Source organism: Eleutherodactylus coqui, chromosome 3 (genome assembly GCF_035609145.1).
Source record: "Eleutherodactylus coqui strain aEleCoq1 chromosome 3, aEleCoq1.hap1, whole genome shotgun sequence".
Classification (NCBI taxonomy): Eukaryota; Metazoa; Chordata; class Amphibia; order Anura; family Eleutherodactylidae; genus Eleutherodactylus; species Eleutherodactylus coqui.
In genome coordinates, this window is record NC_089839.1 from 249,835,042 (window position 1) to 249,979,220 (window position 144,179).

Sequence of the window (144,179 nt, forward strand, 5' to 3'; positions counted from 1 at the left end):
GAAAGTTTCATATGACTTTGACAACTCCTTCTAGGTAGGTGAGGGATTTTATTGACAATGAGTGTACATTGTAGTACAAAAGCATGAAATACAATACAGACAGGAACCCTACACTATATATTACACTGCACGACACCAGCCATCTAATAAAGCTACACATGCTGTATCATTCATCAAACAACAGACAAGTGAAAAGGGATGGAGAATGGGAAAAAAGGGAAAGGGAGGAGGAATCACAGACCCAAAGTTTATTAAAGGCCAGACACCCCAAGAGGAGAGGAGTATCAATCCTTAAATAGAGTCTCTGAGTTCATTTTCCAGGGCATCCAACAGGGCCTACACAAATAGGCATTGCTAGAGGAGATGCAGGGGTATTTCCTCAGCCAAAGTGTGCTATGGGCAGTATCTGTTGTTGCATAGGCCACAGGCATGCATGAAAGTTCTCACAGCAGGCCTCCTGAATGGCTAGCTAGGTTGCTGCCAAGGTTGCTGCCAGGTTTGGGGACTTAAAAAAAAGTAAAGTTAAGTTAAAAAAAGCGGTTTATATTATTGTAAAAGTTAAAAGATATTAAAAGAGAAAACAAACTTACAAAGAAACAAAATTATATTTGGTATGGCATCGATAAAAGCCCGATCTATGAAATTTATGTGACTTTTATCCTGGACAGTGGACACTATCAGAAAAAATAACTACACAGAGCCACAGCTTGTTTTGGTCACCATGTCTCTAAGAAAAAAAAAATTATTAAACATAATCAAAAGGTCGTATGTACTCCAAAATGGTGCCAACAGAAATAGATCATCCTGCAAAAAATGAGCAACATCAACAGAAAGATGAAATAGTTATGACAGTCAGAAGATGCAACAAAAAATATAATATACCTATATATATATATTTAAAAGATATAAATTTTTTAAAAAACAGTACAGCAAAAGAGCAAAATTAATTTGGTATGGTCATGATTGTACTGCCCCACAGAATAAAGTTACAAGGTCATTTTCACCACATTGTGTACTCAGTAAAAAAAAATAAACCCCCTGCTCCCCCAAAGTAGATGTAATTGTTCTTTTTTCCCATTTCACTCCACTTAGAATTTTTAAGGCTGGGTTCACACAGGGCGGATTTGTTCGGCTTTGCTGCGGTTTCTCGTTGCGCTTTTGCCGCAGAAGAACTGCTTCAAAGGTTATTTTTGCCTTGCGTATTTTCTTGCTTATTTTCCGCGTGGAAAATCTGCAAGCGTTTTTTTCCCCAGTACTTTTTAACTTTTGCAACGTATTTTGGTCTATGGACAAAAAAGCGCTGCGGGAAAGTCAAAAGAATTGACATGCTGCGTCTTGAAAAACCGCACCGCAGCTGCATTTTCCGCACTGCGGCTCTGCGGAAAAAATCCGTCCTATGAGAACAGCTTTTTGCCCAAACACATTTGCACTGCATTGCACTGCAAACGCAGCAGTTTTGCCGCAGTGTGGATATGCAACGGCAAACGGTGGCAGAACCGCAGCAAATTCGCCCTGTGTGAACCCAGGCTAAATGCTTCTCAGTACATTATAGGGTATATTAAATAGCACTATTGAAAAATACAATTTGTACCACAAAAAACAAGCCCTCGGACAGCGATGTCGGCTGCAAAAAAAGTTATGATTTTTTTGAAAGTGGGGAGGAGAAAATAAAATCAAAAAAAAGAAAGAAAGGGCTGTGTCATAAGGAGTAATGCCCCCTCTATGTGTCCAGTCTTTAATAATGCCCCCTATATGTGTCCAGTCTTTAATAATGCCCCCTCATTGTGTCCAGTCTTTAATAATGCCCCCTCTATGTGTCCAGTCTTTAATAATGCCCCCTATATGTGTCCAGTCTTTAATAATGCCCCCTCTATGGTGTCCAGTCTTTAATAATGCCCCCTATATGTGTCCAGTCTTTAATAATGCCCCCTCTATGTGTCCAGTCTTTTATAATGCCCCCTCTATGTGTCCAGTCTTTAATAATGCCCCCTCTATGTGTTCAGTCTTTAATAATGCCCCCACTATGTGTCCAGTCTTTAATAATGCCCCCTCTATGTGTCCAGTCTTTAATAATGCCCCCTCTATGTGTCCAGTCTTTAATAATGCCCCCTCTTTGTGTCCAGTCTTTAATAATGCCCCCCTCTATATGTTCAGTCTTTAATAATGCCCCCAATATGTGTCCAGTCTTTAATAATGCCCCCTCTATGTGTCCAGTCTTTAATAATGCCCCCCTCTATATGTTCAGTCTTTAATAATGCCCCCTCTATGTGTCCAGTCTTTAATAATGCCCCCTCTATGTGTCCAGTCTTTAATAATGCCCCCTCTTTGTGTCCAGTCTTTAATAATGCCCCCTCTATGTGTTCAGTCTTTAATAATGCCCCCAGTATGTGTCCACTCTTTAATAATGCCCCCTCTATGTGTCCAGTCTTTAATAATTCCCCCTCTATGTGTCCAGTCTTTAATAATGCCCCCTCTATGTGTCCAGTCATTAATAATGCCCCCTCTATGTGTCCAGTCTTTAATAATGCCCCCTTTATGTGTCTAATCTTTAATAATGCCCCTCTATGTGTCCAGTCTTTAATAATGCCCCCTCTATGTGTCCAGTCTTTAATAATGCCCCCTTTATGTGTCCAGTCTTTAATAATGCCCCCTCTATGTGTCCAGTCTTTAATAATGCCCCCTCTATGCGTCGTCCGTGTAATATATTGGTATATGATGAGCAAGCGGTCAGCTGTGTAATATATTAGTATATGAGGAGGAGGTCGTCTGTGTAATATCTTACCGCATGAGGAGGAGGTCATTTGTGTAATATATTAGTATATGATGAGGAAGAGGTCATCTGTGTAATATATTAGTATATGAGGGGGAAGAGGACATCTATGTAATATATTAGTATACAAGGAGAAATAGGTCATCTGTGTAATATCTTACTGCATGAGGTGGAGGTCGTCTGTGTGATTTATTCGTATATGAGGAAGAGGTCGTCTGTGTAATATATTAGTATATGAGGAGGAGGTCGTCTGTGTAATATTAGTATTTGAGGAGGAGAAATTGTCTATGTAACATATTATTATCTGAGGAGCAGGAGGTCTGTTTTTGGCCACCTGCAGACAGCCAGGTCGGATCCCACTGCGAGAATTCTCGCAGCGGGATGCAGACCTGTGCCCTAGCAGAGGCCTGCGGCTCACCCGCTCCCGGTGTCTCCGAAGCTCTGTGATATGCCAGCTGCCACCCAGCCGGCGCATGCTCAGAGTGGAGCCGGCCACTCTCCACTGACATTTCTGTGCAGGCCTCTGCGAGACCCGCACAGAAATAGAACATGCCGCGATTTGTTTTCCCCATGTGATTTCACGCGGACAAGTTGCGGCCGTCTGCCTAGGATTGCGTTTTCTAATGCAATCCAATGGCAGAGAACACGGGTGGAAATTCTTTGGGAAATCCCACCGCAGAATTTCCGCCCGTGTGCAGGGGGCCTAATACTGGCATAGTTAAAAATCAAAATCTCACTGACTTCCCCTGTAATTTTTGTTGCCAATAAATGGTAAAATGAAAGCTGCGCTGTGATTGGTTGCTATGGGCAACGCGGATTTCCTTTTGGAGAGCTTTCATAAGAGTAGGTGCTGGGCTCATTTCTGTGTGGTACATAGTGGCTCAGTGCAGAGGAGGAGGTTGTCTGTGTAAGATATTATTATCTGAGGAGCAGGAGGTCTGTGTAATATATTAGTATTTGAGGAGGAGGAGGTCGCCTGTGTAATATATTAGTATTTGAGGAGGAGGAGGTTGCCTGTGTAATAGATTAGTGTATGATGAGGAGGAGGTCGTTTGTGTTAGATAAGACTGTGAACTAAAACATCCTATGTTATATATATAGATTGAAACGTTGACAGTTTTCTGGTGCACATTGCACATGACGACTGTCAAACATTTTTTCGATGTTTTACATACTTTCTGATTTTTTTTTGCTGTGTGCAACAAATAAACATTCCCCTTAGTTAATAAAAAAATGTAGCCTAAATTGTGCAAAAAAATAGTGCCAAATTTTGGGTGGAATTTTTGGCGTAAACTAAGCCAAGTAAAAGGCGGTCTAAACTTAGACAGTCTTATAATGCAACAGGTTTATCATTCTATGATAAATCAGGCATATTTTGAGACTGCCTAATCTGAATTTGCACTGTCTAACTTGTAGACAGTATTAGTAAATCTGGCGCAGTATATTTTCTCATACATCGTGCGGTATTGGGGATGATTCCTGCATCAGGATCAAAAATGTAACCATAAATAACCACCTATAGATTTAGCGCATGGAGGCAAACAATCCAATGTCACCGTCTAGGATACATAGTATTCACCAACAAGAGGCTCAGGAGACATGTGGCTCCCTGGTTGTTGACAGCTGTGGGTTTTATAGTGTACTAATGACACTAGGGATCCATCATAGTGTTATGAGGCATAGCAACAGGTAAACAGAATAGAATGTGCAGAAGATTTATTAGGGACTAGGGCTTGTTGGAACATTTTCCTTCATCCCTGTATCAGGATCCATTCCCGCTCTTGGATGACAAAAAGAAGTAAGGGAAAAAGGGTCTCCTAAAGTCTAAGATACGTTTTACCGTATTTCAGTGTGCACCCAGCTTTTCTGTACCGGGTGCCATCTGAATTGTCAAAAACGGCATTCAGATACATCTCTGGTTGTAACATAGAGTTTAATTAGTGAAACTGAGACCATCGGTATCTCCTCTTAACACGCTTTCCATTCATTTATGTTTCGTTTGGAGGACAGAATATTGCAGTTGACTATGCTGTTCTGTCTGGGCAAAAGCGACTAAAACAAGCAGAAGCCGGGTGTATTAGATGACTCTGCATGCTGCCACCTTTGTACACTGACATTCTCTTTACAGAAATCTGTCACTATTTTCATGCTTATTGCTTACCCATCTGAGGCGGTATGAACTAGTGAGTAGTGATGAGCGATAAGTGGAATAATCAGTTCATGTCAATATCGGGCAGATTTCACAGAAATGTATCATACATTGGGACGGCCTATTCAGCCTCCTATTAAAGTCAACTGGAGTAAAAATCACTAATTTGCTCTCTAGAAGGTCCTCAATGCAGCCAAAGCCCCCCAAATAACATGGTGATACAGCCAAACATCTTGGGAACAATGTGCTCCTCCCACAAATTGGTCAAAATAGTGTAGAGTGGTGTAGAAGTCAATCAAAGCACAGGGGTCACTGAAAACAGAAGAAAGCCCACATAGGGTCTCCTAGATCAAAAATTGAACCAAGGAAGTCAACAAGTGTGCTACTTGTTTCAAAAGCAATGTCATAAATTTTACAAGGAGAAATTCTGCCTGGCGAAGACAACACTCCAGCACGGGCCTGCTCCAAGGAACAGCTGTAGGGCTGCCAAAAAATTCGTATAACTATGCAAGACAACAGGTCTGCTGCTTGTTTTACAAGCAATGTGATAATATTGCGAAGGACAAATTCTACCAGGTGAACAGAATGGCCAAGCATGGACCTTCTCCAAGGAAAAGCCGTAGAGTTACAGCTGTTTATTGTGCCTTAGAACATTTTCGTTTTGGGAGAAGGAAGAGGAAACATGGCGGAAGCAGGAGAAGGAGAGCAGCGGCAGTTCCTCCGCCAACAGCTGCAACAACACCTTGGCAGAGTGTGTTCCTCGTGGAAACATGAGAGCTATAGCTCTGTATTTCCATATTTTTCATTTGTATGGAATTAGGAGGAGGAAATATGGTGGAAGCAGGAGAAGGAGAGCAGCAGGAGAATAAGAGCAGCAGCACCACGACCAGCAGCACCTTGAAGGCACGGTGTGGTCTTTGATATAAATCTATGCTCTGTCATATGTGAGTAAAGATTGTCAGCATGCTAAATACTGAAATCTGCCATGGGGGAAAGAGGGGGTGGTGGTGGTGGTGGTGGGGAGGCAGGTGAAATCCATGCCTGGTTCACTGTTATAAACATCAGGCGATCCACATTGTCTGTGGACAGGAGGATGCAACTGTCAGTTATCACACTACCAGCAGTGCTGAACACCCTTTCTGACAACACACTGGCATGGAGTAGGCAAGCACCTCTAAAGCATGTTGTGCAAGCTCTGGCCACTCGTCCAGCTTAGACACTCAGAAGTCAAAGGGGCCAACGCCATGCCTGAATACATCCACACAAGAGCTGACATACTCTTGGACTATCATGGATAAGTGCTGCCTGTGACTGTCATTCCTACCCTGTGCTGTTGCTGCAGGCTGCAACGGGCTGAAAAAACTATGCCACACCTTTGTTAGATGTCCTCTGCCACCGATGGTGGTGCTACTATAACAGCTTTCTACTCATCCGCCATGAGCCACAGAGCTGCAATCCATTTCAAATGCATCCCTGTGGCCATGGGGAAAAGCTGTGCTCAAGCTGCATAACAGTCTGTCCTGATGAGGCTTCATTTTGAGGTTAGTCTCCACAGCTGAAATGAGGTTCGTCACTTTGGCCTTCTAGCGAGAATCAAGGAGGGTGGCCACCCGGTAATGGACTGAATTCTTGATGTGGGCTATGCGACGGTCCTTCTACAAGGACTGCAGGATAAAAGCACTCATATGCCTCAAAGTGCCTAAGGGTGATGGTCTACATTCCTTGCTACCCACATAGAATAGCTGCGGTTAGTGATGGAAGGAACGTTGCGTAGCCCCTTCTCCTGCCTCTGGATCTATATATCCCCTTCTCTTCCTGCTCTATACTTCTCCTACGGGGTAGAGTAATGTGTTGGAGAAGATGAACTTCTTTCGTACCCAAAGCCACCCTCCCTGTGGTGTTGAGTAATAAAGGACTGATCAGACAGTTGGGAGATTGGTATCCCTTCCCCGACCTGTGACAACACCATGTACGTCCTTGTCCCTGAGGCCCTGTAGCATCTGTTCCAGCAGGCAGACATCAGGGATGGTCATACTGATCAGTGCGCCATCACAGCTGACTATTTTGATCACTTTCTCAAAGCAGGCTAAATCGGCACACGTCTTTGGCGTTAAGTGACCGCTCTCCACACAGCGCCTACTAATACACCATCTGGTACTCGCTCTCTGCTGCTGGCTCAGCTTCTGCAACATATGTACATGCGTATGTTAAATCCCCATTGCCTATATTAGTGCCTGTTATGCGCCAAAATAAGACACGTTGCGCTTTTTTTCATGCTCACAATACGTGCGGGAAAAAGAACAGAGATGCGAGTGGCCCAATAGAAATCAATTGGCTTTTAGCGCCGCGTACTACACATGTAATACGTGGAGCATATACACTCCGCCGCGGCGGAAGATCCCTACTTCCCCAAGTAATGCGAAGCGGTTTTAAACAAAATTGGTGAAATTGCATGTTGGCGAGCGTGTAATCGGGCCAAGCTTCACGGTCTGATATCACACTTGCCTGCGTGAATTTAGCCTTACAGCAGAAAAATTGCGCAGCAGAAGACAGTTGTGCTGCAGATTCTTGAATCTTTGTGTTGCGGACATGCCGTAGACTTTCACCCTGTATTTCATTTATTGTGATGCAACAAGTAAATTCCGTGTGAAAATCTGCGCACGGATTTTGGTGCAGGTTGACTTTGCGACTTGCAAGCGGAGACACTTTTTTTTATCAATCTCCTATATGTTTTCGTAGCCGTAGGGCTCATTCACACAAGTGTATTTGTGCCGCATATTACACGTGGAAGTTTTGCGTATGTAATACTCAATAAATAGAACCCATTGTAGCATATTCTTTCACGTGATCGCGTGACAAATTACGTAGCATGTTCTGTCCTGGGGAGTATTACACGCCATAGAAGCCCAATTGGTGTACGTAAATAAACCTGCGTATTCGCTGCGCATTTTCGCACAAAATCAATATGCAGCGTATAATTACGCAGCCGAAACACTAGAAGCACACACATATTAAGCAGCCATGTTTCCCCTCCAGCAGCATCAGTGGAGTGCGGATGATGGGAAGCTCCAGCGATCAGCCGGTCACTGCTTACCGTAGTAATGACATTGTACTTCAGGTGCCCTCTAGTGGAGAAGCCGAGGAAGCTCCCAGCTCACCACGCCCTCTAGTGGTGGAGCCGGGGCGGGGAGAACGTGATGTCTCCCTGTAATCTCCTCCATTCCTGCCCACAGTGGGAAGTCCCATCCAGCAGCAGCGGAGGGAAAGCGTCCTCCCAGCGCCAGGACTGCGCTTCCTCTTCCCGGGACTGCCGCGGTGCGCTGTCCGCACCCTGCATGGGACCCTGCCGGCACATCTCGGGCTCTACTACACAATGCCAGTCAAGAGCAGGTACAATCTGGTGGACGACGGGCACGACCTGCGGATCCCGCTGCACAACGAGGAGGCATTCCAGCATGGCATCTGCTTTGAGGCCAAGGTGAGAGCAGCTTCATGGTGGGTAGTGGGCGCTGGGCACCGGCTGGGGGGGCTGCAAGGTGAGGGCAGCTTCATGGTGGGTAGTGGGCGCTGGGCACAGGCTGGGGGGGCTGCAAGGTGAGGGCAGCTTCATGGTGGGTAGTGGGCGCTGGGCACAGGCTGGGGGGGCTGCAAGGTGAGGGCAGCTTCATGGTGGGTAGTGGGCGCTGGGCACAGGCTGGGGGGCTGCAAGGTGAGGGCAGCTTCATGGTGGGTAGTGGGCGCTGGGCACAGGCTGGGGGGGCTGCAAGGTGAGGGCAGCTTCATGGTGGGTAGTGGGCGCTGGGCACAGGCTGGGGGGGCTGCAAGGTGAGGGCAGCTTCATGGTGGGTAGTGGGTGCTGGGCACAGGCTGGGGGGGCTGCAAGGTGAGGGCAGCTTCATGGTGGGTAGTGGGCGCTGGGCACAGGCTGGGGGGCTGCAAGGTGAGGGCAGCTTCATGGTGGGTAGTGGGCGCTGGGCACAGGCTGGGGGGTGCATGAGGGTTGCAGTAGTCCTGGTGGTAGGTGCTGCTGGCACACCTCTGGCTTCTTCCTATGACACCTTGACGATTGGCAACCATTACCCTGTTAGTGGCCACTATGTGGAAAATATATGTATAATTTACATACATCTGCCTTCATGATCTTAGATGGGTCGGGGGTCGTCACCCGCAGCGCTGGCCGCGCGTATCGACTACATCAGAAAATGTCGCACTGCACGGATGAGACCGCACGCAGATATATATATATATCACACAGTACCAGGCTCATTCACATCGGTGTTTGAGAAATTGGTCTGATTTTGCAAACAATTTTCCTCTGATTTTCGTGCGCAATTGTTTCACCCAAGTTCTTTTCTTTGTGCGTATAACAAAAAAAATCAGATCTCTTATTACTCCATGTTTATTTGAGTGTCCGGTTTCCATGGTTACCTGCATGTCTGATTTATTTATTCACTTTTCAATGCAACTGTAGATTTGCTCTTTAATTCATTTTTATTTAGCGTGCAGATTGCGCAAATGCGCGTGAGATACACAATACACTGCGTAATTCTGCTGGAAAAAAACATCTGGAACTCCGGCTAATTACACATTTCTCGCGGTGCGTCTTTATTTGCTGCACGCATGTCCTGTCAGCGGAAAAAGTGCAGTAAAATACGCCGATACAGGCGCAAAAAGCCTCTTTCGGTACACAAAAAAACTTCTGCCGAGGCGTGCGCAAATGCACATACGCTTGTTTCAAGGAGCCCTAAAGCTGGATTCACATGGGCGAGACGCACAACCCTCGCTCGAACATGAACCCCCTTTTCAATGGGATCATACAAATGGGCAATTACTTCCCACACTGTGATACGGGGAAATAAAACTGCGGCCCGTCCTATCTTTGGGTGTGCCCTCACATCGCCCATCGTCTTCTGTGGAGCCGGCGGCAGCATCGCACCACATGCTAGGTGCACACGAGTGGAATGCCATGAGAAACACTCCGCAATCCTCCGCTCCGGCTGTCAGCCGAGGCGGAGGATCGCTACTTCGAAGTGATGGGAGGCGGTTTTAACACACAAGTGCCTCGCATCCGTGGAGATATCGCCTGTTGGCGAGCGTGATATCGGCCCATTATTCTATATGGAATCAGAAAAAAAATCGCATCACAGTTGCATACCGTGTGATGTGCGTGCAAATGCGATGCGATTTTTTTTTTTTTTTTTTTTTTTTTCTTTTTTTTCTTTTTTGCTATTGATACAATGTGTTTGTCTGTGTTTTTTTTTTTTGGGGTGTTTTTTAAATTTTTTTTTCATGCACTTGAGAATTGGATGTGCAGCGCTGCGTTGTGTTTTTTTTTGCAAGACGCATCACACTCACAGGCAAAATCGCAAGTGCAATATTAGTCTGAGTATCTTGGACCCATATCGCACTCGCCTCATACCAGCACATCAACAGGTGGCTCTCCTCCTGCAGACCACCAACAGAATGGCGAAGGGTGGGCACCATACAGGCAGACCCCTTCGACTACTCTGAAAAGCCTATGTAAATATGGAGCTTAATATGAATCCTGTTCCAGACTTGCATCCTCGTTGCCGTCACGTATGTATTATGTTACACATGGAATTGCTGCATGTTTGCACAGCAGGGGGAGCGCAGCCTGCTATGGGAGCACTGTACAGGGACATACAAGTATCTGCTGGGTGAACGGCTCTGTTGTCTGAGGTCGGCTCTTCATCGGGGACTTTCCAAATACAGAGGACAAACCCTGTGGTGTGAATGAGTCGTTCTGAGCAGTGAGCCCGGCACAAGCGACTTCTCCGGGGACCTCATTGTAATTGTCTTGTGATACATCATGGGCCGTATGTATCTGTGCGACTATATGGCCGCCTGCTCATGGACTGGTCGGAATCCAACCCTGTGCCTGGCCGGTGACCCCCGCGTACCTGTCCATAGTCTCTTAATCGGTGCTGCGGATGTGCCGCGCCGTCGCTAGGCGATGACACGGATCCAGTGACCTTTCAGCAATGATGATTGTGGAAGGACCGCAGGTCGGACCACTTCCGTTATTGACTTCAATGGAAGCCGTTTGCACGGAATTCGCCTGAAAATAGAGCATAACGCGATTTATGTTAGTTTATTTTTTTTCACGCGAGCAGAAAGTTGCAATCGATTGCAACTAGGCGGATGCCCGCTCCAGACTCCGCAATGAAAATCAGGGTGTGTGCAGACAGCTACAGTATGAAGAAACGCAGGGAGAAGAGGACCGAGGCGTGCAGGAACAGGAGCAGTAAGCGGTGCTTTGGGTGCAGGAACTTTGTACACACAAAGGCAACATGTTTCAGTAGTATCATAAAATGGGTGAGTTGGATGGACCTCCAGGGTCATCGGGTCCAACCCCCTGCTCAGTGCAGGATTCACTAAATCATCCCAGACAGGTATTTGTCCTGCCTTTGTTTGAAGACTTCCATTGAAGGAGAACTCACCACCTCCCAGTATTCCAGATGAGGTCTGACATAAGGCTGGTTAAGACAACGATTATCGCTCAAAAAGATCTCTTGAGCGATAATCATTGTGTTCTAAGAGCAAGGTGATCGCTCAAACGTTGAGCGATCACTTTGCGCTACAAGCGGAGGATGCAGAAGACAAGCGGGGTGCCCTGCTTGTCTTCTGCATCTAGCTGTTCCCCGGCTCGCAGCGCTCGGCTGTTGTACAGCCGAGTGCTCTGACCAGGGTATGGAGAACACAGCTGGACCGCTCTGTTCTTCATACTCAGCCTGTCATCAGGGAGCGGGATACAGCTGAAACAATAGTATCAGCTGTATCCCGCTGTGAATCCCTGATAACTGATCTTTCAGCATGCAAAGACAACAATGAGCGACGGCTTAATGAAAACTGCACGATGTCAGTGCAGTTGGGCCCCCTGTCCACGGCAGTGTATTAGCCGGCTGATGCTTCCCATAGCATTGCTATGGAAAGCGCCGGCACCTGTCTATGAGCGGAGAATCATTGCCCTGCGAATTGCCCCGATTCTCTGTGGTCAGCCTATCTATTATTATTATTATTATCTATATTAGATAGGGCTGACCGGCGTAGATTTGGCGGCAGCTCCTGCTCTCGGGTGGCGGCTCCCGCGGAGGAGCTTCGCTGTAGGATACCGCATTGCCCGTGGACAGCCGGCCTTAGACACAACGATTATCGCTCAAAAGATGGCTTTGAGCAAAAATGATTGTGTCTAAAAGGGCCTTAAAGGGGTTGTCTCGCGGCGAAAGCGTTTTTTTTTTTTTTTTTTAAATGGACCCCTGCATTATGCCCTGTGAAAAAGAAAGCATGTGTTAGTTTTTAACAAGCACATGGCACTTACCTGCATCAGCGTTCTGCAGCTTCTTCATTTCTTCTTTTAAAGATGGCGCCGCTGGTCCTCTCCCACGGTGCACCGCGGGTCTTCCCATGGTGCACCGTGGAGTTTCTTCATCTGTCTTCCGCATTCCACTGCCGATACAGCCACCTCATTGGCTGATCGGCACCACGTGACGGAGGCGGAGCTACGATGACGACGCGGTGACCAGCTCTCCGGCACGAGCGGCCCCATTCACCAGGCAGAGGACCGCACAGCGCAAGCGCGTCTAAAAAAGCCAGAAGCCAGCGAAATTAGACGGGGACGCCAGCAACGGAGCAGGTAAGTGAATAACTTCTGTATGGCTCATATTTAATGCACGATGTACATTACAAAGTGCATTAATATGGCCATACAGAAGTGCTGAACCCCACTTGCTTTCGCGAGACAACCCCTTTAAGGAAGAGTAGAGCGGGATAATTGCCTCACGTGATCTAGAGTCTTTGCTTCTCAATACATTCCAGAATTGTGTTTGATTGAACACCACTGGGCCTAGGACAGAGCTTTATAGTACCCCACTTGACACAATACCGGAATAGGACCGTCATCTCGCCTAATTATACATTTCAGTTTCCGGCATTGGACCTTCATCTGGCCTAAATAGGTATTTAGGCCAGATGATGGTCCCGTTCCAGTACTGAAATGCGTTGCCTTTGTGAGAATAAAGTTCTTACATAGTTTGCGGCTCAAAGGTGGTGATGTCCCTTTAAAGTCCACAGAATCCAGCAATCTAGTGTTTGTGGGTGGCTCCTGACTTTTCCCCAATGACCGTTTTCAGGGGTAATGTTGACGGTTCACATTGGATTTATTTCTTTCGTTCTGCCATGGAGACAAGCCACTATAATAAGTGTCTGGCAGCCCCTCGTCCCCGTTTTTCCTATTGAATAGTCATGTACATTTGAGGTGGCCAAGATTTATGCTCATATGGAGGAACTTTTGCCTTTGGCCAAATGAGTGTTCACGCAACAGCTCTGTTCACATTTGTTTTGGTGCCTCCATCAGGTGGTTTCCTCAGCCTCTACCTTTTGTCCCTGTTTTAAAAGTCCCCTTGTCAGTGTTGACCCTCAGTGTTGGCACCTAGATGACTACTTCTCATTTCTTGTTTGTTCTACCTGCCTATTGTTTGATAGACTTAGGTTTGTAACAATATTATAATCTCTTAGATTGAATGGAACTTTCTACACAAGGGTCCGAGTTGGTAGTGAGGCCAAGACATTGTGAAGCATGTACCCAGTTAATTTCTAGTGGGTCTACTTGCCTCCCCTCACAGATAAGGTACTGTACCTTATCAAAATGTGGCAGACTTGTGAGTCTGTTAAACATTCAGAAGTGATACTTTGTCTCTGTATATCCCTTGCCTAAAAGGAGATTGTACAAAAGAGGGTTTAAAAGACTGCCAGGGATGGAATGTATATAGCACAAAGTGGTCTCTGGATCACATGTTGACCCCTATAGTTTCCTCCCATTTTCAGCCCTATGCCGTTTTCTGTATAGAAAACCTAATCTGAGACAGAAAAAATGTAGACCATTATAAAGCATAAACCCTGAAAGAATTGTCCTTACCTACTCATGTCTTGGCAGGTAGTAATACATTTCTGTATGGCCAGCTAGATGTTTGATTCATTTATTTTGAGTCACAGAGAGGTGCACCATCTAATCATGATGAGAAGGAATGCACTATGGAGAGGCCAGTGTGACGGGCAGTGCTGGCCTTCATTTAGATGGCAACCTATGTGGCATTTTGGTGACCACCATCATAAGAGAAAAATTATGTTGCACTGCTTGTGCAGAAACTAGTCCAGCAGAACCATGCTTGTTACATAAATACAGTACCAGAACCTAGCAGATAACATAAATGCTGTATCGTAACTAAAAGATTATGTTGCTGGGGTACAAGTGGGCTGATCACTGCATCTTGAAACATTAGAGAGGAGGAGACAGAGCCAGGAGGAGGATGATTCAGGTACTCCACAGGATGCTGCTGCATGGAGGAAGATTATCATCTGGCCGGATAGAACTAGAAGGGACCGTTGCTCCTAGCCTACTTCTGCCTAGTGGACCCTATAAGCTGGTTGCACATAGCTAAAGCCAGCTATGATCACAGAGGAACAGTACTTGTATATGAATCCATCCGATTGTCTTCTGTATACAGCTGTTTGCTTCTCAGGGCGCTCAGCTGGTATTAAGCTGAGCGCTCTGAGTGGGGTATACAGAAGACAGCTGGAGCGCTGTCTTCTGCATATTCCTGCTGTGTTCACGGAGAGCTTAGCTGGTATACAGCTGAGCGCTCTGAGCGGGGGTATGCAGAACACAGCTAGAGCGCTGTCTTTTGCATTCTCCTACTGTGTTCTCCGAGCGGGATACCGGCTAAATCAATAGTATCAGCGGTATCCTGCTGAGAACTCAGCGCGGCACTGATAAGGCTCATCGTTGTCTTTCAGCTTAATAGAGATGAGCGAGCATACTTGCTAAAGGCAATTGCTCGAGCGAGCATTGCCCTTAGCAAGTACCTGCCCGCTCGAGAGACAAGGTTCAGGTGCCGGCGCGGGGGAGCGGTGAGTAGCGGTAGTCAGCGGGAGGGAGAGAGAGATCTCCCCGCTCTCCCCTGCAGCTCCCTGCCCGCCGCTGGCACCCGAACCTTTTCTCTCAAGCGGGCAGGTACTCGCTAAGGGCAATGCTCGCTCGAGCAATTGCCCTTAGCGAGTATGCTCGCTCATCACTACTCGTTAACGAAAACGACACGATGTCCGCGCATTTAGACCCAACGATTATCGCTCAAAAGACAGCATTGAGCAATTTTTGAGCGAAAATCATTGGGGCTAAATGGGCCTTAAATCCATGGACAAAACAACCACGACCCTCGCTATATTGGCCGCATTCCCCGAGACCTTACCTACTTTCAGTTTCACCATATTCCCATTATTACACCCTAGTGAATGGCATGAGTGTGTATGTAGAATATTTCATTTAGTTTTTTTCTTTAATTCAGGGCCACAATGTGATTTGTCTAGACAGACCTTTTCCCAGGCATACGTTATGTTTCAGTAATCTCCATAGAGCGCTGTGTGTGATATGGGCTTCGGGTGACTCTACATCTCCAGCAGTCACATTGTGTTGCAATGTGAGACACGTCTGTGAATGTTCCCTGTGGCGATTACAGGCGCTCTGTGCCCCAATCAATACTGAGTGCTGATGCCAAGTTAGCTCCCGGCACCTTTTCAGTGTCGGTGACCCCAATATATTGGCGTATGAAAGGGAGAGGGGGGCATTTGTTGTGTGTTTTTTTTTTTAAATTTTTTTTTTAACTGTATGCAGAATTGAAGTTTAGCACCTCGTACCAGTATGTAGTAGGGGCTACCTAGAATAACTGGAACCTTGAACCCTTCATGCCACCCATGTACATACTACAGCCTCTGTGGACACGCCACATACGGTGACCCATGAATGTACCATGTATGTATAGAATTGCTGAGCGAGAGCCCTTCCAGGCCGGGTTCACACAGTATGAAAAGGGTTTTCTGCCCCTTTTTAACTGATGACGTATCCGTCGGAAAGGTCATGAGTAGCTGATGGATGGTGGTCCGCTACTTGAGATCCATGTCCATCAGCTTATCATCCAGCGGACTGGATGTCGTGATCAGTTGTCAAAGGAGGATCCTTCTCCCCCCCCCCCCCCCCCCCTTCATGGTTTCTCAGTACTCATTATTTTTTTTTTTACTTTTTTATTTTTTTATTTTGAGGAATGTTTTTTTCCCCTTTTTGGTTTTGCTTGCCAGGTTCACAAAAATGTCCACAGATGCAGGGCTGGACTCGTACTCCTGGCGCTATTTTCATGCTATCAGCTGATGATTCCTGCTTGTATTAATATTTAATGATGAATTTTATAAAAGAAATGTGTTTTGACTTAAATAGAAGTATTTTATGGCCTTCATATTATAATTGGTAATCCCTTTACAAAGCCCGCGGCCATCTTTATTCCACTTACGGCTGCTTGTGTCCTTATTTCCTGATTAGTGTTGGTTCAGTGCAGTCTTGAGTAGCGTGGCACTTGTGATACCTTGAGAATTATCTGCCCGCCGCCGCGGCCGTGCTACTGGTTCCGTAATGTTTGGATAATTAATGGATAATATTGCTGAGCATCTGTCGCGGTCTAAGCGGGCGCTAGATGGATTTCTGTACAGATTTATGGTTAAACCTTTTCCATTCCGTATCTACAATTCCATGAGAAATCCCTGTCCAGAATGGCTGAGCAGAGGCATAGGGTGCTTTTACACGGAGCAGTTATTTAAAAAAAATAAAATAAAATAAAGTTATACATTTTTTGCTAGATTGTTCGAATTCGAGCAATAAACGTTCAGTGTAAACACGACCAACGATTGAACGATAATTTCATCTCTTATTGTTCGTTGCATGAAAATCGTTGTTGGCTCACTTGCTAATCGTTCGGTTTAATCACCAATCATTGAGTCGTTCTCATCCACTTGTACAGCAGACTGAATGATCCCGAAAATAAATGACTTATCTTTGTGTTTAAACTAACCTCCAGAGCAAACTGACGTTGTTTGCTCGGGCGAATCATTATATCGCTCCGTGTAACAGTGCCCATAGTGAATAATCACTAAAGTAAATGATGAATATAGTAACATTGTCTCCTGTCAGCCTAACATACAATGTCCATCTAGTTCAGCCTGTTTTCACCCCCCCCCCCCTTGTTGATCCAGAGGAAGGCAAAAAACCCCACAATGAGGCAGAAGCCAATTTAGCCCGTTTGGGGGAAAAAATCCTTCCCGACTCCATAATGGCAGTCAGAATAATCCCTGGATTACCGTTTTGAAAGTTCTTACCTGACTGTAAGACCCGGATCAACAAGCCTTCTGACTTTTTAATGTCTATATCCCGTAATATCCTAGCGCTCTAGAAAGGCATCCAGTCCCCTCTTAAACTCCTCTATGGATTTTGTTATCACCACGTCCTCAGGCAGAGAGTTCCACAGTCTCATTTCTTAGGTGGCACCGCAGACCATCTGTTCTCTGCAGCACGTTGCCCTGCATACACGGAGATGTACTGCCGACTACAATGGAACTTAAGTGCCAAAACGATCGTATGGGCACATACAGTTGGGCTTATCTTTAGTGTAAATAAAGGTGAATGAGTACCAGCAGACTTGGCAATCTGCGCCTGTGCCTGGCAAACAATCTGCCAGTGTAAAAATCACTTTACAGTCAACGTTCATTGTGTTCATGAAGCACGTACTAGTCCTCCCCCAGTCGTTAGCAGGCCGGTCTCACTAGTTCACGGCCCTTTTAGTACGGTAACGTGTCCACATTATCTAAATGTGATCTTGAGGGAAGTTGTTTAACTTCATGAGTCATTGGACGTCTCTTACGTCCTGCCTGACGTGTTACGCACGAGTCCGATGTGCGGCTTGGTTCGCTGTCGTTCCCATGGCTTATTCACCTAATTACTTCTAGTTCTTTCCAGATCAGTACCACTTGTTACCAGCATTTCCTCTGGCTAGATAACGAACTGGGATCCTCGGCGGCGTACCGTTCAGGGTCTCATCTTGAACCCAGTGGAACGTGTAGACTACTTCCCTGATGACCGTAATGGGACTTTTTCCCACTTGTTTTTCTTTCTTGTGGAGATGTATTGAGTTCTTATGTGTGAGGTAGAACTCCATTAATCTGGTAAATATAGTCTTTTATATCTCAGCGCCTCGAAGCTTTAAAAAAATAAAATGGGATGACCTTTGTGGGTCTGAACGCAGAAGTAAGGCCAGTCCTGTGGTGAGTCATATCCTTAGGATTAATACTTTATATTTCCTGCCATTTCGATGATGTGTGTAATGTTCCCATCTGCTTATCTCCCGGCATGTTTTTCTTGAGGGTATTCCATGCTCTGGGGTGAGCACAGGGAATCTTTAATTTCCATGCCGCAGCCCTGAATGAGCGCACAGCTAGTAGTGATTTCCAATAACGTTATAATAGAATATTGTTGTTCGTGCAGTCTCCAGGTACACGTCTTTAACCCTTTGCAATCCAATTTTGGATTCAGGGTTTTCTAGGGGGCTTTTTTCTTTCTGCCATTATACAATGGCGCCATCTGCTGGCTAGAGCCAGTACTGTGGTATGGGACATGCTGGAGAGGTCCCCGACAACAGAGCGGACAGTAATCTACAGGAAGAATACCCTGCCGGACGTCTTCCGACATCAGAGCTGTAGAGCCTTCAATCAGAATGTCTTTAGACGTCAGACAGTGGATTGGAAATGGTTAAAGTAGCTCCAAGGTGTGAGGGAATTAGCAGGCGATCGCCCAGGAAGCGTACAGCAGGTCACACCTTCAATGCAAGCAGCCTGGACACGGAATTGCCAATTCAAGATACACGCTGCCATCACGGACCGTTTTACTGTAAGGCCACCTTCACACGGGCCATATCCATTGCGGACTTTCTGCAGAAAACTTGCAAATTTAGCTGCAGTTTTTTGTAGTGGATACTTGAAATACAAGGGTTGAGATCTGCAGCATAAATCGGTGTGGTGCGGATTTAGAATCCTCAGTGTTTTTCAAAAACTATACATATTTGTTGCTCCATGGGCAGAATATTTTAGAAATCTCCTGCACATGGCTTATACTGAGCCCCGTGTGGTGCAGAGTGTTAAGGCTGCAGAAATGCAGTCCAAAGCTCTCGCTCACGACCTGAAGGTTGCAAGTTCAATCCCCGCTTGGTTAAGGTAACCGGCTGAAGGTCAACTCGGCCTTCCATCCTTCTGAGGTCGGTAAAATGAGTACCCAGCTTGGTGGGGGGTAATAAATAAACTTGCTTGAAATCACTGCAGAATACGTTGGCGCTATACAAACAACAAGATTTATATTTTTTTTTATACTGTAAATGCTGAGGAAGCTTGTATAGGGTCTTTTCAGTTCTTGGCACTCTATAAAAACTTACTTACTAGGTGAGGGGAGTCCATCCTTTGCCCCCCCCCCCCCCCCCGATTGACGATCGCGCTCTGCAGAATGCATATGGATTATGCCTACTGTGTGCTCCAAAGAAACAGACTGTAGAAGGGACATACCGCCGCTCTCAGAACTGGAGGTATCAAGAAAATAAAGCTAAGCTTTTGTTGGGGGGCAGTGATTACATTTTTAGAGCCATGGAAACTGACACAAACCTTGCTAAACAGCCAAGAGCTGTCATAGGGGAACTGACCACATACCACTTACTCCTGGTTTTCCCAAGGGTAAGCTGGTCACAATTGCCCTGATGTTGGTATGACCTGTTATTGGTAGGGGAACAAGAGGGGTGTCGTCACTCCTTGAGGAGAGCATCCAAAAAGTGTGTGGCGACACCTAGGGGGCGAGCGGGTCGGGGGATAACAGGAGGGGTGTGAAAAGACTCTTGAAAGATGAGTGAGGAGATTAATAAGGCCATGCATGCTCCTCTGGGTAATCTGTGCAAATAAGGGAGATGGAACAATACCTCTACAGCGCCACCTATTGGATGGCAGCATTACTTAAAATCATTATGACTTTTTTTTTTACAAGTAGGTAGGGGGACTTAACAACAGTTGTCATTTTCCTATTATCCTAGTGACAGAACATTGTAACATCTCCTATTTGCATACCAAGGGGGCATGCATGGTAGACGTCTCTTGCTAAATTGCCTTCAACAAAAAAAGAAAAAACCCAAACCCTCCCAGCTCTTATCATTATTGATGGCCCACTCATTTTCTCCGAGATAAACTTTTTGTAGTGACTCTATACTCTTGCTGATAGACGACATCTCAAATGAGGACACCCCATCGTGCTCCCTCCATAGGCTCTTGAAAAGTACATCCTAAACCTGCTAAGTTTTTAGTGCTTCACAGGTAACTGAAGCACTTGAGTTCTCTTTTGAGTTCTTTTCTAGCTTTCAGGGAAGGTATTTTTGATTCCATCATCTGTATACAGTAAGTTGGTTGAAGTAGTAATAATAACCTCTTGCTGGTAAGCAATATCCGGCTTTGGCTAGTGCTTCCTGTATCCCGTGTTTAGTAAATAGCGAGGCCCGAGGCGGTGGTATTTTTTCATTAGGATATTCCTGGCTCTGGCCGCGTCTTTTCCTCTCATCTTCTAGCGGCAGCAGGAGACTTGCCTCTAAATCCTTCATGGTCTGCTTCATAAGTGAATGATGTGTTTCTTCATCTGGATAAAATATCTTTAGAACAATTACGGAGCTTGTGATCAAGGTGGGGTTTTGGTATTCCCACACAACGTTCTCCTGTTTCGTGTGACCTCCATTAAACTGCTCCTTCAGGTTAATCTTAGTTGGTCTGGACGCTTTTTGACCCTCTTAAAGTGGACCAGTTACAGAAATGTACAGGTAATGTACAACTCCATGAGCCAGGTTGACTTTTGGCCTACAAATTTGCTCTTGCACCTACTGTACGTTTTTGGTAATTTGGGGGTAATTATATATAATTATACACTCCTGCTTTTAAATTGGCTCTTAAAGCGACCCTCTAGTTTCCAGACAAAATTCTGTCCCAGAACAGGAGGGTAGAGGGGTAACTTGTACTTTATCTTGGCTCCTCTGTTCGGTGGATAGTCTGATGGTTTGGTCCTTCTTTTTGTGACCATGATGGCTTCTGCCATTTTCTAGCTATTTTAATAGACGTTGCAAAATGCTCTGTAACTGGCTAGTGCTCTGGTAGTATAAAGATGGCAGTGACCATCTTGGCCACCTGAATAACAGAACCAGAACTGGTGGAACAAAGGGGACAGTAGGAGAAGATCCTCTTCACCCTTCGGTCCCGAAACCTGAGGGTCTCATTGAATGGGTTGTACAAGATTATAAAATGTCTAGTTACTAGAAACCACCCCTGTCCGTGGGTTATGGCTGGTGCTACAACTTGGCTTCATTGAAGTTAAGGGGGCTGAGTCGCTATACCTCACAAAACGTATAAACAGGGGTGGTGCTGTTTTTGGAAGAAAGCGGCCATGTTTTTATGAGTGTCTACCCTTTAGGACTCCTTCACACACCTGTATGCAGAGTTAATCATTGAAATACACAGTACTTTCATAGACCGCAACTGCGTATTCACTGGGTATTGTGTTTTGGTTGTTTTTTTTCTTTTCAGTTTTATTATTTTGATCCTTCTAATGCATTTTCATTGCGTTTTTCATGTACACAACGTGCTTAAATAACGCACGTCTGAATACCCCAATGCAAATTGAAGAGGTTTCTTTTCAGTTGTCTGTATTACGCAAGTAAAAATATGCGTGTGTAATATCTATAAAATGATATCTTCACATGTGGTGTAAGTCCTCTTTAGTGCTAATGCCCATGGCCGGATTTCTGCCGCGTTTCATGAGTCGTAAATCCGTGGCATTATGCCGCAGCTGTTAGGTTCTATTGAACCTAATAGCTCAATGTTCACGCTGCGGAATTCAGTATATGTTGGTTTTCTTACATTTGGCTGGTTTCATCTGATGATCCGTTGCCGTCCACTGAAATCCTCCCCCGTGTATACTGGAGTAAATGGCGCAATACTGAAACACCATTGCGTGAGATTAGGCACATAGTAGTACGACGGCTTGTCTAAGAACAATCGTGGGATAAGAGGAGCTGCAGAGCATTGCTGTGGCACCTGGACCCTTGTCTTGCACTCCTATTGTGACTGTAGGCTGGCGTTGATACGTTATCGCAAGAGAGATCCTGCGGGTGGCGCTGTACAGTCTACCTGCAATGCCCAGTGTATTTATTGAGTTCATCTGAGATCAGGCTTGACTGTTCGCCTTTCGACCCTTCCTCTGATATAGCTGTATACACTTTGTTCTGCTATTGTTTATGATTTTTCTTCTGTGGCGGTCTAATATTTCTCGTATTTCTTGTTGTATGAGCCAAGTTATCGGTAAACACAGCAGCGGCTGCAGGGAACAATAGGCTCAAGTGTCCATCTGCCCAAAATACGTGTTCACACTTATGTAGTCTGTTTACCCATGTGTATAGGGAGGCTGAACTGAAACTTTTTGTTTTTCAGTACATCGGGAGCTTGGATGTGCCGCGTCCTAACAGCAGAGTGGAGATTGTCGCAGCCATGAGAAGAATACGGGTACGGTCACTATTTTTACTCAGTATAACTATATTTCTTGAATGTAAAAAAATTTCAATGTATAAAATAACTAAAAACCACATTGACACCTGCTTCAGCGGTGCCCCAGTTAGAGCTGGTGGTCACGGAACCTGCAAAAAGGGGAGCCAGTGGGATTTCCAGGGCCGTTCATTGTGCATGTGACTGCTCACTTATTTACAGGCTTCAGTGGGGATTCTTCCATTGCCACTAAAGCTTGTGATTGGCTGAGTATTTATATGCACAGCACGTGACTGCACGCTGGCGGCTTCCAGGTTCCGAGTGGCAACCACCCGGTTTCCAGCGCTGGACGGGGCAGGTGAGTATGTGATTTTTCTTTATTGTATATATTCATACTCCTGCTCTAGTGCTGGTGGCTGATATTTGAAACCGAGAAAAAGCTAACGGGCCAATATGTACCGTTCTTTAATTGTGCATGCGACTCGCCCCAATACTAGTAGTGACTCTATTAGGGGCCCTAGTAGTAATAGTGCCCTCATTAGTGATCCCAGAAGTAGTAATTGACCCCCATTGTGGCCCCAGTAGTAATGGCGACGCCATTAGCAGCTCCACTAGTAGATGTGATCCTCCCCCCATAGTGGCCGTAGTAGTAGTGACCCCCACAGTGGACCTCCAGCTGGGCAGCAACCCAACAAGCAGTTAGCTAATGCAGTAAGTGAACAGATCAATTCAGGCAGTGCTCCAGGGATATGGTAGAAAGCATCAAGATTTAACAAAGTATATAGGGGTGAGAAGTAGAGATGAGCAAGCATACTCACTAAGGGCAATTACTCGAGCGAGCATTGTCCCTAGCGAGTACCTGCCCGCTCGGAAGAAAAGATTTGGGTGCCGCCGCGGGTGAGCGGTGAGTTGCGGGAGAGAGAAATCTCGCTCAAGTAATTGCCCTTAGCGAGTATGCTCGCTCATCTCTAGTGAGAAGTAAAATCTGAATTCACCCTGACGTGTCCGGACTCCCTCTATGGGGAAAGTCCGACACGTCTCCAATCCTGGTGGGCAGTACAGTAGGTTAAATCCAGACCTCCAAGCAAGGAGAGCGTCAGTGGGGGTTCCGAATGGGGACCCCCATGAATACAAAGAATAGGCAATGGTCAAACCATAAAGCCCCAGTGTTCCATATGTATTGGCTCCATTGGTGACGTGAAGTCCATGAGAGGGCTGTACTGGGATTAGGGATGTTCTCTGTTAGACACCCCTGTGAAGTAAGTTCTTCATTGGTGCTATATTGTACAGAAGTCTTATGTTCTCCCTGGAGTGCTTGGGCTTTTTATGGTTTGACTGTTGCCTATTCTTTGTATTCATGCAGTAACCGGCTACAATTATTGTTGAGTCATAGAAACTAAACACAAGTTTTGTGACAAAGATGACTGTAGGAAACATTTGTGTTGAAGTTTATATAACCACTTTTAGCATAAATAACGGTGTTTATGTATCGGCCACTTTCGTTCTAATCTAGTAAGATGCTAGATAACCGTTTGAGTGACTGCATGGCATTGATTTGACAAATCAAACACAAGACTCAGCTGGTATTTCTCACCGGGTTTCCCAGTTTTATTTTTTGCTATTCATTCCATCATATTAGTAAAAGAATGACCTTCCAATTGACGTCCAGTGTAATTCCACAAATGTTCTATTGGGCTCAAATCTGGAGGCTGACTTGGCCACTTCATTAAATTAACTTTTTGATCCGTGAGAAGCATCTTAATTGATTTGGAGGAATGTTTTGAATCATTCTGTTGAAATAACCACCCTGTGAGCGGGTTTTAAAGCGAATGGCAGCATTTAATTTTGTAGGATGCCGCAATTTAATTTTTTTTTTATTTTTTTTTATGGACAATTTTTTTTATTAATTTGTAATAACAGAACAGGATGGTTACATGAGAAACAACCCCACATCACATATCTACCACCAAATCTCACTTTTGATTTGAGGTACCTAAAGTTAAATCGCTGACCATTAGGTCAGTTGCTCCTGGTCGCATAAATTGAATTTTCATCACTCCACAGATGTTTTGACCACTCAGTAACAGTCCAGTTAATGTGCTTTTTCGCGGACTCCCAACAGAGCTTTCTGATTTCTTTTTTAGAAACGAGATGTTTCTTGGGCTCCTTTCATATTTGCGTTGGGGTCAGTTCAGGGTTTTCTTTGCTCCATTTTTGTAGGAGCGAAACTGAAATCCGTTCCATCTTATATCAATGGGGTTTAAAAAACAAACAAACCCCGAAAGGCTTCTGCTCGATTCCATTAGTCAGGTTTCCATTTTTCTGGATGGGTAAAGTAATGCTGCAGACTGCTCCATGTAAACGCAGCCAACAATCGGAACGATAGATCTTTCGCTTTTTCGTTCATTCATTTTACGCAGGACTGAAACTCCTCATTGGCTCATTCACTAATCGTTTGGTTTAAATACCAGTTATTCTTATACAGTGAATGTGAACGACTGAATGAGTTCTTGTTCAACAATGTATCTGTCTGTATAAACCAGCTGCGCTAACCAACCAACTCTGACATTGTTCGCTCACTCAAACGACACATTGTTTGGTGTAAACAGACCCAAGTGTCTATACATGGCCTGAAGGTTGACAGTCTGAATTAACATGACTCATGCTCCTTAAGGTCTAAGTCATGGGAGAGCCAGTCTAACAGGTTAGAGGACACATCATGTTGTCAGGGTTGACCATTTACATAAGTGTGTATATTTATTTGCTAAAGTGCAATATGCATCTGACATGGTACCATTTGCTGAAACTGGATAGGATCCCATCAGGAAGAAGGAATGTAGTGTTGCAAGATTTTAGGGCTGTCTGCTTCCGATTATCAACTTTTGCCACAATGGCCCTCTAAAAGAAATCTGATCATAGGTTGTTCCACTGCAGGGATTTCTGGCAATTGGTCATAATTTGCTAGAGGGAAGACACAGATTACATATTAGATAAAACTTTCTGACAGAGTGATCAATGAGGGGAACAGGTTACCACAGGAGGTGGTGAGTTCTTCTCTAATGGAAGTGTTCAAACAGAGGCTGGAGAAATATCTGTCTGGGATGATTTAGTGAATCCTGCACTGAGCAGGGGGTTGGACCCGATGACCCTGGAGGTCCCTTCCAACTCTCCCATTTCAAGATTTTTAGCATTCATGACAACAAGATTGTAATCTGCAGTGCACCCGTAGGCAAAAATAAAAAACATTACATGGTGCCTTCTGAGTCAGTTGGTGGTCTGTGTAACTTGCTAGGTCCTACCGAAGTACATGCTATCTATCTGCTCACCTCTCTGGCTTATTAATGGAAGTTATTAATGAGGGAGTAATGGAGGATACCTATCGTGGTATTTAAAAATGGGGTTTCTATACCGCACATCACTTCAAGAGTCAAATCTGTCAAAATATTTCTGTAGCCTTCCATGTAAGTTCTATCAGAAGATTAATGTGTAAATCTTCATAAGGATCATCACCATCATTATGGTTCTTATTACACGCAGTTATGTGTACAGTCTGGCGATATATCGCTGTCATTTTAAGAAGAAAAAAAATTAATCCATTTTGGCTATGTCCTGACCCCCATTTCCGAGGCAGCGTAGCTCAGGAAGTAAGCACCGTGCAGAACTGGGTCATCTATGATATTATGCAGGGATATATTTATGGTAGTGGCGCATAGGTCATGCAGTTGTCCCCTTTTTTAAATTCCTATTTTGAAATACTTCTGCGAATTACCGTGCTACCGTAAATCTATCAGAAGCGAATCTAATGTTTGATCTTTATGCTGCTTGTACTAGGAAATAGTTTTTTTCAGCATTTTACAGTAGAAGCCATTAAAAATGAGTAAGGCATGTGTTTTTTGCACAGCATATTAATGTTGAGTATCACCGGTGGCTACAAGTACAGTAACAAGAAATACCACGCTCGTGGCTATCTTCTACAGACACTGCAAGCTTCTTATCCTGTCTCTGGGGGTTTTCTTACTAATCTGAAGAGCTGTTTGTAGGGCCGCAGAGCTGGAAATCTCCTAGATGTGCTACATTTGAAACCACACAATAATAAAGGGCGAATGGAAATGTACATGAAGCCGGGAGAGATTACGGAATATACTGGATACTAATCCTCCATCACTCTGTAATGGAGCTTTGCTTGTTGTTGGGGGGGGGGGAAGAGAGAAAGTGCTCTACAAGTCTCAACATTGCAAGTAGTATATATTAACCCTTTTACTATATCCATATTAACCCTTTTACTATATCCACTGCACCCTTAAAGGGGTTGTCTCGCGGCAGCAAGTGGGGTTATACACTTCTGTATGGCTCATATTTAATGCACGATGTACATTACAAAGTGCATTAATATGGCCATACAGAAGTTATTCACTTACCTGCTCCGTTGCTGGCGTCCCCGTCTCCATGGATCCGTCTAATTCTGATGTCTTCTTACTTTTTTAGACGCGCTTGCGCTGTGCGGTCTTCTCCCCTTCTGCTCGGTCCAGGCACGAGCGGCGTTCTGGCTCCTCCCCCCCCCCCCCCCTTCTATGCATCATTGCGTAGCTCCGCCTCCGTCACGTGTGCTGATTCCAGCCAATCAGGAGGCTGGAATCGGCAATGGACCGCACAGAGCCCATGGTGCACCATGGGAAAGGACCCTCGGTGCATCGTGGGTGAAGATCCCGGCAGCCATCTTGGTGAAGGAAGAAGGAGGAAGACGTCGCAGTACTGGGATTCGGGTAAGTAATATGTTTTTTTTTTTTTTTAAACACATCCCTTGTGGTTGTCCTGCGCCGAACGGGGGGCCTATGGAAAAAAAAAACCCGTTTCGGCGCGAGACAACCCCTTTAACAACTTTTAATAGAAGTTTACAATACTGTATTTACTTGTAATGGTTATTAGTAAGAACAGCAGAGCGATTGCCCAAGACGCTATGTACAGAATGTTGGGCTTAAAAGTTTGAAGAATAGTTGAGGTGCTCCGCTGAACGAGTCGTGTGACAGCAGAACACTATCCATAGCCAAGTATGTCTGGTGGAATTCTTCCAGGGTGCAGAGGTCATTCACTCAATCACACCCTACTGACGAGGGAATCAGAATGACATAATCAGAAGTTACACCATTATATTTAATTATGAGTTTTTGGACCGTATGAAAAGTTGCTTTCTTACATGTCTTGATCAACTGTGCTACCTTATCACGTACAGCTAGCTAGATTTACTATTCAGAACTCTGGGAATGCTGGGTAATTGGTCTTTATGCATGGTATTGCTATGCTTTCAGGCGTGGTATTCCTTTTTAAAGCACTTGTAGACTTTGGGCTTTATGGAGGATGGTTCCAGATACAGTATTTGCATTGGCATTTTCCATGCACTTATATTTAGTAACACCTTTGCTGGTTTTGGTGTGAGAAACAAATAATAAGTTTACTATGTATTGTATGTTCCTTCTGTTTTACCTAACGGATTTGATGCAATTTTATAGTGAAGATATAATGCATGATTAAGAAATTTTATAATGCACACTAAAAATGCTCACCATTGCCCTCATCCACTCTGTGCTCAATTATTGCAGCTCGCTGCTGATAGGCCTCCCCACCCTACCCCCGCCAGACTCGACCCTCTCCAATCCATCCTCAATGTGGCAGCCAGGCTCATCTTCCTGTCCAGCCGCTACTCGGACGCCTCTGCCCTGTGCCAGTCACTGCACTGGCTGCCAGTCAAATATGGCATTCAATTCAAACTCCTTACCCTCCTCCATAAAGCTCTCCATAGCACTGTGCCGCCTTACATTGCCTCCCTCATCTCAATCCAGCACCCAGCCCAAGCCCTCCACTCCGCTAACGAAATTAATTAGGCACCCCTTTAACTCAAATCTCTCATTCCCGCCTCCAAGACTTCTCTAGAGCAGCACCTGTCCTCTGGAACGCACCACCCCAAACTATCCGGGCAATCTTCAGGGAGGCATACCATATTTCCTAAATCAAACCCCTCTGTACTCTGCCTGACCACTTGCTCCCTGTCCTATTGACTGCAATCCCTGCTAGCCACCATCAACCGCCCCCTGCAGTCACACCGATTCATCTACTAGACGGCTCAATTTGACCATTGTCTATAAATATAGCATCCCTCACTCTCCACCTCTCCATACCGCGCACATCTCCAGCCCCTTTACCTTCTGTATCACCCCATTACTTGTAGTATGTAAGCTTGTTGGAGCAGGACCCTCACCTCCTGTTTCCATCAATTGATTACTACATGTAACTGTGATCTTGTTTTTCTGTATCCCCCTGTTTGGTAAGCGCTGCAGAATATGTTGGCGCTGTGTAAATTGAATATAATACCTGAAAATAGCAGGTTAAATGTATTATAGAGTTGCAGACAAAATGTATTCAACCTCCATTGCAAATTTTAGTTTTATTTGCTAAATTTACAAACTTTCAGCTGTTACCAAAAAACAAACAAGGAAATGGGTTGCCCTAGTACATTTTTTATTTTTAAATGCCTTGACATGCTCTAAAATAACAAAAGAATAGATGCTTGCCTCTCTTCTTCCCCGTCTGAATCTCCTGCTGTCAACGCTGGAAGGAAGTCAGGTGATCGCTGCGTCTAATCAGAGGTGCTGCCTCAGAAGCCAGGCACGAGTCTCCTGTGTCAGTGAGAACGGCTCCTCTGCTGTTGGATGACAGTCTGGCACTTGCTGTAACAGCGGGGACCCGAGTCAGCTCCGCTCCCGCTGTTTAACCATTCACATGTTGTAGTCAATATGATTGCAACATGTAAAGCGTTGATAGAGGGAGGAGACTCCCCTCTTGTCACCCATCGGAGCCCCACAATGTGATCGCAGGATCTCAATGGCACCTGGAGGTTTGAAGATTGCCTCCAGGTCTTCCAGCTGTGGTGTCCTATGAGGCTCAGCCCCTAAATCATAACAATCTTGAGTTTGTGTGCTGCAACCACTTTTGTCAAATCATATTTACGATCTTCTATGGGGTTTAAGTCAGGCAACTGTGACAGCCACTTCAGAATCTTGCAGGACTACTTATGAAACCAAGCCCTAGTGGACTTGGTGGTATGCATGGGATAATTTTTCTGCTGGAAGATCCAATGGGTACTGGTGCATCTTGTCTCCACTGGAACTATGGGTGAAGTTACAGAGAACGCCCACAGCTGCCGATTGGCTACCGTCACTGTAGCTGCACCAGCCTCCCGGCGGCCTGCCCCCTTTTCACATCAGAGCCCGATGTCACTTTCCATGATGGTCTACCATGATCTCCCCTCACGATTCCTGTTACTCTCCCTGGCGCTCTCCCTACACCCCTCCTGGGTTCTGCGCGGTCAGTCTTTCCCTCCCATTTCCGCTGGAATCAGTGCTCCTCTGCTCCTACACCGCTGAAGCCAGCACCTCTGTCACATGGGTGAATGGATGAAAGCTGCGCCGCTGAAGCCGGCACCACTGAAGCTGAACCTGCTTTCTGTCTCCCTGTTCCCAGCCGGGTATCGGGCACTGTCTTCAGCCACCGTGAAGGTAACCAATCGGCAGCTGTGGGCGTTCCATATAACTCAATCAGGACAAACCCATTATTCCACCCATACGTCCGGTGGGGACAAGATGTACCGGTCCAATGACACACTCTGCTGGACATGTTAGATGCTTTTCCTCACACCACGTTTTGGTTGGCTTATTTTCGATCAATATTTTGCACTAAAATGTTGCAGAATTGGTAGGCTTAATTGAGGTTTATCTACTGTGCATGGCCACCATTAGGCACTAAAGGTGCCAAAGTGACTTATGTTTAAGACAGGAGTCTTGGCTATAGAAGCAACAGTAAATAAAATAAATGGAAGCTTCTGGTAAAACTGGGTTGGTATTCACAAAAACCAGACTGTTGGCTGTTTGGTTATCAGACCTTTTGACTGTCCATCTGCAGACCTACACTAGTTACTTACGCCTTGCTAAATGTGTTGGCATTTTCAAGCGTTTAGTGATGCATTGTCTCTGGAAACCGAAATTGCTGAGGCGGTTGTAGGAAGGGGGGAGAGGGCAGAAGAGGGAGGTTAGAAGTCGAGGTGGGAGGTTAAGACTTGTACCAGTCTTCAGTATTACAAAGGAATCTGAGGAATTTTTTTCGTGTGGGAGGGCATGGCGAGGAATTCACTGACCAGGGTCCATGGAGGGGGAGCAGGGCATCGGGAGAGGAACTAGAGGAATTTTATTAAAGCTGGATAGATAGAACTCTTCCAGATAATGTGTGTGCTTGTTAGAGAAGTCTTGTGTTACAGGGTTGACTGAGGGCTACGTGCCAGGAGAATAAAAATGATGCTGATTGATCCAGTATCAGAATCCAGGGAATGAATGAAAAGTCCTTGGCAGTTTATAAAGGTCATTTTATTTTTTTTTTTTTAATTTTTTTTTTTCTTCTGAAGTTCTTCAAATCAGACAGTTATTTTGTTAATGTAACATCTAAAGCTATTGTGCTACATATAATGTCCCCTCTCAGCCTGCGTAGCTAATGACTGGTTAGATGGGGACCAGGGCGTTGCTTCTTCTAAACTGCAAGATCCAGAAAAGCGGCAAATAAATATTGTCATATATTGGCATAATTAGCTAGGGTATCAATTTATGTTAACACCCCTAAGGTCTAGAGCAAATAAGGGGTTAATAGCATCTCAGGTGGTCTTTAGCAGAAAATAGGTTGGTACCAGAATCCCTTATCTTCTATAGCAGAGAGAGAGGATTTAAGGATCCCTGGTGGTCTAGGGTCCTGTCTTTCCAATCCCTTGAGCAAAGCATCTCCTTTGCTCAGACAAATGACATCAAAGTATCACTAAGGCTATGATTATGCATGGGTTTTACGCTGTGCATTTAACATGCGGCCCAGTGTTTCATTATAGCTTTAGGAGTACTTGGTGTCATTTGTTTCAGCAGGAGGTACTTAAAGGGCAACTCTGGTGAAAACACATTTTCATCACTGCGCTCCTCACCAGATTGCCTATCATGTTCTGGACGTCTCTTCTGTATGTAGCAGTGCAGCCTCTTGTTTGATACTTATCAGGCACCACCTTGATGTTGAGATTTACCCCTGCTTTCTAATCTGTGCTGCAATTCCCACATTCCTCAGCACAACATCACATAATCAACTAGAGCCTGTGCCATCTCTGCCTGCTTGGAGGACAACATAGTTTGGATTTTCACCTAAACAAGCTACATACCATAATTATGCAGGCTGAACGATCATCTCCTTTATTATAAGTGTGAGAAAGAAGCCTCCAATCATCACCAGTAAATGTGATGGACGGTTGTGTTCCCCTGTAAAGGGCTTGTTTGATAGGGTCCATCATTATGTGACTGAAAATGACCTTTTGAGAGGAGCATGAAGCCAAGTAAATTTCAGATGGCTAGAACGAGATCACATGACCATCCGAGGAGAAGAACTCAAGGACGTTTCAGATGGAAAGGAATAAGTAAACCAGGTATTACTAGCTGACTTCTGTAGCTAGTTCTTCAGTGTGGAGTAAATATATGGAGTGGCACTTTAAGGATGTTAAGAAACAGGACTCTAGAATAGCAGAGATGCTGATGACATTACCGTAATCATACTGATCCATAAAATAAAGTAAACCCAATATTTATACTCCACAGTGTAAACACAAAACCCAGTAAATTGCTAAAGTGACAGTTGGTGACAACTGACTAATGTTAGAGTATGTCCACACTAGAGGTAACTTGCAGCAGAAAAATAAAAACACAGTAGAATTCGATCCTAACATGCAGATTTTGCTGCGAACTGTAAGGCTGGGTTCACACAGGGCGGATTTGCCGCGGTTTTGCCGCGGATTGCTGTTACATATCTGCACTGCGGCAAAACCGCTGCGTTTGCAGTGCAATGCAGCACAAATGAGATTTGCCAAAAAGCTGTTCTTATAGGACGGATTTTTTTCCGCAGAGCCGCAGTGTGGAAATGCAACTGCATCGCGGTTTTAAAAGATGCAGCATGTTCATTCTTTGGTCTTTTCCGCAGCGCTTTTTTGTCCATAGACCTCTATGGACGCAGCCAAAACCGCAACAAATACGCGGCAAAAAGTAAAAAGCGCTGCGGAAAAAACGCTTGCGGATTTTTCTGCACGAAAATCCGCAGCAAAATACGCAAGCCAAAATTAACCTTTAAAGCGGTTTTGCTCATTGAAAGGAGTGAAAATATGCTATCTACATGGTCATCCTGCCCCGAGTGTGGATGAGATTTATTAAATCTTATCCGCTTTGTTGCTACTGTAATATGGTGTGGAGTTTCTGCATGCTTATCCATTGTGGAAAATCCATAATGTATCTGTCAGGTGGATATGCCCCAAAATTAAGCAATGATATTCAACTGCCGCAACAGAATGTATCATAAACTAATACGGATTACACCTGAAATGGGTGATACAATTTCAGAAGCTCAGAATCCTTCCAGTCCTGTTTCTAGATATTTTGCCCAGTAGTGTAGCTTCATAAACCCATTGGGGGGGGGGGGGGGGGGGGGGTTATTATTGCTTTTGCTCCAAAATTCTAGACTTGTTTGAACAATTCATAATTAGTTGCACATGGACAGCCAGTTATAGAGCAGCCTTATTAATAAGCATGTATGTAAGTTTTAGACTGGCATATGAAATGCCATTCTAAGAAAATATCTCCCATCCTATTTATGGTGGTGGATCTTGATGAAATTTGGGCCTGACTGCTCCCTGATGGCAGATGTTGGATTTCGTCAAGCTCAATCCTTTCTTCTGCTGGGAGATAAGTTGTTGCTGTTTCTACATGGGGAGTTTGGGGAGGATGGCGTTCTATGGAGCTCTCATTCAGGCAACAACTATTTTATGTCATTGACCAACTTTAACTTTCGAAAACTGTGTTACAGCTCCCGGAGCAATTAGTGAAAACCACTACTAACCCTACTCCAATTAGATGGGTAAGCAGATGAGAGTCCTATTTCAGCTTCAGATATGGATGGTTAAACCATAGAGAACACTATTTCTTCTTGGTTACTTACGCATGGGAATGGCATTTTGTTTGTGGCATAGATTATAGAAATTCCACTCTCAACTTGTGGTAGAGAACCTCATTATCTTGTGGATGCTGCAGATAAACCACAATTATCCACACAACCACAACTGTCCTTGGCTTATCTGGGTGTTTTGTTGTAATGGGGGGGGGGGGGGGGGGGGGGAGGACTATGGATTTTCACTAAAACTATTCCTAGAAGTAATATTTGAGATTAAGTGGTCATACTCGGTCTTTAAATGGCCATACACCTCGGCTGTTTCCTGATCAAGTATGTGTTCAGAGTAGGGAGGGGGGAAAGTTTGACAAGAAACATTTAGATGTATATTGGTTGAGCACTTCATTGGGTCTAGCCAATGATACAATGTGTATGGGGGGCCTCTCGGCTCGTGGGGGTACGAAGCGCAGATATATGTCCCCATATCACCTAAACCACGTTTAAGAAGGACACACAGCACTAACGTGTCAAGTGTAGAAAAGCAGCACACAGTTGGTAAAATTTACATAGAAGGAAAGCAAAAAAAATGCCAAACATATCCAACACATTTCTCTGGCGAACTGCAGCCAGATCATCAGGGTCAAGACGGTGAAAACGGAAAAGGATAGTGCCAAAAACCAGACTGCGCGAAAAAGAGGCGCCGTATGGTTAAAGCACCTCCACTCTCACAAAAATAGGATATGAAGTGGAGCGAAGGTGAAGGGGTTAACAGGAACTGACTGATTCAATGAGAAAGCAGATTCAGGCTCTGGCGCCCAAGACCCAAGCAAAGATCCCCATCCAACCTGAATATATATGGCTGACTAACCCTAAAGATAGATAAGTGATATTTGGCTATCCCTATGAGAGATCCCTAGTTAAGAGGTGCAGGAGGCAGAGGAAAGAACAAAATAACAAAGGCCACCAGTCGGAGATGTAGATCGCAGGCCTCTTTCACATGACGGCTTCAGTATTTGTAAGCCAAAACCAGGAGTGGTTCCAAAATACACAAGAGGCGCAGATCCTTCCATTCTTCTTTTCCTCTGTCGGCTCCACTCCTGGTTTTGGCTTCCAAATACTGATGCAAAATGCTAACCAGGATGCTGTCATGTGGGAGCAGCCTACGGCCAGTCTATAATCCTCAGACAGGTGTATACAGATCAACTGTGTTCAATGCATGTGATACTTCTGGTCGTTTCCATAGAAACAAGCAAAGTGTCTTGGTGCAGTACTCAAATGAAGAGCCGACTTTTTACTTTAGTAACCTTATTAATCCTCTTGTTTATTTCTACTTATTTGCGAAGCTGTGGGTAATCCTGTGTGGAAGCAGCAGCCTACATAGTACCGGGTAAAACTGTGCATTGCCTACATAGGTGATGATATGCAGCGCCCATTATATGTATTGCCTTTTACACCTACTCACCGTCACCGCTGTTTGCAGTGATGTCACGAACGACGAAGCTGGACTGCAACGGAGTGGAACCGGGTTGTCTTCGGCAACAAATCCAGGTTTACTTTAGGCATGGAACATTGCCCTTTTTGTGTCTGCAGACCTCGGGGTGAGAGCCTAAATCCTGCCTTTGCTGTGATGGTCTGGGGGGCCATTGCATACAATAGTCGGTCACTCCTAGTAGTGGTAGGAGGGACAATAACAGCTCAGTGATATGTTCAGGACATCCTGCAGCCACATGTGTTCCTCTCATGGCAGCTTCTAAGAGGCAGCAGGATAATGCTCAGCCGCAAACAGCAAGGGGGTCACAGGAAGCCGCTACAACATTGTCACACTACCATGCCTGCCTGGACACCGGATTTATCACCATTAGAACATGTATGGACCATCTGGGACGCCAACTTTGACAGCCTACAAGTTTACACGATCTAGAGGCTCAGCTACAGTAAATGTGGACCGTATTCTAATAATAATATTTATTTGTATAGCGCCAGCTTATTTGGCAGCACTTTCAAAGCATGGGGGACATACAAAAAATACAGCAATTACTTGTGGTATGCAATTACTTGGAAACAAACATGGTGGGGGTAATAAGGAGGTACAGGAGAGGGGGATGTACACAATGGGCAAAATGGAAGTGTGGGGAGCCATAGGGAGGGGTGGGGGGATGTTGTAGGAGGGGGAATCGGCTCAAGAGATTTGGTATGCTGCTTTGAAGTTCTGTGCATTGGGGATTGTCTGGATGTTTTGGGGTAGTGCGTTCCAGAGGACTAGTGCTGCTCTAGAGAGGTCCTGGAAACGAGCATGTGAGGTTTGTATTGGGGGGCTGTTTAGTCTAAGTGTGTTTGCGGATCGGAGTACACAGGCTGGGTGATGTATGGACAGGAGGGAAGTGATGTATGGTGGCACAGAGCCATGGAGAGCTTTGTGGGTGAGGGTTATGCATTTAAATATAGTTTTGTAGTGGATAGGCACCCAGTGCAGTGACTGGCAGGGTGCAGAGGAGTTTGAGAAGCTGCTGGATAGGAAGAGGAGTCTAGCTGCCGTATTTAGTATGGATTGGAGAGGAGAGAATCTGGTGCGGGGAACACCAATGAGCAGCGAGTTGCAGTAGTTGAGTCGGGAGTGGATGAGGGCGACAACGAGTGTCTTTAGCTTGTCCGTGGGGAGAAACTGACAGATTTTAGCAATATTCCTGAGGTGCAGGTGGCATGTTCGGGCCAGAGCTTGGATGTGGGGGGTAAAGGAAAGGTCAGAGTCCAGTGTGAACCCCCAAGACAGCAGGCATGCTCTCTGGGGGTTATGATCGTGCTAGATACTGATATGGAGATGTTGGTGGGAGGTAGGCTGACAGAGGGCGGAAAGACCAGGTCAGTTTTTGAGAGGTTAAGCCTGAGAAACAGGGAGGACATCGTGTTAGAGACAAAGGACAGACAGTTGGTGATATTTTGGAAGAATGGCGCTGAGATCGCAGAAAAAGGTGGATAATTGGGTGTTGTCAGCATAGAGATGATATTTGAGGCCAAATCTGCGGATCGTTTATCCGATTGGGGCTGTGTAAATAGAGAAGAGGGGGCCAAGGACTGAGCCCCGGGGGACCCCTCAACTGCGAGGGAAAGTGGAGAGGAGGTAGAATCAGTGAAGGAGACGTTACATGAGTGGTCAGAGAGGTAGGAGGAAAACCAGGAGAGAGCAGTGTCGTTTAGGTCTATTGAGCGAAGCGTAGCAAGGAGGTGGTCATGGACAACACTGAAACGCAATGGAGCGGTCAAAGAGAATTAGTGGGGAGTAGTTCTTGCTGACTTTGCTGTCATCTGATTGTTTGATACTTTTGTGAGGGAGATTTCGGTTGAGTGGGGGGGTGAAAGGCAGACTGGAAGGGGTCGAGGAGAGCGTTATCAGAGAGAAAGCATGTGAGGCGGGAATATACCAGGCGTTCTAGTAATGAGATGAAGGGGAGGTTGGAGATGGGTCGGTAGTTGACAGTATCAGTCAGGTCAGGTCCCTTTACCAGAGGGGATATGATAGTGTTTTGAATGAGGAGGGGAAATATCGGAGGTCAGGGAGAGGTTGACGATGGTGGTGAGGTGGGTAATGACAGCAGGGAAAGGGACTAGAGGAGGTGTGAGGGGAAGAGGATTGGTGGCATAGGTGGTAGGGCAAGCAGCAGAAAGAACACTGGAGACTTCTTCCTCTGTCGTTAGTTCTAGTATAGATAGCGAATGAATGATTGGCGCAGTGTGGAATAGACCAGGATCTGGGTTAACTGTGCAGTGTTTATTTCTTTTTTTTCTTTAAAATGGGTGGCTAGCTCTCCAGCACAGAGATCAATCACGGGGCCTGTTCTTTGGGGTTGAGAAGGGAGTGGAAGGTGTCAGTCATTTAGGGTTGTGGGATAGTGAGCAGATGAGGAAGGCGAAATAAACTTGTTTGGCACGGTGAAGGGTGAGGTTGTAGGTTTTGAGAATAAATTTGAAGTGGAGGAAGTCTGCAGGCTGTTTTGATTTTCTCCACAGCTGTTCAGCACACCTAGAGCACCGCCGGATGGGGCGAGTTTGGGGCTTGAGCTACAGTTGCGATGGTCTGCGGTGGATGGCTTGGGTCACAGGGGGTGCTGCTTCATCCAGGGCGTGTCTGAGGGTGGTGGAGTAATGTTTGGCGGCCAGGTTGTGGCATGAGAGGAGAGAAATGGGGTATAGGGAAGACTAATGTCTCGTCGACCTGTTGTAATGTGGACGGTCTGGAGATTCCAAGAGGTGGGAGTGTCTGGGGAGATGCCAGGATACCTAATGTAGATGTGGTTGTGATCTGAGAGTGGTAGGCAGAGGAAAATTAGGCCAAGAGTGTTGCCATCTCTGTGGGTGTGGGGGGGAGTCAGAGTTGTGATAGGCCGAGGGAGGAGGTGAGCTTTAAAAGCTTGGAGGTGGGTGGGGTCATTAGTGTGGCTGTTGAAGTCACCAAGAATGAGGGTTTGAATTTCACAGGATAAGAAGTGGGGGAGCCAGGCGGCAAAGTGATCCAGGAACAGGCAAGTGGGACCTAGAGGTCAGTAGATAACTGCAATACGTAGGGACAGTGGGCGGAAGAGTAGTAGGGTGTAGACTTCGAAAGATGGGAAGGTGAGTGAGGGAGTCGGAGGATACCATACGAAACCTGTATGCCTCCATGCCCACCCATATCACATCTTGAATCCACGCTCGAGGCAGCTCAACGGTAATAAATCTTCCATATCCACCCATATCACATCTTGTACCAAGCTAGAGGCAGTACAACAGGGTCCTAGAGCCTCCCTTCAGGTGTTCAGTTTCCCGCAATAAATTCTCCTTTTGCTTTGATATTGTAATCGCTTACTTATATCAACGTTACCATCACACAGAGAAAGTTGCATTCAATTCTGACAACTCCTACTAGGAGCTTGTTTTCTTTTGACAATGAGTGCATATGTTCACTTTATTTTTTTGCTGTTATTACATGACATAAGTGTCATCAGGTTCCTCCGCAGGCTTTGGGAGGTTCCTCCGCATACAGCCTCTCTTCTTTGGTAGCCACATAGTAAATAAGTCTTGGTCATTTTTTGCTCACGCATAAAGTTTTGATCCCTTGCGTGATACTCAAAAATAGTTTATAAATGTTTATCACGGTGGTACCAGTTAAGCTCAGGTATATATTTGTCCCTCTCTGAACTCCCAAGAAATGAAGGATGGGCAGCACCAGGGAATCCAACCAGCCAGGTAGACACAGGTCATAAAACCTCCAAAAACTTTATTAGCAAAAGAGAAGAAGTCTAGCATATCGAGCAGCGACGTTTCGACCGCCTCTCTGCGGTCTTTGTCAAGCTCATACACCAAACTCACGGACAGCCTTAAATCGTATATAACACACCCATAAAATCATTGTTAATATCACTCACATGTTGGTACTCCCAACACACTTTTTTCTTTTTACATTTTTTTCAACTGTTTGTATGATTTTGTAATCCCAAGGTTTTGGAGATCGCCCTCTTATCCTATTAGAGTACATTGGGGTGAGGAGTTCCCTGGTATCATGTGAATTGAGGATCTGGGTCCACTGCTTCCGAGACCACCATGGCCATATGGCATCCATGGATAACTCTTAGGAGCTCTCCACACTTATCATTATGGGTTTTGTTGGTTAGGATGTGGCTCTTCTTAGTTTCTCGGACCCTTGATTGCTCAATACCCTTCTTGCACACAAATCACCATTTAGTCTCTTAAGTTGAGTATACCTGCTCTCCTTTTGATTGAGCCTAGAGTCTACTTGGCTTTTCTTGCAGCTTTCTTTTTTTTGCTTCTTTGTTTCTAAAAAATACGAGATATGTACAATTGTAGAATTGTTATGCAGAGTTTATTCTACTATTGTATGTTGCTCGTCCTCACGTTCTATTTTGAACAAAACCTGTCAACGCTAGGTGAATCTATTCTTTGAGTACATCTTGATAAGTTTGATTTTACCTTTTTAAAGAGCATAATTCCTGAGGAATTCTACATTTTCAAGTGTCATTGGTGCCCTGCTTCCAATCTACATACTATCATTTTATTTACCATGCTGCCGTTGATGCCATTTTCGTTCACCCTCCACTAATAAATCCTCATTCTACATAGATGTAGCAGAACGAACTTTGTAACCCGATGGCGCTTGCCATAAAATAAAATGGGATCCTGAGTAACAGCAGAGCTTTATTTTCCTAGGATTGGAATCGTTAATTTGAATGCAGTTGAGATCCATGTCTGGAAAATTAATAACGAAACATCTGTCTGATGGGAGTTAATATTGCGCCTTGTATTCCAAGCCTAAGCTTACAATGTGCCAGGGTCTATTTCTCGTCCTACTAATGTACATTGTATCTGATGTGTGAACCGTATCTCTCTCTCCTTGCTTTTTCAGATACATTGTAATGCGATGAGCCGGAAATAGCTTTCCAGCTGCCACAATAAAATGCCATTTCATTTTCTATCATCCCCTGACAGCCAGACATCCTATTACAGCCACCATACTGTATATGCTCCAGCTGCCTCAACCAACCTTATTATTATCGGTAATTACCGCATGCAAGCCGTTGCATCACACATGAGAAAATTCTGATCTGTAGTCATTCATAAGGACCTCTTCACAACACTTTTTATTATCTGACATAGAAGAGAATGAGCCGGGATAAAATGCCTTGATCTTATGGAGATTGTGTGATAAGAGGCTCATGTTCTTGTATTGTGCGAGTTTATCAGCGACTGAAGGCTGATTTACATAGGCAGATAGAATCTTATAATTGCTACATTTCACACGTCTTCCCTTATCATAATGGTTACAGATTTTTCATACCGCTGGTCTTATGATGAGATAAAGGAGAATTCACCTAAATGGAGCAAGTTCGGAGAAGAGCTACCAAGATGGTGAGCGGTCTGCAAATCGTGTCCTATGAGGAACGGTTAAAGGATCTGGGAATGTTGAGCTTGCAAAAAAGAAGGCTGAGAGGAGACTTGATAGCGGTCTACAAATATCTGAAGGGCTGTCACAGTGCAGAGGGATCTGCCCTATTCTCATCTGCACAAGGAAAGACTGGAAGCAATGGGATGAAACAAAGGGAGGAGACTCAAATTTAGATAATAGAAAACCCTTTCTGACAGTGAGGGTGATCAATGAGTGGAACAGGTTACCACGGGAGGTGGTGAGTTCTCCTTCAATGGAAGTGTTCAAACAAAGGCTGGACAAATATCTGTCTGGGATGATTTAGTGAATCCTGCGCTGAGCAGGGGGTTGGACCTGATGACCGTGGAGGTCTATCATTCTGTTGCTATGGGTGATGCTCCAGTTGGGACCACTACTGATGGACCACAGTAGAACCTGTGTGAGATGGCCTTAAAGGGCTATTTTGAAGGTTTTTTTTCTTCTATTCCCTATGTAACTATCCCCCAGTATATATAAATTTGGCTAGTATTCCTTTGGTTAGTTCCTTTCTCTCCTGGTGTTCCTCTCCTCAGGTGGGTTATGTGCTCTCATTCTGACCACCCGAGGATTACTTTGTGTTCTCTCAAGAAGTCCTTTTTTCAGTCTACATATGACGGTATATTAGTACATGGATTGTACAACAGACTCTTCACAGAGAAGGGTCGTAATTCATATTGCATTTACTGCTGATGATTAGATGCTCCTGTCGCACAGTTATAATGAAAGACATAACTGCTCATCCTCCTGACTGTATACTTATAGTCTGTCGTTTTAGGTGAATATAGAATACAGAATGTAATGGCAATGTCCTCCCAGCAGGCAGAGATGGTACTGGCTATCGTTAGTCTTGTGATGCATGGAAGTGTCTGCAATATACATAGAAGACCTTTAGAGTGTGACAGGCAATCAGATAGATGTGGTTTTTTTTTTGTTTTTTTTTTTGGCTGGAGTGGCCCTTTTAAAAGTAGTCAACCATTATTGCTAGCATATACAACTAATGTCCTATTGGTGGAATCTGACTACTGTGAGCTCCACCAATTGCTACGCTAAGGTGGCAGTGGCACTAGAAATACTGTGCCACTTAGTGCATTGCCAGCTTGACTGATTTTTCTCTGGGCAGCTGCACAGTTAGCTATGGAATATAATAGGTACTGCCAATGTCTGAGGTGAGCCCCAGCCCTTTAGTGTTTTGTAGGACAAAAAAAAATGAAGATTCCAATATTCGAACGTCATGCTGACTACTAGCTTTTATTTCTATAGGTGGCTTATTCACGCTTGGCTTTTAATAAATGAGGTTATTTCATGTTTATAAACATCAACTTTGTTCCCAGCGATGCATAATACTGTCAATACAATATAAGATGTTGGACTTGTTCCCAGTGTGTAACCGGAGGGAGATACCGTGCTTCCAAATAATGAGTCATCGCAGTTGCAGTCAATTATCGCACTTCCTTTAATGGAAGTTCAGAGTATTCTGGACAAAGCTTGATTTCCTTCCTTTTTCCTTTCCTCAATACATTGTAAGCTTTAAAATGCATTTGATTCCATGTTCTCCGGTGATTTCAGTTTGGTTCAGCAGAACCGCAGGGGTTTGGGTGTTACATCCATAATATTAACTGTATTTAGGGGGGGGTGTTAAAAAGAAATGGAAAAAACTATGCCATCAGAATTTGAAAACCCATTTCTCAAAAAGAATGGAAGCTTTAATAAAAGCAATGGGGAACAGTCAAAGGTACTGGAAAATATATATTTTTGGGTGGTTTCACATCTGCGCCAGGGGTTCTGCGTTCCCCCTCTGTTCGAGGAGTGGGAAAGGGGCTTACCCACAACCAAACAGTGCTGGACAGGCCCCATTGACTATAATTTTCCACCCAGTTGATCCAGCGTTTTCAGCTGGATCTGTGATGGAAGCTCCGGACGTATGTGCCGCCAATGTGAAACCAGCCTTATATAGTCCTTATTCCAAGACGATCCCTTTTTTGAAGTTTAAAAAAAGAAAGAGTGAGCCGTGGTAATCTGAGTTCTAGGCCCCCACTGTTGCCAATAATGATAACATACTTGCACAGTATGTTGCTATGTCACTAACTTAGTTGGAATTTTTCTATTGATGATCCATCCTTAGGATAGGTCATCAGTAGAGGTCTGACATTCGGGATTCCCGGGATTGCTATCTCATTGAATTCAATGCAAGCTGCACGATCAGTACGGAAGGCGCAATCTACTTCCTGCTCTGTCCGTACTGACAGCGGTGCTCAGAATCTGCTGATCGGTGGGGATTCAGAGCTGTTGGACCCCTGCTTATCATCTGGTGGTGGTCCTGGTGGTGGTGGTGGTGGTCCTGGTCCTGGTCCTTCGGTCACTTTTATGGATTGATGTTCTCCATGCAATCCTGTCTTTTACCGCTTCTTGCAGTTCCATGATTGACGTGTTCGTGGTGGCCTTGATTGTATAGGGCCATCTTGTTCTTTGTCATCCTGATCTTCTCTTTCCACTGACTTTGCCGGGCGTTAATACTGTCAAGGATAGGTCATCAGTAAAGAAAAAAACTGTCCAAACTCTCCGGCAACCCCTTTTAAGGCTTACCTGCTATACATTGACTTGAGTTTTGGCTGCTCAGTTACATTTTACATTCATTTCATTTAGGATCCTACTATTAAAGAATTTAGGGTAGTCAGAAATACACTTCGTCACAGGCTCGGGTTCTGTCCTTTGCGCCCCCATTGTCTTACACTCCATTGCTGTTTTTTTTTTTTTTTCTTCATTTTTTGGTCCTTTAAATAAATTGGTGGACTTGGTGGAGATGGCTATAATGGTCATGAAAAATTCTGTACTTTTTTGAGATTTTTTTTCGTTACAGTACACTTCTACTTCTTGAAAGGATTTCCTAAAAACATAGTTGTTCAGAGTGTCCTGCCGCTGGAACAGATGTAATCTGTGGGGGGTATCAAAAGATGTTTGTAGCCACTCTCCTGTGTGGTTGATAGATGGAAGGCCCTAAATGTGGAACCCTCTTAGTTCACGTTTCTGTAATTGGGTATTAGAATAGAAGTTTCTAAACCAGACAAGCCCTTACAGTTTAATGAGCCAGTGGATGCCTGTGCAGTACTTAACATTTGGTAACTGTTTGCCTGTGGCAATACAATTAGGATCATGACCCTCAGGACCTAATGATGGATGTTTCTAGATTTTGAGCTGATAACCCATGTGCAGACTTTTAGGTAACTTTATTGATGCTCTAATGCCCAAATCATTCATGGCTTTTGACCAGCATTCAAAACTATCAATTTCAAGAGATCAATAAAGATGCTTGACTGAAAATTTTGTGGTACAACTCTTTTTAAAGTCCTGACCGTCACTTGTGTCAAAGGTCAAGCATGACTAGCTGCTCTACTGTTGTAGCACCGTTCTTCTAGATTTCCATTTCTCCAGCTCAAGTCTTGTATTGTTCCCTCATCACTGATGCATTACAGTAGCCTCTTCTTCTTGACAGACTTTTGTGTCTTTTATCTCCAGTCTTTGATAACGATCTATATATATATATATTTTTTTTTTTTTTATTCCTGCAGTATGAATTCAAAGCTAAGAACATCAAGAAGAAGAAAGTTAACCTGCTGGTGTCTGTGGATGGTGTGAAAGTGGTCCTGAAGAAGAAAAAGAAGGTGACTGGCGCGTTCTCTGTATGTCCATTTCAGTCTTCCTCAGTTATGGAAATAACGGTTATTTTAACTTTCTTTCCAGTAAGTTCTCAGTCATCTAGCAAGGCCTCGGTCACGTCTGTGCAAATAATTTCTGCAGCCCGGCTCCATCATAGGAGCAGGACAGTAATAGTGCTGGGTCCCTTGATGGACGTGAATGACGCCCAGCGGATCCCATTGACCGTAGTGAAGCCTGTCTGGTTTGTGTCAAGGGGTCTGTTCTTTTTTGGGCTTGATGTACTATTTATTTCCAGTAAATTGGATGGAACCTCCAGCACAGATGTGAACAAGGCCTAAAACTACTTTTAAAGGGGATCTGTCACCATCTTTTTGCAGTTTTCTCAGAGGGCAACATAAAATAGTGATAGTCACGCTGTTTACAGCAATACGTCTGCTGTAACTATCTGTGCAGTAGTATAGGAGAAACTAGCATTTTATTAGTAGCAGCCAGACATGGATGACTACAGGAAGTAGTCCTAGATAATCAAAGCTGCAGCTAGCCTCGCCTACCCCGCCCTCCAGGCACTGATTGACAGCTGTCTCTATGCACTGCAATGGGTAGAAAGCAGTTGGTGGGGTAGAGTGGGCAAGGGTCGATGCAGCTCATGAATATCAAGGACTACTTCCTGTAGTCCTCTGTGTGGCTGCTGCACATATACATACAGCTGTAATCGGCATGACTGTCACTATCTTATGCTGCCTTCAGAGAGAGATGGTGACAGATTCCCTATTTAATAATGAGCTTATGTAGCAATGCATTCTCCTAGGAAATGTTGCCTTGTTGCCCACAGAGTTCAGACCACTTTTCAGCCATTTATGGAATATACTGTTTGTCTTTTTTAAAAAACACTTCTGATATACCAACAAAAATACATCTTACCGTTGGTCACCCCACACTAACCAACTTGCTCCACAAACTTTAGCAGTGGAAGTATTTCATTAACATGCAAAGCACAAGGCTGGTTATGAAAGCCTGTGTGCCCGTAGTCGGGCTTATAGGCACAGAGTACAGGCAAGCAACACCCTATTAAAGAAGCTCTTTGCAGCACTGCTCATGATCCGACCCCGCAATAATAGTGAATGACTGCAGCACATGGGGAGCTGATACTTAGAGATTGCCAGCTACTTTTAACACTATGAGCCAAGCTTATAGGCTCAAAGTAGTTGACTCACTGAGTTTGAGGATGTAGGATTTACACTCGCCTTTTTAGCCCCCCCCCCCCCCCACCCCCCCCTGTTGTCAAACCTGAAACTGCAGTGTATTCAGGCACGCTAAGTAGTCACATTTTATGCATAGAATGAGAGGACTACTTAGTTAGCACCCTGTACTCCCCTCAATGCATCCAGTGTCGGGTTTGAGCGCTAACAGAAGAACTGGGGGTAAGGCAAGTATAAAACTTGCATCCATGGACTTAGCGGATCACCTACTTTGAGTCCATAAGCTTAGCTTATACGGACTCCCTTTGAGAAATTCCCTGAATTGCTGATAGAAGTGGAGCCCCCTTTTGTATTACTTATTAGGGATTTTCTAAACGGTAGACAGGTTTGTAGATACATGGGGTGGACAAAAATATGGAAACGTTGTACGAAATGCTCGTCTTGTGTTACATGGACTTATAGATCAAGAGACTAATTTAAAGTGCAGGTAATATGACGCAGACTCCGCCGTGTAGAAGTGAACATCTGCCTGAGCAACAAGGTTCCATTGGTCAGGGGTTTGAGCCACTCAGCTGCTGTTACCAGCTGGCTCCCCAAACCACCCAGAGCAGGGCAAGAGGTGAAGTAAACACAAATTTGTGGGAAAGCTCTCAGCCATGCAGGGGTCAAAAGGGCAGCTCAGTGCTCATGATTAAAATACAGTGCATTTTGTACAGTGTTTCCATATTTTTGTCCACCCCATGTATATATATTAGCATATTAATATATTGTGTTATGAACTCTTTATTTAAAACAACTATGTCGTCCTCTGACTAGTTAATTGGATTTTCATAAAAGTGCATGCGATGAGTTTACATTGTACGGACATTGGGGGTGCAAGTGACCAAAGGTAGAATTATGCGGACATTTTTTATTTTTCAACATTACTGACTAACCATTTCTTGTTCTAGAAGAAGGAATGGGACTGGGATCAAAGCAAGATGATGGTCATGCAAGATCCTATCTACAGGTTGGTGCATGCAACGCATACAAGAAATTCGGTTTGGGCTGCGGGGAAAAAAACTGTTGTAATTAGCGCCACATGGATTTATCTAGTGATGGTAATCTATGGGATTGTACCATCGCTGCATGATCAACGGCAGTTCAACAATAGGAAAAGCAGATCCTAGATAATCCGGCAGAGGAATGCCGAGGTTCTGTAAAACCTCTTTCCTCACGGAAAGGGGAAATGTCTTCTGATCGACAAAATGACTGTTTCCATGTATATATGACATATATTTATTATAGCATGCTGATTTATTGTAGTTCGGGGAACATTTATACATATTTAATCCAGGAAAAGATTTTTATATTTTCCACCTATGTGGAAGTTCTGCTTTCCCTTTTACTTGGGGAGGCCGAGTCAAACTGCTAACGACGATTTGTCCATGTGTATGTGTGTGTGCCTCATGCTCCGCCCCCTGGTGACGTCATCGCAGGTCTTACAACATATGTAAAACACTGATCCTGACTGACAGAAGAACAACAAAGTTAGGGCTCTTGGAAAGGGGAGGACAAAAATAACAAAATGAGAATACAACTAAGCCGCTATTATCTCAGACACAACTCAGCAGTCCTGACAGATACCGACCTACCGCCACCACAGACATCCGGTGGGCTGAAAGACCTGCAGTGACGTCACTGCTGTGGGTGTGAAGTGTGTGAATTGGGATGCATGTAGTAGAGCTGTGTGTGTGTGATGTGTGGGGATCATAATGGATGTACCATGTAGCACAGCTCTGTGGCGCGTTGCGCCACCAGAAACGCTGGTACCATCGTTTCCTAATAATTACTAGTAACAATTATGTCAGGCTTTCAAAATGGCTATCCGTCGCCATGGTCTTGTATTAGCCTATGAGCACACTGTATTGCCAGCTGCTTTAAATCTTTGTGCACTTTTATATAGCTGGGAGCTCCAAATCTCATTGCAATTAGTCTTTAAAGCCATACACTGTTCATTCAATATAAGTCTATTAATTTTGTAATAGCATGAACTTTAAAGTACCCCTCAATCTCTTTAATGGTTTGCATTTCTGACCCCCTTTATACATCTTTCTTGAACGCAGAATATTCTATGTTTCGCATGATTCCCAAGACCTGAAGATCTTTAGTTACATTGCCAGAGATGGGTCCAGTAATATCTTCCGCTGTAATGTGTTTAAATCCAAGAAAAAGGTAAGTCTGAAGGAAGGTTTGATGCTTTTTATTATACAAAATTGTATGGAAAGATTGTTTGTGATGAAGGTCTGGTTTATGGCTGCACATATTGGCCGCCTTGTAGAAGAAAGTGGTGGACAGAAAATCTGTAAAGGTTTCTAGAACTATGTCCCACGTTTAGGCCTTATGTCCACGGGTGGATCGGATTCTGCATATCGGAACCTGCAGCAGAATCGGTCCCTGCCCACGGCCGAGGACACTGCGGGCCTTCTACTTACCCGTCCCTGTCTCCTGCGGGTCCTCATTTATATTTCTAATATATATAATATATTTTGCTTTCCAGTGGAATCCGCGGTCCATCTGCAAGTCAATTGAGGACGGGCCGCGGATCGGACGGCTTCCATTGACTTCTTTTGGAAGCCATCCGTGCAGGTTCCACAGCAAAATGGGGAATGCTGCAATTTGTTTTCCAGACCAGAAGGTCCGCAAAACAAATCTGCATGCTTTAATTAAGCTGCAGACACCCATGTCTCCCTGTGGGCAGCTTGAATTGTGGATCGATTCCACTGTGTACATGAGGCCTTTATAAGGGGGGGTGGGGGGTGGGGGGGGGAAGTTGGCCCAAGTTTGTTGATGTGTTTTTGTGCCTTGTTATTCCAAAAATAACATCTTATCTGCTGTGACTTGTTTAACCCCTTCATGACCATGCTGTTTTGTACCTTAAAGACTAGACACTTTTTAGAGATTTTACCCATGTAGTGGTTTTACTGCCCTATATTTCTTCCTATTTTGCTGCATTTTGTTTCCCGTGACATAAAGAGCTTTACTTTTATTGGGGGTAAAAAGCTAAAAAAATGATTTTTCTTTTATAAATTTGGTATAGTTATGCTAAAATACAGTATGGGAATGGGTTTCTCATTTGGTTTTGGATTACAGGAACGTATACAGCGACTGTTTTGGCTGGCTTTGGATCATTTTCTTTTTTATTTATTTTCATTTTTTTTACTTCGAATCATAGAATGGTAGAGTTGGAAGGGACCTCCAGGGTCATCGGGTCCAACCCCCTGCTTAGTGCAGGATCACTAAATCATCCCAGAAAGATATTTGTCCAGCCTTTGAACACTTTCATTGGAGAACTCACCACCTTCCGTGGCAACCTGTTCCACTCATTGATCACCCTCACTGTTCGAAAGTTTTTTTTCTAATATCTAGTCTGAGACTCCTCCCTCTGTTTCATCCCATTGCTTCTAGTCTTTCCTTGTGCAAATAAGAATAGGACTGATCCCTCTGCACTATGACAACCCTTCATATATTTGTAGATAGCTATTAGGTCTCCTCTCTGCCTTCTTTTTTGCAAGCTAAACATCCCAGATCCTTTAACCATTCCTCATAAAACATGCTTTGTAGAATGCTCACCATCTTGGTAACTGTTCTCTGAACTTGCTTCAGTTTGTCCATGTCGTTTTTTTAAAGTGGGGCGCCCAGAACTGGATGCAGTATTCCAGATGAGGTCTGACTAAGGAAGAGTAGAGAGGCATAATTACCTCACGTGATCTAGACTCTATGCTTCTCTTAATGCATCCCAGAATTGTTGCCTTTTTGGCTGCTGCATCACATTGTTGACTCATGTTCAGTCTATGATCTATTAGTATACCTAAGTCTTTTTCACATGTGCTGCTTAGCCCAATTCCTCCCATTCTGTATGTGCTTTTTTCATTTTTCTTGCCCAGATGTAGGACTTTGCATTTCTCCTTGTTAAATACCATTCTGTTAGTCGCCGCCCACTGTTCAGGCTTTTCTAGATCTTTTAGAATACTCTCTTCCCTAGTTATTCCCTACTTATCTTCTCTACTTATTCCTGTAACATCTATGTACCCATGACATCAAATAATACCTCTGGCGGCCATTCACATGGAGGTTTTTTTTTTTGTTTTTTTTTAATTGCACACTTTTCCACTGTAGCTGAGGCATCCATAGGAGCCCCAATTACAGGGATAAACATCCCCTGTAGTGACAGTAGTCACTAACAGAGCTGATCAGCGTCTGCTAGGACCCTTCAGCTCTGCTGTGCCAGGAGATCTCGGGGTCACATGATCGCTGACTCACGTAGTGGAAGTTATACTTCCACTTTTTAGTGCATAGTGCATCATTAAGCGTGATGTAGCGGGAAAGGAAAAGGCAGAAACGGTTAAAAATTTGTTCTCCCATCTCCTCCGGCTTCTCAGTTGTGACTAACAGCTGAGAACCCGACCTACTCCTGCTTGATTGCAGAAGCAAAGGCTTTAATCCTGTGCTGTATTTTTGCTATCGAGCAGGATTAAAGCCCAGTACCAAGTGTCATAAATTTACAGGGCTTGGTCCTTAAGGGGTTGATAACCAGTTAGGGTGGTTTCACACCTGCGTTGGGGATTCTTTCCTTTCTGCTCCAGCTGGACCTCATTGACTCTTTCTGCTCAGCTGTCTGCTTTTTGGACGGAAGAAAAAGCAGCCACATATGTGACGGAACCTCCGGCTGGAGATCCCCATACAGATGTGAAACCACCCTTACCAGTATACTCAGTTTGTAAAAGTGTCGGAGTTTTGGTGCTTGGCCAGGATTTTTTGCATTTGTAAGAGGGTCGGGTATCTAGTTTTATTCGATCTTTCATGCTCATGTTTCCATTTATTTGGAACAGTGTATGCAAAGAATACAGTTTTGGGCTGGGCTCAGACAGCTGTAATTCGCAGTGCGAGAATGCAGCAAGTACACAATGACATGCATACTTCCATGCAGTATCTTGGCATGTATGTGCGCATAATGGGTGTTGTGTTCGCACACTTCGTCCTGTCAGGATGTATCATTTGGTAGAATAAAATAGCCCTGCATGGAGCACGGTTTCTTTTTTTTTTTGTTAAATGTGGTGGAATCTGCGGGAGAGGGTCCTAACGGTATCTGCGGGAGAGGGTCCTAACGGTATCTGCGGGAGAGGGTCCTAACGGTATCTGCGGGAGAGGGTCCTAACGGTATCTGCGGGAGAGGGTCCTAACGGTATCTGCGGGAGAGGGTCCTAACGGTATCTGCGGGAGAGGGTCCTAACGGTATCTGCGGGAGAGGGTCCTAACGGTATCTGCGGGAGAGGGTCCTAACGGTATCTGCGGGAGAGGGTCCTAACTGAGCCTCCAACGCAGATGTGAACACAACTTTAGTTACCTTTCAATTAGCATTTTATATCCTCACCTGCTGTTTGAAGCTAGAATAGAAACCTTGTAGTGTGATGCATCTTAAGGATTTGAGAACTATTTCATGTATTTTCCTTGCCCGCTTTGTGCAGGATTCTTGCTTTGAGCCTCATGCCTTCTATAGATAAGAATATCACGTTGTGCAGGTGACGGACCACACTGGCCTCTTTATATACTTAGAAGACGTGTTCTCTCTTCTCCAACATTTGACTTTTAGTTTTATTGAGTAGAAACCTTGAATTATGATGGACTGGTAGGTTTGTATTAGCTGAGGAGCAACTTATATTAGTTATTAGACTCAGACCATTGAATACTGAAATACTCCTAAATCCCAATTTTTTGTTTTTTGCTGAATTTGTTTATAAAGCTGCATAATTGGTCTGCATTCACATTACATTGGGGGGATCCAATGTCCTCTACATCTACCTAAATCAGAACTGAGAACAAACTCGAGTACAGTGGGGGGGGGGGGGGGGGACTTTTCAGTTGTCTGTCAACCTTCCCCGCCCCATGTGTACTAGAATCTATGCCCAGTTGTCATTGGATTCTCTCTAGCAGATGTCCCATATGTGGGGTGAAGCCTATTGCACAGCAGTATGGCCTCCGTCTACTACTTCCAGGCTTTGTCCTATGGACATATGCACTGGGCTATGTTCTCCTAAATGCGATACCTCCTTACATGCCCATACATATGGCATCCAATGGAGTATGCCAGAAGCCTCTGCTTCCCTCTGAAGTTTGAGGCATCCAGTGGTGCAATAAAGATGCCATGTACTAGCATGGCAGTCTTAATACAACTCCATACTAGATATATCTGTATCTGATGGTCCAACTGCTGGTTAGTCCAAATATTACTTGGCAGACAAATGAACTCTCCAAATATCTCTGTAGCCTTGTTGGGCTCAGTGCACATTGCATTTGATCCTTGTTTGGCATATACACCCAAGAAAGCTCTCCGCATATATATATAGAATGCATATCTATAGGGCTCCAATTACCCAATGGGTTGAACGGGTGTCTTTTCAGCCTAGGGAGTAGCTTTTCTGTTTTGTTTTTTTTCCAGCTATATAGGAAAACTCAGCAGACTGCACATTCCTATACAAAAGGCCATAGCAAAAAAGGGTATTTTATTTTTGTTTTGCGCTAGTTTGTTTAACACTAAAAAAAAAAAAAAAAAAGTCTTGAAATGCCATATACTTATCCGATCTCCAGTAGCTGTAAGGGCTGTCTTCATTGCATCTCCTGTCTGGAGCTGTTGGGCGGTTGAGGGTGGTAGTAGCAATAAGAGACCCATAAAGTCTTTCATGACCTGCAATAGTTTCTGCTTCCCCTGGTTACTCTGATACAAAGCAGCGGCCTCCAGCTGTTCTCACCTCTCCCTTTCCATAAAGATGCCAGCTGCTCGCTCATGGCTTTTCTGCTGCCGCTTCCTGATGTTTACAGTTCAGTCTCCAAGAGATCCTTCGTTATTAAAAGCAGAACATTGTGGTCCCCTATTTCATTATTGTCGGTTTCCATGGAGAATTTAATATCTTTAAGTCTCCTGGGTTGCAGCTAAAATAAATCTCAAAGTTCAATGAAGTTTGTTGTTCACATTTTTTCTGTGCAGGGGGTCGTATACACTCATTGTGAAAAATATCAAGCGCCTAGAAGAAGTTGTCGGAATCAAATGAAACTTTTATATGCGTGATTGTAGCATTGATATAAATGATTACTATATCAGAGCAAAAGCATAATTTATTGCTGGAAACTGAACATTTGAAGGGAGGCTCTAGTGCCCTGTTGTACTGCCTCTAGCTTGGATACAAGATGTGATATGGGCAGGCATGGAGGCTCTAGTACCCTGTTGCACCGCCTCTAGCTTGGATACAAGATGTGATATGGGCAGGCATTGAGGCTCTAGTACCCTGTTGTACCACCTCTAGCTTGGATACAAGATGTGATACTGGCGGACATGGAGGCTCTAGTGCCCTGTTGTACTGCCTCTAGCTTGGATACAAGATGTGATACAGGTGGGCATAAAGGCTCTAGTATCCTGTTGGGCTGCTTCTAGCTTGGATACAAGATCTGATGCAGGCGGACATGGAGGCTCTAGTACCCTGTTGTACCTCCTCTAGCTTGGATACAAGATGTGATACAGGTGGGCATATAGACTCTAGTACCCTGTTGTACCACCTGTAGCTTGGATGTAAAATGTGATACTGACAGGCACGAAGGTTCTAGTATACTGTTGGGCCGCCTCTGGCATGGCAGGCATGGAGGCATACAGGTTTCTTATAGTACCCTGTGGTATATCAGTCTATATATTCGCTATAACTGAGCCTCTATATCATACAAACCCATAAGCTATCAAAGTTGGCATTCCAGTTAGTCTCATACATGTTATTTGGGTGATACATCTGGTGACCGGGCAGCCATGGAAGTGTGGCAATGTTGCGGAGGCATTCCTGTGACGCCCTTGTTGTGTGCGGCCGAGCATTTTCCTGCAGATTTCCCAGAGGAGCGTTGGTGTCCTTCTAGGTGCCCTCCTTAAGGAGAACCGATGCCCTTTCTGACCCAGGTTCCATCTAAAGTTTGCAGCAAGTAAATATATCTAATACTCAGGCTTTCTCTTGTGTTAAAACCCTTTAAGAAACCTTACCAGTGAATATACACCCTCAATGTGCTAGGTTTCTAAGAACTCAATAGGACACATATCTCAGAAGGTCTAGATTCCTCCTCGGTGTTGAGGCTTGTTTAACTATAGGATAAGGCATAAAACGTTGGAGATTTTATTTTGTGTCATTTGACTTTTGTTATACTGAATTTTGCCAATCCTCTTTGTAGAGCCAAGCCATGCGCGTCGTGCGGACGGTGGGTCAAGCGTTCGAGGTTTGCCACAAGCTGAGCTTACAGCACACAGAACAAGGAGGGGACGGACGAGAGGATGTAGAGAGTGAGAAGAGCACGGATGACTCTGGTGTGCCAGGTAAATGATGGATGTCTTGGATACACCGGTGGTGTATGATAGGTCTCATCTCATTAGAACTCCGTTGACAAAGTGGATGGTATCTATGGTGTAAGGCTCGGGTTTGGATTTCCATTTTTAATCCTTTCCAATCCACTGTCTGACGTCTAAAGACATTCTAATTGAGGGCTATACAGCTCCAATGTCGGAAGACATCCGGCAGGCTGCTATTGCTGTCGATTACTGGCCGTTCTGTTCCTTAGGCAGACGGCCGTGATTGTCCGCGCGAAATCGCACGGAAAACAAATTGTGGCATGCTCTATTGCTCTCCCAATGTCACACCCCGGCCGCCGGCTCCGGTCTGCGCGTGCGCCAGCTGGCAGTCAGCCGACGCATCACAGAGCCGGAGCCGCAGGAGAGGAGTGCTGCTCGGGTCTGGTCCCGCTGCGAGAGTTCTCGCAGCAGGATCCGACACGGCCGTCTGCAGTTGGCCTTAAAAAAAAAAAAAAAAAAAGGTAAATCCATTAAACGGACATCAGAAATGGAAACCTTTCCAAAATTAAAACGCAAGTGTCATTTGATTTCACTTTTCTCACACAAACTATAGCTGCTGCGCTATTGTTTCCATTAAAAGAAAAAAAAAATCAAATGATTTTTGTTCTGTGTTTTGTCACGTTTCCACTGTCCCTTCTACCTTCATTGCATCGCCATTTCTTGGTGTTATTTCAATACTTTGTGTCCTTCCTCCCAGTCACACATGTAGTTGCCAGTGTGGATCACAATGCCGATGAGACCGATATCGATGCTCTGGACAGTCCTCTGCCTGGAGACCAGCGCCCTAAGTTTAGTCGTGGAGTTACGGATTTGGATGCTGTTAAAAGGGAGAATGACTGTCTGGATGAAAAGAAGGTAAATGTAATATTTCTGATAGATCATATCGGGGTTATTAGGGTCGTTTACATACCTCTAATGTATGGCAGATAACACCATTTTCCTTGCATGTCATCAGAATAGAGCAAATGTAAGCAGTTGTTCTGTATAAATACGGTCACCAATCAGGAGACGAGCGAGGGTTTGTATGTTAATCGCCAGTCTCTTTGTTTCAGCTCACTTGAACATAGTCGCTGGTTGATCAATTATAGCTTGTAAACAGATAATTGTCATCTTTCAATAAATAGCCAACATATTTCGCAGGGAGGTTTGCACTTGTTGGGCGTGTGTTTTTCATCAAATGCTGATTGGCTCCCGTTTTTTTTTTCCCCCGAACATTTTGCCCTTTCACTTTATACTCATTGGTTTCCAAAAACAGACAACTACTTGTGAGTGATTTTCAACTGAACAGTCCCCGCTAATCTTCAGGAGATCACTCCCTGCTACAGCCTCTGGCTGGTTTTGTTCTTTAAAGATACACTCATGGTTGAGGGGTCTCGCTAGTTCGGTTCTCGATGGAACAATCAGTGCTGTGGCCTCATGTTCTCGCTACGGAGACTGTATTTTTTTTGGCTCATCTATTGTCAGAAGTAAGTGGAAATGAGATATGTATATGAATAGAGTTGAACAAAAAACTAAATTCTTGCAGGGAAGAACGAGAGGCTACAGCGCCGATTGTACAGCTGATCTAGTGAGAGACCGCGGCAGCGAGTTCACTAGAAGACCACTCACAATTATTTGTGTGCGTTCCATGGACTCTGCAACCAATGAGCATGAGTTGGCAAGGGGTCGGAACTTCAAATACAAACCCGCCAAAAAACCTCATGCCCCTAACCGACTCTCAAACGGTAAATTGGGCATGTAAGAGCTCCTGAACAATGGCCCCGTGTAAAAGCACGCAGAAAGTCGTTTGTAGCCTTCAGCAACTATTTCAAGTGACTGTTCAGATGATAGTTGTCCCATGTAAAGCCACCCTTATTCATATCTATGCTACTAACCTTGTTTCGCACTTCTCTTCAGGAAAAAGTTGTTCTAGCCTCTCCCAAGATGTTGCTTGCATCAGATAGTCAGCTACCCCCAGGAACTCCACTCTCTATTCACCACCAAATCCAGCTGCTTCAACAGCAACTGCAGCAACAGCAGCAGCAGACACAAGTCGCTGTGGCCCAGGTAAGCAAAGATATTGAAGGATTGTCCAGTTACCGGACAACCCTGCTTCAATGGTGCTGGCTGCATTAATATATTAAGCTGAATTATACTTACTTCTCCACGGCTGCTGAGATCCAACATTGCAGCCGCGCTGCGCGCCCGGTGATTGTTGTGACAGACGAAACACCGGGACCACAGCGAGGCTGCAGAGCTGGATCCCGACAGCTACAGAGGTGTAATTATAGTTTGGTTGTTATTTTAATGCAGCCAGTCCTATTTAAGTAGGGTTGTTCGGTAATCAGATAGCCCCTTTTAATAGTTCTTCTGTTTTATGTGAACTGCCTGCATGATTTTTTACCTACCGGGGAATCTTCTGGCCTTTGCAGGTTCACTTGCTGAAGGACCAGTTGTCTGCAGAAGCGGCTGCCCGGCTGGAGTCCCAGGCTAGAGTTCACCAACTGCTCTTGCAGAATAAGGATTTGCTGCAACATATCTCTCTGCTGGTAAAACAAGTACAGGAGCTGGAGTACAAGTTGTCTGGAAAAAATGCCAGTAAGTTCTTCTAGTGGGCAGGGTGGGTATTTGGGTTTACTGTGGCTGTCTGGATTTGCACAGCTTGCATTTTTCTGTTAGTACTGCAAGGTAAGCACAACGATTGGAGAACTCCCTGCAGGCTTGCAAACTGTTATGTGCATTCTCGTAAGGCTAATGAGGTATTGGCTATGTAGGTTCCCTAAATATTATTTCAAGTGACTCCTAAAAGGAAGCTTAAGGTTAATCAAAGACTAATGTTGGCTGTTCAGATTCCTAGCGCAGTTCATAACCTTTAATGAGATTGTGCCAGTATTTAATAATTATCGCCTTTCCACAGAATAAGGGATAACCACCTGATCAATGGGGATCCAAGAAGTAGAACCCACACCAATCCCAATACCAGGGTCCTGAACGTCCCACATAAAGAGAACAGCTGTCAAGCGTATGCATTCTGCTCCATTTGTTTTAATGGCTGCCAGAGATGGTCGAATTGCAGTTCTCCACTATATCCACAGTCCCATTGAAGTGCATGCTTGTCCGCTAGGCCATCCATATATAGGGGCCTATGGGACCTCTGCTCACAGGATTGGTGGAGACCGGATGCCTACAAGTCAGTTATTCCCTATGCTGTAGCCAGCCAATAACTGTAAATGTTGGCACAGCACCTTTTGTTATTTCACAACAAATCTGCATTTTCCGCATTCCATTACTTTCAATGGGAATCGGCTTGTGGATTTTTCCGTATGCGGATTTGAAATCTGCATTGCAGGGGAAACAAGTGAAGGTCCTTCTTGATACGAATTCCACTTGCAATCTACATATGGGATATCCACACACATGGATATCCCGATGGATATTGAGTGATCTGCTGCATCTTCCAATACAATTCCACAGCAGAAGTCCAAGGCTCTGCCTCAGATTTCTGCACTAGATTCAGGCGGATCTGTGGCTAATATTGTGTGAACCTGGCCTAAGGGTCTGGTGGTTATAATTGGCTACTTTATATCAATGTCTTACTTTGATCTAATTCATTAATCTTTGCAGTGGGATCTCAGGACAGTCTCCTTGAAATCACCTTCCGCTCCAGTGTCCCTCCAGTTCTTTGCGACCCTTCGACACCGAAACCAGAAGATCTTCCCCCACTGACTGACCCCGACCCTTCTTTCCAGCTGGGCAGCCCCTTAGGTAGGACAGACTGCTTGGTGAAGGTGCAGTGTTATCGCTTTGTTCCAGGCGAGGGGGAAGGAGCAGGTGAACTTCTTGGCAGCCTTGAGCTCTATAGGTTCAGAGAATCTGGAATAGCGTCCGAATATGAATCCAACACGGATGAGAGTGAAGAGAGGGAGTCCTGGCAGGACGAGGGGGGGCGGCTGGCTCATGTTTTGCACAGAGACATGCTGGGGGACAGTCTGGACGATGAGATTGCTGTGTGAACATAGAGGAAAGCCGCAAGATGTAGATTGAATTGGTTCAGTCTCGTGTTTGTGACATCGGGGGAGTCTACTGTATTTGTACTCTGTGATATTTGCACTGTTCGCTGTACTGTGTATCTCCTAAAAAGACAGTCGGATTCATTTGTACTTGTCACGGATATCCTACTTCGCTACTTTACTCTCTTGGGTCTTTAGACTCTACCTGTAGGACATCTCCAACGGGCTAGACCCCATATAGAACTTAGTGGGTTCACTGCAGCCTTCTGAACAGCCACCCTAAAGCTTTATGAAAACACCAGGTGGCGCTGCACCGTTTCTGTGAGCCTCTTTGGTCACACAAACGGCATAAGGACTCCCGGGATTCCCTTAGACTTGGGCTTCCCCTGCCTTTGGTCGGGGTCAGGTTGCACATTGGCTTGGTAGGAGGTTTTCCAAACTGCACAAAAAACACATGCAATAAAGTTAAAAGGCATCGTATAGTCGCAAAGTGCTGCAAGCCGTTAGAATAAACTGTCGGCATCTTATATGGTAGCTCACGTCGTAGTTTAAAACTTTACCTGGGAAGGGATCTTCTATGAATGTACAAACGTCTTAATTTACCTGTGTATTACTATATGTAAATTGAGGCTATATCTATTAGAAACCCTTTTTGTTAGCGGGTGTTACTGTTCCCATTTATATGCTATCGGCCTATTAGCGAGTCCTCATGGCCACCTACATGACACCATGGATGTAGTGGTAGGTGGAAGGCAGCATAGACCATCTCTGTCCCTCCAGCCTTTCATTGATTGAATCTCTGGGTTATTATCTGGTTAGATATTTCTGATATGTACAAAGATCTGAACTGTCTTGAAGTAACAATTTTTGTGTTCAAACAGCAGCAGCCCTCCGTATCATCTTACAGTTTTTGGGACCCTAAAATGTTTATGGGAATCTGTCGCCGTCTTTATAGTGTCCTGTCGGAGGACAGCATAAGGCAGTGACCAGCACGCTGATTGCAGTGATAAGTCTGTCTTATGTATCTGTCAAGCAGATAACCTAAGGCCCATTTAGACACAATGATTCGCTCACAGGCAATCTTTTGAGCGATAATCGTTGTGTGCATTTACACGGCAAGATGATCGCTGAAAATTCGCTCAAACAGCAGTTTGAGTGACAGTTTTGAGCATTCACTTTGCGTAAGCTCCTAAGTAGCTAATTAGCTACTTAAGAGCTTATTAGTGTGTAAATGAAGGCTCCTGCTGTATACAGAAGACAGTTGGAGTGCTGTCTTCGGTATACAGCTGCTGTGTTCTCTGAGCGCTCAGCTGAGCGCTCCGAGGGGGTATGCAGAGCATGGCTGGAGCGCTGTCTTCTGCATACTCCTGTGTTCACTGAGTGCAGAGCTGGTATACAGATGAGTGCTCTGAGTGGGGTATACGGAGGACAGCTGGACCGCTGTCTTCTGCATACTTTTGCTGTGTTCTCCAAGCGGGATACCAGCTGAAAGAATAGTATCCCGCTGAGAACTCAGCGCGCGGTACTGATAAGGCTCATCGTTAACGAAAACTGCATGATGGCCGCGCCTTTAGACACAATGGTCATCGCTCAAAAGACGGCTTTTGAGCGAATTTTGAGTGATAATCGTTGTCTAAATGACACTTTACATTTCATCACACCCAGGAAGTAGTCCTGGATATTCATGAGCTGCAGAATGGCTCCCCACACCCCATCCTTCAGACACCGATTGACAATGATCACAGTAACAAGCAGACGGCTATCAATCAGTGGCCAGAGGATGGGGTGGACAGGGCTAGCCTGCAGCTCGTGAATATTAAGGACTACTTCTTGTACTGCTATGTCAAAAGATGATGCTTTATCAGTAGCAGCACACACTAAATGCTTCACGGATTCATAAGACAGACCTATCGCTGCCTGTGTACGCCTGCCACTGCCTTTATAGTGTCTTCAGAGTGCAACATAAAGTTGGCAACAGATTTGCTTTAAAAGCCCTTTTTATCTTCTGTATCATCTGGTTTCAAAATCGATTGTAGGATCCAACTGATGTGGTTAATTATACAAGGACGAAACGTGCTGTATGTGCCATATACCTTGTTCAATAACTATAAACCAGTGGCTCATTGGAGAGTAACCCCATTACCACCATGTCTAATATGAAGAAAAAGTGACTTCTGTGTACTTCTTCACCTAGATGCATTTTTAGAAAACCCAGATGCTATGGGGTGATGCCAGCCAGTCTTGCCAGCTGTCTGCACAGTGCCAGTCAGGCTGTGATCTGCAGTCACCTGGTTGGCAGGAAGCTGAAGAAGAGACCTCTCGCCATACTGGTCTCTCTTGTATTAGTCATATTTAAAGAGGTTCTCCTTTATTTATTTATACATAACCTTATATAGACCAAACGTACAATCTGCCTACGATGTTTGGCCGAGCGCCAGAGTGAAGTCAGTCATTCCTAAAATCCTTGTTTTCCCCTCGAATGGTTTTATTTGTAACATCTGTTTTGCTCATCGCAGCCGCTGAACCAGAAGCTTGGCTGGATCATTGTAGTAACTGATGCTTTCCTTGGGGTTTGTTCACAAAATCCTGTTTTGTACTCTTGAATCAGTCTGTCTGCTACACTACTTGACATCACCAGCAGGAGGCGCTTGCTGCCAGCTGTTTTTTACCTTTTTAGGATGGTGCAGAATCGGCGCTTGCATTTGTTGAACTATTTTAGTATTGATTTGTTGTAATGAAATGACTCTTCACTACCAGAGTGGCACTTAGTGAACCTCCAGCTAGAAGCTACTTGTTACCTTTCTGCAGGCTTTCAATTTATTGTGCTTTGTGATACATTTTATTCACGGTTGGAACTCACTTGGGTTTATACAAAGTTCCAGAACCCCAATCCTTTTCACTCTGATCACCTGTCAATTCCTAAAGACCTTGAGGACGCTGGTATGTAGCGTCTGTGGGGTCAGGCAATGAACCAGTCCACCTAGTGGCAGCTACAGGCCACTAAAGGCTATACAGTGCCTTGCAAAAATATTCAAAGCCCCACCCCTTCCCAGGGGTTTTCTTGTTTTGTTGCATTAGTACAGCTCCCCCAAATCCATTTTAATACACGGTTCTACTTGATTTGCACCACATGACCACGCCTTTGGAGGCCCGAAACATCAAAATATTTTTTTACATATTTTTTTGTGTCCTCTTTGTTTGCATCAGAACTTTAATGTGCATAAGTATTCGGCCCCTTTGTGGAGCCACCAATTGTTGCAATTACAGATGCAAGTCAATTGGGGTAGGTCTCAATTAGCGTAGCACATATACACACTGGGATTTTTGCCTATTCTTTCAGGCAAAACTGCTCCAACTCCTTAAAGTTAGATGGTTGTGTTGGTGTCCAGAAGTCTTCACGTCCTGCCACAGATTCTCAGTTGGATGGAGGTCTGGACTTTGATTAGACTTTTCCAAGACCTTTCTATGTTTCCCCTTTAGACCCCTCCAGCGTAGTTTTTTAGCAGTAGGTTTCGCATCATCGTCCTGCTGGAAGGTCAACCTCCGTCCCAGTCTCAGATCTCTGGCAGACTAAAAACAGGTTTTCCCCAAGAATTGCTCTTTATTTACTGCCACCCATCTTCCCTTCAATCCTGACCAGTTTTCAGTCTCTGCAGATACTTTTCCATACTACCATTGTGCTTCACTCTGCAAATGGTGTTCTTGGGGTGATGGAAAGTGTTGGGTTGGCTTCAAACAGGGTTTCCGATGATGGCCAAAAAAGTTCAGTTTTGGTCTCCTCTGACCAAAGAACCTTCTTCCCTGTGTTTTGGAGGTCTGCCACATCCTGTTTGGTGAACTTCAAATATATTTTCTTACATTTTTCTTTAAGCAATGGCTATTTTTTATAGAGGTCCTATGGACAGATACTCCCATCTCCGCTGTAGATCTTCCGCGCTGCTTCAGCGGTTTCGTTGGTGTCTTTGAGTCTCTGACTAATGCCCTCTATACACAATCTGTGCGTTTTAGTCGGCAGCCTTCTCTTGTCATGGTTGTAGTCATGCCATACTCTTTCCATTGTGTTAGAATGGATGTAATAGTGCTTCACCTAATCCTGATCTATACTTTCCCACAACTTCTATCTCTGAACAGTTCTTGGAGAGTTCCTTTGCCTTCATGATTGCTTCGAGGCATCACTGACTGAGGAACCTTTACAGAGTAGGTGTATATGTGACAGGTCATGTGACGTTTTAGATTGCACATGGGGGGGCTGTATGTAATTAATTATACAACCTGTTAATTGGTTGGAGCAGACCTATAGCAAAGAGGGTGAATACTTATGCACTTACGTTTTAAGATTTATTTATATTAATGCAATGAATTTTCTTTTTCTTCTTTCAATTGTAACAATTTAGACTCTTTTTGTCGGGCCCATTTCATAAAATCAAATTATTTTTTTTTTTAAAAACTTTTTGTAATGCCGGAAAATAGGCAAAACACTAAGGGGGTGAATACTTTCGCAAGGCGCTGTATAGAAGCATTACAACTCTAACCCTTAATAACATGTATTACAAAAAAAACAGCAAAATGAAGGAAACTGTAAAAAATAAGTCGTTTGCTAGCTGGATGTACACTTCAAAGAGTTTCCCTGCACCCGCTATAGTCCCCCAGGAATTCGCAGAAATGTGTATGTGCCGGCAGCTTTCCCTGGCGAATGTTTCAGCGGTACTTCTAGACCCTGCTCATTATCTGGAGGGCTCCCTTAGGCCGTATGGGTGCTGCGGCTCGCATCGGACGCCCCCTCCTCCACCCGTCTGTGTGCTGTCTGATATCCCTGCACGCTGCATGTCCTATTCTCATTGGAGAAAACTAATGTGAAGAAGTCATGCAATGACAAGGACCACCGAACAACCTTGTAGACCTTGAGACTGCAGTGTTGCACAAGCGCCACGGCCCCTTCAGTTTGCTGACCGGATCAGATATTAATGGCCTTTCCTGAGGATATACCATCAATTGAATGAAACCGTAGTTAGACGTTTGTAATCTTACTGTTTTGTAGTAGACCACCCAGATCGAAAAGTAGTAAACCGAAGGTACTTAGAAAATCAATACAGACAACCGGATTAAATTGAATAAAGTGATTAATCAATAGATATCAGCAGACAAAAAGGTCAGTAGTTCCTGGTACGTAATTTTATACAGGATCGGATAAGAACAATTGGGGAGCGTTCTCAATGTTCGCTACGCTGCGGCCACATCCCTGATCGGAACCGTTCACTATCATTAGTGAAAGGGACATGACTCACTTCCGCTCCTTTTAGACGAGCCGATTCTCGTTTTCACGAGCAAACAAGCAGGTGATGTCGCAGTTATAGTCGCTTTTTAGACAGGCAAATTACTAGTTGTTCAGTCTTTCACGTTGGTGAATGAGAAGGAATGAACAAGCGCTGTTTGAAAGGAACGACACGGGAATGAACCAACGATTATTTTCTTGTCCGATCAGTTGGCACACGTTTTTAGCGCGACGATTATCGCTCACTTTTACTCATTTGCACGATAATCGTTCTGTCTAAAAGCACCGTTCCTTTTGATAGGGTTTCCGTTATCTTTGGCGTAGACTGTAGAATAACGTGGTTAATACGTGGTAGCATTTATTTTTTAAAGGGAGCAGACTGGTAGGGATCGAGCCTCGTTCCCCCTGGTTTACCCATAACACACTAGGTTGTCCTGAGAAAACCATCTGCTGACCGATGAGACTTCATTCGCATTGCGGTCGTGCCATCCTGCTCCGTTGTGGGACAGGGAAACTGAAATCCCCTGGTGGAAGAGACATCTGATAACTGAATCCAATGACCCCAAACAGACCTAATTGATTCTAATGGTTTCCATTACGGTGCCCGGCATAATCCTAGACACAGTTTGCTGCCCTTTCTTCCTGGATTCTAGCAGAATTTTGGCAGTGAAGCCTCCAACAGTGATGTGGATAAGTCCCAACTCACGACCAGCTTCAATCCATATCACGAAGATCTGTAGATGGTATGGGTACTGGTGTATCTTGGTATGGGTATGTCCGTAGCCAAGCCAGTGGCCAAAGTTAGACTCCCCACTTTGCTTGACAGGTTCTACTTAGTATATTTTATCATGCGATTCTGCTTCCCATCTCTTATTTATTATATTGTATCAATTTTTTGATATTTTTGTTAGTTGTTACATTTTACACATTTTTTACACTACTCAAAAGTCAACACCATTAAAACTAGTGATATCCTATTGGTGAATAGTCATGTTGTATAATGGGTGCATAGGACTAAGTGACCCAATATGCTCTAAGCTGGGTCCTTGTTTGTATTTCATATGCTCCATATATCCTACTCCGTGAACTATAGGAAGAGGGAGGAGCCTAATGTTGCTAGAGGTCCATTTGTTACATTATTTTTTAGTCTTCTACATACAGATAAGTCATACTTGTATATAGAATTTTCAACTCTAGATCTGCTGAACTTTGTTGTCGAGTGGCCAAGATTATTATTTTATTTTTTTATAAAATCTTATTTTTTATTTACTTTATTATTCATTGACGGCCAAATATTTGGGGAACTGTAGCACTAGTTTTTATATTTCTTTATATAATAATGCTGTACAAAGATGGCTAGCAATGGTATAAACCAGCGATGCCTCCTCGTCCCTGATCTTCGTACTTGACTCTTTGCTGCCCTCTGGTGTGAAAAACCTGATCTACGTGTAAATCCTTGTGCTGGTAATTCTTTAGAGAAATGCTGAATTTCCTTGTCTGTATTAAGTGCACTTACCTCTTCTTTGTTTAATGATAATAAACCTTATATTTCTATCACTTCTCTGTCTTCTGTATTCTTTCCTCTTGCTGTAACATTTTCTGTCTCTGTTTTAATCTCTTTTCTTATAATTCTTTTTAATAATTAGTATAAGCACGACACTAGTGTCAGGCTGCCAACAGCAAGTATGTTGGCCGGCACTACTCGCAGGGCTTCAATGCTCGCATCCAGGAAGATCCATGCTGAGTATTGGCATTGTGCTGGTCGTCCTCCGGCTGTGCTCAGCGGCAATAGTCCAGATCCAGAGACCAAGCAATGTACTGAAGAATCCATGGCATCTCACCAAACTCGAAATAATAACTTTATTTAAAGTGCTTAAGCTGGTATACATGGGAGGAAACGGATCCCAGTGAAATTGGGCAATTCACTAGCATGAGTTCCCTGCATGTATACGTACCATTTTGGGCACCGATACTCAAGAAGGACATATCAGAGCTTGAGCGGGTACAAAGGCAGGCAACTAAAGTAATAGAATAGGCGCACTACAATACACAGAGGTTATCAAAATTGGGGGTATTTAGTTTAGAAAAGACGACAGCTGAGGGGCGACCTAATAACTAATGTATAAATATATATTGGGGCAATCTAGAGATCTCTCCCATGATCTGTTTATACTCAGGACGGTGACTGCAGCAAGGGGGCATCCTCTACGTCTAGAGGAAAGGGGTTCTACACCAACATATAAGGGGGTTCTTTACAGTAAGAGCAGTGAGACTATGGAACTCTCTTATGGAGGACGTGGCAAAGTTTAAGAGGGGCCTGGATGCCTGCCTTGAGCGATACAATATTACATGTTGTAATCCCTGATTACTTCAGTAGGGTTTGTTTAACTGTGAATTCTTCCAATTGCCAGGAGGGAATCTTTTTCACTTTTTAAATGGTGAAAATTGGCTTCTACCTCATTAGGGGTTTTTTTTGCCTTCCTCTCAGCATCAGGTGGGGTAATAGGCTGGACTGGATGGACATGTGTAGTCTTTCAGCCTTGCATACTATGCTACTTTGAGTCCTATGAGCTAAGCTTCTGAGCTCGTAGTAACTGACGCACGGAGTCTGGGGATTGACGTTTTTATACTTTCTGTACCCCAACCACTAAATGCATTGAGGCATTATGGATAGAATGGGAAGACTACTTGACGAGCACCATGTAGTCCTCTGCATTGCAATCAGTTGGTTTGAGCACTGACTGGTAAGGTAAGTATAAGGACTCATTCACATGAGCGCATGCGTTTTCACGCTGGACGAAAATCACTTTAATGAAGAATATCCGCGATCGAGTCCTGAGCTTAACTAGCATTTTTTCATCCATTCACATGAGGGCATCGCAGGAAAAATGCACTGCAGCGTAGATTTCTGTCAGCAGAAACCCTCGGAATGACTTCTAATAGCTTTAAATAGAGCCAGCTGTTGTCTTTTCCGAGCATTGGATGCAGTTAAAGTCCCTCCCCCTTCCATTTTTTTTCAGCCCTCATAGAAGTCTATGGGGCCTTTAAGCGGTTTTCGGCAAAAGATAGGTAAAGATGAAAAAATCAAACTTTTGCCGATTCCTCGTTTTGACGCGGCAATTTTTTTTAACCAAAAATCGCTAATGTGAATCGCGTTTTTCGGCCGACGTATTTACGCGGCTAAATAGCTGCGTAAAAACACTCGTGTATGAGGCCTAAAACATACATCCCTGGACTCAGCGGGTCACCTACTTTCAGCCCATAAGCTTACCCTATAGGGCTCCGAGTAGCTGACAGATTCCCCTAAAGCTGTTGGTTGTTCTAGTTTTCTGAAGTGTTGTGAATTTCTCTCTGCTCTATTCTTAGGCTAGCCATATATTTTAGATGGCGGTCAGCTAAGTGCTTGACTGCTCGACAGCGCTCTCTCCTGGACCCTCCATACGCATGCACACTCGTCTGAATCTGCATACGTACTGAATGCAGTGCTGAGTGAAAGCTACCACCTGACATCTCATGATGCCAAATTATTTACGGAGAACAAAAGGATTGGGCTGTTCAAAGGGAACCCATCAACAGGTTCATGCTGCCGGAACCACATAAATGCACCTTGTGCCCATGTAAGTTTTGGTTTGAAACACCGTAGGGTTTCATAAGAAACATGTCTTGAAGATAAAGTTGGAACTGAGCTCAGTGACATGGTGGGGCTTAGCCAGCCTGTACCTGCCCACATCATGAAGAGTGATGGCCATCCCCCCTTTTATGTGTAAAGAGAGAACCATCACTGGGGCAGTATGAACCTGCAGATGGCTTCCCTTCAAATCCATCTTACTGATCATCTGCCTTTGGAGGAGAGTAGGGAGGTCTCATACACATTAGATAAGTGTCTGGTCCTTCCAAATTTAGTGAGCTTGGCTGATCTGGAGCCAATGTGTATGGCCATCCTTGCTCTGTCTTGCTTCAAAATGCCACCTGCCCTACTTACAGAATTTTTCTGACATTTTTTGCCACCCGCCCTACTTATAGAACTTTTCTGACATATTTTTAGAACTCTTATCTCCTCCTCCACTTTTGCCGCCTACAACCTATTTCCCATGTATTTAACTAATGGCCAATGCTCCTCTTCTTGGTTCCTGCGGTTCATCATGTGACCTGTGACTGAGTGATATTCCGTATACAGAACGTCACTAATGATGTTACTTTTTGGTTGACTGCACGCATGCATCACAAGGATCAGTCAGGAAGGAGGAGTGGCAGCGGGCACTTGGGAGGCGAGTATTGTGGCTTGTTAGACGTTTGTGGGGTTTTGTGTGTTGTTTTGTTTTGTTTGTTTTGTTTTTTTAATTACTACTTCCTTCCCGCCTCAAAGGTATATGGACAGCAAATCCAAAATGAAAAAATGTATGTAGGTTCACATTATGTTTTAAGTGGCTGAAATGCAGACCGCAAACATAAGTGATGTAACGGCACACTAAAAGCGCTAGGAAATATACCAATAATGGGTGCCCTTGTGCTGTGTGGTGCGACTCTCGGGCATGACTCGCTGCCATCCGTGTTAATGCAGACATATTTGCTCATTTTTCTATATTTATTATATTTTATTTATGATTTTAGCTACTAATGGAAAGTAGTGCAAAAAAAAATCTGATGATCCCAATAATCAAATGCGCCCCACCACAAAAACAGCCTCGAAGTCCTGCTGTCCCCATTAGTGAGCAGCAGCCTGAGCATAACAGAGTAATAGGGAATCTGAAGTAATCTGTATATGTTAGTTATTATATTGAGTAGCTTCACATTTGACTACAGTTTTCCTTTGTTGGTGTCTGGGTTTGACATTTTTTTTAAAAAATGGATCCAGATCTGTAAAAATGAAAACCGCTGTAGTTATCCGTTCTTTCTCGCGGCCATCCAGCGCTGCAGCCTTGCAGTCCTCGCAGTCTATGCTTAGAAACGGGAACCATCTGCACGCTGCAGCGATCAGGTATCATTCTCCTGGCATCACCACTCAGATGCTGGGAGACATAATGCCAGGAGAATGGCACGTGACCATTGTGGCCTCTTATTGACTGAAGGGGTAGGGTGGTACCTGATTCTATACAAAGACCGAGGGGGGACTGCGGGGCTGCAGCACTGAATCATTGGGGTAGAGGGTGGGTAAGTACCCCTGCTTTTATTTAAAGGGGTTGTCCCGCGGCAGCAAGTGGGTCTATACACTTCTGTATGGCCATATTAATGCACTTTGTAATGTACATTGTGCATTAATTATGAGCCATACAGAAGTTATAAGAAGTTTTTCACTTACCTGCTCCGTTGCTAGCGTCCTCGTTTCCATGGAGCCGACTAATTTTTGCCGTCTAATGGCCAAATTAGCCGCGCTTGCGCAGTCCGGGTCTTCTTCTTTTCTGAATGGGGCTCCGTGTAGCTCCGCCCCGTCACGTGCCAATTCCAGCCAATCAGGAGGCTGGAATCGGCAATGGACCGCACAGAAGCCCTGCGGTCCACCGAGGGAGAGGATCCCGGCGGCCATCTTCAGCAGGTAAGTAAGAAGTCACCGGAGCGCGGGGATTCAGGTAAGCACTCTCCGGTGTTCTTTTTTAACCCCTGCATCGGGGTTGTCTCGCGCCGAACGGGGGGGGGGGGGGGGGGTTGAAAAAAAAAAAACCCGTTTCGGCGCGGGACAACCCCTTTAACTCCTTAAGGACCAGACACTTTTTAGGGATTTTATCCATGTGGTGGTTTTACTACCCTATTTTTATTTTTTCCTTTGCCAAAATTATTTTTGCTGCTTTTTTTTTTTTTTTCCTGTGACTTAGGGCTATTTACTTATCTTTTTTCACTTTTTTTCCCCATTTTATTGGGGGTAAAAATCTAAAAAATATTGCACTAAATTTACGCTAAAATAAAGTATGGGAATGGGCTTTTTATTTTATTTTGAACATTGATATATAATATGTAGTTTTTTTTTTTTGTTGTTTTTTTTTTTAACTTCTATGTTCCCCATGATGTCATAGAAGACCTCTGGGGGTCATTCACATCCACTTACAGGATAAACTTCCCCCTGTAGTGACTAACAGAGCTCATCAGGGTCTGATAGAATCCTGCAGCTCTGCCCTAACAGGAGGCACCCGCTGGGTCACATAGTGGCAGCAATACTTCCACTTTCACTTCTTAGTACATAGCACTCATTGAGCGCTATGTACCTGAGAAAGGAGAAGACAGAAGCCGTTAAAATCAGCTTCTCCCCTATCCTCTGGGTCCTCAGCTGTGACTAACAGCCGAGGACCTTACCTACTCCTGCTTGATTGGGCGATCTCCATAGACTTTTATGGGTTATTGATGAATAAATACGCTTGTGGAAAAGAGCCCTTCGGATTGGGGTTGGGTCTACTGTCTGTTGGTGTGCGCCATTCTCCGTGCCTTTTTACATGTAACTATGATTTCTACTTCATGGCAATATTGACTAATCACAACGTGATCAGGACCTATAGTGGGACAAGTGGTCAAATTACCGAATCCTGTGCGTCATTGTATTGTGTAAAGCTGCCCACATCTTCTCTTGGGAAACGTTGTAGAAAATGTTTGCTTTTCTAATGACCTTTAGCTTCTCATACAGTAAATGAATGACCAGTAAATACACAAGGGCCTGGTGTCCTCTCTTTAATAACACGTTGTTAAAAAAAGAAAATCTGTTCACTGGTAATTAAAGGCTGTGACCACTTTTGGGCAAATGTTTTTTAATTGCCTTGGCTGTATAATGGGATAAACCTAATTGTAATTGTGTCTTTATTATACAGAATGTTGCTGTCTGGCTTCTGTAGCCTGCGTGTATACTAACGCTTCAGAAACTACAGAATGTCATTTATAGTCAACTCGGCATGGTCTCCAGAACCTTTCTGCTGACCATCCTCTAGAGCTGTGATACCCAACGGGTTGACGCAGCTCCTTGGTGTGCCATGAGAGCCTGCCAGGGGTGCCGCGACACCAGAGGCGAATTGGCCGTTCAGTATTCCGGTGGGCCAGTCACGTCCTGGGGCTGCCCACAACTACCGCAGCACTATCGTCTGCTACAGGATACACTAGGGTTGAAGTGGAAGCTGTTGCTACAACCCTTGTTTGGTGGCTGGCGCTTGAAATTGCAGGCACAGCTCTCATTGAAATCAATGGGAGCTGCTCTTGTATTTTCACTACACAGAGGTCGAACGTAGTGGCTTCTGCTCCGACCCCACTGTATCCCGGTGGGCGCTTTAAAGTCCTCAGTATCCACGGTGGCTGGGTGAGGCTATAAAGTAAAGAGGGGAAAAAAAAAAAAGTATACTTGCCTCCTTCACTTATCCTCTGGTGTGGTCCTGCCTATTATCCATTTGCGCAGTCATGTGGTATGTGGCCAATTAGACACAGCATTCACATGTGACCATGCAACCTGGATGTTGGGAAGAATTGAAGTAGAAAGGATGATGGAGCTGAGCATCTTGGATAGCTGGGGAGGGGAGAATATATATATATATATATATATATATATATATATATATATATATTTTTTAATTATATAGCATAAGAGGGACCGCGAGAGCACTATTGCTGATGGGGACAACAAGGGCGAATGTTACTGATGGAGGGCTACAAGGGTATTATTACTGATGTTCACACTTGAGTTTGACACTCTAGAGCAGCGTTTCCAAACTTTTTTCAGCCTTGGGGCGCCCCTGTGAAAAATATTCTTAATGTGGGGCACAAATATCAAAAAGAGTATTTGGTCATATTATATTAATAGTGTCCCCAGTAGTAGTAATTCCTCTACTTTTATGCCCTCATCAGGAATAATGCTCCCTCCTATTGCCCAATCATTACCGATGCTCCGTCATATTGTTCTCCATTAAAAATACTCCCATTGTTTCCTTGTCATTAATAATTCCCCCCTCCCCCCTTGTTGCCCTATTATCAAAAATGCTCCCTTTGTTCCCCCCTCTCATTAAGCATGATACCCCATATTGCCATGTTGTTAATAGTGCTCCCTCTCATCTAGCAAAGGCTCTTCTGCATCTGTACCTCGTGGGCCACATAAAACCACATGGTGGGCAAGATTTGGCCCGCAGGCTTTGAGTTTGACCCGTGATCTAGACTTAATTCTGATTTGGATCGAAGTTGATCTAAACAAAATTCGGGTCTAGTCAAAGTCGTAGATTGTTCAGGAGGGACTGGAGACCGAGCCGTGACAGCCGCCCGGGCACAATAGATCGTGAACAGCATTCTGCGACTTTCTATGTATTAAAATACATGCAGGCTGCAGAAGCCAGATGGAGCTAGATTTTTAATGAAAACCAATTGCAATTATGTATTTTATCCCATAATGCACTAAAGCGATAAAAAAGGATTCGCCTAAAAGGTGTCGCCAGCTTTAAATGGGTTTCAGTTTGCATAAGAGTTGCCACCCAGCTTCCCCATACTTCTAGAGGGCAAATCTGCCCGTCCCCTGTATCGATTAACCTCATGCATGTGCAGCCAAACCACTTTCATAAATATCTTTTTGGATTCAAATGTTTTTGTATTTCCTTCTTAATGTGCTATCCGAGTATTCGGAGTCAGGTAAGACTTTCATGTTGCCCTTTGGTCATTTGTAAGAAAGCTGTGTTTGTGAAAGCTGAATGGTTGACCCCCTGTGTTCTCTGCATCCTGTGCTCTCTGTGATTTCGTTCATGTATTTGAATGTTCATACTCCTCTTTTTATTGTACCGCCGTGTGGTTGCCAGTAGGTGTCTACTGACCTTGCTCTTGTGTGGTTATCCTATACCTCCTATAGTAGTTAAAGGGAACCTGGCATGGTTTTTTTTTTTTTTTTTTCCTGTTTTATAAAATATCTAGCATGACCCTTTTTAAAATTTTGCCAACTGCTTTAGGGGCTAGCCACACGGTCTCCATCTCCATCCGTTGCACGAACGGAGTTCCAAAGTTTGTCCTGGCCTGACCATGAGTCTCTGAACCTGAATGCGAAGCATCATACTTGTGAACAATTGGCGTTTACTGATCAATCACTTGCTCAGTGCCCTATAGGGGGCATGTGTAAATTGCCAATAGTCACCCATGATCGTACGTAAGAATGATTATTTGGGCAACCGTCGGACCATGTAGGGGTACCTTAAGGTGCTAAAACAACCATTTGTTAAAATTCTCTGAATCCTTTGGGAAATATAGAACATAACTGCAACATTTGGATGACCTTTAACCCTTTCCAATCCATTTATTTTTTCTCACCCATTCTCCCCAGCTCCAAATAAATTGGAGCTGGGGAAAATGGGTGAGAAAAAATACATTTCCCCTGCACCGTCCTGAACTGACAGAGTTCAGGAGAGTGCAGGTGCTCACTGCACCGTGGAGGGACCTGCTTACCTGTCCAGCGTCTTCCACATTCTCATTCTGCCTCCCGGCTCGGCGATCATGTGACCGCTGGGGTCAGGTGGCACATGGCGGTCACATGATCGCCGGGCCGGGAGACAGAAGGAGAACGCACAAGACGCCGGTCAGGTAAGCAGGTCCCACAGTGCAGGCTCCCAGCTCGGAGTTCATGTGACCGCCGGGGGTCAGGTAACACCGGCGGTCACATGATCGCCGGCCGGCCGGAATCTCTATGCATTACATAGCGCTAATTGAGCGCTATGTAATGTGTAAAGGAGAAGGCAGAAAGGGTTAAAAACCCTTTCTGCCTTCTCCTAGGGGGTCCTCGATGGGGACCAGTGCACAAGTGTATCTGCATCCGATGTGTCTGCCGATCGGATGCAGATGCACTCCTGCACTGCAGTGTCGGACCTGCCCCGACATCGGAGCTGTGGAGGAAAATGATGTCGGGGCAGGCCCGACATTGGATTGGAAAGGGTTAAAGTAGCACTTTCTTTTGCTGCATTGGTATTTAATAGATGATTAGATTTTTAGTAATGACATTGGTGTACTGTATTCATCGAATATGGCTGTTGCTTATTATATACACAGTCAAGTCACATTATTATGACCAGCTCCTACTTTTGATGGTGGCCGTGCCGTGTCGTGGGCTGGCTTGGAGTGTATAGAAGGTGTGCGATAGGCTGTCTGCTTGCATATCACTGGTCATGGGTAGAAGGGGCAATATTTTAGAGTTGCAAAAAAAATGACTATTGGCTTTGGGGCCAATAGTGGTGATATTTATGAAACCGCTCACTTTGTGAAAGTGTATCATGAGTGGACAGATGGCACCATTGGGAATAAAAAGACGTGGAAACTGCAGAGAAACACCTGCCATTGATGTGAGGGGTGAATATTCGTTACGAAGGTATACGAGGGCTGACCAATATGCTACATTGGAGCAATTCACCATAAAAACCAGGGGGCTACCGGACATGTCTAAAACAATTCAGTGAGCCCTACTGCATATGGGGCTCCAAAGCAGATGGATGGTCACTGTATCTAATGCTAACAAAGGTGCATTGGAAGAAAAGGCTTCCAATACTGCTGTGGAAATTGAAGTGGACCACCAGTGATCAGCAAACAGTTGCCTTTGCTGATGAGTCACATTTTCTTAAACAGGTGGATGTTGGCGTGTCAGGCGAGAAACACGAGAAAACAAACATCCTGCAAACATTGCTAGAAGAAGACAAGCTGGTAGCTGTAGCGTTATAGGGAACTTTTTTTGTGGTTTGCTCTGAGCCCACTCATCCACGTGGAAGGCACCAATTTGGCTATGAATCTATCCATGCAGGTCATGTACACCTATTTATGCGCTTTGTTTTACCTGGGGAAGATAGGATCTTCCGGCAAGACAATGCAACATGTCACACGGCGACAGTGATTGAAGAGCATAACCAAAACTTCCAAATACTTCTCCAGACTTGAACCCAATTGAGCATCTGTGGGACCACCTCAATCGTCATGTTCACTCTGGATTCTACCTATCTCACCCTCCAGCCACTGTGAGATGCACTGCAGTCAGCATGGCTCTAGTGTTTTTTAACTCCAGTCCTCAGGGACCCCCCAACAGGCCATGTTTTCAGGATATCCTGTAGTAAGAACACCTGTGCAATACTGAGAAAATCCTGAAAACATGACCTGTTGGGGGGTCCCTGAGGACTGGAGTTGAGAAACACTTCCTTTGACAACCTACCAGCACCTTATTGACTCACTCCCAGTCCATCTAGCTGCTAGCCATGCGGCACATGGCAGTCACCCTGGATATTAGCCGGTGGTCATAATAATGTGAATCAACTCTGTACATCACCATTAACAGTATATTTCACATAAGTTGTATCTTAACAGAAAGTTGGGAAGAAACATCAGCTTTACATGTGAGTAGCTTCTCCAACATAGACAGTTTGCATCCTAAATGAAACGGACAAGTGGAGAGCCGATCCCCCATACCCCTGTATATGTAAAGTCACAAGAATTGTGTGCAACGTGTGCCGATATTCAATATCCCCTTGTCTGTGAATGCCAGTAATGTGCTATAATAGCATTTATGATTCCCTATCTTTTGTTCCACAGTTGACCAAAGCATGTTCCACAACTCGAATGCAGTGCATTTGCCAAAGTTACAACCAAGCTCTTCTCTAAGTCAGCTGACAAAATCCACTCCGAGTAACTCTGATCTGCCAGGGGTTGGCATTTTGGCAGGCAGTACCCAACACTTAAAGAACCTCGGAAAGGCAGTTGGAGCCAAAGTAAATGATTTGCTACGAAGAAAAGAAACCGACAGAGGGAGTATTGGTATCACAGAAGTCAACAAGAACGTAGCGTCTGCGCTAGTCAATAAGGAGCGGACCTTCAGTCTTGGGGATGAAGAAATGTGAGTCCTAATCCATTATTGCATAGATTTCTGGAATTGCTCTTTCTTTGTTCCTTTTGTTTTAAGGGTGAAGTCCTACTTAACGTTTTAACCCAAATCACCAGCTTTTATCGCCATGTCCTATTTAGTCCAGCATTCTTTGCTGAATAAAATTGAACTATAAATTAAACTTTTGGGCCTTAAAGGGACTAGATCAACTCAGTTTTTTATTAACTAACCCCTTAAGAACCAAGCACTGTAAATTTTCGGCACTTGGTCCTAGGCTTTAACTTTGGGTCATGTTAAAAATACGGCATGGGTCTAGACTGCTACTCCCTATACACAGAGTCTGGCAGATGTGTAAACAGATCGCTAGGTATGAGGGCACTCCACTGGGAACTCCCCTATGGGGTAACAGAGCATTTCCACACTTGCTGAACCTCCCAGACACACAATTCTGGAGAGATCTTGGAATCCCCTCCTTGGAACACGTATACATTAACACTGTTTTTGCTTCCCAGAGCAGTTGCAGCAGCTTTACCAGATCCCTAGAACCAGCTTTTACAGATGCCTCCAGATAAGACATGCACTCAACACCCAATTTTCAGAACTACATCAATCCCTTTCCACCTATCCCTTGATGGGAGTTTTGCGCACGCAGGGACCTAGGGGTTTAACCCTTTCCAATCCAATTTGTATCTCGGTTTTCCTAGGGGGCTTACTCTTTTTCTGCCATTATACAACAGCCAGTACTGCATGAGGTGACACATTGGACAGGCTCCGACAGCCGAGAGGCTGGCAAAATACAGTAAGAGAACCCCGATGGACATCTTCCAACATCGGAGCTGTACAGCCTTAAGTCATAATGTCTTTAGACGTCAGACAGTGGACTGGAAAGGGTTAATATTAGAGATGAGCGAACGTACTCGTTTTGAGTAATTACTCGATCGAGCACCGCGATTTTCGAATACTTCCGTACTCGGGTGAAAAGATTCGGGGGGAGGCGTGGCAGAGCGGGGGGTAGCAGCGGGGAACAAGGGAGAGCCCTCTCTGTCTCCCTCTCCGCCCCCAAATCTTTTCGCCCGAGTACGGAAGTACTCGAAAATCGCGGCGCTCGGGTGAAAAAGGGGCGTGGCCGAGTAGGCTCGCTCATCTCTAGTTAATATCCCAGATATATACCCACCTCATTCAAGCTAAAGTTTCAGATGTAGAGCTAGGTGGCTTTGACAAATGGTGAAAAATAATCCCCTCACGATCTGAAGAGGAGTGAAGTAACAATATGTCCTCTTACACTTCGGTCTCGACAGCAGCTAACTACAAACCGATTCAATCGCACATTATACATCAATGTTGTTTGACAACAGGCAGACTCTTTGTGTGTTAGATGTTCTATCCATCCTATCCTGGGGATGTATCTTCCACCAAATCCAGCTGAGTGTTTGCTAGGCATACTGTATGAAGAGCAGTGGCAATTCCTTATCCGTATCTTTCTTGGTGAGGTGCTGTTTTTGGCCCGTAGGGCTGTAGCATTTTGCTGCATGGACAGGAGACCCCGACGCTCCCCCAAAGGCGTAATGTAGTCAATTCTATCCTCCCATATGAAAAAATAGTATATAAAAATAGAAAGTGCCCAGATAAATTCTATAAAATCTGGGGAATTTGGTGAGGCTCCTCAAAAACAAACCCACACGCAAAACGCATTTCAGCTATTGGTGGACCAATTGAGGTCTTCGACCGTTCTAGGTACCGTTTAGCCTTTCACAGGTATGATGATATCCTGAACTCTACGAACCACCTTTTCCAATATGTTATGCTATGCAGCGTACATGGTTCAAGTATACAAATCGGTTACAATTACTTAAAACCATGTCGCACCCAGTTTTGTCACTGACTAATATAATTTGATTATATAATTTAAAAAATACAGCAGGGATTAAAGCTTCTGCTTGTTCAATCTAGCGGGAGCAGGTTGGGTTCGCGTCTGTTAGTCACAGCTGAGGACGACCCATCGCCAAAACTGCCTAATCTGTCGCCATATGCATGCTGTAATCTGAGAAACATAAAACGTCAGACAAAATAGGGAACCCATTCCTGTATTGGATTTTACCGTACATATACAAACTTTAAAAAGCGTAGTTTTATTAGGGGTTAAAAAAAACAGAAAAAAAATATGTAAAAAAATAGCCCTCTATCTCATAAGAAGAAAAAACGCAGCAAAATGTAATTTTTGGTGTCTGATGAAAATAAAATAGAGCTGCAAGACCACCACATGGCTAAAGGCCCCAAAAGTGTATTTTCCATGGTTAGTGCGAAGAATGCAGAAGTTTAGGATTTAAAAAAAAATATAGATTGTGACTGAAAAAAATTCTTTAAAAAATGTGTTAATATTGTCGGTTATTTTCTAATTACACTTTAAAGGGAATGTACCATCAGAAAATGACCTTTTGCTAAACACATGTAAGGGTTTTTTATTTACTTATTTTTAATTTTCAGTTTATATTTTAGAGAAATTCTGCAGTTCTCACACTGACCACTAAGGGTCCTTCTGCACTGAAATTTTGTCAGTTGCTTAAACGGCAAACAGCCGTCCCAAAAATTTTTGCTTCTAAGCCTTCACAAAGAAGCAGTAATCGCTCAGTGAATGGGGGTGGAGCGCATTGGAGATCTCTTCTGGCCGACCGCCTCCATTCACAATAAACAGGCAGTCCTTCATAGATGAACAATGGCCTGTTCACACTGCGATTATCACCAGGTTTTTATGCCTGCGTAAAACGGACGATCTATGATAAGTGAATGCATTACTGTTCAATCGTTCTCCCTGTTTACACTTAACGATTATTATTCAGTTTCACATGATTCAAAAATTACCTGACTGTCGTATGCAATGGACCCCCAGACTATCGCACTAGCAGTGGGGGCAGTGTGCCGCTCCGCAGGAAAGGCAGGATTAAGGGGCTCTCCTCTAGGTCTCCAGACACGAAGACAGCCATCGTCAGTGCCCAAACTAAACCTAGATTCGTCTCTGAAGACAACTCGATTCAACTCCATAGTGTCCAGTTTCATTGTTCACAACACCACTGCAAATGGAGGCGACGATGGTTGGGTGTCAAAGGCAGTACATGTAATGGGCACCAGGAGGCCAAATGTCCTTCAGCCAAGGTTCCATGAGACACAGGACCCTGGTACAATGGTGCTATACCTGTCTCTGGATGGCAGATACCAAAAGAGTTTGAGCTGTTCATGCTCAGGATGCTTCTCTTCTGTCATGGGCGTCCTGAGCCCAGTCACCGTGTGTGTCCTCATGGATCCACTGGTCCTAGTACCTCCTAACAGTCTGGTCAGAACGGCCCAAGTGGTGGGCAATTCGTTGATATGAACATCCATGCATTCCAATAATGCGCCCCTCTCGAACTCAGTGAAATTTCTTCAATTGCCTCGTAGAGGCGCCTAGTGGTCAACATGCTCTACATAAGCAGAAAGAGGTCCATTACACACAAATAGTCTGAGAGCCTTTTTTATAGGCCAAGGGTGGAACCACTTTTAGGGCCTCAGATGACAAGACCGTTCATCTAATCACTCCACAGCTCTAATCATTTGTATATCTGCCTGAGATGTAACTGCATGCTGAGATCTACAACAAAATGATGACTCCTTCAGGGGACTTGATTTTATTTTTGACAGATTGTATTATGTGCATCTTTTATTTTCTTTTCCTGATGTCAATTTTTTAAAAATTATTACAATAACTGATGTTCTGTCAACTGTTGCAGATCCAAGTTTATCGAGAGTTTCCCTCGACTTGAACCGCCTCCACCAGTAACGAAAAAGAGAGTCTCCAGAGCTTTGAAGTCAACTCAAGATATGATGATCTCGCCAAACCCTGTATTGGGCAGTCCAGAAAAGCAAGCGATTTCTCCTGCTGTTGGCTCAGATTTAGCAGTTGATGTCACTTCTGAAAATGTCACTGAAATCAATGATCCTCAAACACCCAAATGCCTGCCAGATACATTACCTAATGGAGAAGCTGAAGCTGATATTACAGAGCCTACAGAGATCCAAAATGAAGTCGTTCCTGAGATAGCACTGTCTGTCCCTGATCTTATTCACAAGGAGTCTTCTGACACTAATCTCAGGGAATCCTCTCACAACTCTGACAAAAAAGGGCTGAAGTCCTGCATCAGCCAGGAAGACCTTATAGAAGGCCAAGCCAATAATTCTGAATGGAGTTCTTGGTCAAGAAAATCCACTTTAGATAGTGAAGGTCCTCATCCAGATCTTCTGTCATTTGAGTAGAATATTTTCTTTGCAATACTTAAGTCTCATCACTGGATTTTATACCTAAAGCTGGTCTACGTATTGGCTCTGCTCATAGTGTGTATAGGCAGTGTAAATAATGCATATATGGACAAATGTATTGTGATCGCGCTGTAAAATGTCATTGAGAAGCAGTTTCTACACATGACTTGTCTACATACTACCTATGGCCAGTGACACTTATCATACTGCATCAATGTGCTAATCAAGGGTGGGGAATAAGTGTAAATTCCTTCTAAGTCTTTGCTCATGATATGTTTCCATGAAGAGGTCATGATTAATTGCCCGTAATAATAGAATAAGGTAAGACTTCGGTTGGGTCATGCAAGTTGATGTAGCGTTGCGTGTCTCCTAATGCTGTAGTTCTTCTGGAATTCTGTTTGTCCATTGCACCTTCACATTGGGCTCGTATTTGCAATATAAGCTGAATGGCCACTTTATTTCAGACACCATATAGTAGCAAGTTGGTTTTCAGAACCACAACAATTTGTCATGGCACAGATTCCATTAATGTTGAATTCGCTGTACAGGAATATTGACCCTTGTGGGCCGGATAGATTCTTGTAGTTGCCACAGCTTAGATAAAAGTACTGCCCTGTCCTGGACAGATGAGAAATCCTACTGCCTGCACTATATTCCGACCCTCCCATCATTTGACCAGGTGCTGTTTTTTCACTGCTCGGTGTTTAAATTTTTGTACCCTTTTTCCCATGGAATGTTGACTTTTTTTGTTTTTCTTTGCCAGCAGTGGCACTCAAACCGGTTGTCTACTCTTAAAGGGGTTGTCCCGCGGCAGCAAGTGGGTCTATACACTTCTGTATGGCCATATTAATGCACTTTGTAATGTACATTGTGCATTAATTATGAGCCATACAGAAGTTATAAGAAGTTATTCACTTACCTGTTCCGTTGCTGGCGTCCTCGTCTCCATGGAGGGCGTCTAATGGCCAAATTAGACGCGCTTGCGCAGTCCGGGTCTTCTTCTTTCCTCAATGGGGCCGCTCGTGCTGGAGGCCGGCTCCTTGTAGCTCCGCCCTGTCACGTGCCGATTCCAGCCAATCAGGAGGCTGGAATCGGCAATGGACCGCACAGAAGCCCTGCGGTCCACCGAGGGTGAAGATCTCGGCGGCCATCTTCAGCAGGTAAGTAAGAAGTCACCGGAGCGCGGGGATTCAGGTAAGCACTCTCCGGTGTTGTTTTTTAACCCCTGCATCGGGGTTGTCTCGCGCCGAACGGGGATGGGGGGGGGGGGGCGGGGGTTGAAAAAAAAACAAAAAACTTTTCGGCGAGGGACAACCCCTTTAAGGCCCAGTGAGTTATGCATTTTAACACGTTCTAGTTCAAGCACCAACATAGTATTTAGCTGCAATTTGCTTGACTGTGTTCATGAGATCAATTCTTCACATCCTCCTCTGACCCCTTTTGTCAAGTTGTTTATGTCCACAGGATTCCCTTTCACTAGATGTTTTTCCTCAGTCACACTATTCTTGATGCTGGTGCATGAGAAAACCTACAAGGTTGGCAGTTTTTGTAATAGTGGTCCTGGTTATTCTAGTACTGATGGCCAGTCCTCATTCAAAACCACTGAGATCACTCAATTTTTCCCATTCTAATTTAAACTGAAGCATAAACTTGCTCACTAAGCTGCACTCTGTGTCACTAATTTCTATACAGGGAAGCTCCAATTGTGAGACTGTAGGCCTCTATTCTAAAGTGGCCATTCAGAGTATAGTGGTTGCAGGCTGACATAGAAGGTGGACAATGGGCAACAAAACTAGTACAAACCAAGAGTTGATCTGTTGTCAATCGCAACCAATCAAATTTCAGCTTGTTGTTTTTTTTTTGTTTGTTTTTTTTTTTAAAGTTGTGTAACTATGGAAGGTGGACTATTTCTCCAGACCCTTCATGTGAGTCCATATAATTTATCTACTATATGTAGTAGTTTTGCAGTTTCAGCTACCTAAAAAGAAAACCTATCCTATTTTGTAATCAATTCTCTAGGGTCCTTTTTGATATTCATGCTCACTTATGAAACTGATGTGTAGAACATATGACACTCGTTAGGGTGCTTCACGGATTTCTGGCGCTCAAACTGAATTTTCCTCCAATTATCTGCAACGGTTTCGATCTGCTACTTGACAGGTCCGGTGCCTTGCTCTATTTGAGCCTACGGAGCATCGGAGAGGAGGTGGGGGTGAACCAGATCCAGATCGCTGGACATATGTGAACCCACCTTCTTGTATTTAGAAACGGAGGACATGTATTCTAGTACAAAATGTCATTAAAGGAGAATCCCATTTTTAACCCTTAGGGCTTATTGCACTGCTAACATGACTGTAGTTTACACTGTCCATTTTATGTATGCAGTTCCATGCATTGATCTCTATTCATATAATGAGAATGTGAAAGTTTTTCTATTTTTCTATCCCCTACAGTGAATAGATTTATATGATAAAACTCTTTTAAAGCAACATGTACATATTAATCATGATACTGTATATCTCACATTAACTGTATACAAATTAGCTCTCCTCCAGAAGGAAGAAATGGTCTTTGTCTTGCCACCTGTAGGTAACTACCTTGTAAGGTTGTGTCAAAAAAGAACCTTGAAACATGACCAGGGATTTTAGTTACACCACAGTCTCCTCCAAAAACAGACACCCATCTAGCTGCACGGAGGGAGAGCTAGTTTGTCTGGAGCATTGCCTGATAGACTCCCTACCCCAGAAGGAGAAACCGTACTCCCCGAGAACACCAACTGTACAACTCTTAAACTCTCTGAATGATACATTATCTGTATGAATGTGCACCCACATCTGTTCTTCTTTCTCTCCATTGTCCTAACTTCCATGGACTAGTCCAGATGGAATTTCACTATTATCTTTGACGCTCTCTTCATGACTCGGGGCTAATGCTCTTCCAGTATGCCAACAGATAATTGATTAGAATGGCAGCATGAAACCCTAAAAAGCATGAGGAGCGCAGGAATTTTTTGCACAGATTGTGGGTGGAATTGCAGCTCAATTTCACTTATTTCCATAGAAGTGAGCTCCAGTACTAGACACAACCCATGGACAGGTCTGGCATTGTTTCGAAAGACGGCTGCCATGTTTTTCTAACCTTGACCAACCTCCTTAAAAGTTTATTCAGTTTCAGCAAATTTTTATTTTTGGTATGGGTTTATACCATTTCTAAATTATACTTTCTGTATCAATTCCTCATGATTGCCAAGATCTCTCCTGTCATTAATTCTTTTGCTCTGTGTCAGTCATGTAATGGACACACACATGTATTTTCTTAAAGGGGCCCCTAACAACTGTAGTGTTAGTAAGGGAGCGTTCTCATAGCATTTTTCAGTATGCGGTGGGATTCCATTGGGGGTTCTGCCACAGCTGCCAAAATCGTCACTGTCACGGAATCTCCAAATAGAAACACACGGAACCACTCCCTGTCATTAGTGATATGGACAACACTTTGGTGTCCGTTTGACAAACCTTCAGTTCATTTCCTTTGGAGTATGGAACAGCGTAGCTAACTAATGGAAACCTTGGCAAACAGACGATGAAAGGTTCCGCTCATTTCTGTACCGGGGTTCTGTCCTAGTTCTGTTTGGCAGCTGTGATGAAACCTCCAGACAGAATCCCACTGCATAGTGAAAAGCATTGTATGCTGCTTCAAAGTACATGGAAGTCAAGAACGCCGGTTCCTGGTGAATAACCTCAAGCAGAGATTTTTAAAAGCATGAGGTGCTGATAATGAGGAATTAACTTTCCATTAAGTATCCAACGTTAATAAGTTCAAGAAGTATCCAACGTTAATTTTTTGTGTGTAAACAAATGAAGCCAGGGAGCCGTCGTTTGACGCATGTATTTAGGCGACCCTAATGCGCATGCTTGGATTTTTTTCCTGCCGGCATTGGCTGACCGCTGATGAGTGAGGAGGTGTAAGTGAGCGCCGCCTGATTTTTATTTTTTTACAAAAAGACAGAAAAGCTTGAACAATGCTACTGCATTAAATTTTGAGGAAAGCTTAGCGATTCCCGAGTGGAAATGAACCGCAAGATTCAAAAAGCCCTTCAGGGAAGAAGCAATGGGCACCACACAGATGGAGTGTTACAACCGCTTGCACTAGCAGTTATTTGCTGCAACTGGAATACGCCTTTAAGGGCTCTTTCACACGAGCGTAGCAATTTTCGTTTGGCTGCGTCACTACCACAGCACGACCGAAAATCGCATGAATGGGCGCACAAATCTGCCGTTTGTGCCCCCGTTCAGACGGCCCAGGTTGCCATCGGGAGGGAGGAGACAGATTAGGTCTGCTAAACTGCCTCACCCTTTCTGCCCCCTTGCCTGCTCTCTGCAAGGAAAGGGGGTGGGAGCTAGTGTGCTGAGCTCCTGCCCCCTCTCGGCTGCCAGCAATGGGAGCTTAGCAACAGTCCTGCCCCCTCCCATTGCAAACAGCCGGCAAGAGGGTGGGAGTTTAGCATACACACTGCTAAACTCCCCACCTCCCTTCTCCGGCAGCTCCCATAGGAGTCTATGGGAACCGCCGTCGTATTCTGACCAGAAAGATAGTTCCTGAACTGTCTTTCCTGGCCGGCATTTTACGCCACACGAATATGCCCATCTGAACTGATGCATTGTAAACCATTGCATCAGATGGGCAGCGTATATCGGCCAGGCGTGAGAGCGCAGCCAATATACGCATGTATGATTTAAAGCCTAAGACTGCAAGTCTCCCAATCACTACTACACCAAACAATTAAAAATGGTGTTTGTAACTGCAGTGAGACCCCTGTGGGGGGTGATATGAAGGGTTCATGCTGCTTTTCATCATATTCGTGATATTCTGTAATGATCTCATAGTCAACTGAGTGAGTGGAGTTTTATGAACTTTTAACTTTTTAATTGCAATTATTCTTGCTCTTTTACCCAACGGATTTAAATGAAGGAAGACCATATCCACGGAAGCACTGCATTTCAGTTTTCTGCAGGCCGCAGTTCAAGAAAAGGCCCTACAATTGGAACAAAAACGTAGATTTCAGTTAAAATGCACAATTTTGGTGCAGTGGCTTGTGTGGATCTGAACTGTAGTGTTACGTTTGCCTTATGTTTACGTGCCTCTATATACTAATGTGCCTTTCACACTGTATTGCCTTAGATTTTGTGTGATCCTTCGAGACTGGAGTCTAAAGCTGATAATGTCTTGTGATGGACATGTTTGTAAGCAGTTGTATCTTTTGTTTTACTTGAAGCTGCATTGGATAAAATGATCGGATTGTATCTATTACTACAGTAAAGCTATTGCAGTTCCACAACTGGCATTCTTCTGCAACGTCCCGGTGGTGAATTTCCTTGAGGTTTCATCTAGTTACGCTATAGTCTAAGTGTCTATTCACATCTGCATTACGGATCTGATGCAAAATCACGGCCAAAGTTACACCGCATGCGGCGATACCTCGTCCTGTACAATGCTAGGCGGCTTTATGGGGTCCATCATGTGCAGTTAAATGTTCGATTTGACACGTCTGTAATTTTTCTTCTTCAGGTACTATGACCAAGCCAAAAAAAATGGTAACTCCTTGCGCAGGTGTGAACAAAGCCTTTGAGATGGAGCCTGCTTGGACGAGAATGAAATTACTCGAGAAGAGCGATGCTCACTCGAGTAACTGCCTTATCCGAGCGTGCTCGCTCATCTCTACTGAGAACTAAGAAATGGTATTCCCTTGTATACTCTTCAGTTAGAGTCTTGCTGTAATCCAAGTGGGCAAAACCCTCCATTTAAGACATGCTGCAGTTATATGAATCTAGAATACATTATAAACTAGTCTTGAGCTTCTGAACAAGAAACCTTCTGATGTCTTGGAACATTTTGAGTGACATTGCTATCATTTCCCTTTGCTTAAAATATTAAACAGTCAATTAACATTCCATGTAATCTGTGACATTCAGACAGTGGGTGAAGCCCGAAATTAAAGTCCCTTACACAACATCCTCTTGAGTCACAGCGCTGTAGTCATCTGATGACTGTGCCGCCTCACACAGACTATTATATGTAACTAGAATAATCTTATTTTGGTCCTATTTTCATGCCAAGAGCAACTGTTGTAGCAAAGTACAGAGATGAACAGCTGTGAGCTGTGACTTTACGTTGAGGCGCCCCTGATGCTTTGTGGTGGTCAGTCGGCGGGTCAGCTACCTCTCAACAAGGCTGCTGCACAAATGCTTATCCCGCCCTCCAGTGATTCATGAATGTCTGCTTTCAGGCTTTACAGCAGAGATTTCTTTATTTTATCTATAGTGCTTGTCGTGTTCTCTGATTTGTTAGTGAAACTATTTAGGATTCTTTTCAAAAACCCAAATAATAATTTGGCTGCGGATAACTTTCCCTCCCAAATAAGACATGGAGCCTGAAAGCAGAGATGGGGGGGGGGGGGAGTTGTTTGTTGGGTCAGGTAGATACTTTAATTCTTCCTCCACCTACCCGCATGTGACATCAAGGTAACGCCAACGGTTTTCTATGCCGCGGCACAGGCATAAAGCTTCTTCCCTCGATCAGACAAGTATTCAGCTATTTTTGACACAGTTGGAAAAGAGAAATTAACGAGGAGCTGTATCCTAAATGTGAACGAAGCTCATTTGTATCATTGAAAGTAGATTTAGGCTAGATTCACACGCTCTGGATTTAGGCACGGAGTGCGTGGCAGAATGAACATGTTACGCATATGAAAACCCACAACGTGTTCATTATGGTCACAGATTCTGCTAACCATGGGGCGAGCCCATTGCGCTTCTGTGGCACAAATCTGATTGTCTGCCTCTGCTTTCTGCTGATGATTCTTAGAAAAATACATGTTTGACTTGTTTATTGCTAATCTGATGTAAGTGAACAAAGCCTTCCTACGCAAGAAAACCACAAATGTGGTCAACTGGGTTAGAGCAGAAGTCCCCCAACTTGTGGCTTGGGGGCCACATGTAGCTCATGACCACCGACCGTGGAGCTCATCATTGTAGCCTTGAGTTATGGCCGTATGCACTGGATACAAGGTGATATTCACAAAGTTACTGACATATATACTTAAACCACTGGCAATGTGATGCTATAATAAGGTTTTCAAAGGTCAAACTAAAATTCCATTATTTTAATAGCATTTTTTACTTTAATGTGTCTCACAGGATATGAAAGGTTGGGGAGCCTGGGCTAGTAGAAGAGCAGTCTCAAAAAAGTGTTTATTAGAGATGAGCGAGCACCAAAAATGCTTGGGTCCTCGTTATTCGAGTCGAGCTTTTTGAAAAATTCGAGAGCTCTACTCAAGTAACAAACCCCATTGACTTTGATGGGAGACTCGAGTATTTTTGTATGGCACCCGCCCGTTGCCGAGCTTTTTTTTTTTTTTTCCCCTCTCTCTCTCTCGTTGACGTGCGCAGCGGGGCGGGGTCAAATCAGACACGTCAGCGGTGGAGTCAAACTCTGTGATGCTCGAACGAGGATCAAGCTCGGCAGAGTAGGTTCGCTCAACGCTAGTGCTTATATTTTACCTTTTGTAAACGGAGGAGGGTAGAGATGAATGATGGGGCATAACTTAAGTTTTGGGGCTTTTAAGGGTGTTGAGTATCACTCAGCCTTATTGTACCCAGGTCTCGCTGTCCTTATTCCAGATATAACATTTACTGGTCCGTAGCAGTGCAGGTGTTATAGCCACGGTATGGACAGTCAAAGGGCTTTCCAAGATTACAAACAAGGGGTCTGTTCATTGGCAAGGAGTGGTCTTAGGTTGTCTGACAATAAGACAAACCATATTTTGACTAGGCCTCGTTCACACGGCAGCGCTGGTCTGTGCGATATCGTGATTTTGTAGCCCTACCCCGAATATAAGCTGTAGGAAAAAACCACAGTATACATCACCTCCACAGCAGCTTCATCCCCGTCCCACATTTTCATGCAATGCAACAGAGGAAGGCTCCATAGGGAAATATGGGCTACAAAACCCTCAGGAGTCGCATGCATATTGGGGGGACCTGCAACGGTTTTGTGTCGGGATGTTGCATACTACACAACGTCGTAGATGTGAATTAACCCATAGGAAAACAGACTTCACCTACAGGTGACTAGTAGCAACGTGTCAGAATTGTGCTATATGTTACTCCCTTCACTACTTTTCCAGAAGAAATGTCATGCTGTGCTATTGCAGGCAAGACTTTATTCTGGAAGCTCATAGCACAGGTGTAAGTGTGGCCTTACATGTTTCACAGCCTGGCATTTTTTTCTGCTACATGTAAGCTGAATGACCATGTGGGCAAGGAATGATTTAATCTGGTTTCAGCTTGGCACCACTATATACATGTTGCTCAAAGCAAGTGCTATTATGGGCATCTGAACATGGTATGAGGAGTGCCCGTCCACATTAGGGGAAGTTACATAGTAATATAGTATTTATTTTTCCCTTTTCAGCCTAATAAAAAAAAAAAGTGTGCATCCAGTTCAGCCTCCATGGAGCAGATTTTAAAGGGAACTTGTAACACGGCTCAAGGAACAGGGCGTGGAGTTTCTTACGGGGGCCCCTGTTGCAGCGCTGTGTCACAATGTTGGTACGCAGTGTATCTGTTCAGCCTATTCATCTCTATAGGAGAACCCGTACTGAAAGCAATCAGACGGTGTTCATGCGAACTGGATGTTTACCGTTCTGGAATGGGGTTCCAGCAAGTATGAGATGCCACACCCCAGGGTCCCTGCTCTGACCTTTGAGCCCCATAAACTTATTTTATGGTTCTCAAAGGTCTGGACAGGTTCCCTTTAAATGGGGAAGTTTGTTTGCTCCTACTTTTATGCTGCAGAATATTTAATACCCAGTCAGTTTAGTAGGTACTTAATATTTCCCTTCACAGAATAGACTTAAATTAAAATGCCTTTTTATTGACTATTTTGTTAAAACATACACTATAGGGCATAGATGCCCCAACAGGCAGAAGAACAATGTTACTACTCTCACAGGTGGACACTTAAAGGGGTTGTCCCGCGCCGAAACGGGTTTTTGTTTTTTTTTAACCCCCCCCCCGTTTGGCGCGAGACAACCCCGATGCAGGGGTTAAAAAAACAACCCGCACAGCGCTTACCTGAATCCCGGCGGTCCGGCGTCTTCATACTCACCTGCTGAAGATGGCCGCCGGGATCCTCTGTCTCCGTGGACCGCAGGGCTTCTGTGCGGTCCATTGCCGATTCCAGCCTCCTGATTGGCTGGAATCGGCACGTGACGGGGCGGAGCTACACGGAGCCGGCATTCTACACGAGCGGCCCCATAGAAGACTGCAGAAGACCCGGGCTGCGCAAGCGCGGCTAATTTGGCCATCGGAGGGCGAAAATTAGTCGGCTCCATGGGAACGAGGACGCCAGCAACGGAGCAGGTAAGTATAAAACTTTTTATAACTTCTGTATGGCTCATAATTAATGCACAATGTACATTACAAAGTGCATTAATATGGCCATACAGAAGTGTATAGACCCACTTGCTGCCGCGGGACAACCCCTTTAATATTGCACACTGCCTTAAAAGTAGTGTTTAATGACTTGCATTCACAACCACCTTGTAAGAATAAGTAAAAACACATAGGCAGGTGGTACTGCTAGGGCCAGCTGCACACAACTGGGTTGAATTCTGCATGCGGGAGAAGACCCTGTGCCTGCCTGGCTTCCACACGTACCGGTCTTCTTCCTTTCTGTACTGCGGATGGTTTGCACTGTGAGTAGGCGGTCATGTGCAGAATTTTTTTTTTTTTTAAATGACTGCTTTTCCCACGACCTTTCCACAATGTTATTGCGGAAGAGCCATGGGTTGGACGGCTTCTATTGAGTTCAATCTGTGGAATCTGCACTAAAATAGAACATACTGTGATTTTTCCCTCCGTGAGCAGAAAATCGCAATTTATTTCCGCTCATGTGCAGGGAAAAAGAGAATGCTTTTCCATAGCATGCTATGGCAGGTAGTTGCTGCAGAATCCAGCCTATTGTAGAACTGAGTTTTTCGTTAAATGCAGTGTCTGCTTCCTAAGCCTCGTTCATATAAATACCAATGTATATTAAGGTTTACATTTTCTAAGCAAAACCAGGAGCTGATCCAGAAGAGGTGCGAATCTCGATCATAGTTACGGTTTATGTTCCACTGCTTGTTTAGGCTTACAAATACTAATGCAAGATTCTGACCAAGATAGGAGCATGAATAAGGCCTCCGCCTGTAGAGGAGCTGTGGTTGGTGCACAACACCTACGGTGCCCCACCTCTGTAAGAGACGCAATAGATGTATGTGGCTCCTGAGCCACTAATGTACAGCAGCTCTAGTCAATCAAGCAATTAGTAGTGTATTTCCTATAGCGTGGGAGTCTACCCATTAGGATCATATCACTAATGGATCACCAATAAAACTGATCTAGTCATCCATAGCAGCAGTCAGAGAACCCATTTAGGACAGACAACCCCCTTTCCAAATGCAGCAGGCAGGGCCATAAGCTTGGTTCTGCTCCCAGCAAATAGCTGATTTTTTCAGCCAGCCAAGCATTCCCTGCAGCAGCTATAGGGGATATACCACCATCACAAATGGCCATCCATGCAATTCAAGGACAGCTAATTGCGTATATTGACAGAGCTTCATGCAAAGCCATCATCCGTATACTGTAACCCCTAGCACTGACTCAGCCTTGTCAAGTCAGGAAGCAATACTCTCACCCGGTGACCCGACATCTGATCTGCAAGGAAAAGGTAAAGAGTGTTTGAGTAGGAAATGGCTCAAAGAGGAAGTGTCTATAATATATGCTGTCCAGCAGCCACATCTAACAGCCCAGTGCCGGTAGTCATCAGAGATTGCCAATCTGTACTGTCCCTTGCCAAGGCTGCCAGTGTCCCAAACACCTCACACTAGTGTGTAATGGTCAACTGTACTGAAAACTTTTTTCAAATTGCTGTGTTTTTCTGTAGTGCATGTAATTTTGGATTGAGGGGCACCCTACCACTAGATGTACAGACACCCAAAAGTGCATCATAATATGGTGCCTTCGTACAGCACTAGATTATGAAGGTATTCTGAAAACCTTTCTAGCTGAGAATCTCAAGTTTTACATCCGATGAAACATTGCACTTGGGTTACTTTTACATGGGACTGTCAGCTGCTTAAGCCATCCCAAGAATTATCGCTCTTGGGCTTTCAGGGAATGGAGGAGGAACAGGCGCGAGATCTTTTGGCTGCTCCCTACCATTCACAGTGAACAGGCAGTCGTTCATAGATGAACTGTCTGTTTAAGCAGGCCCACAGTCCCTTAGTTTTTAGCTCCGCTAAAAAACAAAAAACACTGACTACAAGCGAGTGACTCTCACTCACTGTTAGGTCCCATGTTTACAGGACGACCATCTGCCCGTGTAAAAGTACCCTTACAGGCGATCTTAAATTGCAAACTAGGGCTATTAGAGCAATTGTTTTGCTTCAAGTCAGATTTCCAGTAACCAAAATCTAACGTAGATGATCCCTTAACTCTCCTGACTTGTCCTTTGGGGAAATATAAGCATTTAAATAAAATGAATCTTTCAGGTAATTACTTATAACCCCCCACCAAGCTGGGTTCTCATTTTACCGACCTCGGAAGGATGGAAGGCTGAGCCAACCTTGAGCCGGGTACCTGAATCACGTGGGGATTGAATTTGCAACCTTCAAGTCATAGGCGAGAGCTTACACTCTGCGCCACATAAGACTAATTGACTAAACAATTCAGCAGTATCTTTTTTTTGTTTAACTCTGCATTGTGACATTCCTCCATTATTTCTCCTACAAATAGGTTAATTGATGAAATAGTTGGGACCCTCCACTTGTAACACCCAGTTGTCAATTTATCCATAAGTGTCTAGGAGGAACTAATAGCGGAATGGTATAATGTGCGGTTCTAAGAAGAGAACCTCCAGAATGGTCCATTTCAGTAATTGTAGCTGATGGATCGTCATTAAGTAATGTGTCTTAGTAAAGAGTTACAGCATATTCCCCATAAAGATAAAGCAGAAGCATCTTCTAGGAAAATTCTAGGTTCTCCTATAAGGGGGGTTATTCTTCCTGGCAACATATGAATTGATCCGTTAGTGCCACCATTCCCCTTGTCCAGTCAGTGCTGTCTGTGTCATATTATGGCCGGCTGAGAGCAAGATGACGACCATCTCCCAGTCACTGGACTGAAGACTAGGGATCTATTATAACAGCAGTCAGTTCTATTTACACTGTTCGGCTTCATTCACACGGGCATGACAATTTTCGCCTGGTCGGGTCACGGCCGAAATTTGCGTGAACAAGAGGCAGCCATGACCAAGTCACAGCTGCAACTCCCGTTTAACCCCTTGAGTGGCAGGTTTCTTACCCACTTGTCGTGCCCATCAGGGCAGGTTTTTTAAATGGGCCAATCATTTAATTTCAACTAATTTAGCAATCGCGTTCCAAGAGCCATAACTTTTTCATTTTTCCATTGACACAGCCATGTGAGGGCTTGTTTTTTGCTGGAGAAGTTGTACTTTTTGATGGCATCATTTTGGGGTATATATAATGTATTGCATAACTTTTGTGAAAGAATTTGTAGGGAGATTAGGGAAAAAAGTAATACAAGTTAAATCACCCTCCTTTTGACATATCTATAATAAAAAAATCTAAATCATAAGAGAAAAATACATATTTGCTATTGCCGCGTCCGTAAATGTCTGATCTATCAAAGTAGTGCATTATTTACCCCCCACGGTGAACGTAATCCGAAAAAAAAATTAAGAACGCCAGAAATGCACTTTTTCAATCACCCTGTCTCCCAGAAAAAATGCAATGAAAAGCGGTCAAAAAGTCGTATGTATTCCAAAATAGTACCAATGTTAACTACAGGATGTCCTGCAAAAAATGAGCCCTTGCTCAAGTACCGCGATGGAAAAATAAAGGAGTTATGATTTTTTAAACGGGGGGAGGAAAAAAAGAAATGGGGAAAGAAGAAAAAAAGGGACCGTTTCATTAAGGGGTTAAATAATGTACTAACTTCCTTCTATGGGTCATTACGACACAGGGATACCACATGTGTAGTTTTATTTTTAATTTTTCACAAAGTAAAGGGAGACAAGTGTTTTAAATTTTTTTTATTTTATTTTTTAAAAAAATTTTTACTTTTTTTTTAACTTTTTTTTTATTTTTGTCCCTTTAGTGGACTTCCACAGAGACCCATCAGGACTCCCTGATCACATTCCGGGGGTCCGATGGTGACAGCCCTTTACATGCTGCAGTTACAGCCCTTTACATGCTGCAGTCACATAGACTGCAGCATGTAAAGGGTTAACACAGCAGAGATCGGAGGTTTTCTCTGATCTCTGCTGTAAGAGCTGGTACCTAGCTGTCTTCTGACAGCTAACAACCAGCTCTCCCTGCCACAGAGACCATCGGCTTGCTTCTGACAAGCCGATGGTCTCTATGGCAACCTGTAAACAAAGCAGGAGAATTAGAATCAGGAGTTTGCTGGCAGATCGGCAATATCTTCTGCTTCTGTCATAGCCCTTGCTTTGTTCTCTCTGGGTCTGTGCAGGCAGAGCACACTGTCACAGCTTGTGGCATTGTGCTCTGCAGCTCCCATAGTGATACATAGCCCGGAAATCTTCCGGGCTATCTCGCTATGAGCAGTGGAGCTCGTCCCGGAAAATTTCCGGGCGTGCCACTCAAGGGGTTAAACACCCGTTCAGCCAGCCAAGGCGCATATACGCTGCAGCATCGGAATGCCATTAGCCGGGGGTAGGAGTTTAGTTCTGTTTACCTTAAGCCCCTTGCTGGCTTATGACAAGGGGAGGGGACCAGAGCTAGTCCCTCCCCCTCTCCAGCCTATGGGAGCTTCCAGCAAGGGGAATAAGTGGGATTGTAGCACACTAGCTCTCACCTCCTCCCATTGCAGACAGCCAGCAAGGGGCGGAGAGGGAGTTTAGCAGTCACGCTGCTAAACTCCCTCCCACCTCCGGCAGCTGTCAAAGGCTTCCATAGGAGTCTAGGGCAGCGGCCGTATTCCAGATGGAAAAGATAGTTCCGGAACTATCTTTCCCGGCCGACGTAAAAATATCCGGCTGAATGTACTATCTTTGTCGGCCAGACGTTTTTCTGCATCGGGAATATGCCCATCTGAGCTGATACATTGGAAACTAATGCATCAGATGGGTCGCGTATATCAGCCAGCCGTGAAAACACACACTCGTGTGAAAGAGCCCTTATATTGTGGCAGCCCTACAATCCTCAGTGTATAAACAATGCAACGTAGTGACTATTACACTACAAATATTAGTGGGTTTAACCCTTCACTTCCTTGGACCACCCAGTAAGCATGTAATATTTTGTTCCCCATCTGCGGTCAGCCTAATCTGGGTGCGTCCTATGGTCAGAAGCTTCTTTAGTACGGTCCATATTTTTCGATCTGATGAATAATGTTTGCTTGAACCAGATTTGAAACAGATGCTGCAGTTTATTTTTTTTAATAACCCTAACCCATCAAAAATTAAATACACAAAAACAGTAAAAGATCATACAATACATTAAAATAAAATCTGAATGTACAATAGCTTACTATGTACAAAGTTTAAAAAAATAGTTAATATTTACCTTCATGTGGAGTCTATGAACATGTCTTACATATGTTTGGCATTTAAAAACCTGGGATAAAATGTCTGAAGTCTGGCACTGGCAGAGACAGACCTGGAAGACCCATGTAAATCTTATTTTCAAGTACCTTCCAACCAGCAGAGTACCCTCCCCACCATAACTACTGATATATGGAGGAATGGGTTGAGCCTCCGGCAGCTTCTAGTGGCACATGCCATTCTTCACCGACTGATGGACACCATTCTCATTGATTGTAAGTGGGGTGTGGAACTCCTGGCCTTTGACAAATGGTTCAAGACCCTGAAAGGAAGGGTGAAGTGTTAAATGGCAAATCCTAAGCAGCAGAGAGAAGTGTTGAGGTAATAGCATAGGTTAGTAAGGAGAAATCCTCATTTTACTAATATGCTGCTACAGCACTCATACTTCTGAGGTCACTAATCAGTCCGTTTACCCGTCTCTAAAGATGGTGTGTTGACAATATGTAACAGCTGCAGCGTTAACATTTCTGCTATAGCCAGTGATTGGCTGCTGTCACATCTGTTCAACATGCCATCACTGGAGTTAGGTTAACAAACCTATGGAGAGCCACGGAAGAATCAATAATAGAAGGAAGCATTAAAGGGGTTGTCCATAAAATAATGATGGCCTGTCCCCTCAGGATAGGTCATCAATAATAGATTGACAGAGGTCTGCTTCCCTAGATCACTGCTGATCAGTTGTTTACCAGGCCAGTGTGATCATACACAGAGCTGATTTCCTGCAGGAAGCAGACAGCTCCATTTCCACTGCAGTGACCAAGCTTGGTATTGCAGGCCATTCACTTCAATGAGAACTTTGCCTGCCATAGCAGGCCTAGCCACTTCAGTGGGGATGGAGACGTCTGCTTCATTGCAGAATCCAGCTCAGTGAACTAACACAATGGCCCAGGTGAACAGCTGATCAGTAAGGGCCTTAAGCCGCCTCCAATGTATTACGGATGACTTATCCTGAGGATAGACCTTCAATGCTTTACACCTGGACAACCCCTTTAGTCTTTTGCCATTTTATACCATATTAGTTTAAAAAAAGGCGGTTATTAGGTTGGAAAACCCCTTTAATTACATGTCTACAAAATCAAGTTTGGTGGAGTAATTCTGCACATTTACCTCTCCGGCATAGGAAACAAGTGGGGAGATTTCACACTGAATTGGCACGTCACCCGCATCCTTCATGCTAAAGGGAAAACCAAAAAGTGACATTATGAACACAAGCAAGACAAAACCAGAGCAGCTGAGAAACCAAGTAGAGATAGTGGGACAGTATCCGCTCTTACGCCAACCCATAGAATATATACAGCCAAAAAGGAACAGCCGCTAAGAGAAAGAACATGCACCAAGTTATTAGTCGACACTTTAGATGTACGCAGTTTACCAAGTAAGGAAATATGGCGGCCTAGGAGATTTGCATTAACCAGCTGTAGCCAGGACCGTGCTGTAGCTTTAACAGCAAATGGTACTTCTAGGAGGTATTCTCACCAGTCAGTGCATCATGGCAGAGATGGGAACATCAGTCAGGATTATGGGAAGAGTGGAGCTGGCTGCTCTACGCCATTTCTGTAACTCATACAGGGTTACTGAAACAGAATATCCAGCAGTTTTCAGAATCCCAGCCACGACAGACGAGTATCCCCAGCTCAGCCATGATTGATTAAAATGGAAATACCCCTTCAATGGCGTTTTCCGCTTTTAAATGAAGAAAGCTTAAAGAGGAGCGTCACCTCTCCCAACATGTCCATTTTAGTAAATACTTGTGTTCCCTATAACAATTTTGGAGCAGGTTTCCTTACGACTCTGTTGTACCGTCCCTCCATTATTCCTCCTGGAGATTAATAAGTAAATTGTTACCAAAGTGATATTACTTTGGTGTGTCCCAGCGCACTCCTTGTCCAATCAGTGCTGTCGATATCAGACCATAAAGTGACACACCCCCATGACAAAAAGAATTGTAACAGCCAGTTGTCGATTTATTCATACATTTCCAAGTGTAATTACAGAGGAAAAGCAAAACGCAGAGTTATAAGAGAAAATTCTCCAAAATTGTCCTTTTAGTAAATACTTCTCCCCATAAACGAGTCAGGAAGGGAGCTCCTCTTCAAACATTGTAATGTAAAGGCCTGCAGTTTCCCAATATACTTTGTGTTCAGATGCCATACCATTTTTAAGCTAGAGCTATTCTATAAGGAAGTAAAAGATGATATTTGATTGCAACTTGTTACCCTCAGCCATTTTTTTTCCTGCCAGACGGTTTTGATAAAGCATTGGTTTACAGCCAGTGATTCAATACCCGCCCTGATAGTATCCAACAGGTACAAATACTCATGCCTAGTGTAGGGGCTGTAGGATGACGCATGACACTTCTTTCTTAGGCTGGGTTCACACGGGGCGGAAATTCTTCCGGCAATCTTAAGCCCAAGACTAAGCAGCAAAGTGGATGAGATTTGCAAAAATCTTGGCCACACGCTGCGGCCAGTCAGTTGCAGGCATGCCGCGTGGAATTCAAAGCCATGGCATGTCAATTGTATCGCCATGTCCGCTGCAGGCTCTCTTTATGGGGAGAGTTGGCCACAGCGAAACAGGCCGCTTTCAAAACTCACAGGCCTTCAGCTGCGTAAATCTTGCGGAATTTCTGTGCAGTTCTGCTGCGGACATTCCGCCCCGTATGAACCCAGCCTTAGCGTTCCTTGAATTTCTGGGTCATGCACCACCGGGACACCGAACAGCATGCATAATAGAATCAGTTTTGTCTGGAGTAGTCCTTTAAATGTGACACTCGGGTTCTGTACATACAAAGATGGCCGCACCAGCTTGCATTAGAATGCATTGATAGTAAGACACTACATGCTGCTCTGACTGACCAGCACTGGTTAATCAAATCAGGTGTAATGTCTTATACGAATGATACACATTATTGCACAGTGTGCATCAGGTAGTCAGAGAAGCTGATGTGGCCATCTTTGTCCAGGCCTGCAGGGGTTGTCCAGTTGTAGACTATTGATTGCCTATTCTTAGGATAAGTCATCAACAGTAGATCAGCAGGGGCCTGCTACCGAGAACCCTCACCTATCAGCTATTTGCTGAGCCAGTGTGCTTGTGTAACAAGCCAATTTCTGCAGAAAACAGCTCTGTTCCCACTGCAGTGGTCAACCTTGGTATTACAGCCAAAGTTACCACTGATATGAATGAGAACGTTACCTGTAATACCAAACCTGGCCACTGCAGTGAAAATGTGGCAGTCCGCTTCCTGCAGAAATCCATTCAGTTCATGAACACTGTGGCCCAAAGAACAGCTGATGAGCATAGGTTTTGGGCAGTGGATCCCTGTTTAACTGCTACTTATGGCCTATCCCAAGTGTAGGCCATCAGTAGTTTACAGCCAGACAACCCCTTTAAGTGTATCAGAGCTCCTTCTTGGAATGATCTTCATACTTGTGTCAACTGGATAAATCTGGACAGGTTTTCAGTCTCTGGTTGTTAAAACGTTTCCATTCACCAACCATAATGGCAGAAACTAAGAATTGGAGCATAAAGTATATTAGAAAACTGCAAAAACCTAGACGAGTAAGCCAACATACAGTATTAGTGGTGCTATACTTCAGCGTCCACCTAAACCTTATGGCTTTAGAAGGCTCAGGTAGGAGCAGAAATTGCATGTTGTACCTGTATGTTGGACTTAAGAGGAAACGTTTCACAGCGAAATATAGTCTAACCTGCAAGCAGCGTGGTGAACTGAGCCAATATGGTTGGGTAGGAAAAGGTTCGGTGTAAGCCATAATGTATTCCTACACCTCTGCTTGTTCTGCGCTCAGGAGTCCAGAGGAGGGTCTTACTCCATGACCAACAGCCTTCCCTGTTAAGTGTATATATACTGAAGTCCATCAGTCACTAAGCTATACCACACTGCGGACTCAAGAACCAAGAGGTCAATGAGCAGATGTACGTTACCAATTATACGGAACCTCTTCCCACCAAAATACATATCCACCTATTCCTACTCGGTTCATTTTGATCTAAAGTCATGTTGCCTGCAGATTAGACCACATTTTCCATGCGAGGTTCCCTTTAAAGGTCTCAGCATTACTCCAGATTTTTGCCACTTGCTCCCTCCACCAAGTCCAGAAGCCCTTGTTAGTTCCCCCTGTAGAAGAACCTGCACCATGCAGCCATAGTTACTTGTTCTGTTTGTGGCCTCGTGGGCTTCCATTCTCTTGTTTGGGACGGCTGTTTTAAAGATAAATATAATAAAACATGGACTTGAATGAAACTTCTTGGCAACTAAAAACCACATAATTAGGCAGGAAATTAGAAAAGTTACGAATAGCTGGGCAACCCCTCATTATTAGCCGGAGAAGAAAGTCTTTATACAAGGAGTTCTTCTTGAGGACCAGCATATAAACGCATGGTGGCCCACTGATTTCAGAGGGAATCCATACAGCACTTCATTCATTTTGAAGCATCACAGCGTTCACTGGTCAGCAGATTCTGGAAGGCCTTATGGACTTTACCCCATCTGGACAAACTCTACGAAGAAGTGTTCAGTCTGATGGGATTCGGAGATTATAGCAGACTGAGAATCGGGTTGCTCTACTTCATGGCTGACATGCATTAAAACGGTGCTGTTAAAGTTGTTGCTCAGAGCCACCACATTTACATTATACATATATTTATAAGACTGCTTCTATAAAGCAGGCCGGAGTACTCTTTAAATTACGGCAAGACAAGTTCACACCCGCTTGTTGGTTGTCATTGGTGCAATGTACAAATAAAACAGCAAAAAAGTTGAATAAAAAAAAAAAGATCACCCACAAGTTACAGTAATACTAGAGTTATAGTTTAAAAAAAAATGGTGTAAAAAGTAAAAAGAAAACAGAAAAAAACAACTATTATTTCATTTGGCACAGACTGGACATTTTTCAGGCCAAGATAAAACTTGCCCGGGCGCAGTAGGCATCCAACCTAGTAGGCAAGTGTTCCACTGTCATAAAGGTTTAGAAGCAGTCAATACTCACAGGGGTATAGCTGGAATCCAGGTGCCATTTTCATCCACGAAGTGTCCCCCCGCATTGAGAACCCAGCAGTGATGTAAAGACATTAGTGCGTGACGTGCGGTACTTGGATTGTCCTTTCCATTTTGGCTATCTGCATTTTTCAGAGGAGAGAACTCTTCTTCACGAAGTACCTCAAACACCACAAACTTCCTGTACGCAAGCAGAAAGGGACAAGGAATATCAAAGTCAGACAGGAACGGCGATGCTGACTACACAGGTTAGAGAGTGCACAATAGAGACACTGGTGAATTGTTTCTTCCATACATTATGTAACTAGCCCCCCAGTATATACACGAGTCAGCTAGTGTTGCCTTGGTTAGTTACTGCTATCAATCTGAAACTTCCTCCAGTGTCTTCAGGTATTTGATGTGATCTCAATTCTGACCAGCTCAGATTTACCTGGGTTTACGTGTTCTCAGATTAGACAGTATACTTCCTGTGTTATAGACCCTACCACACAAGCTCTTTAGAGGGGGGACACAAACTCTTCTAGTTACGGATGGCGATTAGAGGCTCCGGTCACAGTTATAATGAGATCACAGCTCATCCTTCGGACTGTTGCTCAGACTTCTGGTCTGTAGCTTATTTAGGTGGATATACAGAGTAGCAATAAATCAGTGACCTCACTGCAGGTAGAGATGGTACTGTAGACTCTAGTTGATCTTTTGATGCATTTTGGGATTTATAGCACCAAATAGTGAAAGAGTGAAAAAAGATCAAGATGTTGTCTGATAAGCATCAGACAGGAGGCTGTGCTGCATGAAGGGAGTACAATATATATGGGATACCTCCAGATGGGGGAATGTGGGGGGCAGGGATGGAAAATTGGAAGATAGGTATTTGCCAGAGAGCCACTTTTAGCAAAGGAAAAGCAAAAAAAGACAACATTTGAAGCCTGTGATGTACTCACTTTGCAAACTGGAAAATATCAAACACGAACTTTTCCATTTTTATTCCATTCGGTTTATCAGGGTGAATAAGCAAACCCCTAGTGTCCACATGAGGTATTTTCTTCACAGCAACGTGGTGCTGCAGCTGAGGTTCATGGACCCTGTAAATACAGAGCAAGTATAAGAGCTAGATTCTTCAGAGCCAACGGCTCTTGTATGCCCAGTGCCAGACGACTTACTCCACCACTTGCTGCAGGAACTTTCTGGTGAAGAAGTGGTTGGCAATGTTACCAGCATTGTACATAAGTCTTCCATCCGCACTCCTTTTTTGAGCTGTTGCCAGGGTGATCTCACTATATTCCACTACCTGGTACACGCCATCCACTTGACAAACAACACCAACTGGTTCAGTGGGATTCATTTTCTCCACAACCTGGATTTGAAAGGCAGTTATGAATAGATTAGAATTTCATTCAAGCAAACAAGTATAACAGCTTATAATTGGAGATAACGGGATGGAGCGCTAGGGGTGACCGTCATTCATCAAACTACTAACAACCACTTGTCAGTGAGTATGTGAGTGCTTCTCATGCTCCACCCGCTGGTGACATCATCGAAGCTCCTACAACATATATAAGACACAGAACTTGACCGGACCGACAGAAGGACAACAAAGTTAGGGCTCTTGGAAAGGGGAGGACAAAAATACTACAATGAGAATACAACTAAGCCATTACCTAAAGAACCTGTGGTGACGTCAGTGCTGTGGAAGGAGCCAAGCTGTGTTTGTCTTGTGTGGGAATCAAGATGCATGTAGTAGAGCTGTGTGTGATGTGTGGGGATCATAATGGATGTACCATAGCTGTGCGCCACCAGAAATACATACATAAATACACACTATTTAAATTATATTATTTATACACACAAGAAACTGACTACTTTCATACTATAGGAGAAACACACCTTACGTGTCAATACATACAAAATGGATTGTCTACATTTGCAGTCAAAGTGTGACAGATTTTACCTTGGCTCCACAGTCCGCTTCCTTCGCCACACAGAAGCCAACAAACACAGGATCTGCCACCTTCACCAAGATGTTGTCTACACAATAGACATGTATGTAATCTACGCCTCGCTGTTCCATATCCTTCAGTACTCCGTGTGCCCCCAGAGCCCTATACAGCCCTCCATTACCATCTACAAGAAAGAATGCTTTATTAGAAGCCGTAGAGTTCAGTCGAATTTTGCTTCTTTTAGCCAAACAATGAATTCATGCAAAATACAGGAAGCTCCGCCAAACTGCTCTGTGTGTATAAGGCCAGAGGATGGCTTTACACACACAAAGCCCTTTCTAATAAAGGCCACTTTTCAATGGCGCTTAATTTGCTTTATGTAGCTAGATGTTACTTTAAACAGTCAAAGATGTAATATGCACTATATACAGTATATTTTATTCCTAATAGAACACATATCAGAAGGTGAAAGTGGGATAATTCCCCCATTTCATGTAAAAAATGAACTCATTTAGAAATTGATGCATGGGCTCGGGAATGCTTACAGGAATCATTGCACAAGCATTGTTATGGGGCTAATTTAGCCACATTTATTTACTATCAATGCTGAGCAGTATATGGAGGTGTTCGAACAACATGCGCTCCCATCCGGATAAGGTCTCTTCCAGGGAAGGCCTTGCATATTTCAGCATGACAATGATAAACCGCATACTGCATCCATCACAACACCATGGCTTCACAGAAGAGTCCGGGTGCTGAACCGGCCGCCAGCAGTCCAGACCTTTCACCAATAGCAAAAGGTGATTGTTTTGAACGAAAGAAACCAAGTAATCTTGTAGATATGATACATTTTAATGGCTAACAAAAATACATGATGCTAATGGGAGCTTTCCAGCCTACTCATGGTTCTGCTTCAGGCTTAATTCACTGATAGTAAACATCTGGCACATTATGAAATGGAAAAGCCGTAAAGAAGACTCAGGACTGTTGAGCAGCTAGAATCCTACATCCAACAAGAATGGGTCAAGATTCTTTTTCCAGAACTCCAGCCATTGGTCTCCGCACTTCCCAGACTGTTGTAAAAAGTAGAGGGGATGCTTCACAATGGTAGACACGACCCTGGCCCAATTTTTGAGAGACGTGTTGCTGCCATCAGTTTCCAAAAATTTATTTTATTTTTAATGAAATGGAAACGTGTGTCCCTTTCACCTTCTGATGTGCGTTCTATGTTACACAGTGCCCTAGACACCACATACATATTAGACGTCGGCAGATTTGGCTACCATTCGTCTAGTGTGTATGCGCACCTTTCCAACTGAATGCTAGGGATCCCAGCAGCAGTACACCCTGTGAACGATTTACAGTCAAGGACCTTTCGAACAGGGTAAAAAAAAAAAATACAAGCCAACCTGGAGCCATGCAAAGCTTGCCCTTTTCCTCCATAAAGATCTTCCCATCGAAACTCATAGCTGGCAACATCCCTTGTTGAAAAAGTACGATGTTTTCTTCACTCAGCCCAAAATAACGATGTTTCTGGAAGAATTCACGAGTCGATTCCATAGTGCGACCACTTGTCATGATGTACCTGTAAAGCACAAGCAGATCATCATCTAATAAAAATCTTTTGTGTAGAAGTAAAAAAAAAAAAGTTACATCTCCTTTTTGCAAAACGTGATTGCACCAGAATGGATCCACACTGAAGACGCAACTCAAGATACCATCCAGGAGCGTCTTCACAGCATTGCATGGTTTCAGACCAGGTGTATCGACCATGTGCCTCAGCATCTGACAGTCACCAGATTCAGCCTCCTCTTGGGACCACTTTTGGCGGTATTGCGATTACAGAACTGTAACTTTCTATCACTTGTTACGTACAACCCCATAGCCCAGTTTATACACACAATCACAGATTCAAGCCAACGTAGGACACGCAACCCACCATGGGATGATACAGTCCTTCCCGTGCTTCTCCTTTGCTAGCTTCTGCAACTTCAAGATGCGTTCAGCCTGGATCTGGAAGAGGCTTTTGTGAGAAGGCAGGCCCACATCATACATACCCTTTGGGTAGGTCACCCCTAATCGAGTTCCCTGCCCACCCGCTAGCAGCAGAACCGCCACTTTACTGTGTGCAATATGAGCAAAACCTGGGAAGAAACAAAACAAAAAAAACATTATATAAACGTTATGTAGAAATAAGTTATGAAGTTATTTAAGCATGTATTCTAGAGGAAAGGCCCGAGACGTTCATATGAGTAGATTTCCCATTTACAGACGTCTTGTGTCAGGCAGCATACAATCAGAGCACAAGGCAACAATGCCAGGAAGGTCTCAATATTTTTCCAAGGTGGCACCAAAGGAAAACTTCCCTCTGGAAGTTATCCATTACCCAAATATATTGTCCGATGTAAGGAACTATTACAGGGGCAGGTCTGCACTCCTATTAGTTTGCCCCCCCCCAAATTATTCTATGCTCTTTGGCTTATTTGAGCCATCAAATACTACAATAGCCTCCCAGTTATGAATCCTCATTGATGAAGGAGCCCACCCTCTCCCTCAAACTGACTGATAAGCTGCTATGTCCAAAAAAAAATTAAAAATGATATCAGCATCTCCAAAAACACTCCTTTATGTGTTCCAAAACAGCCTAAGAGCTAAATGCTTTGGCTCCTCGTGAACCTTTGTCAAGTATGAAGGATCACAAGGAGCAGACCCTTATTTTTAAGTCGCTTTAGAACTAATAAAGCAGTATTTTGAAAATTTCCATTTTGAAATTTTTGGACTGTTATTGAGGGTCCGCTGGTCTTATGAAGTCACAGCTGCATGTGCAGCCGTTGCACCAGGGTAGCACATGGCACCAAATTACTAGACGGATGGGTATAGGTGACAGACTGCTGAATTCAGCTTATTGGTCACTAGACTGAGCTGCCGCAGTTTAGGGAACCCATTAGCTTCTCCCGATGGTACAGATCACATTACACCAAACATGGCATCAATCTTTCTTTTGACATTACCTTCATCTTCCCAGGCGCTCAGCTGATCTTGATCCCGTGTGACACTGCCGAGGACTTCTCTTGGCACCGCCTCCATCCTGGTGTCCACTTTTTCTTGTGCAGAGGATACAGAAAATGCAGCCATAGCTTTGTGAAAAAAGCCATTAAGTTCCTGGAAGCTCAAGTCCTGCAACTCCTCCAGTAAATGAGAGCGTTGGGTTTCAGACAGCTCATCCCAACACTGCAAGACATGGCTCTGACCGGCCTCAGCCAGGGATTGACGGAGGGATTCTACATTCATCTTGTGGATCCTATTTCTAGAGAGAAACAATTGAAAGGGTTAACACCACACGCCTTAGACCGTCAGACATGTGTCACTTCTCAAACATACGGGGAGGACTAAAATAAGAAGTGCTAAAGACGCTTTATCAGGAGCGCTCCGAGAATTACACTATGATTCTATTGAAATTCTACTGGTAAAGCTCGATTCCAACCTGGTAGCAAACTGCAGTACCCGGTGAACGGTATATTATAAAACCCTATTCCCACATAGCAGTCACTGTCTGCGCAATTTTATAAGCTTATGTTTCTCCCTGGCTAGCTTATTATAGTCTACTAGTAATTATTAGGAGACTACACTACCAGTGTTTCTGGAGACACAATGTGCCACACAGCTCGGCTACCTGCACGTCACACACACAGCTCGGCTACCTGCACGTCACACACACACACAGCTCGGCTACCTGCACGTCACACACACACACACAGCTCGGCTACCTGCACGTCACACACACACACACAGCTCGGCTACCTGCACGTCACACACACACACACACACACACACACACACACACAGCTCGGCTACCTGCACGTCACACACACACACACAGCTCGGCTACCTGCACGTCACACACACACAGCTCGGCTACCTGCACGTCACACACACACACACACACAGCTCGGCTACCTGCACGTCACACACACACACACACACAGCTCGGCTACCTGCACGTCACACACACACACACACAGCTCGGCTACCTGCACGTCACACACACACAGCTCGGCTACCTGCACGTCACACACACACAGCTCGGCTACCTGCACGTCACACACACACACACAGCTCGGCTACCTGCACGTCACACACACACACACAGCTCGGCTACCTGCACGTCACACACACACACACAGCTCGGCTACCTGCACGTCACACACACACACACAGCTCGGCTACCTGCACGTCTCACACACACACACACAGCTCGGCTACCTGCACGTCACACACACACACACAGCTCGGCTACCTGCACGTCACACACACACACACACACAGCTCGGCTACCTGCACGTCACACACACACACACAGCTCGGCTACCTGCACGTCACACACACACACACACACAGCTCGGCTACCTGCACGTCACACACACACACAGCTCGGCTACCTGCACGTCACACACACACACACAGCTCGGCTACCTGCACGTCACACACACACACAGCTCGGCTACCTGCACGTCACACACACACACAGCTCGGCTACCTGCACGTCACACACACACACAGCTCGGCTACCTGCACGTCACACACACAGCTCGGCTACCTGCACGTCACACACACAGCTCGGCTACCTGCACGTCTCACACACACAGCTCGGCTACCTGCACGTCACACACACAGCTCGGCTACCTGCACGTCACACACACAGCTCGGCTACCTGCACGTCACACACACAGCTCGGCTACCTGCACGTCACACACACAGCTCGGCTACCTGCACGTCACACACACAGCTCGGCTACCTGCACGTCACACACACAGCTCGGCTACCTGCACGTCACACACACACACACAGCTCGGCTACCTGCACGTCACACACACACACACAGCTCGGCTACCTGCACGTCACACACACACACAGCTCGGCTACCTGCACGTCACACACACACACAGCTCGGCTACCTGCACGTCACACACACACACACACAGCTCGGCTACCTGCACGTCACACACACACACACAGCTCGGCTACCTGCACGTCACACACACACACAGCTCGGCTACCTGCACGTCACACACACACACAGCTCGGCTACCTGCACGTCACACACACACACAGCTCGGCTACCTGCACGTCTCACACACACACAGCTCGGCTACCTGCACGTCACACACACACACAGCTCGGCTACCTGCACGTCACACACACACACAGCTCGGCTACCTGCACGTCACACACACACACAGCTCGGCTACCTGCACGTCACACACACACACAGCTCGGCTACCTGCACGTCACACACACACACAGCTCGGCTACCTGCACGTCACACACACACACAGCTCGGCTACCTGCACGTCACACACACACACAGCTCGGCTACCTGCACGTCACACACACACACACAGCTCGGCTACCTGCACGTCACACACACACACACAGCTCGGCTACCTGCACGTCACACACACACAGCTCGGCTACCTGCACGTCACACACACACACAGCTCGGCTACCTGCACGTCACACACACACACAGCTCGGCTACCTGCACGTCACACACACACACAGCTCGGCTACCTGCACGTCACACACACACACAGCTCGGCTACCTGCACGTCACACACACACACAGCTCGGCTACCTGCACGTCACACACACACACAGCTCGGCTACCTGCACGTCACACACACACACAGCTCGGCTACCTGCACGTCACACACACACAGCTCGGCTACCTGCACGTCACACACACACAGCTCGGCTACCTGCACGTCACACACACACAGCTCGGCTACCTGCACGTCACACACACACAGCTCGGCTACCTGCACGTCACACACACACAGCTCTGCTACCTGCACGTCACACACACACAGCTCTGCTACCTGCACGTCACACACACACAGCTCTGCTACCTGCACGTCACACACACACAGCTCTGCTACCTACACGTCACACACACACAGCTCTGCTACCTACACGTCACACACACACAGCTCTGCTACCTACACGTCACACACACACAGCTCTGCTACCTACACGTCACACACACACAGCTCTGCTACCTACACGTCACACACACACAGCTCTGCTACCTACACGTCACACACACACAGCTCTGCTACCTACACGTCACACACACACACAGCTCTGCTACCTACACGTCACACACACACAGGTCTGCTACCTACACGTCACACACACACAGCTCTGCTACCTACACGTCACACACACACAGCTCTGCTACCTACACGTCACACACACACAGCTCTGCTACCTACACGTCACACACACACAGCTCTGCTATCTACACGTCACACACACACAGCTCTGCTACCTACACGTCACACACACAGCTCTGCTACCTACACGTCACACACACAGCTCTGCTACATACATTGTTCATCCCATACAACAGAGATCAGAAGGAGCACTGGAGATGAAGGACCTGTGATGACGTCACCGCCATGGTCCGGCCCTGATCACATGACAAAATAAAGTAGAAGTGGCAGCATCAGTAGGTGCAAAAAAATCCAAAAGAAGTTTTTTCTCCCATAATGAGCGACATTTCGACCCGTGAATGGTGCTGACGGTTCTACTATATTTTGCTGGAATTCTGGGACTTTGCCCACATCCTGGTGGCTGCTGCATCGCATACATGTCCTGCCCCTGTGGGGATTTGCAATGCTGCTGCTGGTGTTACACTATATTGGCCTGATCACATGACAGTGACGCTCATCCCCAGTGAATGACTTACATGCTCCGCCCCTGATCATATGATGGTGACGTCAAAGGTCCTGCAACCTTGTATATATTACAGATGGACTACAAACCCCCTGTGGCCTCAATTTCTATGGAATACTAACGAACACCTAGTCGGACAGCAGCTGTGTGTACACGGCCCGTGATGTCACAGTCATGTCATCATGGGCGGAGCATGTAACTCCCTCGCAGGGGATGAAGGACCTTTGATGATTTCATCAAGTGATCAGGGGCGGAGCATGCAAGTCACTCACAAACCCACTCACGGACAGATAGGTCGTCATTAGTAGTTTGATTGCCAACCATGTAATCTCCAGATGTGAAACAGGAGTCTCAAGACTACATAGGATTGTTGTAGACCATCTGCTGTGTGATGTGCAGGCGGTGTACAGGTTTTCGGCCTCTGGAAGTGAATAAAAATGATCTTGAAAGCAGTAAAGAATGGATATATAAAATATATTAAAATTGTAGACCGTTTCATCACATAATGATGAGGTTATAGAAAACACACAAGGAAGCTACTCCCCTTGTCTGTTGTGGTGAAGCGCTAAAGCCCTGGCAGTCATGTTCCATATAGCTTGTGCCCACTACAGTCATTAACCTCAGCGGTCATGTGATTACTACTGACATCACCACTCCATGACGGATACCATGATGTCATCAGTTAATCACATGACCCCTGCAGCCACCGACTGCTTACAGTGGGCACAAGCTGAACAGATCGTCACTACTGCCCACTTGTAAACATCAGAGACCAGAAGGCCTGCCGCAGCTTCAGCGACGGATGAGAAGTGTTACTGTTTATGTTTTATCATATTTGTAGGTTTTTTTAAGTAGATTAGAGATGTTGTATCAGAATATCATATTCTCCCTTATCCACAGGATCGGGGATCAAACTTGTGCCCCCATTCTGACTGCAGGGTTACTGCACCCCCAGTGGAGACAGAATGGGGAGCGGCTGTTCAAGCGCACAATTCACTTTCAAGTGGACTGCCGAGTACCCACGCACGCACCCGCCTGGGTATTTCCGTCACTCCGATTGAAACTGGCCACGCATGCCCGCCAGCCCTCCATTTACAGTGATGTCACAGCAGGAGGGGAGCGCCCCCTTCAGTGACCGGACAGCAGGACTCTTCCCCCTTCCCCCTCTCCTTCCTCAGACGGAATTGCGGCTTTTCTACCTCCTAGCAGGTTGCGACCAATTCTGCCGCACATCCACAGGCATCAATGGGGCCTGTTTGCACGCTGAGATTTTCTTCCACTCATAGAATACGCAATTTGTACCTTTAACCCTTTCCAATCCACTGTCTGACCTCTGAAGACATTATGATTTAAGGCTGTACAGCTCCGATGTTGGGAGACATCTGTTGGGGTTCTCTTACTGTATATTGTCAGCCTCTGCTGTCGGAGCCTATCCAGCGTGTCACCTCATGCAGTACTGGCTTTAGCCAGCAGATAGCGCCGTTGTGTAACGGCACAAAAAAAGTAAGCCCCCTAGGAAAACTAAGATACAAACTGGATTGGAAAGGGTTAAATGTGAAGGAAACTTCAAAAATACACGCCTTTCAAAGCTCACATTACTGCGAATCGGCCGCACGGACGACGATCACAGAAGCCGCAATTCAAGACTGGCCTTACGGTAGGTCGCTAATAACATCCCTGTCGGACCTTCGATTGGCTGCAGCGGTCATGTAGCTAAACAACCAATGCGACCGCTACAGCCAAGGTAAATACAGCGGCACACGGCAAGCGCCAGTTTTCTTCCTCTGCCTTTATTTAAAATACATCCCTCCACTGCCACCAATGTAATAAGTTACAAAGAAAGGAAAAAAAAACTCCTTTAGAGTTTTTTTTTTTTTTTAGGAAACTTATTTTAAAGTTTTTCATATTGCAATTTATAATAATTAAAAAAATCCTGCAGTTTTCACCCCAACCATTAAGCCTAATTGTAGTCTGTGGCTTCTAGAAAACGTAACATTTATCACATCATCAAAAGGCAGAAATACAATGAAAGGGGATACATATATAGGTAACACAGGGTCCACCATTCACTAGAGGTGATGTCACAGCTTACTTCCTCCACCTCCCTGCACAGGTCACAAAACAAGCTTCCATACAAGAGATCTATCTATATAGACACACACACACACACTGGCATTACAAATGCCGCCTACAGAGGGGCTCGCTCACGTATGCAGCAGTCACCCATTCAGCCAGGACTCCCTCATGCTGAAGCAGAGCACACACTGCCATTTCTCAACCACCCTCCCAAGCAGCCGCGGACGTATACAGCCGGCCACCTCACTCACCTCACAACCCGGATTCTTACACACCCCGGCCTCCGTGACCTCTTATATACAACACTGTGGCAGCCCCGCCCATAAACAGCCAGCTAGTCCCGTCTCCATGGTAGCGCTCAGTGACGCGACGTGGTCGTTTTACGGCCGGAGCTGTCTAAAACGATGATGTCTCAGGTCCCAAAAGTGCACCAAAGGGCCGTGCCGGAAAACCGTTTCATCATTGGTTGAAATATAATGACGTCATAAAGTGTACTCCAATGGGGATGGTGATGCTCGACTCTCCCCGCCCACTGTGCTTCGTGGCACGTTATGATGCCTAGAAGGGAAGCGTAAAATAAGGGGCGTGGTCGTTGTATCATAGGGGCGTGGTCAGCGGTTGCAGTCATCGGTGATGACTGGGCAGTTCCGGCTGCTGCTGAGTGTCTGCACTCCTGTCACTGGCGTCAGTGCGGCTTATATGCAGTAGTGAAACCAGTGAGGAGGATGTGTAATAAGCCATTGTGTAAGGCGTGTGACGTCCCACTGGTGTATATACAGGGCTTACTGAGCAATAAAGGTGTGATCTGTGCTGGTTATACTAGTCCCCCACAGCTGGAATCTGTGATGCCCAAATCCACACAGATAAACCCAAAATGAAATGGCGTGTCTGACTGCGAAATCTACCTCAGAGGATGAGAGATTGTGCAATAAAATTACGCCTAATGCAGCAACTACATAGCGAGCGCCATAAATGCGCCAACCTGTGCTACTCAGACCACGTTTTACTTGGTGTAGTCCACTACTTTCTGCGCCTGTTTTCTGAATTCCGTTTTATAAGCGGGTCAGAAACGTCCGACATGTAAGCCACGCCCACATGCGAAAGAAGAGAAATTGGCGAAGACCATTCATAATTTTTCATTCTTTCTGGTGCAAATCAGTAGTAATTATCAAGTAAAACAGCGCACTGTTATTCTGACGCAGATTATGCCACAAATCTGGCGTAAAGCCTCCATAAATAAGCCGCATTGTGTACAGCGCATATTTGGTGTGCGCGCCAGGAAAGCTTCCAGCGCTCATCAACTACACCCATAGCCCCCCCCCCCCCCCCCGCCCACCCACAATTCAGCGGATGAAATGGGCTGGTGTCAGCGTAATATGTACAGAAAGCAGAGTGCCCTCTGTGGTGCGTCCCACAAACACGTACACCGCACGGTGCGCTTTCTACAGTTCAGACTTGATGGCTACGGCGATAGATATAGCGGTATACATCAGTCTTCTGATGCAGGTATAAGTCGGGAAATTCTCGAAATGTATACCACTGATGGAACGCTTGAATCTGAAACTGGTCGCATGGTGCGGTATCGGTAGAGGCACTGGCGTACCGCTAGAAGTCGCAATGGCAACCGGGCCCCATAGCCCCAGGGGCGTAACTAAAGGCTCAAGGGCCCTGATGCAAAAGGTGAGCAGCCCCCCCCCCCCCCGTCTATCTGTATCTGTACCCGTACCCATACCTAAACCATGCTGCACAGAGGCATAACTTGAAGCATCTGGGCCCCAATGCAAAACCTGTAACGGGGCCCCAATTATAATGCTTTATTCATAGTACTGGGCTCCCTCTATGGAGAAGAGAGGCCTTATGGGCCCCCTAAGGCTCCTGGGCCCGGGTGCAATTTCATTACCTGCACCCTCTATAGTTACGCCCCTTCATAGCCCCCTGCCAGATGCTGTCTCACTGCTGCGGCCCACGGGCTGACACCCAGGAAGGGGAGAGTTGTTACCAGGGGAGTCAGCAGCCAATTGCAGGCTGCATACTCACCCAGCGCGCTCCTCTCACTGAGAGACTGCATTTGTGATTGTTCACAACTGCAGTCTATCAGTGCACTGCCGGCCACGTGATTGCTCTGGCCAGCGGTGCACTGACCAATCGTGTCCGGCAGTGTCCGGGAGCGTAGGAGACTGGAGGAGGTGGTAAGTATTGTAATATATCTTACTATCTCTCTCTCACTATAGGTCTATTTACACGCAAAGATAATCTTTCAAACAATTGAAAGTTTTAGCAATCTCTTTGCATAAAGTGTTAATGGCCAATCATCTTCATTTGCATGTAAAATGGCCTCCAGGAGCTGTTTGCAAAGCCCAGCATGTGATTAATCAAACGCCCAGCTCTTCACACAGCTGCAATGTAGTCTTCTATCTCCCGTGCAGAACACAGCATGCAGTCTACTAAGACATACTTTATCTCTCTGTGGCTGAACAGTAAGTTCACTTTAAAATGATTGTTCAGTCGGGTAGAATACCTACCTGGTTGGGGATGACACTAGTCATTAAAAGGAGTGTTCCAGGCAAAAACCAGTGATGACTTGTCCTGGTCGCTGAAGCGCTATTACACTTTCACTGCTGACCCCCGATGTCGGTGAAGGAAATGTAATAGCCAGCTTCACTTCACATTGATTTCAATGTAGTAGCATTGGCCACATTCGCTGCCGTCTACTATGAAGCACGTCCAGCCCGCTGCACTGACAGCTGGCCGGGGGTGATCAGGCGATTAACTGTTGTTGACGTATCCTCAGGATAGATCATCAATAGTTTTTTGATCAGAAACCGCCATTAGTGGTTGGATGTGTGGCGCCAGTAGATGAGGGAGCTGGTTCGGTAACACCGATAGGGGTGCATCGTTTCTGCACCTGGCAGATGATACCAGTTGGCTGTTGGACCCAGTCCTCAGCATACAGATGTACCTTTTCTCCTTTCACGGCCTCCTATTTTTGGTGAAACCACCTGTTGCTGGGAATCATCCGCAACGCAGAAAAGGACTAGCGAAGACAATGTATCTTGGTGTTTGCAAACCCAAACATTACTAAAAGATAAAACAATAAAATACCGTCCTTCCATTTAACAACTTGGCCGGATTTAGTGGCAGCACAGGAATTCGCTCTCTCCCAGTTTTTCTTTCACCCATTCTCATTTGGAGTTTACTCGGCTCTGCCCCGGTTTCACCGTCCGTTTTCTCACTGACCACCTCTAAATTCTCTCATGGTGCTTCCAACAAGTAGACCACTCACACTTGCGCACGGGAGTTTCCAACATTCTCTTCTGTATCACTGCTAACTCAAGATGGCATTCCAACATAATGGAACATTAGAGACGAAAACTATAACGGAAAGATTGGCATCCCTTCTGTGTTTTTGACCCATTCCTGATTTTGCCTTGGGGTGTTTTCACATTTGTAGCAGAGATTCCGCTTTCCCGCACCATTCAGAGAGCAGGAAAGGAAAATCTCTGTGGCCAAATGGTTCACTCTCTGAACGGAACCAAAAAGCGTCAGACGGACTCCATTGACTATAATGGGGTCCGCCCACTTTCTGCCCAGCTGCCTGGATTTTGGATGGAAGAAGAAGTACTGCATGCAGCGCTTTTTCATCCAGTATTTTCAGCCGGATCTGTGATGGGACCCTCGGTCGGAGTTTCCGATGCAAATATGAAGCCGGTCTCAGACATACTGAGCAGATTACTGCTGTCTGAATGAGCTTTAGGCCGCTTACACACGGCGATTTTCTCGCAATGCGACAGTGCGACAATTCGCATGTATGTAGAAACCATGCTTTCCTGTGGGTTCTTCCACACGAGCGATGTTTTTAGCCTGCGACATTGGAAGACTACAAAATCGTGGCATGCTATATACAGCACGATTTGCAATATTTTGTAACCCACGTTTCCCTATGGACCCTTCCTTTGTGTTACATCGTGTCGCATAAAAACGTGGTTTTCATGCAGTGCGATGCAACTTTGACAGTAGGAAATCCTACTGTCAAAGCGCCAAAGTAAGCCCCAGCTGCACAAAAAAAACCACATACATCACCTAAGAATCTAGGTACAAAAGGGTCAGGCAAAAGACAAAGTCAGGTCCAGAAAGCTGAGGGTGAAAACCGGAGTTCAATACAGGAGACAAAAGCAAGATACGCGCATGCAGCTGGAAGACAAACCTAACACTCACTGGCAAGGAGGGAAGCTCCCAGAGAAGTTAAAATGCTGTCAGAACTCCCGCCCCAGCAGCTGATTGGGGCGGGGAGCCTGACAACAGCAGAGACTCCCAGTAGTGCTAGAGAACCCACCCCCAGCCCTGCAGAACAGGCGAAGATCCAAGCGTGCCTGGTTGCCATGGTGCTCAGGACGTGGCACAGGGCAGCACCCGCTGCGTCCCTAGCGACCCGGCGGCGGGGAGGAGTATGGCGGCCGGGGAAGGTAATAAGGGCTGGAACTCCCCTGCACCACACAGCCCCAGCCTGAGTCACAGGACCAGCGATGTGGGCACGGCGGACCCGCCGGTCCCGACACCGCCGGTCCTGACAGGGGGTCGATGACTCCCGCATTTTTTTTATTTATAGATCAGGAAGTGACAGACTAGTATTAGGCTCTGTAGTCAGTGTGAAAAATGCATGATTTTTAAAAAATACAGATTATTACCAAAAGTTACAAAGAAAATCACCAACATTTTTTAAAATATATGTCTAACATAAAAATGTGATTTATATAATAGGTCATTTTCTGATGAAACATTCCCTTTAAGGTTCTCTGGGAAGAGGTCACTGCACTGCTATCAAATTTGACTGACCACCTCCTCTCCCACTAGTGCTATTGTAGCCACACCCATGCAGTGCAGCCTCCTGTCTGAGGTTTATCAGGCACCATCATGTTGATGTTTCTCCTTGTTTTCTTTTCACTATTCTATGCTATCAATTTCATAATGCATCAGCACAGCATCACATAACCAGCTAGAGTCAATACCATCTCTCCATGCTGGGAGGACATTGTGATTATCACTACCCTGTATAAATAAGTTACAGACCATAAATATACAGTTAGGAGGATGAACTGTGATCACCATTATAACTATGTGACAGGAGCCTCTAATCATCAGTAACTGTGATAGGAGTCTCCTTGCCGGTATTAGTGTATCTTGACGCCACCAGGAACTACTAGTGGAGTCAAGTTTGACAGTGGGGTGACGCCCCCTGAATGTGATTGGCTGCTGATGTGGATAGGATTTAGGTCCAGGTTGCCCAGTAAGGATTGTTGAAGAAAGCAGACACTTTTCCCCACTGCAGGCAGCCAGCCAAAGCTGCAAGTGATTTCCCCGATGCCCGTGCAGAACGCAGCTGATTATACCGCTCCTTCCCGGCTGGCGGCACATAAACTGCAGAGGCTGCTAATCAGCAGGGGCACCGGAGCAGTGTCAAGCCGATTCCCTTACGGCGCAGCAGCACGGAGGCCACACCGCCCGGGTACAATAAGTGGAAGCCGCCGCATGCAGGTCCCCCGCTAAAGCCGCGCATTAGTACTTCTGAAAGGCCATTACCCGCCTGTGCTAGCACCTTCTGTGTTAAACAGCAGAGTGGGGTCACCCTCAGGCAGGGGACCGCAAGGTGAAGCAGCTTTGCCAGCAGTGGGCCTTTCCCTCTCCCCCACCCTCCGCCACCAGTACTAAAAGTCGCTCCGCAGCACCCACAACACTGCGCCGGGGGTACAGTGCAGGACTACAGGAAGCCATAATGCAGCAGGGCCGGGGGACAGGCATCTATCTGCGGAGCAAAACACTGATTGCTTCTCTGTGACAACACAGAGCCATGGACGGGGAACAGGCAGCTAACAGCACCTTCTGATCTTGACCCAAATCGTCAGCTAGGGGTGTGAGAGGGGCGTTACCCCTGTCAAACCCCTAGCTTACGGTGGCTCAAGATACACTAATACCCTCCGTGCCCCCTCTAAAGAGCTTGTGCGGTAGAGTCAATTACACAGAAATAATGCTGACTGAAAAATTTGACCTTTACATAATGAATAAAAAATATTTCATCGGAGTGGCTCTTTAAAATCCACCCACAGGTTCTATTGTGGATTCTATATGGATTTGTCTCCAGAACATATATATTTGTTAACATTTTATCCACTTTATTATTGCTGTAATCATTGCAGATTTTCTGCCCTCAGATCGATTGCACAAGATCTTCAATGTATGGACCCCGTGTAAACCCTTTTTTTTAAACTAGTAAAGGCCCTTTTATATGGAACGACTATCAGGCACTTCTGCACCCGACAGCCATCCCAGCAATAACTGCTCCTGTGCTTTCACTCAGGAATGAGTACCCCTCAATGAATAGAAATGGGTGGGCCAGAACAACCTCCAGCCCGCCCGCCTCCATTCACAGTGAAAAGGCCGTCGTTCATAGATGAATGCCTGCCTGTTTACACAGGATAATAATTTTTTGATTTTTCTGCCTGCAGAAACTGAACGACAAATAAAATCATTCATTTTTCAGTCGCTGCAGGCATTTACACCGAAGATCATCGTAATCCAGCAAGAATCTGAACAATGATTGGCTCATGTAAAAGGGCCCCAATGGCCCGTTTACACATAACGATTATCGAATTTGAGCGATAATCGTGCAGTGTAAATGGGAAAAAAAAAATCGCTCACTATGCGTTCACAGTTGGTTATCACTGACTTTCAGTCACCATAAAAACTATCGCTGGATGGCTGGCTTATGGTCACGTGTAAACGCTCAGTGCTCACATAGAAGGTGAAGCGCTGAGCGGGAACCCAGCGATCCAGCGATAAATCTTTCAGTATAAACACTCTGCACGAGCTTTGACGACCTTAGCGGTGATGTCTGTATTTATGTAGTTGTTTAAACGACTGTTCGCCCTTGCAAAAAGGCCATAAGACACACACTTTCTGGTGGTTGAGGGATCGCCTGCCATCTCTATCTCTATGGAGATTCTTTGTTAATAACATTGTGCTTTTTTATATAGTTTTTCAAAATAGGAAATTCTCCAAAAATGATTTAAAGTATGAAGCCCGTGGTGCTCATTGCATATTATGTCCCTGTTACACGGGACGACAGTCGGGTAAACGACTGCACGAGTGCGGATGTCACCACTAAGGTCGTTAGCGTTCGTGCAGAGTGTTTATACTGGCAGAGTTCACTGCTGGATTGCGGGTTTCTAGCTGGTTTTTCGCTCAGTGCTTAAAGGGGTTGTCCCGAGGCAGCAAGTGGGTCTATACACTTCTGTATGGCCATAATAATGCACTTTGTAATGTACATTGTGCATTAATTATGAGCCATACAGAAGTTATAAAAAGTTTTATACTTACCTGCTCCGTTGCTGGCGTCCTCGTTCCCATGGTGCCGACTAATTTTCGCCCTCCGATGGCCAAATTAGCCGCGCTTGCGCAGTCCGGGTCTTCTCCTCTTCTCTATGGGGCTCCGTGTAGCTCCGTGTAGCTCCGCCCCGTCACGTGCCGATTCCAGCCAATCAGGAGGCTGGAATCGGCAATGGACCGCACAGAAGCCCTGCGGTCCATGAAGACAGAGGATCCCGGCGGCCATCTTCAGCAGGTGAGTATGAAGACGCCGGACCGCCGGGATTCAGGTAAGCGCTGTGCGGGTGGTTTTTTTAACCCCTGCATCGGGGTTGTCTCGCGCCGAACGGGGGGGGGGGTTTAAAAAAAAAAAAAACCGTTTCGGCGCGGGACATCTCCTTTAACCTTCTATGCAGGGAGTGTTTACACTGAACGACAAGCTCGCCGATCCAGCGATGGTTTTTATACTGACTGAAAGTCAGTGATAACGAATAGTGAACGAAGAGTAAATTATGTTTTTGCATTTACACTGGACGGTTATCGCTCAATTTACTCAGTTTGAATGAATTTTGAGTGATATTCGTCAGTGTAAATGGCCCATAACTTTACGTCCAGGTAACATTATTAGCACATCCATTGGCTGACCCCAAAATCTTCTGTAATACCCTTCCTGATGTGCCAAATCTTTATTGTGTATGGAGAACTGTGAAAGGTAACTTTGTTCCTTATCTTGCCCTACTATTACATTGTATTCTGCTCCAGCTTACAATAGGCCCATTGTTCTGATCAGTACACTTATCTATGGAATGCTTATCTGTGTGTTCAATAAAATGAGTTAAAAACTGCATTTACAGTGTCCAGATCACAGAAGGGCTCATAAAGGGTCAACCTCCATTCAGGTTCAGCCGCTTTATATTCGCAGTCACTTATTACTCACATTCACTTGTTAGTGGTTATCGCCTTATATTGTAGTCTTTCTAACTACTCACTAGCTCTTGCGCACCTCATAGGCATTCACTACAGTTTACATGAGTTAGTGGGCTCAATCAAATTGAGCAATAATTGTCCCGTGCAAATGCAAAAAAATCATTTACTATTTGTTCATTTCCCGTTATCACTGACTTTTCGTCAGCATAAAAATAATTGCTGGATCGTGGGATTCTCTCTGCGTTTAAATGCTCGGCGTTCAGCACTTCGCCTTCTAGGGCAAGAAGCCAGCTAGAAACCCGCGATCCAGCGGTGAACTCTTTCTGTCTAAACGGTCTGCACGAGCGCTAACGACCTTAGCAGTGACGTCAGCACTCGTGCAGTCATTTAGGCGACTGTTGCCCTGTCTAAATGACTCTTAATTAGACTCTTTCTCTTATTCTTCAGCAATTCAACAGGTCACCAACCAGAGTTACCGCAGCTTCAACAGTCCGACTGTCCAGGCACTTTATCTCTCCAGGCTTTCGAGGGTTTCCTCAGCTCATACACTCTACATGATAACATGGTTTGTAAGGCCTGCTATATTGATCCAGCCTCTTCCACAGCAGGCATCTCAGGGATCCACTTGCGGCTGCCAACTACAGGCCGCACCTTGCGCAGCTCTCTGCAGACTTCACGAACTTGGGAAACAGCCCCAACTGTGTGCCACAGCCCGCCTCATATACTACAACAGGCAACTTTCTGCAAGGCTGACGTAAGCTCGCCTTGGTCTGACACAAATGTCTCACTCAGCTCGGTACCCAATAATGAACACCAAAAACATGGCTGCCACAACTGGGGTCAGGCCCATTTACACAATGTCCACATGGGCCACAACAGAAATTCTCAGATGTCTCTTACTGCATGGACATGCACAACCCTCATCATAAGTCATGCAGTAACTATCACTAGTTTTTGCGTTTTCCTAACAGACCTACGCATCTATGTTATTCATTAAGGCTCATTCCCGTGGCCGTAAGCGTAAAACTCTGCGTGCATCATGCAGTGTTATACTGCCGTGGGAGCCAGTGGTGAGATGGTTATCGCTGCGTATGGCAGTGATTGTGCACTGCGAATGGCACCGTATCTCACGCACCCTGTCATGCGCAGTGTGACAAGTTGTGTGACAACAGGGCTGTATGCGTGTAATATGCGGTGAAATAGAACATGCTGCAATTTTTTTCATGTGGCAATTCTACGCAATGTGTATACGGTAATGTGAATGGATCAATGAAAATCAATATATGAAAAATAAATCTTGTTATCTGTATAGCACCAACTTATTCCGCAGCGCTTCCAGGTAATTTTTATTGATTACCCCCCAGCAAGCTGGGTACTCGTTTTGCCAACCAAGGAAAGATGGAAGGCTGAGTCAACCTTGAGTCGGCTACCTGAACGACCTGGGGGATTGAACTTGTAACCTTCAGGTCGTGAGTGAGAGCTTAGGACTGCATTTCTGCTACCTTAGCACTCTGCGACACACTGACTCCATTCACCATGTAATACTTAGTCATGTTCTCTGAATGGGTTCATTTTCTGTGTGAGTTCAGTACCTCTCAGACATGGATAGAACTCACATGAAAATATCTGCCATGTGAACATGGTCTAACAGGGCCAGAAAAGTCTGATAGCTGTGAGCCCCACCTCTGGGACCTGCTACTATTTTGAATTAGAACCCTCCCTGCCCCTGACCACCCTGAGTATGGTGACCATTAGGATGGAGTGCAATGCGCTACACTGTTTCTGTACCTCTCATAGAAGTCAATGGGAGTACCGCAAACCCCATGTTTTGCCCCTTTAATTTCTCTAGTTATAATTGTAAAAAGATTTAGATTCAATACTGTTTTCTAAAAAATGTATCCTTTAACACCGTGCCATTTGTAGGTCCCAAATCCTGCATTCTTTTTTTTTTAATGTGTATCTTTATTGTGTTAGGAGTAGAGATGAGCGAACACCAAAATGCTCGGGTGCTCGGTACTCGGGACGAAATTATCGCGATGCTCGAGGGTTCGTTTCGAGTAACGAACCCCATTGAAGTCAATGGGCGACCGGAGCAGTTTTGTATTTCGCCGATGCTCGCTAAGGTTTTCATGTGTGAAAATCTGGGCAATTCAAGAAAGTGATGGGAACGACACAGCAACGGATAGGGCAGGCGAGGGGCTACATGTTGGGCTGCATCTCAAGTTCACAGGTCCCACTATTAAGCCACAATACCGGCAAGAGTGCCCCCCCCCCCCTCCCAACAACTTTTACTTCTGAAAAGCCCTCATTAGCATGGCATACCTTAGCTAAGCACCACACTAGCTACAACAAAGCACAATCACTGTCTGCATGACACTCCGCTGCCACTTCTCCTGGGTTACATGCTGAACAACCCCCCCCCCCCACGACGCAGTGTCCACAGCGCACACCAAACTGTCCCTGTGCAGCCTTCAGCTACACTCATGCCACACCACCTTCATGTCTATTTATAAGTGTGTCTGCCAGAGGAAAAGCAGGCACACACTGCAGAGGGTTGGCATGGCTAGGCAGCGACCCCCCCATAAAAGGGGCGGGGCGATAGTCCACAATGCTGTACAGAAGCAATGAGAAATCCAATCCTGTGCCACCTCCATCTGGAGCTGCACACGTGGGCATAGCAATGGGGAATCTATGTGCCACACACTATTCATTCTGTCAAGGTGTCTGCATGCCCCAGTCAGACCGCGTTTTTTTATAAATAGTCACAGCCAGGTACAACTCCGCAATGGGAATTCCGTGTGCACCTACAGCATGGGTGGCTCCCTGGAACCCACCGGTGATACATAAATGTATCCCATTGCATTGCCCATCACCGCTGAGGTAATGTCGTGCTTAATGCAGGTGGGCTTCGGCCCACACTGCATGCCCCAGTCAGACTGGGGTTCTTTACAAGTGGACAGATGTAGGTTCAACTTCGTGTAGACCCACAGCATGGGTGGGTGCCAGGAAGCCACCGGCGGTACATAAATATATCCCATTGCATTGCCCATCACAGCTGAGGTAATGTCGTGCTTACTGCAGGTGGGCTTCGGCCCACACTGCATGCCCCAGTCAGACTGGTAATATGTACCTTAACAGTAACCTCGTTGGTGGTAATGTGGTGGTGACTGCGGACCTAGTAGCGCGGTTTTATTTAGTTGGTTTTCGGAATGTGGCCAGGATTAAGTGGGCCGTGGCGGGGGGATGGTGGTGGGGCTCTCTTGTTGTGTCGTTAAAGCTGAAATTCTTGGACTGCCACCAGACGGACCAATGCAAAGGTATTTGCCAAGAATGTTTTCATTGTTGGAGGAGGAGGGGGATGTTTTGGAGGCACTATGTGTCCTCTCCACGTGTCCGTGGTTATATGCACCTTAACAGTAACAGCGTTGGTGGGAAATGGCCTCGCCGCCATCAGGTCTTTGGGAAGCCTCTGTTTCCACACCCCAGTGACATACCATTAGCAGCGGTATAGGCAGAGCCCAGAATTATTAACATTTCAGCGGTAGCATTAAGGACAGGCCCCACTAACATATCACTAGCAGCATTATAGGGGGAGCACAGTATTAGTTCCATTTCAGTAATAGTAGCACTCAAGACAGGCTCCAGTAACAATTCCGAAGCAACAGTATAGGGGGAGCGCAGTCTTAGTTCCATTTCAGTAATAGTAGCACTCAAGACAGGCCCCAGTAACAATTCCGAAGCAGCAGTATAGGGGGAGCGCAGTCTTAGTTCCATTTCAGTAATAGTAGCACTCAAGACAGGCCCCAGTAACAATTCCGAAGCAGCAGTATAGGGGGAGCGCAGTCTTAGTTCCATTTCAGTAATAGTAGCAGTCAAGACAGGCCTCAATAACATATCACTAGCAGCAGTATAGGGGGAGCGCAGTCTTAGTTCCTTTTCAGTAATAGTAGCAGTCAAGACAGGCCTCAGTAACATATCACTAGCAGCAGTATAGGGGGAGCACAGTATTAGTTCCATTTCAGTAATAGTAGCACTCAAGACAGGCCCCAGTAACAATTCCGAAGCAGCAGTATAGGGGGAGCACAGTATTAGTTACATTTCAGTAATAGTAGCAGTCAAGACAGGCCCCAGTAACATTCCCATTGCAGCAGTTTAGGGAGATAACAGTCTCTTTCACATTTCAGTAGCTGCAGTATAGACAAGGCCCCAGTTACATTTATGTAGCAAAAGTGTAGGCCAACCCCACACACCTTTCTGTACCATGAGTGCAGGTGAAGAACATACAAATTACTATGATTACACTGTAGGTGAGGGCCCCCAAAAATTGGTGTACCAACAGTACTAATGTACCTCAGAAAAATTGGCCATGCCCAACCAAGATGGCAGGTGAAACCCATTAATTGGTTTGGTTAATGTGGCTTAAGTGGTAACTAGGCCTGGAGGCAGCCCAGTTTAACTAAAAATTGGTTCAAGTTAAAGTTTCAACGCTTTTAAGAGCATTGAAACGTATAAAAATTGTTTAGAAAAATTATATGACTGAGCCTTGTGGCCCTAAGAAAAATTGCCTGTTCGGCGTGATTACGTGAGGTTTCAGGAGGAGGAGCAGGAGGAGGAGGAGGAATATTATACACAGATTGATGAAGCAAAAATGTCCCCGTTTTGGATGGTGATAGAGAACGATGCTTCCATCCGCGGGTGCAGCCTGCGTATTGCTTAGGTATCGCTGCTGTCCGCTGGTGGAGAAGAGAAGTCTGGGGAAATCCAGGCTTTGTTCATCTTGATGAGTGTAAGCCTGTCGGCACTGTCGGTTGACAGGCGTGTACGCTTATCTGTGATGATTCCCCCAGCCGCACTAAACACCCTCTCTGACAAGACGCTAGCCGCAGGACAAGCAAGCACCTCCAGGGCATACAGCGCGAGTTCAGGCCACGTGTCCAGCTTCGACACCCAGTAGTTGTAGGGGGCAGAGGCGTCAAGGAGGACGGTCGTGCGATCGGTTACGTACTCCCTCACCATCCTTTTACAGTGCTCCCGCCGACTCAGCCTTGCCTGGGAAGCGGTGACACAGTCTTGGTGGGGAGCCATAAAGCTGTCCAGGGCCTTAAAGAGTGTTGCACTGCCTGTGCTGTACATGCTGCTCGATCTCCGCGCCTCCCCTGCTACCTGGCCCTCGGAACTGCGCCTTCTGCCACTAGTGCTGTCGGATGGGAATTTTACCATCAGCTTGTCCGCCAGGGTCCTGTGGTATAGCAACACTCTCGAACCCCTTTCCTCTTCGGGAATGAGAGTGGAAAGGTTCTCCTTATACCGTGGGTCGAGCAGTGTGTACACCCAGTAATCCGTAGTGGCCAGAATGCGTGCAACGCGAGGGTCACGAGAAAGGCATCCTAACATGAAGTCAGCCATGTGTGCCAGGGTACCTGTACGCAACACATGGCTGTCTTCACTAGGAAGATCACTTTCAGGATCCTCCTCCTCCTCCTCAGGCCATACACACTGAAAGGATGACAGGCAAGCAGCATGGGTACCGTCAGCAGTGGGCCAAGCTGTCTCTTCCCCCTCCTCCTCATCCTCCTCATGCTCCTCCTCCTCCTCCTCAACGCGCTGAGATATAGACAGGAGGGTGCTCTGACTATCCAGCGACATACTGTCTTCCCCCGACTCTGTTTCCGAGTGCAAAGCGTCTGCCTTTATGCTTTGCAGGGAACTTCTCAAGAGGCATAGCAGAGGAATGGTGACGCTAATGATTGCAGCATCACTGCTCACCACCTGGGTAGACTCCTCAAACTTTCCAAGGACCTGGCAGATGTCTGCCAACCAGGCCCACTCTTCTGAAAAGAATTGAGGAGGCTGACTCCCACTGCGCCGCCCATGTTGGAGTTGGTATTCCACTATAGCTCTACGCTGCTCATAGAGCCTGGCCAACATGTGGAGCCTAGAGTTCCACCGTGTGGGCATGTCGCACAGCAGTCAGTGCACTGGCAGATTAAACCGATGTTACAGGGTGCGCAGGGTGGCAGCATCCGTGTGGGACTTGCGGAAATGTGCGCAGAGCCGGCGCACCTTTACGAGCAGGTCTGACAAGCGTGGGTAGCTTTTCAGAAAGCGCTGAACCACCAAATTAAAGACGTGGGCCAGGCATGGCACGTGCGTGAGGCTGCCGAGCTGCAGAGCCGCCACCAGGTTACGGCCGTTGTCACACACGACCATGCCCGGTTGGAGGCTCAGCGGCGCAAGCCAGCGGTCGGTCTGCTCTGTCAGACCCCGCAGCAGTTCGTGGGCCGTGTGCCTCTTTACTCCTAAGCTGAGTAGTTTCAGCACGGCCTGCTGACGCTTGCCCACCGCTGTGCTGCCACGCCGCGCGACACCGACTGCTGGCGACGTCCTGCTGCTGCTGACACATCTAGATTGCGAGACAGAGGTTGCGGAGGAGGAGGAGGGTGCTTTAGTGGAGGAAGCATACACCGCCGCAGATACCACCACCGAGCTGGGGCCCGCAATTCTGGGGGTGGGTAGGACGTGAGCGGACCCAGGCTCTGACTCTGTCCCAGCCTCCACTAAATTCACCCAATGTGCCGTCAGGGAGATGTAGTGGCCTTGCCCGCCTGTGCTTGTCCACGTGTCCATTGTTAAGTGGACCTTGGCAGTAACCGCGTTGGTGAGGGCGCGTACAATGTTGCGGGAGACGTGGTCGTGCAGGGCTGGGACGGCACATCGGGAAAAGTAGTGGCGACTGAGAACTGAGTAGCGCGGGGCCGCCGCCGCCATCATACTTTTGAAGGACTCCGTTTCCACAACCCTATACGGCAGCATCTCCAGGCTGATAAATTTGGCTATGTGCACGGTTAACGCTTGAGCGTGCGGGTGCGTGGCGGCGTACTTGCGCTTGCGCTCAAACACTTGCGCTAGCGACGGCTGGACGGTACGCTGCGAGACATTGGCGGATGGGGCCGAGGACAGCGGAGGTGAGGGTGTGGGTGCAGGCCCGGAGACGGTAGTGCCTGTGCCCTGAGAGGGGGTTGGTTCTCAGTGGCAGGTTGGGGCACAGGGGGAGAGGCAGCAGTGCAAACCGGAGGCGGTGAACGGCCTTCGTCCCACCTTGTGGGGTGCTTGGCCATCATATGTCTGCGCATGCTGGTGGTGGTGAGGCTGTTGGTGGTGGCTCCCCGGCTGATCTTGGCGCGACAAAGGTTGCACAACACTGTTCCTCGGTCGTCTGCACTCTCAGTGAAAAACTGCCAGACCTTAGAGCACCTCGGCCTCTGCAGGGTGGCATGGCGCGAGGGTGCACTTTGGGAAACAGTTGGTGGATTATTCGGTCTGGCCCTGCCTCTACCCCTGGACACCGCACTGCCTCTTGCAACCTGCCCTGCTGCTGGCCTTGCCTCCCCCTCTGAAGACCTGTCCTGAGTAGGCGTTGCAAACCAGGTGGGGTCAGTCACCTCATCGTCCTGCTGCTCTTCCTGTGAATCCTCTGTGCGCTCCTCCCTCGGACTTACTGCCCTCACTACTACCTGACTGAAAGACAACTGTGTCTCATCGTCATCGTCCTCCTCACCCACTGAAATGTCTTGAGACAGTTGCCGGAAGTCCCCAGCCTCATCCCCCGGACCCCGTGAACTTTCCAATGGTTGGGCATCAGTCACGATAAACTCCTCTAGTGGGAGAGGAACCACTGCTGCCCAATCTGAGCAGGGACCCGAGAACAGGTCCTGGGAGTCTGCCCGCTCCTGAGAATGTGTCATTGTAGTGGAGTGAGGAGGCTGGGAGGAAGGAGGAGCAGCAGCCAGAGGATTCAAAGTTGCAGCAGTGGACGGCGCAGAACTGTGGGTGGATGATAGCTTGCTGGAAGCACTTTCTGCCATCCACGAGAGGACCTGCTCACACTGCTCATTTTCTAATAAAGGTCTCCCGCGTGGACCCATTAATTGTGCGATGAATGTGGGGACGCCAGAAACGTGCCTCTCTCCTAATCCTGCAGCAGTCGGCTGCGATACACCTGGATCAGGAGCTCGGCCTGTGCCCACACCCTGACTTGAGCCTCCGCGTCCTCGGCCGCGTCCACGTCCTCTAGGCCTACCCCTACCCCTCAGCATGCTGTATTACCAGTAATTCAGAAACAGAACGCTGTAAGAAATAAATTGGCGCAAGCCTGCTGTTAAACTTAGCTGGCTGCGTATGATTTTTTTTGCGTTCTCCACCCAGCACACACGTACCCAGAACGCTGAGGACTGTGAGAGGCAGGCCAAATAGAATTTTTGCCCTTTTTTTTTAAGGAAAGGCCCACTGCCTATATTCAATGAATAATATATGTGTTGTGGCCCTGCAGTGTGTCACAGAACTGCAGTGTTGCACTGTTATTAACTGCAGCAGAGCGGTGATTTCACAGCCAGGAAATAAATTGGCGCAAGCCTGCTGTTAAACTTAGCTGGCTGCGTATGATTTTTTTTGCGTTCTCCACCCAGCACACACGTACCCAGAACGCTGAGGACTGTGAGAGGCAGGCCAAATAGAATTTTTGCCCTTTTTTTTTTAAGGAAAGGCCCACTGCCTATATTCAATCAATAAAATATGTCTTCTGGCCCTGCCTACACAATTCTGTCCCTGGAGTATTACTGCAGGGTGCAATGCTCTGCACGGCCGATTTTTAAAAAAAAAAAAAATGTGCAACACTGCAAAAAGCAGGCTCCACAGTACTGCACACGGTTAGATGTGGCCCTAAGAAGGACCGTTGGGGTTCTTGAAGCCTACAATCACTCCTAACACTCTCCCTGCCTAACCACCACTTCTGTCCCTGTAGTATTACTGCAGGGCGCAATGCTCTGCACGGCCGATATACCAAAAAAAAAAAATGTGCACCACTGCAAAAAGCAGCCTCCACAGTACTGCACACGGTTAGATGTGGCCCTAAGAAGGACCGTTGGGGTTCTTAAAGCCTACACTAACTCCTAACACTCTCCCTATAGCTGATCAGGCACCAACAGCACTTTCCCTAAGCTATGTCAGACCAGAAATGTGGCGAGCCGCGGGAGGGGCCGATTCTTATACTCGGGTAACACCTGATCTCGCCAGCCACTCACAGCAGGGGGGTGGTATAGGGCTGGAACATCACAGGGGGAAGTTGTAATGCCTTCCCTGTCTTTCAATTGGCCAGAAAAGCGCGCTAACGTCTCAGAGATGAAAGTGAAAGTAACCCGAACATCGCGTGGTACTCGTTACGAGTAACGAGTATCCCGAACACCCTAATATTCGCCCGAGCATCAAGCTCGGATGAGTACGTTCGCTCATCTCTAGTTAGGAGCCTTTTCTTCTATAAAAGAACTCCAAAGACTTTACATATACAAAGGTTTAAAATAAAGCATTCTGGTTGTCTGTAGCCACCACTAGAGGGAGCTTAGTAGGTTACTGCATACTGTTTTATAATTGAGTTCAATGCATGTGTCTGTTCAGGGCATTCAGTAAGACAAAATTCCGACCTCTATAAAGATATACAGTATTAGGAAATTAATCAACATACAATTTTGAAGCGATTTATATAAAATCCAAATGGTGATCAGGGGTGAACTTTCACTTTAAATGTAATTTAATCTTGACCTTCATTACATGCATTCCTTTGATGTAGATAACTTTTAAGGAGGACTTGTCAGCAGGTCTACTTTGTTTGCCCAGTATCACAGACTACTGTGCTGCCAGAAAACAATTTATTGACTCCATTGTCATAAAAACAGCAGTGATGTTTAGACTACCTACTGTAGTCTTTGTCAAGCTCACAATTCACATACAGATATAACCTTTTAAGGAACCCCAAACCAATCAGATTGTTACAAATCAATAAAAGCATACAAACATATGTGTGTGGATATTTCCATACCATTCATCACAAAACAGATTGGGTGGGCCTCTTCCTTTACCATGTGACCACGGGGATACTATGTTTCCCGCCAGCACTCTGCACCACCTTGGTGCCCTAGGTGTGCCAGGTACCTACAGTTCTCAGCTTCTTTTCCCCTTTGATGAAACTGACTATGCTGATTGTACCATTATACAGTAGGTGGCAGTACTGCTCTGTAGACCAGGGATCAGTTGGTCTCAGCAACTGCTGTCCCTGCTCCTTGAGCATGTAACGATAAGGCCTTATTCACACGACCGTATACATGCCACAAAAAATTGAGACCATGTGGAGCATCGGATTCCAATGTATTCATTCACATGACCGATTTTTGGGCACATAAAAAAACCTGTCTTTTGACGACTGAAATTGATGTGCTATTTTATACGGCGCGTCAAAAGATAGGTATTGCCATATCTTTTGCGGAGATATTCAGGAAGCACCGATAAACTTCTATGGAAGTGGGAAAAAAAGGAAGGGGGAGGGAGTTTATCTGCGTCCAACGGTGGTAAAAGAAGACAGCTGGCTCTATTTAAGCATTAGCAGTAATTCAGAGGATTTCTGTCGTTTGAGGGATTTCCAAGTTGCAGCATATTTTTTTGCTGATATGCAGCAGCCATCCGTGTGAGTGGCAGAAAATATGCGGCTAAAGTTCGGGACTTGATTGCGGCAATTATTCATCCATGTGATTTTACGACGTGTACAGGCGAACGTAAAAACGCATAGTGTCGCGTCAATGAGGTCTAAAGAAGATACTATCACAGGTTACACAGTCCAGGAACAGGATCAACTATCAGCAAGACTAGCTGATTGCCAATGCCGCAATTTGTACAGTGGATATAATGGTCTGTAAAGAAGGTTGGGGTTTTTTTGCAAATTTTCCATACTTTTTTCCCCCCACTATATCTGAGAATGGCATAAGGAAGTGCACATGCTCAACCACTAAGCAAAGAACTGCTGGAGAGTGTCTACAACTGCAATGGAAGGTAATAGGGTTGGGATGGGGTTACAATGGGAAGATAACTCCGGAATTGTACTATTTTGGTAATTAGTTGAAATTTTTAATATATAATTATTTTAATTATTTAATACCGAGTCATAGATCGGTTGACGGCTTTTAGAATAATGCAGGGCAAATTTTGAATTCAAGTTTTGAATACAAATGACTGTTTTAAAACAGGTACAACATCAACACTAGAACTCACCAAGTATGATGCACCCCTGCCACTTCATGAAAACTGCTTCCTTATTGACAACCCCAATTTAAAAAAAGTTGGGACACTGTGTAAAGTGTAAATAAAGGTAAAGCAGAAAAGTTTGCAATGATTTGAAAATCTAATCTAACCATGTGTGAATAGAAAATAGAACACATATCAGAAGGGGAGACCTTTTTCCATTTCAATTTTTGAAAATTAACTCATTTAGAAATTGATGGCAGCAACACATCTCACAAAAGTTGGGGCAGGGCCATGTCCACCATTGTGTAGCATTCCCTCTTCTTTTTACAACAGTCTGTATTTCTGGGAAGTGAGGAGACCAATTACTGGAGTTTTGGGAGAGGAATGTTGCAAAACATATAAAATTTGCAAGTGGCAGAAAAAGCTGAACACTTTGATGAGACTAAAAGCTGAGCTTCAGACAATGCATAACTCGATAAATTAAATACCGGTAATTCCTTTCTGGACATCTTTTTTTTTTTTGTTTTATGGTGTGTGGCAAGTTGGGGTTCACTCACCTACTGGATCGCAATCTTTCAGTTAAGATGGTTGGCACGTGCATAAAAGGCTCAGGAGACTTGGAGTTTGTTTTAAGTTCTGGTGTGTGCCAATATTTATTCCATCCACAGCACATGCCATACTTAGTACATATAGTCATCAGGGTTCACAACCGACAGGGTCTCCATCACCACCCCTCACCTGGGAAATCTAGAGGTGTCCTTTTCTGTCAAATTTGAGACGGGCACCGATTGGTCTGTGCCGAACCCAAGGCTCCTAGTTTCTCATGTGGCAACTTCAACCACCTCTCACTTTGGCTCTCACCCAACTTCCCCCTGAATGTGGCAGGAACTCATACTTTTATGTCACTTCCTGCCACACCACTACAGGCCATTCTGTGTACTCCACTCCTATAGGTGTTTAGATCCTGCTCTCCCCGTCCCTCTTTTTTTTGCTTTTGTGTCCCAACTGAATTAATGGCTCCCTCAGATCTATATACTATATCTATATACCATTCAAACAGTCTCTAGAGGAAACAGAAGAATCAGACATATACTCCCAGGTGTTATACACTGAAGTCTCCATTGATGTATTAGTATTGTTGAGAGATGTGATTTGTCGATTGTACTCTTACAAGGTGGAGGAAGAAATAATGAGTAAAGCCAGAAACATGGAATTTATTAATTTTTCCAAGGCATGCTTGATTCTTCGGCAAGACTTGTCCGTCATGACCTCAACACAATGTAAAGCATTGAGAACCCTCTTGGATTTATTGTGTGAACATGACATCCCTTATTCCTGGGGCTTTCCTTTCCGGCATTCATTCAACGAGAGCTGCGTGTGATTGGCTGAGCACGTCAGCCAATCACAAACAGCTCTTTTAGCAGGCAGGGTATTTAAATCCACGCCTGCTGATAGATCAGCACTAGAGAGCTGCAGACAGCTAGGAGAAGACGCGGCTGAGCCCCGGCAGCCGAAGGGAGGTAAGTATGGGCTTTTTTTTTGCTTTTTACAGCACTTTTACTTGATTTTCAGGGAAGGGCTTATATTTAAAGGCCTTTCCTGTAATCAATTGCCGGCAGCAGAATCCTCTACTGCAGCTGACATGTGTGACAGCTGCGGTAGAGAATTGAAGAATTCCTCTGCTGCATCTGTCACACATGTGGCAGATGTAGCAGCAGGGAATTCTTTTAACTAGCGGGGATGAAGGAAACATCTGCCGCGGCAGATGTGTTCTTCATCCCCGCGGGGGTCACGGCAGCGGCAGAGAGGTAAGTTTATTTTTTATTTATTTATTTTTTTTACACTAAAATTTTTCTTTTTCAGGAAAGGGCTTATATGTAAAGAATGCATGGACCTGCCTTCATGTGTGTTTTTGCACATACATGGGTGTGCACCTATGTACGTGCAAAAACATGCTCGTGTGAAGCCACCCTTACTCTTTTTGTTCCTTTTTCTTCTATTCTTCTTCTTTTTTTCTTCTTAATTTTCTTTTCTTCTTCATTAACTTTGCCTTAAAAACAGCTCAGAAGTACTTAGATACACTCCTAGGTGACCTAATATTATTTTACAAGGCTTTTATGGCACTTTGACAATGCAATACACCAACTTAAGGGATTTGTGAAGTTCTGGTTTGGGTCGAACTAATTCAGACCAACCTAAACTCTTTCCTGAAATTTGGTAAACCGGCTGCACCAAACTTTTGAAAACGTAGCTCAACACTAATTAAAGGGTTTTCTGAGTTTACCCCTGTTATAACACATTGGTGGCAGTGGGGGCATGAGTATTATAAAAAAAACACAAATACGTGCTGCCATCCTGCTGTCGCGCCTCGAGCTCCTGCCCTCCCGTGCTTTATTTATTTTGTCTGCAGCGATCACATGGGTTTCTTACCCACATGACCACAGCAGTCAATAGCGAGTCCAACAGATACGTCATCAGTAACATCCCATAAACCTGCTGTGGGCTTCTTAGTTTATGGGTATTGCCAGGCAGTAATCACCTCCACCAAACAGTTCCTGCAACTGCAAAGAAGATCTTCACAACACTGAGAAGGAATTTTGGACCATACCTCTCTGCAAATGTGTTTCAGTTAATGAATATATCTGCAATGCTTTGTATGCATAGTCCTCCTCAGGACATGCACAGCATCTCTATAGGGTTAATGTAAGGACTATTGACTTGGCCATTGCGAAACTCAAATCTTCTTTTTCAATCATTCTTTATTTGATTTACTTAAGTACTTTGGGACATTGTCTTGTTGCATTACCCAACATTTCTTCAGCTTGAGCCCATGGACTGCTGCCCTTACATTTTTCTGAAAGTATTTTGATAGACTATAGAATTCATTATCTGAAAAACTTCTAGTACAAGAATTTGTTCAAGCAAAAGAGCTTGTTGTACAAATTCTTAAGATCAAGAATGCAATTTTATTAGAAGTAGCTTATCTAAAAGGGATTATTAAACAAATGAATAGAGTGAAAGCTGCTACTGACTCAAGAACTAGAAAAGAAAAACAAAAAGACAAAAATGTATCTATTGATGTAAAGTCATTTTCCATTCCATACAGTACTGATATTACTATTGTACAAAAATCTTCTGCAGAGACAACTGTAGGAATCACGCAGTTCAGATGCTGATATCTTCATGCCTCTACCACCCAAGTTTGGTGGAGACCGTAACCAGTGCTGTGGTTTCCTGAGCCAATGCCGCATCCACTTCCAAATGAAACCAACTCCATTTACCATTGTCAGGAATAAAGTCCTGTTTATTATCAACCTCCTGTCAGATGAAGCACTTACATGGGCCTCACCATATGTGGAAAACAATAGTAATCTCCTCGACAATTTCAACACCTTTATTACAGCTATGTAGGAAGTTTTTGATGACCCAACCGTTGTGCCACAACAGAAAGAAAATTACATAGCCTACGACAAGGAAGATGCTCCATTGCCAAACACATAGCAGAATTCCTTCGCTGTGCCATGGGTACCACATGCAACCTTGCTGCATTACAGAGCAAATTTCCATGAAGTCTATCTGAGTGTATAAAGGACAAGCTTGCCAGAGTGGAGACTGGCGATGGATTGAGATGAGGGAAGCAATATAGAGGGGCGCTGCACTGTGGAGGGCTTTGTGGATGAAGGTAACGAGTTTAAATTTAATTCTGAATTTAACGGGCAGCCAGTGCAGTGACTGGCACAGGGCAGAGGCGTCCGAGTAGCAGCTGGACAGGAAGATGAGCCTGGCTGCCACATTCAGAATGGACTGGAGAGGGTAGAGTCTGGTGCAGGGGAGGCCGATCAGCAACGCGTTGCAATAATCGAGCCGGGAGTGGATGAGGGCAACAGTAAGTGAATTCATGAATGGGTGTGAGTGAGGGCTGGCCTCTGATTGGTCAGGCTGTGACCAATCAGAGGCATCTTATTCAGCAGGCGGGGATTTTAAATCCCCGGCTGCTGAATAATACTCACAGCTGTTCAGAGCAGTTCAGGAGAACTGCAGCCTGCCCCGTTGAACTCCGTCTGCCGGCACCAGGTGAGTATATATATATTTTTTATTTTTACACATTTCTGGATGAATTGCAGGGAAGGGCTTATATATTTAACCCTTTCCCGACAATTCATCCCGCGATCGCCGGCAGCCCATTGCTTTCAATGGAGTCGGCTGTATTGCGGCTCCATTGAATTCAATGGGCTAACATCGTTCTGCCGGGACAAGGTAAGTATATATATATTTTTTATTTTTACACATTTCTAGATGAATTGCAGGGAAGGGCTTATATATTTAAGCCCTTCCCGACAATTCATCCCGCGTACGCCGGCAGCCCATTGCTTTCAATGGAGTCGGCTGTATTGCCGGCTCCATTGAATTCAATGGTCAGTGCTCGTTTAATCGAGACGAGTATCGCGTGGTGCTCGTCTCGAGTAACGAGCATCTCGAGCACCCTAATACTCGAACGAGCATCAAGCTCGGACGAGTATGCTCGCTCATCTCTAGTAGAGATATAATTCTTTATATTTGTCAATCAGAATATCTTTGAGTTTTTCTGCATGGCGGATTATCTTAGTACAAGAGTCCTCCAGTGTGTTGATTCTAACATGTACTTCTTTCACGTTTTTTCTTAAATCTGAGATCTCTTTTTTGACAGTTTGAGTCAATTCTTTGAAAAGATCTTTAATGCACTCCCTGGTTGGCAGAGCCTTAATATATTTTTTAATGTCCAAGTCTGAATTTATTGAGAGGTCATCTTCTGAATCGCTTTCTTCGCCTAGCAGGGAGGCAGTGTCGTTTTTGTTGTTCTCTTCTAATGACGTCTGCTTAGGATGGCTGGTCTAAAGAGTGTCATGGGTGGATTTCCTAGAGGCTTTTGCCTAAGGCTGCATTCAGACGAACGTATATCGGCTCGGTTTTCACACTGAGCCAATATACGTTGTCCTCGTGTGCAGGGGGGGGGGGGGGAGGATGGAAGAGCCAGGAGCAGAAACTGAGCTCCTGCCCCCTCTCTGCCTTGTCTCCGCCCCTCTGCACTATTTGCAATGGGGAGAGGCGGGGCGGGGGCGAGGCTAATTCTCGGAACTTAGCCCCGCCCCACCCCGCCTCTCCCCATTGCAAATAGTGCAGAGGGACGGAGAGGAGGCAGAGAGGGGGCGGGAGCTCAGTTCCTGCTCCTGGCTCTTCCATCCTCCCCCACCCTGCACACGAGGACAACGTATATCGGCTCGGCGTGAAAACCGAGCCGATATACGTTTGTGGGAATGCACCCTAATCCTGTTTTTTTAGGTGTTTTATGATCCATGCTGTTGTCAGTAATTAAGGGTTTTGTTAGTTTCCCTATTTGCCTGTCTGATTGTAATAACGCTGGTTTGAATTCACAGCTATGCTATCTGAGCAGTTTCTTCAGACTTAGCATCTATATAGAGATTGTTGTATTACATTCTTCCTCTAGATGGTGTCAGAGACTATGTATAGTATTTCCAATAGCAATGTGTAGAACTGATAGAGTGGATGCGTAGAACTGATAGAGGGGGAGTATTGATGAGATTTCTGAAGGAAGTTTTATTTTGGTTCAGTATACTGTGCTTAGGGTGCAATTTACTCAATTTGGTATAGGGTAGTTATCAGTTGTTTTTTTTAATCATTGAATTTTTATTAGCATTTTCAAAATATACAACATTTAGATTACAATATAGTAGTTTCATAGTCTAGAGCTTTCATCAACATTGCATATTGTGTCTTATATGGGGAAGGATAAGAAGGGTGGGGAGGGAGGGAGGGAAAGAGATAGTGGTTTTGGAAAGTTTTTTTTTAACTTAACTTATTGTTAAATGTTCATAACAGGTGTTCAATTGTGTTATAGTATTATTGAACAAACGTTTAATAAAACAAACATTTGGCAAACCAAGGTGTCATGTTAAGTTGATTTCCACAATCCCCATACCTCTTTGTGTTTTTTTAAGGTATTGTCTCTTAGCGCCAACCATTTTTCAAATATTTGTTGTTCAGCCATACGGTCTGTGAATTCGCCAAAGGTGGGGGGGAGAGGAGTTCTTCAGTGTTTAGCTATTAATGATTTAGCTGTCATCAAAGCGTGGGCTAGCAAATACCTGGTACTCGGAGGGTGTTTATTTAAACCCATCAGTAGCAAGATTGTTTTTGCTTTTCTTTCTATGTGAATTCTTAGATTTTTGTCTAGGAGGTTTAGGACTGGGTTCCAGAAATTTTTCAACTTAACGCATGTCCAGAATATGTGGATAAGTGGGCCCTTTTGATCACACTCTCTCCAGCATTGGTCATCGCTATGTTAAAATCTGGCGGCCAACAAAGAAGGAGTGTAGTACCACCTTAGATTAATTTTTAGTTGTATTTCCAGGAAACCCAGTCCTTTGGTGGAACCACATGCGTTTTTTTATGCTGTTTCCCACGTTTCAGTTGGTATGATTGTAAGGAGAATTTATGTGTTATCAAAGAGAAACGATCCCAGATCTCGTGCAGAAGTCTGAGCCCAGGAGAAATTCTACTCAAACCAACTTTATATGGTATCAAGTGATTTTCTGCTTTATTCTGAGGTGGACAAAGCATATATAGCCTAAATGACATCATAGCAAAACGTATATACCTTCAAGATGGATAGAATATATGATAGGCTTAAGATAAAAAATGATTAACATAAGTTACACCTTCTAGGGTGTATCTATTACATACAATGAGACCACTATGAATTCAGGAGAAAGAAATGCATGTAATACTTTACAGACTTACCCCCTGTAGTGTGTAGCTTCCTGTCTATAGATATGCATACATGGGGGGTCTAGTAGACTATCATCTTTCCTGAGAAGACATGGAGGCCTAAAGAAGGGTTATATTTTAACCCTTTCACTACTCATACCAGTATCATGCTCTACAAGGCAATATAGAATAATTAACTGATACATTGATCTACAATTTTCTTAACATTCCCCACTTTAGATCAATATGTCAACACAGTAAATACACATATATAATGACTCTACCTACCACAGACCCCCTGGCTACGGCCCGAAGCTTTATTACCAGGACGCCTGGGTTCACACTTCAAGACTAAGTATATAATTATTTCATATAAAAGCATTACATTGATATATATATATATATATATCTATAAAGTCATTCCACCAATTGTACCCACAATTAGGCCCGCCTCCAAGAGAAGCTTGGCCTTGATTTATTATGAGATTGATGTTTCTTTCTTCATATATAAATGATTGTCCATCATGATATAAAATCTTATTTATTGAAATGTCACTCAGTTATTAGAGCGATCCTCCGGTACAATTAGAGCGCACTGGAATCAAAATGTCACACTTCAAAATCATCAAAGAAAAATGGCGCTTTCTTCATAGAACTTTTAACCATCACTTGTCATAAAAGGTGGTCACCTGACCCAGTAAATCATCCTGTTCTTCGTCATCTTGTATATTTTGAAACATAGTTTTGGTGATGGAAGTATTAATAATAATAAGGTTTTGTAACAGTCCTCGGATACAGCAGCAACGCAAAGTACTAGAATGGAGGCAAATACTGACATAGAGACTAGTGTGGAGTATATGACTTGTGACCAGTATCCGAACAAGCTTCCAACCAGTCTGTGAATGGATTGTCTATGCCAGAGTTATCAGCTGGTTCATTTTATTATGCATTTAACCCTTCCAGTGCTCGAGTAACACTACCATCAGGTGCTGTGTTATTAGGAATGAAAGTACAGCAATATCCTCCAATCATTTTACAAACTCCTCTTTTTTCTGCTAGTAACATAACAAGAGCCATTCTATTTTGCCATGCAATAAGTGTAAGGTGTGTCCTAGTTGTTCCGCTAGGCCCTTGATTGCATCTCTTGTATAATTAACAAATCTCTGTTGGTTATAATATATATATAATCCAGTCTACATTTTTATTCACTGTTACCCACCATGCAAGAAGAGACTCAAACCCCCTGCAGCCATCCGATTTCTCGTCCCATACTCGTCCGGTACCCCCCTTGGGACCCCGATGGGTCAGAGGAACCTTTGGGAGAGGTGTCCCTAGTTCTCCGGACACGGCCCTTGCTGTTACCCTCGGAGATCATGAGGTATATAGGCATTATCAGTTGTACCAAGCACAATCCCGTTAGGGGCTGTACCTGGCACCTGTTCTAGGCCCGGTCACCACACAACCATCACACGTCTGTGCGTGCTCTCTGTAGCTCAGGCCATATCCCAGAGACAGCGTGCCCTTACGGTTCTCCTCTCTCGCACAGCATCCCTCAGGCAGTCTCCCGTAGTCTGCCTTGGTCCCATTACCAGGTAGTGCGAAGCAAGTATAACCCCAGGATCAGAGACAACAGCAGGTATTTGGTCCCTGCTCACAGGTGGAAGCAGCAAACTCAATGTATAACATGGATCACTTATCTGTGGGGGTAGGTACAGTTAAGAAGCTTAATCACACATTTTACGTTCATCACAGCGTGAGGACTTGTCATTAACTTTTATCTATCGTGGGGTCAAGTCTTTCTATCTCATATAATTATTAACATTCTCTATACACAATATTTACTGCATAACATTAAGATTTACACAACTACTACTACTCCAATCATCTGCAGTCGCTTGGTCCTCCAACGTTAACAACCCCCCCCCTCAGGAATTTCTCTTATCAGGGAGAGGTGATGGAGTAAGATAAACAGAGCTTTAGCTGTGGCTGGACTACTACAGATAACTGCAGCATCCTTGTGCTATCCTTCCCGTAATAGGGACACTCAGCTCTCACATTATCAACAACTTCATTATTATTATATCTTACTTGACATTATCACATTGAAAACACCATTTAACAATCAAAATCACTGCAAACCAATCACAGAACTGACATGTACACAAATAACAGCAAGAATGGACGTTCCCTGTTCACACAGGTTTATACTAAACTTCATTCCTGATCATCTTCATTACAGGTCTATTCATATCAAGCAAGCAGAGCATGGCTAGAGTCAGTCACACTCCCCCCTCCCTTTTTCTCACTGAACTCTAAAGCTGAAAGGTGGGGGTGAAACAAGCATTCCCATGTAACAGACGATTTAACCATTTGTGAGCTGACCCCACCTTATAGCACACACTTAATAAGGTAGACAACATATCATCAACACACAGAGGACAGTGATGGAGGCTGCTGACTATTCCTATGCAGTTCAGAGAAGGCACTAATCACTGGTGTAGTGTACTACAAGTGCAAGCATTGGGATGCCAGGTAGAAGGTACAGCTATGGGATGTAAGGAGTCAAGATGGCGCCTGGGCGGCGGCTGAAGGTCTTACAGCAAGTACTAAAATGGCCGCAGGCCATGACTAGCACTAAGATGGCCACCAGGGACGTGGCCTGACTAGGAGTACTATCAAGCCAGGCAAGCATCTAGCCACGCCTTACCCCTTTGTGTGCAATGCCAACAAGTCCCTCATCTGACACACATCTATAATAATCTTTGTGTATAGCGCCAACATATCCCGCAGCGCTTACATAGACGGGGGATACAGAAAGACAAAAGGACAAACATTACAGAACCGCGGTTACATAGTAATCAGTTGGTGGAAACAATAGGGGTGAGGGTCCGGCTCCAACGAGCTTACATACTACAAGTAATGGTGGGGATACAGAAGGTAAAGGGCTGGAGATGTGCACAGTATGGCGGGGTGAAGATGTGCACGGTATGGCGAAGTGAAGAGTGAGGGATGTTATACACATAGACAATGGTCAGACATTTAGCCGTGTGACGGCAGAAACGGTGTGACTGCAGGGCTGGTTTATGACGGCTAGCAGGGATTGCAGTCAGTAGGTCAGGGAGCAGATCTACCAGTATGGCGCTCGTCACTCCTTCTATAGAAGTTACACTCAGAGCTCTCCCAGCATCCCCCATGTGTCGGACGGCGCCCCCTCCTGGTCTTATACTCCCTTCTGCATTGTTTAGCACAAATAATACAAGACAAAAAAATTTTTTTTTAGAGTAGTTTGTAAACCCCTAGGCTGTGAATACTTCCCATATGAGTGCCACCATCCCCCCTGTTGAGACATGACACAGGCCATGGCTCAAAACTGCTGCACATCTGAAGAACGATTTAGGTAAGATAGCCTTTTTTTTTTTTTTTTTTTTTAACGGAGATGTACAGCCCATCTCACTGGATCCTGCCGGCTGCAGCCAGAGGGTCATCATAGATGATTCTGGTAAGAAGCGCTGTCAGAGATGCAGAATTTGAGATCCAGGAGCTATAGAAGTTTGTCTGTTACGATCGTGTGGGCAAGCAAAGCACGGAACCCACATGATCATGACCAAAGGGGACGCACACGGGTATCACCAGGGTCACACGGGACTCACACCGGTTTCAGGCAACTGACCCTGTGCTACAAGGGAGGATGATAGTGGCCCTACCTAAGCGGGGACATTGCCCTAATAAGGGCAGCCCAGCGGTCTTCGGATCTGGGCCCTAGCTGATCCTAGGAGCCACACACCAGAACAGGATGCATTCACATGCCACATGACAGACCCAGAATACACTGCATACAACATACAACCACTAGTACCAGATTGGAAGCTGAATATAAATACCAGGTATTGGTTGACATGTTGTACAAGATGTTGAAAGCTAGCAGGCCACTTCACGGCTCCTGGTTATACTGCTAGTCCCTACACTACCCAGGAGTCCAGCAGAACCGGACACCATTCACACCACACGCTGCAACAGGACAGGACACATATAGCAGGTCACACAGCAAACTGACACAAAACTGACAGAATATAAACGTACAAATGGACATGAACCAAGTCACACTGCAACCCTCACCAGACAAGCATTCATGACGGCCCACCTGAGGGGCCATATAGACTGACCAGGGGATTGGCTAGCAGACAGCACCACACCCAGCCAGCTCAATCATTAACCCTGTGAGTGCTGTGCTGCTGGAAACACAATAGAACAACAAATCCCAGCAGCACACGTAACATTCTCATTCCCAAAAAGGAGATCATTTGCTCATAGTTTTGGGACCTCCAGAATTGCTTGCCTACCTTCATCTGACAGGTTATACCCCAAATATTTAACCGTTTGCTGACCGTATTGGAGTTTCTACCTGTTTACTTTTATGGCCTTGCTCATAAATAAACCTCAAGAGTGCGACTGTGTCCCTCCACAATGCTCTCCACTGTCTGCTGCTGACTACCAACATGCAGTAGTCGCTGACTACCTCTAAGAGGCTGGAACTGGGCTAAGTGTACTGACATAGCCTGGGAGACAATTGTTGGAGATTCACAGCAGCCCTGAGGTACTCTGGTGAAGGTATACCTAATTTTATCATAATATCTCATTACAACACATTTACTGGACATATTCAAGACTATATAATCTGACATTCACAGGCTTATTTGTCTCTAGGTCTGTTATAACTGGTTCAGAGAGGGATTCCCTGTGGGTCCGGCCATTAACCCCTCTTACCAGGATATGACTATTACTACATTTTACATTGGCTACATATTGGGATGTGTTAATGCCCTGGTGGCTCCTGAGTCCACCAGGAGAGTAATCATCCGCCCATTCACCTGGAGATCTATCTCAGGCAGTGGAGATTACCATGAGATCCTCCAAGTGTTGTACATCGACCCCTCCTAGTCATTTTTCCCCAAGGTCGCTGAGAACATTATTTCTCAGGGCACTCTCAGGCAAAATCACTAGACTTCCATTATTCAAACACACATTTAAATCCCCGAGCTGCATCCTTCCTCTGCTTCTTCCTCTGTCTCTACTTTCACATCCTCTCGCTGTCCAATGACCTCTCTGACTTACTTGAACCATCATATCACATTCCTCTCCCTGTATAAAAAAAACCTCACTTTCTGACCCTTTTCTTTGTAACACTTTTCTGCATGTTTTGCATATTGCAAAACATCCTGCAACGATCCCATCCTCAGGGTAACTATGTATCTCATTATATAACCTCCTATTTCCTTCTTTACTGCACTTACTAACGTGTTCCTTAATGGCTGATTATATGCAGCATTAGGATCATCTCTCATGCCCCCTGATTATACTATGGAAGGGGTCTACCATCTCCTCCCCTCCCATTCTAATTTCCTTCTACAGAACTCCAATCTGGCCATAGAATTATTCTATCTGCTCTCTCTATTTTTCATTCAATTGGAACTCCTCATTAACCCTTTGAATTGTTCATCAAACTGTTGGGCGTCTCTTTTTATATGGGCGTGACAGTTTGGGGCTTCTTTTAACCAGACTTCAGCAGCGGATAATCCGTATTTCTGCTGATCTTTTAGCTGATTTTGTCCGTATTTTATCACATAATTCTTTACAACTAGGACTTTTAATTTATTTATTTATTCCACTCATCTCAATAACTCACACATTCGCTTCATGCAATATAAGACAGCAATACAAATAGTACATTATGTTAGTAGGCGGCCGCCCTCTTCATATTCTTAGTTACTCTATAACACAATATCAAAGAGAAAGTAATAGAAAGATAAGAAGTAAAGTTCCTGGACACCCCTGTGTCCCATGACGTCATCTAACCACTTTTTACGTGTCGCACGGAGTTAATTCTTTCCTGTAGCCTTCTCACAATGGCTATGGTCTCACATAGACTACTGCTATTGCCCCTTTGGCAACCCATTCGTCTATACTTCTCATTTACCTTACACATTTCACATAGACTACTGCTATTGTCCCTTCGTCTATGATTGCCTCTCATTTACAGTACACATTGTAAATTCTACTAACACTAAAGTATACAGAAGAAGAAGAAGAGAGAAGAGAAGTTTAACCATTGCTATACTTACTACACGTTATCTGGGAGGCTTCCAAATTCTCCGGCTAGTTCGGAAAAACGTCACTGTTTCAGACAGGATGCCCGACTGGCCTCTAATTACGTCTAAGCAAGACGGAGGTCTTTTAATGATCGGAGAGTACTTCAGACCCACCTTTTCACAGCCAGGCTGTCCTCTCCCTCTGCAGTGAGTGATTCCGGCTCGAAGGACCAAAAATGTAAGGAGAATTTATGTGTTATCAAAGAGAAACGATCCCAGATCTCGTGCAGAAGTCTGAGCCCAGGAGAAATTCTACTCAAACCAACTTTATATGGTATCAAGTGATTTTCTGCTTTATTCTGAGGTGGACAAAGCATATATAGCCTAAATGACATCATAGCAAAACGTATATACCTTCAAGATGGATAGAATATATGATAGGCTTAAGATAAAAAATGATTAACATAAGTTACACCTTCTAGGGTGTATCTATTACATACAATGAGACCACTATGAATTCAGGAGAAAGAAATGCATGTAATACTTTACAGACTTACCCCCTGTAGTGTGTAGCTTCCTGTCTATAGATATGCATACATGGGGGGTCTAGTAGACTATCATCTTTCCTGAGAAGACATGGAGGCCTAAAGAAGGGTTATATTTTAACCCTTTCACTACTCATACCAGTATCATGCTCTACAAGGCAATATAGAATAATTAACTGATACATTGATCTACAATTTTCTTAACAATGATTTCGCCTATTTCTTTTTCCCAACTGAGAATATGTGATTTTTTGGGTAGGTTGAGGTTGTCAGTTAGAACATCATAGAAATATCTAGTTTCTGATTTCCCCGTCAGGGGACCCGTTATAATTTTTCCCAGAAACGTATTTAGAATTTTTGTCTTGTGTATAGGGTTTTTTTTTCAAAAAAGCAGATATTTTTGTATAGTTGAAGAGGTCGTTGTCGTTTAATTTGAATTCTAAGCTCATAATTTTGAAGGGTCTCACCCCCTTTTCTGTTGTAAGTTTGTATAGAGTTTTTATTCCCTTCTTTATCCAAGGTTCAATATTTATATCATGTATAAATAGATTTAGTATCTCCAGTGGGAGGTCAGGTTTTTTATGAGAGTCATATGTGGCCACCTTCTCCGAGTACTCTTTCCAGGCTTCTATGGAAATCGCCACCATTGGGGGTGGATTTTTTAGAATGATTTTTAAGTCGGGATGTTTTTTTGCCGCGGTAAGTAATGCAGCCAATAGTAATAGATTTCCTTTAGGAGGGTTAATGTATGATGTCTCCATGCCCACCCAGGCTATTGTGTTATTATTTTTTACCCAATTTCTAGCCTGGTTTAGAATAGTAGTTTTGAAATACTTTTCTATATTGGGAATGTCCACACCCCCTTTTCTACGATGTAGAGCTAAAATTGGTAGAGCCACTCGCAGTTTGCCTCCCCGCCATATGAAGCTTGTTAGTTGTTCTTGTAGTTTTTTAAGAGTGTTTTTCGAGATCGGGATTGGTAGGACCCTGAAAAGATATAACATTTTTGGTAGGATCTTCATTTTATATGTCATAATTTTGCCCAGCCAGGAAATATTTATCCCCGACAGTGGTCCAATTCTTTTTGGATTGCTTCCCTGAGTGGTGTAAAATTTAATTCTTCTAGCTTATTAATATTTGCTGACACTATTGTGCTGAGATATGGAATACCGTCAGTTTTCCACTTAAAGGAAAATTCTGATTTAATTGTTTGTTTTAAATCTTTCGGGATGTTCAGTCCCAGTATCACTGACTTATCCACATTAAGTTTATAGTATGAGAAAGCAGGTCGCCAGCAGCACAAATTGTATATCCCTCCAAGGGCTGGGCATAGATCATGCAGTAGCCAAAGAAACAGGTGAATGGATCCTTTTCACCAAATCACATGCAGCAATGAAAAAAAGACTTTGGCAGCATCCAGGGTGCAAATTGATATCCAAAATTTTATTTATTTTATGGGGGAATAAAATTTTGGATATCAATTTGCACCCTGGATGCCGCCAAAGTCTTTTTTTCATTGCTGCAAGTTTATAGTATGAGATTTTGGAAAATTGTCCCAAAATTTGGCATGCCTCTCTCAGGGATTCTATTGGATGGGATAGTGTAAGGACAATATCATCGGCGAATAGGCCGATTTTGTGTTGGCGAGAATTTTGAGGAATTCCTCTTGTCTCGAGGGAGGATCTAATTAGCTCCGCCAGCGGCTCCACCATGAGGATATATAATATAGGGGAAAGCGGACACCCCTGGCATGTACCGTTTGAAATCAAGAACTTGTCAGAGAGAACACCATCAATTAGCACTTTAGCAGTTGGGTAGGAGTACAGGGCCCGGACGGCACGAACCACTCCCTCCCCAAAGCCGTATTTCGCCAGGGTTTGAAAGGCGTATCCCCAATGGACTCTATCGAAAGTTTTTTCTGCGTCTAAAGCTACCATAATGGCTGGGGAGCCAGATATTTTTGTGGAGTGTAAGAGATTTAGAAGCTTTCTCGCGCTGTCCGAAGCCTGCTGCCCCTTTACAAATCCCACCTGGTCAGAATGAACAATATTTGGGAGGACA

The 144,179-nt window shown here is 45.0% G+C and overlaps 2 protein-coding genes across 6 annotated transcripts; one reads left to right on the forward strand and one right to left on the reverse strand.

Moving 5' to 3' along the window:
- The first annotated feature begins 8,158 nt into the window (after positions 1–8,158).
- On the forward strand, positions 8,159–80,158 carry LOC136621629 (carboxyl-terminal PDZ ligand of neuronal nitric oxide synthase protein-like). Of its 4 annotated transcripts, none has more exons than XM_066597256.1 (12): positions 8,159–8,397; positions 22,311–22,382; positions 43,881–43,991; positions 46,118–46,176; positions 47,273–47,381; positions 53,409–53,550; positions 54,281–54,438; positions 55,480–55,629; positions 55,995–56,160; positions 57,187–57,327; positions 74,344–74,644; positions 78,394–80,158. In XM_066597256.1, the coding sequence occupies exons 1-12, from the start codon at positions 8,293–8,295 to the stop codon at positions 78,914–78,916; spliced, it is 2,037 nt and encodes a 678-aa protein (XP_066453353.1). In that variant the 5' UTR covers positions 8,159–8,292; the 3' UTR covers positions 78,917–80,158. The 4 variants fall into 4 exon arrangements, with proteins under 4 accessions (XP_066453353.1, XP_066453354.1, XP_066453355.1 ...); XM_066597257.1 differs by having other exon boundaries at positions 43,881–43,973; XM_066597258.1 differs by lacking the exons at positions 74,344–74,644; positions 78,394–80,158 and having other exon boundaries at positions 57,187–57,786.
- Positions 80,159–93,424: 13,266 nt separating this feature from the next.
- On the reverse strand, positions 93,425–109,786 carry UAP1 (UDP-N-acetylglucosamine pyrophosphorylase 1). Of its 2 annotated transcripts, XM_066597260.1 has the most exons (11): positions 109,621–109,785; positions 103,567–103,862; positions 102,495–102,699; positions 101,965–102,140; positions 100,567–100,739; positions 99,779–99,972; positions 99,560–99,700; positions 98,611–98,799; positions 97,775–97,822; positions 94,712–94,778; positions 93,425–93,866 (listed from the first exon to the last, which is right to left on the reverse strand). In XM_066597260.1, the coding sequence occupies exons 2-11, from the start codon at positions 103,844–103,846 to the stop codon at positions 93,768–93,770; spliced, it is 1,572 nt and encodes a 523-aa protein (XP_066453357.1). In that variant the 5' UTR covers positions 103,847–103,862; positions 109,621–109,785; the 3' UTR covers positions 93,425–93,767. The 2 variants fall into 2 exon arrangements, with proteins under 2 accessions (XP_066453357.1, XP_066453358.1); XM_066597261.1 differs by lacking the exon at positions 97,775–97,822 and having other exon boundaries at positions 109,621–109,786.
- Positions 109,787–144,179: the final 34,393 nt, after the last annotated feature.

Bases quoted from the DNA above. Each gene is read 5' to 3' on its own strand.
- LOC136621629 (XM_066597256.1), top strand. From the start codon at position 8,293: ATGCCAGTCAAGAGCAGGTACAATCTGGTGGACGACGGGCACGACCTG. The intron at 46,177-47,272 runs GTTGGTGCATGC...TCTTGAACGCAG, and splicing joins ATGCAAGATCCTATCTACAG to AATATTCTATGTTTCGCATG. The intron at 57,328-74,343 runs GTAGGACAGACT...TTTGTTCCACAG, and splicing joins CCAGCTGGGCAGCCCCTTAG to TTGACCAAAGCATGTTCCAC.
- UAP1 (XM_066597260.1), bottom strand. From the start codon at position 103,846: ATGAATGTAGAATCCCTCCGTCAATCCCTGGCTGAGGCCGGTCAGAGC. The intron at 97,823-98,610 runs GTGAGTATTGAC...TCTTTAAAACAG, and splicing joins TGGATTCCAGCTATACCCCT to CCGTCCCAAACAAGAGAATG. The intron at 94,779-97,774 runs GTAACTATGGCT...TTTTCCCTTTAG, and splicing joins CGAGGCCACAAACAGAACAA to CATGAAGGATGCGGGTGACG.